The following is a 121,896-nucleotide window of genomic DNA, read 5'->3' as shown; positions in this document are numbered from 1 at the left end:
CTGTGCCACAGCTGCCATATTGGATAATTTTTGTCATGTCATTTGAACATCCAATCAGAACAAAGTTATAATGCGCATGCGCCCGGTCGCTAGGTTTTCCCATATAAAATTTCACCGTCATTACGCCCGTAAAGAAGTATAACTTCAAAAAGTTAGGTACTTTAACAACTAGCCATGTTCTTCATCAATTAAGGGTGTTTCTAAATAAGTGCGACAAACTTTAAGAGGTAATTCCGCATGAAAAAATAATGACCGTTTGCTTTATAAAGATATGCCCGCAAATGCCTCGTTTCCGAGATACGGGATGTTGAGTTTTTACTTAAAAACTGATGATTTATTTGTTGCTCTAAAACCGGTTGAGATATGCAAATGAAATTTGGTAGGTTTTAAGAGGTAGTTATTGCGCATTTTTTGACATACAAATAAGAATTTTATATTCACCGTTGGCGTGCATATGGATATAAACATTTTAGATACATCCCGTATGCACGCCAATGGTGAATATAAAATTCTTATTTGTATGTCAAAAAATGAGCAATAACTACCTCTTAAAACCTACCAAATTTAATTTGAATATTTCAACCAGATTTACAGCAATAAAAAATTCAACATCCTGCATCTCGGAAATGAAGCATTTACGGGCATATCTATATCTTTATAAAGTGAACGGTCATTATTTTTTCATGCAGAATTACCCCTTATAGTTTGTCGCACTTATTTAGAAACACTGTATTGATGAAGAACATGGCTAGTTGGTAAAATACCTAACTTTTTTATTGAAGTTATACTTCTTTACGGGCGTAATGACGGTGAAATTTTATATGGGAAAACCTAGCGACCGGGCGCATGCGCATTATAACTTTGTTCTGATTGGATGTTCAAATGACATGACAAAAATTATCCAATATGGCAGCTGTGGCACAGCTGTGGGACTGTGTTTGGTTATAATGTATGTTTGTTGCGTTTTAAAATTTGTAGGAAGAGAAACAACAAACAAAAAGTTAGTTAATGGTTATACTGCCTTTTTAAATAGTTTTCATATTATATTTTTGGACTTATTTACATAGAAGAGATGATTGTTGCATGCCAATGTGAAAGCTCATCAAACTGTGCCTAGTATGAGTGCCGCAGATCTCGCTTATTCAAAGCTAAAGAATCTTTCACTGGTAAGTGTTTTATAAATAGTTGATCAAATTTTGTTATGATATTTGAACATAGCCACTTTGCACGACGCAAGTGATTGCGAAATGTATTAGTCGTTATACGGGCTCCGATACCTACCTTGAACCTACCAAAATACATAAGTAGTATGTAATACTTTTTTTTACATAATTTGATTACCATCAAAATTTATATCAATATTCACCTAATATATTGTCTTCTTACCCTATGTTTTGTTGTATTTTTTCAATTCTAAATCATTTCAATTCAAAATCAAAATAATTTGATTTACATAAGTTAAAAATGTCAAAAGGTTAATCTGTTTAGTTAGACGATCTTCGCACATAATGACAAGCTGCCTCTGTGGTGCAGTTTTAATGCGGGTGAATCCCAATACAACGCAAATACCAGCCGCGTGGTAAGTTGGTTCGAATCCCAATAGAAACTTTTATTTTTTTATTTTTTTTTATACATTTTATGATTGTAAGTATATTTATTATATAATTTTATTTTCAGAAAATACGTATTTAGTTAAAAATTTTTCCGACAATTAATGTTCAGAAATCATTTGTGGCATTTTTAATGTGTTTGTGTGTGTTTTATTTTTTTATTATTTTAATTTTTGGCACTGTTTTAATAAAAATGTTTGAGAAGTATTAAGTATAAATTAATTTAATATTTAAATAAAATATAAATAAAAAGTATATTAATTTCGTTTATAATCATATAATCATATAATAGAAGTATAACTTCTTACGTGCGTACAAAGTACACACACATTCTTTTTTTATCCAACATAAGCAAATGAACCAAAAAAGAAAATGTTAAGAAAGCCTAAGGCTAAAATTGAGTTTTAATTTCAATATTTTATCTATGCTATAATATTCTACAGAGTTTCCCGAACTTTAAGGAAAAAACACAGGATTGTTACACCCGGTATAAAATGACATTTACCTGTCTAGCAATAATATTGTTACGTTGATATTCTCAAATAATAAGGCTATAACATACTAAAAAAATCACTCAAATCGGACAACACATTTAGGAAATTCGAGACCTCAAACGTGTATAATTCATCGAATGACCCGATTTTTGTGATCGCGAGTGTATTTTCACAAACATCTTATTATCTCATTTCAAACATTTATTGACTTACACTGGCTTCTGAGGCATCCAATACATAAGTAGTCCACAGAAAAAAAATTTACTTAATCCACATACAGTTTTTCAAAACAGCTGTCTACAGAATTTATGTGATCTCATTTCCATCCTTTATCTTAATAAATCATAAACATCCAATTATACATAGGAATCATAGGATGTACATTTGTTCATTGTTGCGATTTAAGTGACACCCATTTCAATATCTAATTGTCTTGAGCCGATTAAGTCTACAGTCCATTCTATGAATATACAGCTGTTTTGGATTATAGCGACAACAAATGTTTTACTGTGCAACATAAATACGAAAGTAAATTGCTTTTTAAGATCCTTTTTCCGGTAAGGTTTAAGGTATCCGACACCATAAAAGGCATAAGGAAAAAAGACAAGAAGAGAAGATCCTTTTTATTGGAATTTGTTTTCGTACTCATTGTATTATTTTGTACTTCTACTATTCATTGTCACAATAATCCAAAACAGTATATTGTTGGAATAGATTGCGTATAAATACATCAGAATTAAAAGTCAGATTAGATTAAAAATCAGAGTCAACTAGAACATTTGCCGATCATAAAAGTATGTTAGCCAAAGGCATCATAATGGTATTAACACTAGAAGCACCAGAGCGGTCATTTTGACTGCTTTCTATTTTTGACACTCTGTTTTACTCATTCATAGTTATTTTAGAAACTTGATAATTTATGACTTTTCCTAGATCTATTTGAAAATTATAATTTCTCTTTTACAGCTACTTAGCGGAATTACTTTTTAAGATATGCTAATGTCTACCTAGAAGCACCAGAGCAGTCATTTTGACTGATTTCTCTTTTTGACCCTCTGTATTACTCATTCATATTTATTTTACAAAATTTATAATTTGGGGCTTTAATATTTATTTGAGGATTATAATTTCTCTTTTACAGGTACTTTTACAGTATAATTACATTTTGAATATAGTTAATGTCTACCTAGAAAAATTGTGTAGTAATGACAAGGTATTCTACATTTTGTTCTATTTTTCTGGGAAGTTTTTACTTATTTTATGTATAAAATGCATCGAAAACATTTGTTATTAGGTAATTTGAGTATACTCTTTGCAAGTGCGTGCTCAATATGTATTTTGATTTTTCATTGTGATCTTTCTCTTTTCTGCTGTTATCACGTCTCGTCGATATTTGACTGAGCAATAACTATTGGAGTGGTTACAGAATTTGTCAGATAATGAATATGAAGTAGAGTTATGTGATGAAAATGTATCCAATAATGAAGAAGACGAGTATGTGCCTGATAAAGGACATTCATCGGGTAGCTATTCTGAAGATGAAGTTGAGATTGAGGATATGTTCAGTACTTCTGCTTCAACTTCGAATGATGATTTCAATACCTCTTTAGGAATTATTACCAACCGTGTAAGAGGAATTCGCGGAAGCAGTTTAGAGAATTCCTCCATTGACACTATAGGATGGGAGTTACTTTGCAATAGCACTACTACACCAGGTTAGCAACTATATTATATTAGTAGCTTCACTAGCTTATATTTATATATTCATTTAGGCATATAATATTTTTGAGCATATTATTTTTTTTTTTGTGCCCATCCGTGATGAATGTTGGCGACCATCATGGGAATTTTTACCTTATCCGCAGGACGTTCTTCTTCCTGGGCTCCGTTTTCCAAATATTTTTCCTTGCAGGATGGCTTCTAGAAGGGTATATCTGGATTCATTTCGCATAATGTGTCCAAAGTACTCGAACTTTTGAGATTTGATGGTGGTACCTCTCGGTTCTTCTACATTCTTCTGAGGACCTCACTCATTTGTGATTCTCCGATTATTTTGTGGCTATTCTCCAATATAGCCACATTTGGAATGCTTCCAATTTTCTGCACATATTCTTTGTTCAAGGTCCACGATTCAACACCACAAAAAACAACAGAGAAGACGTAGCAGGTGAAAGTGAAATTTGTCATATACATAAATGTAAATAAAATTTGTGTGGGTCTTGTACAAGCAAAATTTTGCTACTGCATAAATTGTGCTTAAATAATTCATTTAAATTAATTAAATGTCTTTTATTATTAGTTATTAACTCAATATAGGTTTTTATCAAGTAAAAAATAATTCAAAAACGGCTGGCAATATAAATTCTAATACCCGTCATTTTGACTGCTACAGTGCTTCTAGGTAGGCAGAAATGTTGGTGCTTCTAGTGTTAAAGAGGATATAACAAGTCTCAATTTTGTGAATTTTTTATTGTTTTTGTATGTAATCAGTATGATAGAAAGTGTGTATTATTACGATATTACTTTTCTTTTTTTATCTTAGGCTGAATGGGTCACAAAACTAATGCCATTTAATTGTTTAACATGTTAATTGCCCAAATGGAGCAAAAAAATCGTACTCCCAGGCCCAACTCAGACAGACTTTATTGTTCACACTAGTCTATGGGTGTTAGAGCGTGTATGATCACAGGATCTGAAACCCAACTGTCAGGTGTCATGGCGATTAACGTGTTAAATAAATAAATATTGCAATACTCACTAGAAGTGAACTAAAACATAGAATATTTAGAGTTAGAGATTTAGTTTAGATAGTATGTTCCATACATTCATCAGAGTTTTATTTTCTAACTAACTGTAAAAAATAATACAAAATATAATCTTATAATTTATTTAACAAAAAATGTTAATATAGATGTACAAAAAGTTATTCTCTTTTGCTGTGCTCAGGCACTGCAAGTGAAAAGTCCAATCGGACCCAAATAATTACAGCTACAAACAAAATAAAGAGTGCCAACGATAACAGCAAAGGCTCATGTAACAACAATCGTGGTTGCCATTTATAGGTAATTTCCAAATCTTGAATGTGTTGTTCAATCAGGTCCCTCTTTTTCAGTCTTATAACTTTACGCCCAAGGTTATCCAAATATTTGTAAGTAACATCATCTGATAGTCTCTCAACATCATAGGGTGGTCGAATTTTGATATCAGTGACTCCAACAGGAAGAACTACGTTAGTAACAACTTCTTCAACATACATATCGTCAAAAACATGGTCAATGAGCCTCATAGCTAATACATTATCTCCATTTTCAGCCTTGAAAAGGTACTGGTAACTGGGAACACTGTAGCCGAGAGTATAAGAACTTTGCCAACCTCCAAAAAGTGGGAATCTTGGTCTCAGTTCAAGTTCTATCCAATCCTTACGGTGTTTTACAGCTGAAGTAGAAATGTTGCCATTGCTGTCTCTGTAATAAATGCTATGAGCAGTGGCTGGTAAAACAGTAGTGTATGATTTAATACTGTGATGTGTACTACTAGTGTCTCTTTGGTAATCATATCTCGAAAATGGCCCCTTTAATGTAGCTCCTGTGTGTTTAATTTCAATTTGCTCTTCCACTGCAATGTTACCCCAGTGAGATATTTCAATTGTTCTATCTAGATGGACAACTGTCAAAAATGGAGCATTGTTTTCGTAATGAACTATCAGTTCATCCACAGCAAAAGGTGCAATTTCTCCATATGGTCCATAATGTATTGTACTATCTGTCTGAGTAACTGGTTTCAATTTAGAATAATTTTCAATACTTCTAGAGCTTAATGTAACATCAGTTTTTTGTTTAACCACTGTGTATGGTGTATAAATATAATGATTACCAAAATACCTCACTAACTGCTTCTCTTTCTGGGAAATACTATTTGGATATGGAATTAAACTTTTAATGAGTATTTCTTCAACCACCACTGTTGCAGTACGGCCCGGCTCCAAATTCTGCCTCAAGATAACTTTGTGGAATCTCTTATCACTCTGGTTTTCTACTTGGGCTGTTAAAACGTTTAAATCTTGCTTGGCAGAGTCTTTGGCACCTTTAAATGCTATCTGCCCAACTAAATTTGGTTGCTCCGCCAGTAGAAAATTCTTGATAGGGTCTGCGCCGGCATTTTCAAGAGTTATGGTGCTGGTGATTTTTACTAACTGTGACGTTAAATCTATGGTTCTATCCACATTTTTATAAATTAAATTATTGTTGATTCTTTCTGCTGCATTAACGGTCACTATTATGAATATGAAGGTGATTAATTTCAACATTATTTTAAATTTTACATTCAATCACTGAACACATCACCGTCTAGTTGATTCAATTGACGTTTCTTAAAGGACTTGACGTGTTGACGTGTAATTGGTTGTGGAATATGACAGTGACAGATACAAGTAGGGGATTTCCTGCAAGTAAAATTTTAATTTAACTTTCACTGCTAAAATATTTTATGAATACGTTTCATTCAAATGATCTAGGTGTGACCTTTTGTATTTTAAAAGGCTTTTATTTTCCACATTATTTATACGCAAGTGTTAATGTTGTTGTAGGAATAATGTATATAATTAATTTTTGAAGCGGCATACTACATTTTTTGACAGGTGACGAAAAACATCTATTCTACACTACAGATTCCTGTAATATCTTTCATAAATATTGATTAAATTCAAAATACAAATTTGATAGGTTATGTAGTTAGAATCATAAAATATTTATAAAAAAGTTTTATTAAAAATCAATACCATTAACTCGCGAAGTTAAAAAATGCGGTATTATCATGCCATAATTGATGCAATTAATATGGACTCATAACTGACAAGAATAATAAAATGGTAAGCTACTTGGGTAAGATCTATTTTGAAGTTAAAATTAATATTTTTTAGGATAATTCTCAAAAGTACATAACAATATCTGTAGCAGCATTTATTTGTTACTGCAATACTCTCGGAGGATCGTTTGTTTTTGATGACAATGAAGCTATTATAAAAAATAAAGATGTGATGCCACATACTCCCATTTTGAATATATTCAAAAATGATTTTTGGGGAACAGATATTACTTTGAACAGCAGTCATAAGTCTTACAGGCCACTTACAATTTTATCTTACAGGTACATCACTTTTACTGAAAGTTATTTGCCTATGGCATCTCAGTTTCACTCTCATTTAGAAATTTATCTACAGTAGAACCCCGATTATCTGGTCTGCGGATTATGCGTGCTATGTTTTCTCATTATTCAAATTGCATTTTTGAGGTTTTATTGAACTAGTAGATAAATCTCATACCTATGTGTGTGATTTAGTTGTGTGCTAGAAAAGAGTCGCTACTCTGCTAAATAAAACGCAGGAGAAATGTTTTGACGATTTTGAACAATAATAGAATATATATTAGAATATATTTTAGAAAAGGGTGAATATGTCTCATCATTATCACAAATCTATTATGCTAACAAGCAAACAATACACGATATCAATAAAAACAAAATGAAACTATAAAATTCCATATCTTAGTCTGACTCTTTTAAAAACATATCAAGCATGGAAATTATTAAAAAATTAACTTTTTAACAACTGGATGAAGCACTTTCCAAATGGTTTCTACAGAACAGATCAGAGGGTCTACCAATCTCTGGGCCAACAATGCATCTGGTTACGTGAAAACTTAACATCTCAGACGAAAAGCTAATTGCTGACAGAGAAGCAATGGTGGAATTTTGCTATAAATTGGAGACCATAATAATTACTAAAAATAAATCTACGATTTTAAAACTCTGATTAAACCATAGAATCTCCCAGTTCACTATTATAACCAGCAAGCTGCCTGGATAACTTGTGACATCTTCCAAGATTGGTTTCATAGAAAGTTGATTTCTGAAGTAAAGTCTTATTTGAAGCAAAAAAAGTTGCCTAAAAATGTTCTTCTTCTTCTGAATATTTCTAGTCCTTATTCCAATGAGACACCTCTAAGATCTAACAATGGATAACGATTTCTTTGTTCTGTTTTTTTCCAACATGTTAAACCAATTCAACCAATGGATCAGGGCATTCTTGAGACAATCAAACGCCTTCACTGAAGAGAATCTATAATTTATTTATTTATTTATTTAAAACAAGGGATAACCCCATTAACAGTTAAATTACAATACAATATCAGTTAGGTTTCAAAACATAAATTACCTATAGTATAAAATCAATAACAAAAAGTTATTTAAAAAGTTCACTACATACTAAAAACATACAAAATATAATAAGAACAAAATTCAACAATACCATACATACAGGGTGATTGATTAGTAGGGTAAAGCTCAATAGCTCCGCTATAGTAATATATAGCAATAAAAGTTCATAACAAAAATTTTAGACACCTTTGAGCTTTACATTACAAAATTAGTTAGAATGTTACAGGGTGTTCGATAACACAGTGACAGACCTAACTAATGTTTTTTTAAATGGAACACCCTATATTTTATTTTATATTCGAAATCCTGTTAACTTCTCCATCACAAAAATATAAAGGTTTGTAATGTTATACAGGGTATTTACAAAGTTATAACCAATTTTGTATGAAAATCATAACAAGTTCAACTCCCTGTATAAATAAAAATAAGCACAACAGCAATGGTCTATTAATGCCATATTTTTTTATTTATTGTCAAAATTTTTAAGAATTATTGATATTGCTAATTTTCTTTATATCAAATACAGGGTGAGTCAAAACGCAAGTACATTATTTTCTCAGTAATGTTAAATGGAACACCCTGTATTTTATATCATTATTGAAAAGTAACATTAACATACTTTAATTTTTATATATCATTCCCTATGCCCACATTTATTAGTTTTCGAGATATTTTCATTTTTCAGAGAAAATTATTTTAGGTGTTTAAATTTATCTAAATTTTAAGTAAGCCATGACTGAATTGACAATTGAAGATTACCGATTATCAATCCGGTAATCAATGTAACACTGTAGCAAATAAAGAAATAAAAATAATTTATTAGTAATAAATTTTACAAAACAACAGACAAACACAAAATACAATATTTTGTGAAGACAATTAAACACTACTTTTGTATGTAAATGTAACAATGTAACAAATAAAGAACGAAACATAATTTATCAGTAATACATTTTGCAAAAAACATGTTTGAAAAAATTAGAAGCTACTTTTAATAAAATATTTTTAATATTTAATTACATAAGGTGTTCAAAATTATCTCTTAACACATTTATGTACGCCTAAAAACGATCATTGAATGAGCTACTTACTCTACGGAGCATTTGTAAATTAACACATCGAAATACACTTTGTATTCTATGTTTCATCTCATCCCTTGTTGTTGGAGGTATTTTATAAGCTTCATTATTAACGTAACACCAAAAAAGTCAGTCCAGTTTATTAAATTCTGGTGATTTGGGTGGCCACGCTACTGGTCCATTGAAAAATGAAAATATCTCGAAAACTAATAAATTTAGACATAGGGAATGTTATCTAAAAATTAAAGTACAGTAATGGTACTTTTCAATAGTGATATAAAATACAGGGTGTTCCATTTAAAATTACTGAGAAAATAATGTACTTGATATAAAGAATGTATTTGATATAAAGAAAATTAGCAATATCGACCATTCTTGAAAATTTTGACAATACGTTAAAAAATATGGCATTAATAAACCATTGTTGTTTTGTTTATTTTTATTTATACAGGGAGTTGAACTTGTTACGATTTTCATATAAAATTGGTTATAACTTTGTAAATACCCTGTATAACATGACAAAACTTTATATTTTTGTGATGGAGAAGTTAACAGGATTTCGAATTTAAAATAAAATATAGGGTGTTCCATTTAAAAAAACATAAGTTTGGTCTGCCACTGTGTTATCGAACACCCTATAACATTCTAACTAATTTTGTAATGTGAAGCTCAATTATTTATTATTTATTAAGCTCAACAGGCCGTGAAGGCCTAGGGCTGAAAGATTTAATTTTTCCTTACAATTACTATTACATATTTATATATAATGCTATATCCTATACTACTATAATATATACAATATTACATTTGTTTGTATAAAACACTTAATACTACACTTAACATTATAGTCTTTCCATACATTTCTTCACCACTTCCTTCCATTGTTTTCTGTCCAAAGCTTTTTCTTTCCAGTTTACAATATTACTTTGTTTTAAGTCTTCATATACGCTGTCCTTCCATCTCCTTCTTGGTCTTCCTATTCTTCTTTTTTGTATTGGCTTACGTAATAGAACCATTTTTGGCATTCTCGCCTTTCCCATTCTTTCTATGTGTCCTAAGTATCGGATTCTCTGTGCTTTGATTGCCGTCGTTATTTTTGGTTCATTATATAGTTCTTCAAGTTCCTTATTATTTCTTCTTCTCCATTGACCGTCTATTTTCACGCCTCCATATATTGCTCGTTGTATTTTCCTCTCCCATCTTTCTAAAAGGTCTATTTCTGATTTTTTAAGCACCCATGTTTCACATGCATATGTAGCTGTAGGTCTGATAACTGTTTTGTAGATTCTTATTTTTGTTTTTCTTGACACATCTTTGGATTTCATTAATGGACGCAATGCTCCATACTTTTTGTTTGCTTTTGCTATTCTTGCTTTTATTTCCCCTTCCCCATGTCCCTTTTCATCTACTTTTACACCCAGGTATGTAAATTCTGAAACTCTTTTAAATGCGCATACATTTTCTCCTTCTATCTCCAATGTGAAATTGTCTTCATTTTCTTTATCTGTTTCTCCCATTATCATGTATTTTGTCTTTTCCTTATTTATGAGAAGACCAAAAGGTTTGGCTTGTTTTATTATATTGCTCATTAATTTTGTTAGCTCTTTCTTACTTGTCGATAATAATGTTAGATCATCTGCGAATGCAATACATTGGTGGCCATTTTTAAAAATCGTTTCCTGTGTGCTTATTTTACTTTTCCTGATTATTCCTTCCAGTATTACATTAAAAAGAGTCGTTGATAGTGGGTCTCCTTGTCTTAATCCTTCCTTTGTTTCAAAATTATTTGATTTATGTCCCTTCCATGCTATTTCGTTTGTGGAGTTATCCATAGTCATCTTTACCATCCTGACGATTTTACTTGGTATGCCCATTTCTTTCATTAGTGCGTACATCTGTTGCCGCTTTACCGTATCATAGGCCTGTTTAAAGTCGACGAACAGGACGTATACTGCTATTTTATGTTCGTAGCACGTAGTTTGGATTTCTTTTAACGCAAATATTTGGTCTGTCGTCGACCTATTACTTCTGAATCCTGCCTGATATTCGCCCAATATATTTTCCGTGTATTGATTCAGCTTTTTTCTTAAGATGTTTGTCAATATTTTGTACACGACTTCTAGCAACGCGATACCTCTATAATTTTCACATCTCATTTTATCACCTTTTTTATGTATGGGGCATATCCTTGCCCTGGTCCATTCTCCTGGCATTCTTTCTGTTTCCCATATACTTTTTATCAGGCTATGTATCTCCTTGTGTAGTCTTTTTCCTCCTGCCTTTATCATTTCCGCCGATATTTCCGTTATTCCTGGGCTTTTATTGTTTTTTAGCCCTCTTATTTCATTTTCTATTTCTTCCCTCGTAGGTGTTTCTATTACTATATGGTCATCTTCAATTTCCTGGATTGTTCCCCTTTCTTCTTCGTTTTTGTTTAAAAGTTGTGTAAAATAAGTTTGCCAATTTCTCATTATTTCCCCGGGTTCATTTATTAATATTCCTTCCTCATTTTTCATATATGGGTTATGTTTCTGATATCCCCTTTCCATTTTTCTTGTTTCCTGGTAAAAGGATCTTATTTCCTTTTTTTGGAATTTTTCCTCTATCACTTTGAGTTTTTCTTCGTTGTATTTTCTTTTTTTATTTCTGCATGTTCTCTTCATAATTCTCTTCAATTCTCTATATTCTTGTGTGCTAATGTCACTATTATTTCTTAAGTTTTTTATTCTTATTTTTCTAATTTCTTCTGCTATTTTTTGACATTCCTCATCATACCATTCTTTTGCTTTTTGTTTTCTATTACCTTTAATTAATATTTCTTTACTGGTGTTTAAAACTGCTTCTTTTATGCTTTCCCACTTTTCTTCCGGGTCTAGTGTTTCTGGTTCTTCGTTTAGTCTGCTGGTTATTTGTTGTTCGTACTTCTTCTGTGTCATATTATCTTTTAGTATTGATGTGTTGAATTGTTTTTTGATTTCTTTGTCCCTTTGATTGTCTTTCTTTATATTAGCATTTATTCTATAGGCTGCTCTTACCAAAAAGTGATCTGAGTCACATTCCGCTCCTCTCATACTTTTTATATTTATTATATTATGGGCGTGCTTCTTCTCTATTAATATGTGGTCTATTTGATTTATTGTCCTTTTGTCAGGGGAAATCCACGTTCCTTTATGTATATCTTTTCTGCGTTGGTATGTGCTTTTTATTACCATTTGTCTTTCTGTGGCAAAACCTATAATTCGTTGACCATTATCATTTGATACATCGTGTTTACTGTATTTTCCTGTTATATTTTCATATATATCCTCTTTTCCCACTTTAGCATTGCAGTCTCCCATTACTATTTTGATATCAAATGCTGGTAATCTGTCATATTCTCTCTCTAGTTGCTCATAGTATGCATCTTTGTCTTCTTCGGTGGCGTCTTCTATTGGTGCATGTACATTTATTATGCTTATGTTTCGTTGATTCCCTTTTAACCTGATTGTGCACATTCTATCTGATATCGGCTTGAAATTCATCACTCTGGTTTTCCATCTTTTCTGTATGATAAAGCCTGTTCCTAGCAATCTGTTATTCCCCCCACTTTTAAAAAATACTATATCATCTATTTCTACTATTTCTGTGTCTAATTGTTTTGTTTCTTGTAAAGCTAATATATCTATTTCATATCTTTTTGTTTCTCTAATTAATTCTTTAAGTTTTCCCGTTTCATAAGTGCCTCTTACGTTCCATGTTCCCAAATTAGTTTTCATTTTCTTGTTTTTAATCCCAATCGTCTCCTTGTCCATTGCCGTTGTTGCTACCGTTTCATTTACGTCGTTTAGTTTTTTTGGTTTCTGTTTTGGTTTTCTATTTTTAAGAGTTGTTGCTGATGTTTATTCCATGTCCATACCTCCTCATTTATTTTTATTTTTTGAAATCCTACCTTGACGTTTTTTCCTTCCAATTTAGCCTCTTTTGCCTTCGTTCTGATTTTACCCTGTATCATCCGTTCATTTTTGTCCATGTCGTCATTAATATATATTTCTTTTCCCTTTATGTCTCTCAATTTGCCTTTATTTTTCATAATTTCTTCTTTGTCCGTTGCATTTTCGAGCTCAATCAAGCAGGATTTACTTCCAATTTTTCTTGCGCTTTTTATTTTTGTCTCAACTTTTAGTGCATTGCATAAAAAATCTTGGACGTTATCTTTTGTTATGTTTTGATCGTAGGTATCCATATCTACTCCCTGCAGTATTATATTATTTCGTCTTTTGTCCTTTTCCATTCTGTCTATTTTATTTTCCAATTCTTCCACTTTTTGTTGGGTTTCTCTGTTTTCCTGTTTCAGCTTTTCATTTTCTTGTCTGAGTTCCTTCATTTCCGCTCTGTACTCTTTTTGTTCTTCTCTTAGTTCCCTTATTTCCATTGTGATAATATTTAGGCTCTCCAATATTTTTTCTAGTTGCCTATCATTCCCAGGCGACCGATGTACTTTTTTACTTCTGCTATCGTCTGCCTCATCTTCCGATTCATCTCCTCTTTTTCTTGTCTTTTCGTCCACACTATACTCGTTCTCAGCCATTCTGTACGTAGCGTTAACTGCGAAGGTGGCTAAATGTGAAGCTCAAAGGTGGCTAAAATTTTTGTTATCAACTTTTATTGCTATGTATTACTATAGCGGAGCTATTGAGCTTTACCCTACTAATCAATCACCCTGTATATATCACAAAGCAAGAGATCTTTTGAACCGAGTTAAAGTTAAATTGAAAATATAATCAAATTCATTTAATAGCCCCATGTACCTATCCAATGGGTTGTGAATACCATATGTTGTTCTGTTGAAAGGAATGTGGAAAACATTGTGGTAACATAGAGCTTGGTTTGGAACATTAAAGTTAATGTGATTTAACAGGTTTGGACAATCAATAAATCCATGTATGATCTTATATATAAATATAGCACCTGATATACCATGACGGTTCTTAAGTGGGGTAAAGATAATTGTTGTTCAATAGAAGAATAATCATGATTTCTAATGGTAGAACTTACGAAGGAAGTCGAACAATAAGGGTTGCACATAATTTTCCCCTTGTTGCCATATTCTACATTTAAAAAAATATATATGGAATAATCAGATTTTTTTGTCATGCCATTCCTATTACATGCATTTCATTGGCTAGAATTAGTGACGAGTTTGTATGATGTCATTATTACATTTGGTGAGATTGGAAATTGTAACTGACGTCTGTCATAATATCGGAGGTTGAATATATATAATGTCAAAATATTGTTATCAAATTATAATCAGGGAAGACGAAATACAGATAATATATTATCGTTTTAATACAGTTTAATTAAAATATCCAACAATTTGAATCAAAACCAAATCAAGAAACTAAAGTAACAGAATTTAGTATGTAGACAGTTTCATAGGACAGTTTATATTTTAACCAACTTCACACCTATAAACAAAAATCTTACATAACCTTCTATAGGACAACATTAGTTTGACATTTATAGTACAGATAGTTATCTTTGTTTCACAGTCTCTTTTTTTGTTTGCTGTCAAGTTTGTACCAGTGGGATATGTCATTAAATCTATGGCATACACGCCTAATAGGGAACTTGCACATTTTTTTATTACATAATAATGTTCATTTTTTATAAAAATGAGATTTCTAAAATTTCACGCTTCAAAAACTCATAATAACTTAGAAGTACGAATTTAAAATCTTCTGTGGTTTAAAATAGTTCAAACGATCAGTGACGTCACATAGTTGTACTTTTTTTATGTTAATATTTATGGTTATATTTAGGTATATTCTTCAGTTTATTGGCCTCCACCTACTCGGGTATTTGGCCAGCTCATCATCGCGGAATAAGGGAAAAATATTTATATTATAATGACATATGTCATTTTAATAATATATACCAGTTTGTTGAGATTGGAGTTTGATACAGCTTTTGAAGGAAAGGAAAGAAGGTTTATTATGGAAAATAAAAGAAAACACTATAAGTGTTATTTAGTGCCATTTTGTAAAAGTACAAGTTTTCTATGTATGTAAAATAGTTCAAACGATCAAAAACACTTGTGACGTCACATAGCTGTATTTTCTACTGACGTTTATAATGTCTAATTTAAAATTATACAGTGGAACTTGGATATTACGGCCTCGGTTGTAACGTCAATTTTTAATAGGTCCGGCCAAAAACTATTCGATAACATTATTAAAAACCCGGTTTTAGCGGTAAAAATAAAGTAACCCTCGTCTATAGCGTCATAAAATTTTACAGTAGGTTGTTGTTTTTTCATTTTATGAAGAATAAAGTGCAATGCGTTTCCAGCTTTGCGACATTGCTCCTTCCAAGAATGTGAGAAAGGCCCATTATCCCTTTGTGTACAGTTATGTGAGTTTGGCAGTTTATGATTTCTTATTATTTGTCAGTGCCATCATAAAGAGTCAAATTTTCTGCTGTAATAAAATAGTGCAAATAATGCTGTAATAAAATTTTGCCTGGTTAAAATTTCATTTTTTTCTACCTCTTTTATAACGTCACTCTGATATAGCGTCATTTTTTTACTGGACCCTTCAATGACGCTATAACCAAGTTCCACTGTATACAATTTTGTTTACTTTGTTGGTGTAGAATGTAAACAAATACAGCCATATGACGTCACGACGCATTTTGGGCTAGCTCCTATAATTTGAATTTAGAATTGTCTTTAGGGGCCAAACAGAACACAAAAACAACTTTTTTTATCTTTGATACATGTTTTAAATTATGATCCGTTGTGATTTATAACATTTTTTTCGAATTTAAAATTTTATGCAAGTTCCCTATTGTTTGAATTGGACCATACTATACTATATACTGTAATGAACTAATGGAACATCATGCACATTAGGGTGGAGCGAAAAATCTCGAATTTTCAAAAATTTACTTAAGCAGTTAGCACTATATGTCAAAAGTTGCCTATACAGTAGTAGATGTTTACCAATTTTTTTCAAAATTGTTTGACCTTGAAATTATGCCCCGCCGTGACCTAAAAAAAATTTTTTTCACATTTTTTATACAAGATTGCACTATCAGCTAATCTATTTTTAGGCACTAGTAGATCATTCATGCTTTTTTTTGGTTCATTTTGACCACTCCTTCATTCCCCGAATTAACTTAAGAATATTTAATTTTTTTAGTTTTAGACCAATATGTAGCTCTCAGCTAGTTTTATAAACTACCCAGAACACACCACGTGGAGGTGGCTGCATTTCGTGTTCCACCACCCCTACTCGCCCTCCAACCACACTATTTTAATTATTATTTTTAATTTTCTACTTTATAACAACTCGTTATTCCGCCTTATAATGCCGTTTGGTTTCAAATATTATCATTATATTGCGATCTTTTAAACGTGATCTTATAAAACCATCTCGAGCACTAGCGCCACAAACACTTAAAGATGCTTCTGACACAACTTTAACACATCTCTCAACGGCTTGAGTGTGACAAGGTAAATCAAAAGTTAATTGAGAGATAAGTGAGTTTTTATCGATTGCATTTTTCAGCTCTTCGTCACTTAAATGTTGGGTTAATGTTGACTCACTAATAACTTGCTCTTGCCAAAAAATGAGGTCAACATAGTCCGTCGCCAAAAAGTTTATTTTAGGGACCTGAAACTTTCTTATTTTAATTTCTTCCCCCGCTGCAGACTTCTTTGCTCTAATGGATAATATTCGGCGCATAGCTAGCTCTCGAATATGTCGCCTTTCATCAGTTATCATTGCAACCAATAAACTTTCAGGGTGAGCGAAAAATGCATTTCTTTCTATAGTTGTATCAACAATTTCTCTTAAATCTTTCTTTAAATATCGGCTCAAATATATACTTTTCCATAAATTGAACGGCGCATCTTTTATTTTTGGTTTGGTTTTAATAGTAAACCACATTGGGGCATATACCTTATTAATAAAAGTTGCGATTTCTATTAGGTTTTCTGATGGATTCAATGTGCTTACATAGAGCCTTAAAATTCTGTTGGCAGTGGTAAGCCATCTCGCATGAGATAATTTACCAGGATTCTTGGAAGCAAGACCGGCAGGAAATTCACCTGTACTTACAGTGGTGCTTATATCGAAGAGGAACTTTTGATCGGTACTTAGTTGTTCTCTATCTACTTCGGGCAGTTCACTTTTAATAGGTTTATAATTTATTACTGGTAACTGGTCGCAAATTGCTAAGCTCTTTCCGATGGGTCCCGAGAATCCCCTAGGACCAGACGTGGTTCCATCTAACTTTTCAATTAAATGCCTCAGAGGAAGTTCGTTAGAATGTAATTGGCAGACAATCCAATGCAAATGTCTACCGAATTCTTTTTCCAAAAGACACATGACACCACCGAGGTTACCTGTATTTATTACAGTTCCATCGCAACCTATTGCTAGTATATCGGATCTATTAATATTAAACTCTGTTAAAAACATACATATCGCATTCTTAATGTTTTCAGCTGACCCACTTAATGGCGAAACGTGTCCTAAATAACCTGATCCCGGTTCGTAAATAATTGAAACATGTTCTTCTGTAACCATTGTTCGTTTACTAATACCACCGTCTGCTTGAACCATTGTCATCGTCTTATCCTTTCTACCGTCGAAGTAAAGGCCCTTAATAGTTAAATATCGATAATTATCGCCGCCTCCGTAGTACACTTTATTTCTCCCTTGACCTCTTTATTTATATTTACATCATGCAATAATGCAGAAGCAATTGCTGCGGCTGGCCGGTCTGCGATTCCATACCTATCACAAGCTCTTGCAAAAGTCGGCAGGTTAATTCTTGTTTGCGATGTTGACGGCGTGGGTTGAATATCTTCCTCCAAATTTTTAAGAACTGCTTCTTTTTCTTTAGGCATCTCTTTTGGAATTTTTTTTTCAAACTCAACTTGTTTCTCTCGCATATATTCCTTAGATTTTCTTAACATTTTCTTATTAAGCTTGTCAGTTGTTAATCGGTCTAGGGATCCTATAGCCATGACTCGTGTAGTTCGCTGGTCCAAAAGAAATGGCCTTTCTAATAGCGGTACTTTGTGTGATATGTCGCAGACACATTCTTCAAACGATTTGCATTTGCAATATGCTATGTCAAACAAATAAGAAGCATTTTGCCTAAAAGATGCCACTTTATTTTTAAAACTTTCGGTTTCTTTGCGAGCTTGTGAATAAGACTTAAGGATATTGTTTAGCTTTTCGTGCTCTCTTTTTATTTGATTGGTAATTGTGACATGATGAACTGTAGGAATAGAGGCTTTTTTCCATATTTCCTCCAACGTCGTCGCAATTTCGTCATAGATTTCACCAACCTTTGGTTTGTATTGTCCTTCACTTTGTTTCTTTTGTCTTATAAAATTATAATATTGAAGCACTTGTTCCCGAGAGGGCAACATTGTTCCTCCCGAATTTAAATCAATCGAAGGCCCAATTATAGGACAATTTGTTTTGCTTCGCGTCGTCATTATTTACTACGAAGTAAATCCACGACCACTATTATTTGGGTAACTTAATTTAAAGTATTCTTTATTCTCGTACAAAAACACAACACGCACTACGTAGCAGAACCGCAGAACTTTCTTAAGCGACAAATAACCAAGAACTGAACTGTGGTTGATTGAGATCGACTAGACCGAGAGCCGAGACCGCGCCGAGAGTCTGCGCTCTCAACCGACGTGACGCGATAATATGCGATGCTGACAAAAGTAGCAATGGGTTAAAAAAACGAGCTGAAGGTCAAATCGATGTTTTATTTACTGACAATTATGCATTTTTTTTTAAACAAATTTTTTTCTAGTAAATATAGAAAATTGGATTTTTCTAATGTTAAGAAGCCATAAAATGACCAATGTTTTAACAAGTTTTGGCGCGTAACTTTTTTTAGGATCATGGCGGGGAATGAAAAAATGTTATAATATATATTTTTTTTAATTGTAGATTATCTACAGAAGTAAAAGCAACTTTTAGTAGTTAATGCTATTTATAAAAAAAAAAATATTTTTAATTTTTTGGGCCTGCGGCGGGGAATGAAGAATTTTTTTTTTAATTTTTAAAAAATTTACAGGTCATCTACTACATCAAAGGCAACTTTTGCTAATCAAATAGTGCTAATCAAATTTCAAAAAAAAAATTTTCACTCCACCCTAATGCACATATAAATAAAAAATACTTAACTATTTTTAACGGAAAATAAGCCACAATTTTACTAAAAAAATGATTTTATTCTGTTTCGACGTCCAAATCGGATGCCGTTGTCAAAATACAAAAAATATTAATAAATTAAACAAAAATGTTGTTGCTTAGTAAAAAATTCATCTAATTTTTTTAATCCGACTCATTTATATCGGCAATTCAGACATATATTATACATTTTAAAGTAGAAGACTTTAAAATGATATTGCCAATATTTATGAGTTGCGTTCCTGGGACGACTTTACTGAAAGATAGTTCATTTGATTACATGAAATCAACCCCAACTCAAGAATATCCGTCACAAAAAAATCATAGCATGTGATCTGTCTTTAAAAAGACAACCGCATGCAACGGTGAGAGTAAAATTCTCGTGTAAGAGATTCCATAGTAAATCACGATTGAAAACCAGGAAAAAGCCTCGTGATACTATCCCGACATGGTAAGTAGTAGGTCTTACTTTAGTTTACTCTCAAAACTAATACCAAATTCTGACCTTAATATGTAGGTACATTTTAAATTATAAATCATACTAATAATACATAGGTATATAAATAATACTACAATATAAAATGTACTAACTCGATGTTATTGACGACATCCGATTTGGACATCGAAACGTTAATAAAATAATTTTTTTAGTAAAATTTTGGCTTATTTCCCATTAAAAATAGTTAATTATAAAAATGCCACAAGAAAATAGCTTCAGAATAACATTAAGAAATACTTGTTCAGAAATACTTGTTATCCATGCTTTTCAATTCTCTGTGCCATATCCGGTCCCGCACCTGTAGATAACTGGGGTTCTACTGTATTTTCATTTTAACAGTTGTTGTACATTTCTTTTAATTTTCAGATTAAATGTACTTTATTCTAAGAATAAACTGGATGCGTTTCAATTCCATGCAACAAACATAATCCTATATGGACTTCTATGCCTACTAACAGTACCTGTTTTTGAACTATTTTTAAAAAAATCAAAATATGCTACTAATATCCACGACGTTGCCTTCCTGTCTGGCTTACTGTTTACTGTACACCCTGTACATACAGAAGCAGTAGCTGGTTTGGTAGGCAGAGCCGATATTTTGAGCTCAGTATTATTTTTTGTGGTCATTTTACTGTTTCATAAATTTAGAAATAGTTTTGGAGAAAGTGTAATTTTTTGGTATATTCTGGTAGCTATATTAACGTGTTGTGCTGTCCTTTGTAAAGAAACTGCCATAGCTGTAGTGGTGAGTATTTTGTATTCATGTTTGTTTTTATAAAATTCTACAATATCATTTTTTACACAATGCCGTTATAAACCTTCCATAGAACTCTGGGCCGTATTAGACGGAATGAATAACGCAAGGATTGATTCCAGATATAGAAAACTCCTAAACTATGCAAATAAATGTAGCAGAAGGCCTAACCACAAGCAAAATACTGTAGCGTGATTAGTGTAATTACTTCTAATTACAATAAAACTAGCGGTTCGTAATTTATATACGACTTTATTTATATAAGTTACAGACGAATTTATCTTATACACTAAACTTATTCACAAAATATGCCCGTATTTATACCCAGTTGTTATTCTGGAACAATCGACTCCCATCTCGAGCTATCGGCTTGTTCCGCCTACGTGACGTACCTTCCAGAATTCTCCGGCGAGGCCTAGCACATCCGATTACGTCATTCTCGAGGTGTTTACTGTTATACGGGGATCGGCCAAGATTTCTCTTCCGCTACACTGCTCCCCTCTTAAGATCTGAGCGTCTCGATCAGCAACTCTAAATGAAGGCCCAGGATGGCGGAATCTACACGACTCTCCAGCTCTGCATACACCCTTCAAGAAGAAATAACAGTCTACTGTCTTTGAAGGGTACGACATCTTCGGGTTCATGCAACACACAGTGATTTGTACACCAGTTCCTCTGAAGACCACTTCAAGCATGCTTCTCACAATCTTCCAATCCAGATTTTCTACTGCATGGCCTATTTTTGGTAAAGCCAAATTTTTGATGTCATAATTACACACGATTTTCTTCAAATTAGTTAGAGCACGCCATATGTTCTCGTAGCTTGGCGTGTCCGTATAAGACTTTCTGGTCACCATATACAGCAAAGATCGAGGACCATCTTCCAATCGCAGTACTCTTCCAATTTTAGGCTGCTGATTTCTTAACTCGTCCAGGCGGCCGAACTTTCTATTGAATACGGACGATATTCCTTTAGTCATCTCGAGGTCTTGGGCAACACAGTGGGCCAGAGAGACGTTTTCTGGAACACCAAACAGATCTTGCTGAACTTCTGTGGTCACGCCGAATCTAGCACTCTTTCTCGCTGCGTAATTTGACATAAATTGATTAAAACTTGGCTGTGCGACATCTTTCATCTCCTGTTGGAGGACTCGTGCTTCTTCTGTTTCATTTGAGCCAGCATATGGTGCAAGACGATTTATGTGAATAACTTTTGGTTTACCGTTTGGCAACTTCTTAATTCTATATATTACGTCATTTATTTTCTTCTTAACTTCATACGGACCTTCCCATTGTCTTTGCAGTTTAGGACACAAGCCTCGACGACGTTGCGGATTATAAAGCCAGACAAGATCACCTACTTCGAAGCTTTCATTCTTGCATCGAGAATCATATTGATCTTTCATTCTGTCACTGGCTATCTGGATGTGTTGTCGGGCAAGTTCATGAATGTTGTTCATTCGTAATTTCAGGCGGTCAACGTAGTCTTCGCCTGCAACATGTTCCTCGGAAGGTCCGCGGCCAAACTCTAGGTCGCAGGGCAACCGAACTTCACGACCCAACATCAGGCAGGTTGGTGTTTGACCTGTAGTTTCATTTACGGCCGAGCGGTAGGCCATCAGGAATAAATGAATGTGTTGGTCCCAATCTCGCTGATGTTCAGATACAACTTTGGACAAGTGTTTACCCATCGTTCGGTTCATCCTCTCGACCATCCCATCTGATTGAGGATGCAGGGGTGTTGTTCTGGTCTTATTGGCACCAATCAATTTACAAACGTTTTGGAAAAGAGCTGACTCAAAGTTTCGCCCTTGGTCGGAGTGGATCTCCAAGGGAACACCAAATCGGTTAAAGAATTCTTTAACAAGTACCTCTGCAACGGTAGCAGCTTCTTGATTTGGTAATGCATAGGCCTCAGTCCATTTTGTAAAATAATCCATGGCTACCAGGATGTATTTATTTCCAGCATCGGTTTCTGGAAATGGACCTGCAATGTCGATAGCTACTCTTTCCTAGGACTTCCAACATTGTACTGTCTCATGGGTGCTCTCTTTTTACCAACCGGACCATTACCGGATGCACACGGTTCACATTTTCGGCACCATCTTCTTACATCATCTTTACAGTTCACCCAATAGAACCGTTCTCGAACCTTTTGCAGAGTCTTCGTAATACCAAAGTGTCCACCTGATGTACCGTCATGCAACTGACGCAATACTTCTGACACTTTACTTTTAGGTACAATTAACTGAAGCTTAGATTCTGTACCATCATCGTTCTCAAAGGTTCTGTACAGAAGATCATCTTTTAGTACCAGGCAATTCCATTGGCTCCAGTAGGCCTTGACTTCTGGACTACATGCACTAATGTTCTGCCAACTAGGTCTCTCACCTTGCCGCATCCAATCCAATACTCTTTTTATACATGGATCATCTTCTTGGGCGTCTTGTAACTGTTGGGGCTGCCATTGCTCATTAATTACGGTGGTTCGTCTCACGGGGCAAAATCGTTCCTCTAATTTGGCACAGTGATTACAATTCGCACTGCATGGTCGTCTCGAAAGGGCATCAGCATTTGAGTGAACTCTTCCAGCCCTCTTCATGCGTCTCTTCGGCATCGTGTCACGAATCACCCTCCGTACCATTTCCACCAAACGTTCATCTTTTCTCTTATCGCCTTTTTCCACGGTTATTACTCGATTGTTTCGTGAAGCTTGGCTAGCTGCTTCGTGTTCCAAGGCAATAGCAAGTGCTTCATCTAAAACTTTCGGTCTTGCTAGTCGTAAAGCTTTCTGTAGTTCATTATCTTTCAGCCCATTGACGAAGGTATCTACTGCAATTTCTTCTAAAACGCTGTCTGGTACCTCTGGATAAGCCAACCGCACCACACGAGCCACATCTGCTTCAAATTCTTGCAGATTCTCACTTGCTCGTTGACTTCTACTTCGCAGTTGTGCTTTGTATACTTGTTGTAGATGGGCATCTCCATAGCGTTTTTCTAGACGAGTGAACAAGATCTGGTAACAATTTTCTTGACCCTTAGGAATTGATCTTAATATATCTGCAGCATCACCTCGCAAAGCAGCAGTCAAGGAAACAGCCTTTTCTTGTTCGGTCCAATGGTTGGCGGTCGCAATAGCTTCGAATTGTCTAAGGTATATGGACCAAGAGGACTTCCCATCGAATGGTGGTAATTTAAATCTCATATGATGCGATGTTTCGTCTCTCGGTGTTTCATCCTTCACTACAAGATCTAAAGCTACTGCATTAACTGATGGTTGTACTTTTGTATCAGTTATCATGCTCTCTAGTTGTTTGATCTCTTCTACGGTCTCTACACTTTTCTGCATCTTATCGAATGTTCTAGAAACTTCTTCAAATTTCTCATTGTTCTGTTTACAAACTTCTTCTAGTTTTTCGTTGTTTTGCCTACAGACCTCTTTAATTATTTGAGAAGTCTCATCGAATCTTTTAGCAACATTTTCGAATTTCTCATCGCTTTTTCTACTAACTTCTTCAAGTTTCTCGTCGCTTCTTCTACTAACTTCTTCAAGTTTCTCGTCGCTTCTTCTAGAAGTTTCATCGATCTTTTGAGAAACACTTTCAAATTTCTCGTTGTTCTGTCTACTAACTTCTTCAAGTTTCTCGTCGCTTCTTCTAGAAGTTTCATCGATCGTTTCAGAAACAGTTTTTAATTTCGATAAGATTACTTGTTCTGCTGACTGGAAGTGGAACGTCTTTGGGTCTTCTCCGTTCTTCGTGAGGACATCCTCGAGTCGTGCTTGTAGGACTATCTTGAGCCCACTGCTGTCCAGATCCCGTTCCTCGAGCTGTTCACGGAGCTGTTTTACTGTAAGTTCTTGTAGCAACATCTTTGGTCGGCACACACGTACTTTCCAAAATGTCTTTTAACAGTCTTTCCGAATACCGAACAATCAACGCACTTTAACTATTCCCGACGAATAAAGTCCAAAAGTATTTTAAAGTCTTTCCGTAATTCACTTATTTATATCGCACTAAGTTAACCCCACACCTGACACCAACTGTAGCGTGATTAGTGTAATTACTTCTAATTACAATAAAACTAGCGGTTCGTAATTTATATACGACTTTATTTATATAAGTTACAGACGAATTTATCTTATACACTAAACTTATTCACAAAATATGCCCGTATTTATACCCAGTTGTTATTCTGGAACAATCGACTCCCATCTCGAGCTATCGGCTTGTTCCGCCTACGTGACGTACCTTCCAGAATTCTCCGGCGAGGCCTAGCACATCCGATTACGTCATTCTCGAGGTGTTTACTGTTATACGGGGATCGGCCAAGATTTCTCTTCCGCTACAATACGAACCGAAAGAGGTGTTAGACAGTGAGACACCATATCTCCAAAGTTATTTACTCTTGCAATAGAAGATGTGTTCAAGAAGTTAAATTGGGTACAACGTGGAATTAAAATCGATGGCAGATTTTTAAGTCACCTGAGATTTGCCGATGACATAGTACTCATAAGCAACAATACAGAGGAACTGATCTGCATGCTTAAAGAACTTAAACGAGAATCTGAGAAAATCGGTTTAAAGATGAATTTAAATAAGACAAAAGTGATGACAAATCAAAATATCACAAACGACTTAGATGGAAGTGAAATCGAAAGTGTCGAAGAGTATATATACCTAGGTCACACGATCAAACTAGGCAAACAGAATCAAACGGCAGAGATAACTAGAAGAATCCGGATGATTTGGGCAGCAGTAGGAAGACTCAGTGATGTGTTAAAAAACAAAAAGATACCAATATCTCTAAAGAAAAGGGCATTCAACAGTTGTATTCTACCAGTTATAACTTATGGAATGGAGACCATGACACTACAGAGGTATCAGCCAATAGACTGACAACGACAAAGAGGGCGATCAAACGAGTCATGTTAAGCGTATCTCTGAGGGAACATATACGAAATGAGGAAGTGCGAAGAAGGATGAAGATGGAAGATATAATTGGAAGTTGGAAGAATTGCGCAAACGAAATGGAACTGGGCAGGACAGGTGGTACAACAAAACAACGACAGGTGGACGAGAAACATTGTATCTTGGTACTTGGGGTTGTTACCCCCGATGATGGGGTTGATTTAGTTGAAACACTATTTAGCAGAATATATTTATTTAGAACACTAAATAAGACAGTAACTAGTTGGTGGACAACGTATCTGATCTAACCACGTCGCTGTCTGAATAATGAATAATCTCTCCTCTTTACTTTCTCCGTATCTATAAATAAATCGTAATTGTTTTGTTACGATTGACTACACCGGAATATGACCGTGAAAATACTAATAGTAACATAATTGCTGACTCCGTTGTTTTCAAAACGAGTGGCCTACATTGCAGAAGCAATGTCACCCATTTACGTAATGTAAACGGTACACGTAAATAATATTTGTTTGAGACTTTTAAAAATTAAATCCATATGGATTACTCTTATTTTTTGGATGCTAATATAAATCCTGTACAATTGTAGACTGGAGACCTCGCGAACACAATCGTTGTAAAGGAAGACCACAAAAACGATGGCTAGACGACATCAAAGCCAAAGTAAGGAGAAACTGGCACCAAATAGCACAAGGGAGAGAAGAGTGGAGAGCTCATGGTGAGACCCTTGTCCAGGAGTGGATGCAAACAGGCTGAAGAAGTTATAAACCAGTTGTACAACAACCAATTAGCTTATTATACATTACAGTCGGTGAGCTGTATATATGTTGTAGTGTCTATGTTGACTAATTGTCTTCTTACTAAATAAAATTGGTTTCGTTCTTCTTCTTATATTAGACTCTAGACCTTTTCTTGTCTGATCATAAACCTATAGTCTTAGTTTTTACATTGATTGCCCTAAATTCAATAGAATTCTTCTTTGGGGTAAGGGATGTAAGGTATGTACAACATTTCAAGACTCTAGGAATTTTTGTTTCAAGAAAAAGAAACATAAGACTTCTCCTTCAAGAGTTATCACACAGATGAACAGCGGGATAAACAAAGAATTTCAAAAGGACTTTTGGTTTGTTAATAATTACAACTGGGCTAAGAACTGTTACCCCATCCTCCACATTCTGAAGATTTGGCCCTATGCAACTTCTTTTTGTTTCCAACCCTTAAAAAGAGCACTCGCCGTGCAGAAATTTAAGTCCAATGAGGAGGTCTTCGCTGCCATGGAGATCTTCTTGCAGACCTCGAGAAAAATATTTTTCAGATGAATTAAAGAAGTTGGAGTATTGTTCGGTTAAGTGAATCGAGCTAAAAGGAGACTATGTTAAGAAATAAATCACCACTTTTCCAAAATTTTCGTTTTTCTTCTGTAGACTAAGTACTCATCGGACCGCCCTAGTAAATACAGAAGAAACAATATCAATTCTAAGATTAAAAGCATAAAAAGATAATATTGGAGACTATTCACTAAATATATAGGAATACAACCTATATGGAGCGCAATGAAAAGTTTGTAAAATCAATAAAGTTAGAAAAAACCTATTAATGAATATAAAAAGAGAACAGTGGGTATCTTAAGACAGTTTTACATTATGCTATTTTCTTGCTAGGCAAGAGCCATGCAAGGCAGATCATGCTACTGCGCATGCCCACGGGCTATTTCCATGCAATTCCTGTGCTAGACGAAAAATTTAAACATGTTCTATTTTTCGTGCTATTTTGATGCAAGTCCTGTCAAAATTCATGTTGCCAATATGACAAAATTTATAGTATAGAATAAAACTTAACCTTATTGTGTAAGTTTAAATGGTATTTATTGGATGTAATAATTTGTGATTTTTATTTGAATATATTTAATTCTGAACTGAAATTTCCAAGTCAAATATCTAAAGTTAATGTTTTGATATATTTCTTCTATTGGCAACAATGAAAGTGGTATCTAAAATTGCACAGAAATAGCTCTGATGTCAGGCTAGGCAAGAGATATGCCACGCAAGATGGACTTGCATAGCCTAGATGTAAAGCTGCTTTTATATAAAAGAACTTTACAATGGAGACAGATTTAGAAGTACAGAAGCGGAAGAAATTGATAATAATAATATATAAATTACAAAAGAAGAAATCAGGGATAGCTTACTTGAATTCTTCTTCATGTGCCCTATCCTACAGAATATTTCCAAAGTGGAACTAAAAATGTAAACATAAACATTAAAATTGTAGTTAATTCCTGTTAAAAATAGTAAATTATATTAAAATACCACAAGACATAATAGCTTCACAACGTAAAATGTTATCAGTGATTTTTTAAATTTTAATTTTTTAGGGTGTGCTGATTCTCTATGATGTATACAGAGAAAAGCGAAAATCAGTCTCATGGGCAGAAATGTTAAGATTTTGGTTGATAGTAAGATGCATGTTAGTTCTGATAATGGGCATCAGTATTATGTATTTTCGTTTAGAAATTATGAATTTTGAAGGTCCCCTATTTACTTATAAGGATAATCCGGCAGCATATGCTCAAACTGTGTTTACAAGGGTAAGTAAAAATTTAACACCTTTGCTGTGTTACGAGACAGATAGATCTGTGTTTTACGTTAACGGCTTGCGGCTGGCTGCGTCGACTGTGTCAAAACGCACTGTGGCAAAAGTTCACTACGGGACATATATGCTACGTATCGCACTCAACAAGTTTATAAACATCTCTAAACGCAGCCAAGGCGTTAATATATGAATTAAACTATTATTATCGTGACAAGAATAATCTTTGAAATTAAAAAGAGACCTAAAAACCGAACTTAGTCTTCTATTTATATCTAATATTATAATACACTCCTGGCCAAAAAATCGGGACACCTTAAAAATGGGTCATTTTTGATGTCTCGAATCTCGTAAACCTGTTGTCCGATTTTAGTGATTTTTAATATGTTATAGCTTTATTCTCTAAGAATATGGATGTAGTAATAGTGTTGCTGAACAGGTAAATGTCATTGTATACCGGGTGTAACAATAATACTGTGTTTTTTCCTGAAAGTTCGTAACACCCTGTGGAATATTTTAGCATTTAAAAAATATTGAAATTAAAACTCAATTGTAGCCTTAGCCTTTCTTAACATTCTGCTTTTTGATTCATTCACTTATATTGGATAATGAAAAAGTTAGGTACAGCCCTTAAAGTTTGTCGCATTTATTTAGAAACACCTTGTATTGATGAAGAACATGGCTAGTTGTCAAAGTACCTAACTTTTTCATTATCCAACATATGTGAATGAGTCAAAAAGCAGAATGTTAAGAAAGGCTAAGGCTACAATTGAGTTTTAATTTCAATATTTTTTAAATGCTAGAACATTCCACAGGGTGTTACGAACTTTCAGGAAAAACACAGTACTATTGTTACACCCGGTATACAATGACATTTACCTGTTCAGCAACACTATTACTACATCCATATTCTTAGAGAATAAAGCTATAACATATTAAAAAAATCACTAAAATCGGACAACAGGTTTAGGAGATTCGAGACATCAAAAATGAACTATTTTTAAGGTGTCCCGATTTTTTTGGCCAGGAGTGTATTACATTTATATTATACAGGGTGTCCAGAAACTCTACCGACAAACGAAGACAGGAGATTCCTCAGATAATTTTAAGATATTTTAACTCAATTCACCTAGTCCGAAAATGCTTCCTAAGGGAGCTAGAGCTCTTTGAAGATGGCGTCTTGTAATTAGTTTTTCTTAAATAACTCCAGAACGCTTCTATTGAGAAAAACGAAAATTGGTACACATATTTATCTTCTAGAGATAAATCGACTATATCCATTGCGATTTTCTAGTACCGGACGTAGGCGTCCGTTTTGGGTAGAGCAATAGTTATTTTATCGCATAACTTTTTTATCTTTAATTTTTAAGCATTTTTGACTCTGGATTATTAAATTGTGAGGTATTCTACAACTAAAAGGTACTCTTGTTTTAGGTCGATAGGATACACCGTTTTCTAGAAAAATCGATTTAAAAATTTTTCCTTTTTTGAATTTAAAAAAAAATTCAAAAAAAAACTATTTAGAAATCCAAAAACTAGTACCTTTATTTATATTTCATAGATGAATCGATTTCATTAATTGCGAATTTCTAACGGTTATTTTATCGCATAACATTTTTGTCTTTGATTTGTAAGCATTTTTGACTCGAGATTATTAAGTTATGAGGTATTCTAGTACTAAAAGTTACTCTTGCTTTAAGTTGGTAAAATGCACCGTTTTTTTTCTGAAAATTTTTTCAATTTTTATTCAAATTCAAAAAAGGAAAAGTTTTCAAATCGATTTTTCTAGAAAACCGTGTGTCCTACCGACTTAAACCAAGAGTACCTTTTAGTACTAGAATACCTCACAATTTAATAATCCAGTGGAAAATATGCTTAAAAGTTAAAGACAAAAAAGTTATGTGATAAAATAACCGTTGCCCTACCCAAAACGGACGCCTATGATCGGTACTAGAAATTGGCAATAGGTGGAATCGATTTATCTCTGGAAGATAAATGTACGTACCGATTTTTGTTTTTCTAAATTGAAGCGTTCTGGAGGTATTTAAGAAAAACTAATTACAAGACGCCATCTTCAAAGAGCTCTATCTCCCTTAGGAAGCATTTTCGGACTAAGTGAATTAAGTTAAATTATCTTAAAATTATCTGAAGAATCTCCTGTCTTCGTTTGTCGGTAGAGTTTCTGGACACCCTGTATATTACAAAAGACTAAGATACAAGACCATAATTCAACTGATAGTGAGCTATGGATGTGAAACTTGGAATTAAGGCTATGGGTACATAATTCGCAAATATTTTGCGTGTATCCCTACTTTTTCTGTCTTTACACGGCAAATTACGTGTAGTAAAATTCACACTGGTATGGATATGTAAACATTACTAGAATGTCATTCTACTTGAAAATGTCATCATTAATTTACAGAGATGGCTTTTGAATGTTCTTGGATAACTGTTATTTTTATAATTGCAAATTATTAATTCAGTTAATAAATGTGATAATTTTTTCATTAACTATGTATTCAGTGATTGTAATAATTTATTTGTACAACAAAAACTAATACTCAATCAAGAAAAGAGGAAAAGTGTTAAAGTGATTTTTTAATAATATATTGTTATGGAACGCTTACAATTTTGAACATCTTTAACAACAAAATACTTGGATCACAGAATATACTATCCTGATGTATTCTCTGCTTGGATCTTCCACAAATAATACACAATAAATAACTTTTTATTAAGTTCACGTCTTAAATCAATTATTTATCAAATACACTATATATCAATAATATATAATCAATAACTCAAAATATTCCCGATGCAATGTCAAATATTTAAAATTGTCACTGATTGTCAGTGTCTGACTGACAATATAATATGCTGACAATATTATATTCGGCTGAGTGCGTTGTAAGACAAAGATAGATTTGGGTAATATTACCACGGCATTGTGTTCATTTTTTTCGAATCCTGAAAGAACTAATAAATATTTTTGAAAAATTTAAACGCAGAATGAAAGACTAAATTATTACCGAGGGCCGAAAGTCCCTTAGAATAAATAAAAAGTTTATTTTAAATGAGATATTATTATTTGAAATTAAAAATCACACTAAATTTTCTCTTAGTTTTTCACCCTTGTAACTTATTAAAATAAACATTATAGAAGTTCTCAGGGACTTTCGGCCCTCGCTAATAACGTAATCTTTTATTCTACGTTTAAATTTTTCAAAAATACTTATTAGTTTTCTCAGGATTCGAAAAAAATGAATCCCCATTTGAATAGCATTGCAGCCAAAAATACGTACCGATCCTCTTAACTCAAAAATCTGTAAACCGCATGGATATCTCTGGATAGAGAGCTGGACATAATCCAGAGATTGCTGGAACATTTTGTAGCGAAGTTATGAACAAAGGTGGAACATTTTTGGATCAGGCCTCATATAACAAACTGGTAGTCTTCGGCTAATCACAGGCTACATTACTTAAAATTCAAATATGTGACTTTAATTTAATCTATCTTTTTTGTTTCAGGTCTTTACATATAATTACGTATATTTGTTAAATTTTTTATTGTTACTATGGCCTCAGTGGTTATGTTTTGATTGGTCCATGGGATGTATACCCTTAATAGAAAGTGTATGTGATATCCGTGTTGTGTTTGTCATACTTTTTTGGTGTCTAACGTCTTTTGGATTGTTTGCTATGATGAAACAAAACTACAAAAATGAAGTTTTGTAAGTATTATTATGATTAATTATATATTGCAGAATTAGACCTGGATCCCGCGTACCAATAAAAGTTGATTAATAGCAAGCTGAAAATTTGTTAATAGCTTAACGGTGTCTAGTCGGACAAACTTTGATGTATGGAAACACTGGAACAGGGGAAGTTTTAATTGTGGAACAGTTTAAAAATTTGGAACATCTGATTACGAAAACGTCCCATGTATTTTGTCGGACAGAACATCCAATTGATTTGTTACCCTTTTATTAAACTCTCATGCAAAAATCAGACTGCTATTACTAACCAACACGATTCCTCTCATTTGACATGTTCTTCGTGTTCCACTCATTAAAATGCCCAGTTAGTGATAAACACCAGTCTAATTTTTGCATGAGAGTTTAATGAAATGGTAACAAATCAATTGGAAGTTCTGTTCGACAAAATACATGGAACGTTTTCCTAGTCTGACGTTCCAAATTTTAAACCTGTTCCACAATTAAAACTTCCCCTGTTCCATCGTTCCCATACAACAAAGTTTATCCTATTAGACACCGTTAAGCTAGTAACAAATTTTCAGCTTGCTATTAATCAACTTTTTTTTGGTACGCGGGATCCAGGTCTAATAACTAGATCTCTGAATTAAGTGAACAAATCAATAAAAGTATTTACCCATCAATCATTTCAAATAATATCTAATAAATGTTAAATGCTAGGAAAACGGTTTTGATGAACAAATTAAAAATGAAAATATTTATTATTCTAAATGGAAAATAAGCCACAATTTAGCTTAAAAAAAAATGATTTTGTTTCGACTCCACTTCGGACGTCGTTGTCAAAATACAAAATATTACTAAAATGTTGTTGCTTAGTAAAAAAGAATCTTATAATATTTAATTTAATCTGACTTATTCATACCGGCAATTCAGACATATATTATACATTTTAAAGTAGAAGACTTTAAAATAATATTGCCAATATTTATGAGTTGCGTTCCTGGGGCGACTTTATTGAAAGATAGTTCATCTGATTACATGAGATAACTCAAGAATATTCGTCACAAAAAAATCATAGCATGTGATTTGTCTTTAAAAAGACAAAGAAATAGGTTCAGAACAATACTAAGAAAATTTAAGATGAACTAAGTAAATAAAAAAAAATAATTAAGATTTTTTTTTACCTTTTTAAGTATAGTATTTATAACTACATACTTAAATAAATTTCCAGTCTGGTAAGTCCGTATCATATGGTGAGCACTACGAGCAATAGATAGTTTTCAATTATTCTAATCCTCTAAATTTAAAGATTTCCTCCCAACTTATGCAAACACTATTATTTTGAGCTGCCAGTAAGCACTAAATGAGTATGAGGTGTGTCTTTTTAGTTTTGCATATAGCCGCTTAGAGGGCGTCACCAAAACCTTCCGCCACAAATGTAACCTCAATCTTTTGTTGACAAATCCAGAGTTTCCTTGCGATACAAAAAGTCTTGTAGATACAGTGAATTTTTTAAATTAGCAAGTCCGTTGAAAAAGGGATCTTAGCCGAGAACATTTTTTCAAGCAATAATTTTTTACAATTTTTGGAGAGTATTATCCCAACAGCATTGTCTCCCTGAAATGGTTTCTGTGTTTGGGAATTAAGCATCACACCAGTCAACTATTTCCCGCTGGTATTGCGCATTTCAACATGGTTGCTCCGGTCTCAGCGACGAATCCAGGCCAGGTCCACCCAAAAAGGCAGTCACACAGCAAAACATTGATGTGGTTCGTCAGCTAATTAAGGATGACTGCCGTGTACGTGTAACATACCGGGAGTCGGGAAATAGAGGCATCTTTGGGCATTTCATGGACATCCTACGCCTTCTTCACGTTCCCAAAGATCAAGAATTCAATGCTTGGGCAGCGCTCCCAATCGCCAGAAGAAGCCATCGATGCCTTTAAAACAGCGATTTTGCAGGTGTTAACTGAAGACTGGAATAAATATTTTACCAATTGGTTTGAACGTATGCAAAAGTGTATCGATCTTGGTGGGACATATTTTGAAAAGCAATAAAGTGCTTTAAGTTTATATATTTTTGTCTTTATGACTGCATGCAAGACTAAAAGGACAACCCTTGTATAATACAGTGGCGCACCCGGGGGGTTTGAGGGTTGAAATCCCTCCCAGGGCATATAAAAATATATAAAGAATAGTAGGAAAAGGTAACTTTTCTTTCACAAACAATACAAAAAAGTTTCTGTGCCGAAGCAAAACCCCCCTAGAGCAAAATTCTAGGTGCGCCACTGGTATAATAGATATACACACAACCAAACTTATATGGAATCACCATGTATTTCATAACAATATTTATTTCTTTTGAAAAAACTTGTTATTGTTGCGAAGAATAAAGCTTTTTATTGAAAATTAACAAATCGATAAGACAATCAGATAGTACAGCTCGGTACGGTATAGGTTATTTGCTTCGAGTTGCAAATTGAACGAAAATAAATAAACTAACTTTTGCGTCCAAAAACGAAAATATGCCAAAATGTGGGGTTATAGAACTTACAACGGGGAAAGATTTTTGGTCTTGTGGAGCAAGTAATGTTCTCAGAGGAACATAGCTACAGAGCTAGTCGTAATACAGGGCGTTCTGTCCAAAACCTATGCTAGGTAACAGGAACTAGGAAAGTTCAAAAATAAAGCAAGGGAAAGTCGCCAAAAAGTAATTACGCTTCGCCACGATCGTTTAATTGTCCAATCAGCTGGAAGATACCCAACCATTTCTCACCTGCAGCTCCAAAGGCAGCTTTTGGAAGCTACAGGTATATCTGTTTCAGTTGAAACGATAAGAAGAAGAGTTCGTGCCAAGAAGTATACAACAGGAGACAGTTATGGGTTCCCGAGTTATCCAGGCAGCACAAGATTGATCGCCTAAATTGGTGTCTTCACCACTAAAACTGGAACATTGGGAATTGACAAAATGTGATATTTTCAGAAAAAGTCAGGATTTGTATAAAATCAGATGACCCACGAAATCGTGTACTTAAAGGTCGAGGAAGACAAACAAGAACGAAAACTGTCAGATCTGTTTACAAATATATAAGGGGAAGTGTAATGTTATGGAGAGGAATTGTGATCCGTAAAAAAACTCCTTTAATTTTCATCCAATCAATTTTAACTGCTCACATGTATGTTGATAACCTATAGTTAGGCTCTGGAGAGGTGCAACAGGAGAAAATTTAATTTTCGTGCATGATAATGGACCTCCACATATCATTAGAGTGACTAGAGACATCATTGAAGCAGAAGATATCCCTTGTTTGGAGTGGCCTGCTCACCAGAGCTTAACCCTATTCGCGGTGTGCAAGTACTTGGAGGGGATACGAGAAACGATCGTGCGCGAATAGCGGAGAAATCTTGCAACTTTCTTAAATAATTCATATTGTCAATTGAAATTGTCAAATTGACGTATATTTGATACCTACTGTCATTGAAGAAGAAAAATTATATGTTGCTCACAATATTGATATGATATGCAACTATTATATAAAAGTATATTTAATTAATTGTATTTTGCTTGCAGTACTGCATTTTAATAATTAATTTTATTTACTACATACAATTGTTTACCTTTTAATAACATAACCTAAATCTTACTTTTTCTTACAATTTTTTTGGGCTACGGCCTTTGATAATTATCCAGCAACCAGGACCAATATGATTGGCCAATATAATTAAAAGTGCGAAAAAAGTTGCCGAGCTATGAAACCAGGTGTCGCTTTTCCAAACTTGCACGGTTCCAATAAAGTATTTGTGGGATATACTTAAAAGAAAAATTAGAGCTCGCCGGGTTAGTCCATAAAACACCGCACGACTAGTTTAAGCTGCTCTTAAATAATAGAGCAACCTACCACAACAAAATGTTGATAATTTGATTAGGAGCGTGTCCAGGCAAACTGCAGCTTGCATAAGGACTAGAGATGATATCACTGACTACAAAAAAAAAAAATAAAACAATTTAAACATTCTTCGTTTTACATTGAATTTTTTTATGCTATTGACTTTAAAACAACTAGTTTCAATTTGTTTTTTAAATACTTTATTGTTTTATTTAATTGTTATTTATTTGTTATTAAATTTCTTTAAAATGAATCTTGTTTGACTTCGTGTATTCGTTTTTTAAAATTCGCCCGAAATAATAAGAAATATCAGATGATTCCATATAAGTTTGGTTGTGTGTATGTTCAATGAACTACGTTAATATGTTGTTTATTAATTTTATTTACAAACCTTCTTCGGTTTTATCCCGATGTTACAAACTTTTATTAGTCAACCAATTGCTGTAGTTTCTTAGAAAGTAGCAACATACCGCTGGATCTTTCAGTCATCAAGCTAAGACTTTCTTTTTTTAGTTGTTTTTTTATGATCATCATTTATGTATAATTATATGATCGTCAATTGTAAAGAAATTATAAAACGTTTTGTGAATCCATTAATTTTATTCATTAGGCGATACAGTTCTGTAACCATTTTGATTCGTTTAGAATAAGACCTTTAAATACGACAACAAAATATCGCCGGTCCGGAATAAGAATGACGTAGCTGCAAAAAGCCAAATTTCTCAGGAGAGCAAACAAACGACGATTATCGAAATGCCTCCCACTTTTTCAGGTAAATATTTTCATACATGAAATGCCTTCCATGTACAATCGAAATGCCTCCGTTTCGTTAATCAGTTAGGCCGTTATTTTGTCTATTTAATCTCTGTATAATGACACAGTGTTGCCAAATCATAGTTTAAATACGTACTATCTATCTATTTTGATTTTTCTAATTCTTAATGCATTATTGCAGTACATAAAATATATTAACATTAATATTTCACAGAACGACATATTTCTTTTTAGAAAAGAAAGTTGTTACCCGACATTGGGCTGAGCACTCTTCATCCTTGCAAAGAACCACAAACCCATGCGAAAGTTTTCATTCCAAGTATAATTCTTCTTTCTACTGCCCTCATCATCAGTGGCGGCTCGTGATTTTTACAATAGGGGAGGCTATACCTAACTGTAAAATATCTAGACAAATTTGTACTAGCAAAAAAATGCGCCAAAAAATGTAATTTAAGGCCCCATCTTTTGACCATTTTTATTTACATTTCATAATATCATCCTAATTCATAATTTCATGATATCATCATTTTAAAAATAGTTAGTCTAATAGTAAAAGTTTAATATAATACCAAAGTTTGTGTCGTTTATTTGTTAACAATTCCATCTATTTGTAAATAGATACCTATGCATATCAAAATAAATACAGATTTGAAGTTTTGCAGTCCATACATAAATGAAGCTTCAAATTTTTTAAGATACTCAACTGAATTTTTTTAATTCTAAACGCGGCCTACTGCGAATTCAAAAACACGATAAATTACCGATATTTTGCTTTGAGTTAGAGATATCGGAAAAAGTTATTTGAGCAAGTTGTTCCAAATATTATTATAACCCCACATACCAAATTTCATAACAAAATTCGCACTTTTAGATTTTTCATTATTTTTAGTCAGGACCCTAAAATTCGTTGTCCCGAGACGCACCCAACCACCCAACGGAGCTGAGAAGCTACACTGCCTCCCTTGGTATATCTCCGGGCAGCGTGTGATGGCGCCGTAGATGCCACTGTTAGGAGACCGGCTCTCCTTAAACGCCTGCTGCGCTGCACGGAGCATTAGCAACTGAGAATGCTGGGCTTCTCGGCTCCGTTCGTGCATCTCGGGATAACCCAGGGTCCTGCCTACAATATGTAATAAAACTGAGACGCGATCATGCGTTCTAATGCTAATGCTCCGTACGTATGGATAATTAGTGATAATATGGAATTTACACGTTGTATAATAGTGAGAGTAATTGTTGTTTTCGCGATTCATGATAAACAAAACAGTATAGAGTGTGTAAAAAATTTATGGGGAGGCTGAGCCTCCCTTGCCTCCTCTGACGAGCCGCCACTGCTCATCATTAATAATTTTATTGATATAATTTTAGATTTTCAAATAAATACCTACATTAAAATTACGACACGATTTCGACACCAAAAAAAATTGTTACGGAAAGTACAGCAAAAATAAATTTTCTTATAAATGAAAAAAATTTAGAATTAAGAGAAGGTAAAATAAATAGATTAGAATTTTTCAAAGTAGTATCATATAAATTTAGGAAACATATTTCGTAATTTTATATTTCTATACATATTTTGTAATATTTTCCAAATAAGTTTTTTATGATGTTATTTTTAATAAATATATAAAATACTTATTATGTTTTTGTAATGAAAATAAAATAAATTAAATAACAAAATACCAATTTTGCCAAAAATTTACAAAGGGATGAAGATGTGGCAACGTTTTACCTTTACATAAAGATTAGAAGCATGTAATTTATTTAGAGCTTGGGAGGCAATTCGTATGTGACCATTTTAGCGGCAGGTTCTTCGGGAGGCATTTCATATGAGCCCAATAAACGATTTTTAAATATTTAAAATAGGGATTATAGTATGATAGAATCTATTCAAAAAATGACATAACCCAGACATCCAAAGTAAAAGTTATCCTCCAACACCAAATTATTCTATATGGTCCACATATTGTTCAGAAAAAAGTCACACCTTTTTGAGCGTCGGGTTTGAGGGGGGGGGAGAGGGGGAGAAGTCGGTAAATTCGTAGTTTTTTACGTTTTTCGTCAATATTTCTAAAACTATGAGGTTTAGCATGAACAACCTTCTATACAAAAATGTTCTACATTAAATTTGAAATAAAAATGGCCCTATACATAATCCTTCTAAAATGAACGGTTCCAAAGTTACGGAGGTAGTATAGTATAATTCGTCCAAAAAAAGGCCTAACCCAGACATCCAAAGTAAAAGTTTGCCTCCAACACCAAATTGTTCTATATGGTCCACATATTGTTCAGTAAAAAGTTACACCATTTTGAGCGTCCGGTTTGGGGGGGAGATGGGGGAGAAGTCGGTAAATTAGTAGTTTCTTTACGTTTTTCGTCAATATTTTTAAAACTATGTTTAAACGTAAACAATGTTCATTACAAAAACGTTCTACATAAAAGCATAAAATTTAAAACAAAAATGTTCCTATCCATAATTGTTATAAAATCAACGGTTCCAGAGTTACGGAGGGTGAAATGTGGAGGTTTTCCATACTTTTAATATTTTTTGGGCAATTGATGATGATTTTGGGTGGTGACGTTTCTTCAAGGGCTTATCACTAAAATAGCAAATCCTGTTAAAGAAAATTTCTTTCAATCAGTAAAAATATTATAAATTGCCCAAAAAATAAAAAAAAGTATCGAAAACCTCCACTTTTCACCCTCCGTAACTCTGGAATCATTGATTCTATAACAATTATGTATAGGACCTTTTTTGTTTTAAATTTGATGTAGAACATTTTTGTATAGAACATTGTCTACGCTAAAGCATATTTTTAGAAATATTGACGAAAAACATAAAAAAACTACTAATTTACCGATTTCTCCCCCATCTCCCCCCCAAACCGGACGCTCAAAATGGTGTAACTTTTTACTGAACAATATCTGGACCATATAGAACAATTTGGTGTTGCAGGAAAACTTTTACTTTTAATGTCTGGGTTAGGCCTTTTTTGGACCAATTATACTATACTACCTCCGTAACTTTGGAACCGTTCATTTTAGAAGGATTATGCATATGGCCTTTTTTGTTTCAAATTTAATGTAGAACATTTTTGTATAGAAGGTTGTTCATGCTAAACCGCATAGGTTTAGAAATAGTGACGAAAAACTTAAAAAACTACGAATTTACCAATTTCTCCCCCCTCTCCTTCCCAAACCCGACGCTCAAAATGGTGTGACTTTTTTCTGAACATTATGTGGACCATATAGAACAATTTGGTGTTGGAGGATAACTTTCACTTTGGATGTCTGGGTTTGGATCTAGTTATACCATACTATCAAATGAGGTGTAACCTTCCAGGAGCATCGGTATGGCGTTTATTGATACAATGATGGCCTGTATTTTTATCCCTAATGGTTCGAATTTCATTATCATAATTTAATCTCTCGATTTCAATCCTTTTTACAGTTGCGTCATTCTTCATCTAAAATTTCTTAAATATTTAAAATAGTGATTAAATAAAGAGTAACCGTTCGGAACATCGGTATGGCGTTTATTCTTACAATGACGGCTTTTAGTTTCATCCCCATTGGTTCGAATTTCATTATCTCAATTTAATCTCCCCATTTTCAACCCTATCTACAGTTGCGTCATTCTTGATCTGAAAATTTTGTGTACAAAAAAACTATTTTTAAATATTTATTATGCCGTTAATTCTTACAGGGGTGGCTCTTATTTTCATCCCTATTGGTCCGAATTTCATTATCTTAATTTAGTCCCCCCATTTTCAACCCCATTTACAGTTGTGTTATTCTTCATCTGAAACAAGGTCTAAAATGGTACGTATTTCAATAACGACGCAACTACCTTGTGGTGGCTCACCACATAGTTACAGTTCTGTCGCTTTTGTATCATCTGTATACAGTATTTTAAGTTAATTACGCAATAAAGAGGAATTGACAAAATTTGCAGTTACGTCATTCTTATTCCGGACCGACGATATGATAATGTAACTTAGCCACTAATACTTTGTAAAAATTCCTTTTTTATGTCTATCTATGTTTACAGGGACGCTAGAATCATGGCAGTGTGTCTCATGGTGTTGCCGTTTTTACCTGCTTCAAACATTATTTTTACCGTTGGTTTTGTTATAGCAGAAAGGACATTGCTATTGCCTAGCGCAGGATTTTGTCTTTTAGTAGTTATTGGATACAAGAAACTTTTAAGAAAAAGTGACAATAATAAAGTAAGTATTGACATATTTTAAAAAAGTGTAAGGTTATACAGTTTTTTTACTATCATTTTTTAATCATGGACCTTTTCTATGCCTCTGTTATAGAAATATTAAGTGAAATCAGGCACCAGGCTTAAATAAATTGAAATAGATCGATATATTGCTATTAAAATCTCGTACCAGCCGAACGTTTAGGCAGGCCAGTAACCTACTGATGTAAAAACAGTATGTTAAGTTTTATCTCAGAAATACTTTCTGAACGTCCATATAATCTTCTAAGCTCCATGTCTGTCTAGCGAAGTGTTTCAGAAAGATTCTAGTTACTGCGTGTCATTTCCGTGGTAACTGCATGCCTCTAATGTGGACTTTAGTAGCTTTACATTAGCAGTCAGTCCTGTTTCCTGCCACAATACTTTTATCCAGCTACTTATACCACGAATAATACAACGACGGTAGCCGCAGTGGCCTCCCACTACCATCTACCCACCCGGTGGTCCGCCAGGCGTCTATCCACCCATATCAGTCGTGTTTGATAATCCATCCGGGTAGCCTCGCTATGGATGAAAGCGTAATAAGTGCTGTGTATAAAAGAAGGGCCATTTGGGACCCAGCAAACCCACTATGTGACGAAACATGGCTTAAAATATCTGTTTTATTTATTATTTGCAGTTGCATTAAAAAAAATCCAATATTCAAGTCAGGTGAATTTAAAAAACAATTTTTGCCTTTAAGTCGATTTTTCTCCACTTTCTGAAAAGTTTAGTGAGTGAGTTTTACCTCTAATATGACGATATGCTAAAAAAACAAACCAAATGTAACGTAACAAATGAAACAAACGATTCCTCAGCAGTCAGTTGGATACTGGCTTCTGACTTCATTTCACTCTTTCACTGCGTCCAGGATGCAGCGACCCTCCACCATCCACCTTTAAAATCCACCCTCCAAGCCACCATCTAGCATCCTGCAGTGCGGCATCGGCTTTAGAGATCGACTGGCTCACTTTCTTATAATAGTCAATCTGCGAGCTTAGATACGTGAAACTACACACACCGGCAAAATTAGCCGAACACGTTAAAAATGGGACATGTTTGATGTCTCATATTTCATAAACCAGTAGTCCGATTTGAGTGATTCTTTTAGTATGTTATAACCTTATTATTTAAGAATATCGTTGTAATAATATTGTTGCTAGACAGGTAAATACCATTTTATACCGGGTGTACCAATCATACTGTTTTTTTCTTAAAGTTTGGAACACCCTGTGGAATATTCTAGCATATGTAAAATATTAGAATTAATACTCGATTGCAGACTTAGCCTTGCTTAACATTTTCCTTTTCGATTCATTTACTTATGTGAGATTATTAAAAAGTTATGTGCGTTAACAACTATCCATGTTTTTCATCAGTAAATCCTCATAGTAGGGGAGGAAAGTATACTAAATTTGCAGTTACTCGAGCGTTATGGGGACCTATTGGATTGTGAAGAGTATGTGCTAAAATCAGAAAAAGGTTAAGTTAAGTTTTCCATAAAGTAGGGGACTTTTCATTTTTTAATTCAATTTTCCATTTGAAATAATCATTTTTTCCGATTATAGCACTATCTATCCATAATTCGAAAAAATATGTAGAATAAAAGTTGCTTATTTTTACGTAAAGAATCCAAATCTGCAATAAAAATTGGGGGCTCCTATTTAAGATTTTAAATTAAATCCCCCACCCCACCTCCGTGCGGGCTCGTGACACCCCACGGAGTGGGGTGGGGGGGTAAATTAAAAATTATAAATACGAACCCTGCGATATTTTGCGAAATGAACATCAGATCGTAAAACTGCAAAATACACCTATTGAATATTTTTCAAAAATCTACCGAATGGCACCAAACACGACCCCCCACGGAGGTGGGGTGTAGGGTTACCTTAAAATATTAAATAGGAGCCCCCAATTTTTATTGCAGATTTGGATCCTTGACGTAAAAATAACAACTTTTATTCGCAACATTTTTTCCTATTAGGGATAAATGCGCTATAATCGGAAAAAACGATTGGTGGAAATGGAAAATTAAATTGAAAAATGGAGAGTCCCACACTTTATGGAAAACTTAACTTAACTTTTTTTGGTTGTAGCACCCACTCTTCACAATCCACTCCAGGTCCCAAGAACGCTCATATAATTGCAAATTTAGCATACTTTTCTCCCCTACTATGAGGATTTATTGATAAAAAACATGGTTAGTTGTTAAAGCACGTAACTTTTTTATTTTCCAACATAAGCAAATGAATCAAAAAAGAAAATGTTAAGAAAGCATAATTCTACAATAGAGTTTTAATTTTAATATTTTATATATGCTGGAATATTCCACAGGGTGTTCCGAACTTTAAGAAAAAAACACAGTATGCTTGTTACACCCGGTATAAAATGACATTTACCTGTCTAGCAACAATATTATTACACCGATATTCTTAAATAATAAGGCTATAACATACTAAAAGAATCACTCAAATCGGACCACTGGTTTATGAAATACGAGACATCAAACATGTCCCATTTTTAACGTGTTCGGCTAATTTTGCCGGTGTGTGTAGTAACTTCTTTTAAGTTACAATCTTCGAAGATAACGTACTGAGAGTTTATTGTAGCTTGACCAGCAAGCATTCTTGTTTAAGTGACCAAGCTCCTCTCGTTCATTTTTAAGCCAACAGGCTCACTTTTCGCCATTTTCACATAGCGCTTATTTTAGGGATACAAGAACAGAACACAGAACGGAATGAACGCACGGAAGTGGACTGAAGCCGGAAAAAGTGCTCCGAAGCGGTCGGACAATCAATGGGTCTTAAAGGTCATGGCCACTGTATTTTGGGATTCTTCTTCTTCTACGGCACTACTGCCCAAATTGAGCCTTGACCTCCTTTATTTTTTGCCTCCACCCTTGCTTGTCTGTGGCTGCTCTTCTCCATACACGGACTCCTAAAAGGGCTTGTGCGTCGCTGTTTACTGTCTTCCCAGCGCTGTCTTGGCTTTCCAACCGGTTTCTTTCCCTGTATTCTAGCATTCAGTGCTCTTTTTGGTAGCCTATCCTCTCCCATTCTTATCACATGTCCGGCCCATTGCAATCTTTGTATTCTAATGAAGTCTGACAGGGGTGCTTCCTTATAAAGTTGATAAAGTTCGTTGTTGTATCGACTTCTGAAGATTCCGTTTTCCCTCACAGGTCCTAGTATTCTCCTCAGTACTTTCCTTTTGAATGTGTCGAGTTTATTTTTGGATGTTTCTTTCAGGACCCAGGCTTCACTGTCATAGCATGTTATTGGTCGAATTAAAGTTTTATAGATTCTCATCTGTGTATTTCGGTGGACACTTTTAGACCGAAATATATGGGAGAGGCCAAAATAAGCTCTGTTTGGCTGCATTATTCTCTTCCGTATTTCTCCATCTTCTGATCCGTCGGCATATATTTCTACTCCCAGGTATGTAAACTTTTCAACCGTTTCAACGCCATCTTCATGTATAATGTTTTATGGGACTATATTTCTTCTCGTCTGAGTCATTATTTTTGTTTTTTCTGTGCTAATTTCCAGACCTAGCATTTTTGTTTGTGTTTTTAACTCTGCGTATGTTTCCTGTGCTCCTGTTGATGTTCTACTCATAATATTAATATCATCGGCATAAGCGGCCAGTTGAACCGTTCGGTTGGTCAGTAGGTTTGCTCGTCCAGTTTGCATTTGCCTAACCGCATACTCCAGTGCCAGGTTAAACAATGTTGGGGCCAGCCCATCTCCCTACTTTAGTCCCTGCGAAATTTTGAAAAAGTCTCTCCGGTAATTTTGTATTCGTACACATGCCTGAGTTTCATCCATTGTGGCTTTAATGAGTCTTATTAGCTTGTGTGGTATTGCCAGTTCAGCCAATATATAACTAGTATAGTTTGTTCCTTTTTACTGAGTCGTATGCCTGTTTGAAGTCTACAAATACGTTGTGAACATCCATATCGTCTTCCCATGATTTGCTCAAGATCTGTTTGACTGTAAATGTTTGATCCAGTGTCGATTTTCCCCGTCGGAAGCCCGTCTGATACTCTCCAATAATATTTTATGCTAGTGGTTGGAGCCGCTGGTTTATAATATACGTGAGGACTTTATATGCTGTACATAGTAGAGAGATTTCACGGCAGTTTTTGCACTGGAGTTTGTCTCCTTTTTTATAGATCGGGCATACTATACTTTTCTTCCAGTCGTCGGGTATTTTCTCTTCTTGTCATATGTCTTTGATGAGCGCGTGGATGTGACTTGCTAGGTGGTCGCCACCTACCTTATACAGTTCTGCTGGTATTTCATCAACTTCCAGAGCTTTATTGTTTTTCTGGGCCTTCATAGCTTCGAGAACTTCCTCTATAGTTGGAGCTTCTACTCCATTATCTACTTCATTCTCTTCTATGTAGTTCATACCATTTCATCTTCCATGTCTACTTATGTTCCAAGTAGGGTCTGAAAATAATGCTTCCAGGTTTCTGTGACTTTCTGTTGGTCACTGATTATTTGCCCACTTTCATCTTTACATAGACTTGTTTGAGGTTTATACCCACTTCTTATCTTTTTTAGGTATTCGTATGCCCCTCTAATTTCGTTGTTTTTGAAATTTTCTTCCATTTGGTCTTAAAGGTCATGGCCACTGTATTTTGGGATTGCAAAGGCATAATTTTAATTGACATCATGAAAAAGATAACACTATCAATAGTCAATATTATTGTGCATTATTGGACAAACTGAAGCAGGAACTCAGTGAGAAACGGCCCCATATACAGAAGAAAAAAGTATTGTTTCCCCAAGACAATGCACTGATATAAAAAAAATACGGGTGGATTACCCTTGGTATGGGGTGGGATAGCAGGAATACACTCAAATACCCATATCTTGTTTATTCAGTTAACAAATACGTTATAAGTGTACTCAGATGATAGATGATTATAACAAATGAAGTAAAGAAAGACAGACGTACCCACAATCTTTTAATTTCACTACGGCGACCGGTTTCGATCTCTACAATATACAGATCATCTTCAGGTCAGCGTTACAAGTGAATTAAATGATGCCGTTGCAAGGGATGATTTGTAAGTTTATCAGTAACATGTTTTCACGTCCAGATTATGCTAGTAGGATAACTAGGTGTAGGACTGGGTAGGCGGACATGCTTCGTAGGTTAACACATAGTGTATTGGAATAGATCTTGAAGGTAGATGTGTGATGTGAAACAAAAGCTAGACGGAAGAAAAGGAATACAGAACACCAAAAGTTATCTGTAGGGTATTTTGTTTGTGATTTGTAATTGGAGAAATCGTGAAGTTGAACTTTTTTGAGTGTGTTAACTCGAAGTGTTACGCCACTCGGAAGTGTTACGCCACAGGAAGTGTTACGCCACTGTGTTGATAAACAACGCAATTTTGAGTGCTCTGATATTTCATCCGAATTTCGGAAATATCGAGAATTAGAAATTGTAAGAGTGAACTGTGAGCAAATAATATACTACAACAAAGTGCTGAGAGTGTTAGTGACACAATAGGACTAATAATATTCGAGGTAGGCTGAAATCAAAATAACGTGGCGTCTTATCTGTTGGTAGCGATTTATCTATCCGCAAGGTTGAATTGTAGATGATCGTTGGCGCTAGCAGATAGGCAACACATATTACACATTCCATAGGCGTATCAGAGGAATACGGAATGGATGAAATGAGCGAGATGGTTAAAGAAGTAACAAACGGAATGAGAGAGATAGCAAATGAAATGAAAGAAATGAGAACTGAGCGTAAAGAATTAATAAAAATTGTCAAAGATTTAACAAGTGAATGGAAGCAGAGTTTGGAAGAAGTAAAAGAGATTAGAAGAGAAAATGAAGTAATGAAAACTAAAATCAGGGTGCTAGAATATAAACTTGAAGCTGTGGAAAAGAAAGAACGTCGAAATAACATTATTATCACCGGATTTGAAACTGCAGGAGATACTATAGAGCTAAAAGAAGATATAGAGAATCAGTTGCAAACTTTTCTTGGAACAAAGTGTGAGATAAAAGAGATAACGAAACTGAATAAGAGAATGTGCAAGTTAGAATTGAGTACATATGGTGATAAAGCAGACATAATGAAAAATAAGAACAAGTTAAGACATATTAAAGGAAGAAAACTTTTTATTGATGATGACTATACGATCCAAGAAAGAGAGATTCAAAAACAACTAAGAGAATATGCAAATGAACAGAGGCAAAAAGGTAATGTTGTAAAAGTTAAATACCAGAAGATCATTATAAATGATGAAATATGGAAATGGAATATGGAAACTGGCACAATTGAAAAAGAGAGCAACAGAGCTAATCCAAAAAACTAATAAAAGCAGAGGCGGACAAAACGACGACAAATTCGGCAATGAAAACGGAAAAAGAAATGGAACTGAAAGTTATAGATAAGAAAGGAGAAGTATGGAGAACAGCGACATGGAATGTTAGAGGAATAAGTGGAAAAGAGTTAGAATTAGTAGAAACCCTTAGCAACACAAACTATGCTGCAATAGCCATCACTGAGACAAAAAAAAAAGGGAGCTGGGACACAAATAATAGGAGATGGAAATCTATTAATATACAGTGGTGTAAAGGAAACTGAATGGGCCAGAGCAGGAGTAGCCTGTTTGATACCCAAAGATAAAGTAAAAGGTATAAGAAATTGGGAGTTCATCAATGAGAGACGGTAAAGTATCAATGAATTGTAGTAAAAGCGATATTATAACTTTGATTGTAATATACGCACCTGGCGAAAGTGACAAAGCAAACGACAAAAATCAATTTTGGGAACAACTACAGCAGACAGTAGAAGATTATGAGGGAACACTCATAATATTGGGAGACTTCAATGCTAGAGTGGGAAACGAAAACATGAAATGGCAAGGAGCTATAGGTAGGCACGGAGAACACACAATTAATAAAAACGGGAAAAGATTGCTAGAGTTTTGTATAGATAATGATTTAGTTATAGCCAACACTTTCTTTGAACACAAGGAAATACACAAGATAACAAGAGCAATGCCCCAGCGAAATGAAAAATCAATAATAGACTTCATAATGGTTCCTCGGGAAAAAAGGAGTAAAGTTAAAGATGTCAGAGTGAAAAGGTAAAGGGTAAAGGTGAAAAAGTAAAAGGTATAAGAAATTGGGAGTTCATCAATGAGAGACGGCAAAGTATCAATGAATTGTAGTAAAAGCGATATTATAACTTTGATTGTAATATACGCACCTGGCGAAAGTGACAAAGCAAACGACAAAAATCAATTTTGGGAACAACTACAGCAGACAGTAGAAGATTATGAGGGAACACTCATAATATTGGGAGACTTCAATGCTAGAGTGGGAAACGAAAACATGAAATGGCAAGGAGCTATAGGTAGGCACGGAGAACACACAATTAATAAAAACGGGAAAAGATTGCTAGAGTTTTGTATAGATAATGATTTAGTTATAGCCAACACTTTCTTTGAACACAAGGAAATACACAAGATAACAAGAGCAATGCCCCAGCGAAATGAAAAATCAATAATAGACTTCATAATGGTTCCTCGGGAAAAAAGGAGTAAAGTTAAAGATGTCAGAGTGAAAAGAAGCTATGATATAGGTAGTGACCATTATCTACTAGAAGGAGTATTCAAGAATAACAACAAAGTCGAGGACCGAAAACAGATACAAAACAAAAACTATAGCGGAAGAATAAGAACCTATAAGCTGAGAAACTTGCAAACAAGAAATAAGTATATAGAAAAAACAGAAAAACAGTTTGCAAGGATTGAAAAGAGAAGACAAAGTAGAAATGTGGAAGAAAAGTGGATCAGATTTAAGGCAATACTATTAGAAACAGCAGGGCAAGTTTGCGGGTATACCAGAAGAAATAATCATAAAAAGCAGACAAGCTGGTGGAACAACGATATTAAAAAAGAAGTCAGAGAAAAGAAAAGGCTATGGAAAATGTACATACAAAAAAGAAATCAAGAGGCATACGATAAATACAAGGAACAGCGCAACAAAGTTAAAGCAAGGATAAAACAAGAAAAGCAGAACGCCTGGGAAGAATTTGGAAGAACTATGGAAGAAAATAGTACCCAAAATACAAAATTATTTTATAGAGTATTAAAGAATATGAGAAGTAAAACGGAAATTAAACTACAGCAGATAAAAGATAGAAACGGAAATATAATAACTGAGGATGAGCCCATTATAGAAAGGTGGAGAGAATATTTCAAGGAGCTTTTAAACAATGAAAATACAACAGCAGAGAATTGCACACAGATAACAGACGAAACACCTGAAAGAGGGCAAGAAGACGTTTATGAAACTAAAATAAAGATGGAAGAAGTTGAAGATGCACTAGAAAAACTAAAAGTTGGTAAAGCAGCAGGGATCGACGGAATAGATGCTGAATTATTGAAATATCTTGGACAACAGGGTAAACAAGAATTACATGACCTACTAAATTTAGCGTGGACAAACAAAAAAATCCCAGAGGATTGGAACATTTCAATAATACTGCCTATACACAAAAAGGGAGACACGAAAGAGTGCAGTAATTATAGGGGTATATCACTTCTCTGCTCAGCGTTGAAAATCTACGAAATTATCCTAGAAAAGAAACTACGAGAAATAGTTGAGCCTCGACTGGCGGATATACAAAGTGGATTTAGACCATCACACAGCGTACAAGATCATATATTCACACTACAGCAAATTATTGAAAAAACACTGTTAAAAAACGATACACTGTACCTGGCGTTTTTAGATATGAAAAAGGCGTTTGACATGGTCAATAGAGAAGGAATATGGCAAAGCCTGATAAACAAGGAAGTAGATGAAGAACTTGTAAGTGTAATAAAAAGTTTGTATGTCAACACAAAAAACCAGGTCAGGACAAGTAACTTAATCTCCGGCGAATTCTCTAATAACGACGGGGTTAGACAAGGTGGAGTGTTGAGCCCACTGTTATTTATTTCCGTTATGGATGAAGTTATTAAAAAGTGTTGGAAAAAAACTAAAAAATGCGCTATAGGGTATAGAAATTTGCAACAAATAAAAATTGAAGCCTGTGCATTTGCTGATGACATTGTATTAGTTGCAAGAACTGAAAAGGCTCTCGCAGATAACATTAGAATCTGGGCTGAAGAATTAAAAAACTACAACATTTTAATAAATATGGAGAAAACTAAAGTAATGACAATAGCCAACAAAGAAGCAACTGTAAATATTGAAATCGAAGGGCAAAAAATCGAGCAAGTAGACCTCTTTAAGTATTTGGGAATAATGTTAAACAACAAAGGTACACAAGAAGATGAAATTGGAAACAGAATAAAATTGGCAACGAGAACTTATTATTCACTGTATAAAAATTTCCTAAACAAAAAAGAAATATCGAGGAAAACCAAAATGACAGTATATAAAACTGTATATATGCCAATTACAATATATGGGGCAGAAAACTGGGTACTTAATGACAGACAAAGAAAAAGATTACAAGCTACAGAAATGAGATACTTAAGAAAAGTGGTGGGAGCAAGAAGATTAGACAAAAGAAGAAACGAAGATATAAGACATGAATTACAGGTAAAATCGCTCAACGAAAAAGTTGAAGAAAAGAAGTTAAAATGGGCTGGACACATGATAAGAATGAGTGGTGAGAGACAAGTAAAAATGACATGGGAGGCCAAAGCAGTGGGTAAAAGCATGAGGGGCAGACCAAGGAAAAGCTGGAACACTAGTGTAAACGAAATACTCAAGAAAAGAGGAACATCGTGGCAAGAAGCAAAAGTTTTAGCAGCAGATAGGAAGAAGTGGCGTAAATTTGCAGAGAGTATTATATAAAGGAGGAATCCTCGACACCTAATGGTAAAAGAGGCAACCGATTATGTATGTATGTAAAATGAACTCACATATGCAACCCATTTAACATATGATTATAACATTTTGCTCTAATCGGTAGCAAACCCCAAACTCAACTAACCCCCCCAATCTATTCACGTTCCCTTATTTATCAACACATCATTATGTAAATATGTTTGTCTATGTTTTTTCATTACCGTGTCAAGTTTATCGTTATATCATAAACAACCTTGCTGAGGTCTGTAAAAATACATGCGTGAGTTATTTACTGTTTTCTACTTGCGCAATTAAAACGTCTGCTTGATGTGTATTGATTTATAAATAAATATCTAATGGATTAATTTAGAGTTTTTTAAAAGATCTGAATAATGAGTTCAATCTCGTTACACTGACTCACAAGAGCATTATGACAATGGCAAAAATTCATGAGTTGAGTTTCGAATTGCTTTCTCATGAGACTTATTGACTAGATCTGGCCTCCTCCAATTCTTATTCGTTTCCAAATCTGAAAAGATGGCTCGTAAATATTCAGCTCAAACGAAGAGATTACTGACGAAACAGTACTAGAAGAAAAATTGACTATTTTGCAGATTTTCTAGAATCGTCTTATTTGGATGGCATAAAGAAGTTGAAAAATCGCCGAAATCGTTGTATTGAGCTAAAAGGAGACGATATCGAATAAAATAAAAGAATTTTCTGGAAAAACATGTTTTTCATTTCAAATGAGGTTACTTATCAGACTATCTATACTTTATTTCACGTTAAGAATAGAACATTGCGAAGATAGCCCCATGCATTTCTTATGTACGATAGAAGCGCGCCGATGCCACGCCGTACTGATTAAAATGAATCGTATATCGGCAGTCGAGTAGCCACCCGTGCCCGAGAGGTTTGTCAACACAGAGGTTTGGTAGCATATAATATCAGTTAAAAAAAATATTGGTCGAAGTTCATATAAAATGAATGGCAACAAGCTTTTGTTTCTTTTTTTTTCATTTTATGAATAATTTAATTTTTTATGTCATTTTAGATTTGCTCCTGTTTTTTCTACGGACTTTTAGTGTTATTTATACTTAGAACTGTATTACGTAATATGAACTGGCTCACGGAAGAAAAATTATTTTCTTCAGCGTTAGAAGTATGTCCTTTAAATGCTAAAGTACACTACAACATAGCGAAAATAGCCACCGACAATAACAATAAACCCTTAGCTTTGGAAGAGTATCAAAAAGCAATACAACTCAATCCGCAATACGAACAAGCGATGAACAATTTGGCTAATTTGCTCAGAGAAGACAAGAAATTCGAAGAAGCTGAAGTTTTGCTCAGAAAAGCTGTAGAAATAAGGTATGTAATATAGGTGTAGAATTTCAGTGTCCTTTGTTAGTTTTTCTCCTATCTTCTCTAACATAAGTATACCTAAACGAAATTTTACACGGCGATTACTAACGTAACTAAGATAATGTGATGTTTTATTTTAGTTTTTATTTACAATTTTCTAACACTTATTTTGATTCCTTTACTCGTAACACAATTAATTAATGTATAATATTTATTACTTAACGCTACCAATTTATTTCTTAGGGCCGGTTTTTCCAACCGCACTTGAGCGAAAGCTTACTTTAAGCCTGAGCTTAAGCTTCGATGCCTGTATTTCCACTTCAATTTGAGGCTTAAGCATAGGCTTAAACCAAATAATTTTAAACTCGCACGGGAGTTGGTTTAAGCCTTTGCTTAAAATTTGTTTTGTGCTTTTGAGGTTATTTCTATAGATTAATAATTATAAAGTTATTTTGAAAACAAACTTTTGCGTAATAACGTTATTATTTGATTATTAACGATTATTAAAATAAAATTCTTACTCCATTTGGGAGGTATACAGGCACATAAAAATTATTTATTTCTACAATGCTTGGTATATTTATTTTACAAAAGTGAACTTACATTCCAATTTGACATTTTCAGGAATAAGTTTATCCAATAAACAAAATTACAGAGACGTATCTTCTATTGCTTATGCCCTTATGCAAAATAACAATAAAACATATAACCAGAGAAAATATAGACAATATGCAATATAGGTACTAACAACACATGTACCATGTACACAAAATTAAGTGAAGTAAAAATTAGACAGATACAGAAGACAAGATAAAATTAAATAAGGTCAACAGTAGTGGTTTTTACCAAAGAACAGTTAGTTCTGGCATTTTGACGTATTCAGAGGTACCAAACTAATTAACTTGACAGTTGAGGACCAGTTTAGTTAAGGAAATGATGGAAATATGGCACCCAGCTTAAGCTTTTCCTTAACTTTTGACACAGGCTTAGCTAAGCAAAAGCTTAAGTAGCTGTTGAAATACCGGCCCTTAGACTAACCCTACGATTTAATTTATCTGTATTTATATTGTCGTTAATGATTCACAATTTGGGTTTCGCAAATGCCTAGGAACGCGTGAAGCTCTTTTCTCACTTAATATCTTAATACAAAGGTGCCTAGACATCAATCAAGATATACCTATGTCTGTTTTATTGACTATAATAAAGCTTTCGATAAAGTAAGACTGATTAACAGAATAAGAATAGCGATATATAGCCAAAATACGGTCTAACAATGAACATGAAGAAGACAAAATTTATGAGAATATCTAAAACGTAAAGAAATAACGAGAATCTCCTCATAAACGGAACCAATGTCGAACGAGTAAACTAATATGCATATCTTGGAACAATGATCAACTCGACAAATGATTACTTCCAGGAGATTAAAATTAGAATAGGAAAGGCTAGAGCGAATTTTAACAAAATGAGAAAAATGCTCCGCACAAGAGATCTAAAGTTAGAGATAAGAGTAAGGTTGTCTGGGTGCTACGTTTTCTCGACTCTGTTTTACGGAATGGAATCTTGGACCTTGAATGCGGCATCAATGAAAAAACTGGAGTCATTCGAATTGTGGGTATATAGAAGAATTCTGAAAATATCATGGACAGAACACGTCACAAAAATAGAGGTTCTGAGAAAGATAAATAAAGAAATGGAAGTCGCTAAGGACAATCAAAACCAGAAAATTGGAATATCTCGGACATATCACACGTGGAGAGAGATACAACTTGCTCCAACTCATTATGCAGGGAAAGATTCAAGGAAAAAGGAGCATAGAGCATAGGGAGACGCAGAATATCGTGGCGATAGAGCTGAGATAATGGTACGCATGTGCATCAAATGAACTTTTCAGAGCAGCCGTCTCCAAAATCCGAATAGCTATGATGACTGCCGACCACCGTCGTGGAGATGGCACTTGAAAAAAAATATGTCCTTGTTTGTGTTGACCTTGGCGTCAACAATTCGTCAAGTCGGATACAAAGAGATGAATACAATATAAATTATTATTATTACCTCTTTGTCTTTCATTATAGCTTCATTTTCAATGTTTCAGACCAAATTTTGCAGCTGCTTGGATGAACTTAGGAATAGTATTAACCAACTTAAACCAATCGGAAGAAGCTGAGCATTGTTATAGGATGGCAATAACTCATAGAAAGAAATATCCTGATTGCTACTACAATCTTGGAAATTTGGTAAATTAAAATTATTTTATACGGATACATTAATTTTAATTTTATGCATTAACAACGAATTCAGTATTATCCTCAGTCTATCTGTGAAAAAATTATGATTTCCATAAATATCTTATACAGGGTTTTAAAGGTTCTAAAAGGTATTTATATAAGTGATAGCTGATGGCAAATCCTTGAACATGTACAGTTGTTTTTGCTTTGTTTTTTTTTAACAATCATAAAAAGTGAAAAATTTTTTTAAGGCACTCGGGGGAGTGCCGACAGAAGTGAAAACTTCTTGCGAACCAAGCGCCTTCGGGTACACACTCTATTTCTCCTCCAACCTTTATATCTTCGGTCAAACTTATACGCAATTCAAATTATAGTATATAAATTACTAATATCTCGCCGTAGCGATGACGATCGTGAGTTCAATGCTTTTTCTCCATCCAAAAAGAAGTGCTATACCTATATTATACACGCGTTGCGTGCATCCTATGCTATTTATATAATATAATATATAATTACATACACATATTATACGTACAGTATTTATTTCGGCGAAGCGATGACGGTCGCGAATTCAATGCTTTTTCCCTATCAAAAAAGTGCACAACGTCGCTAAAGAAGTTTTCACTTCAAAAATACTTTAAACACTAATCAGTTATAATGATTGAGGGATAGTGCGGCCCCTCATGCACTTTCTTCGCAAGCTCCTTCGGAGACACACTCTCTCCCTCCTACTACCATTATAGCTTCGGTGGAACTTATACGCATTTCAACCTATAGTATATAAATTACTAATATCTCGCCGTAAGGATGATGGTCGCGAATTCAATGCTTTTTCCCCATCCAAAAAGTGCACAACGTCCCTAAATAAGTTTTCACTTCAAAAATTTATTTCGCCGAAGCGATGACGGTCGCGAATTCAATACTTTTTCCCTTTTTTTCTCCACTTTTCCTTGTATTATAAGGCGAAGTAGATGGTATTTAGGTCCTATAATAATATGGCCGAAGTATTCTGTTTTTCTCCTCTTGATGATGTTTATGAGCAAACGTTCTGAATTCATCATTTGGAGAATATCTTCATTGGAAGTGTGCGAAACCCACGATATCTTTGAGATTCGTCGATAGCACCACAATTCGAATGCTTCTAATTTATTTAGCATTGTGGCTTTTAACGTCCATGTTTCACAACCATACAATGATATAAACCACACGTAGCATTTCAGGACCTTCTTGCGAATATTCATCGACAGGTTTCGGTTACATAAAACTGATTCCAGGTCATAAAAGCCTTACGTGATATTTCGATCCTGGTTATCTCTTCATCGCAGTCGCAATTTACATTTAACCAGCTGCCAAGGTATTTAAAATGATTTACCCGTTCTATCTCCTCTCCATCAAGCGAAAGCACACCTTGATCTACATTAGATCCAACTGCCATCCACTTTGTCTTTGAAATATTGATTTTTAGGCCTCTCCGATAACTTGCTTCGCTGACTAGATTTACTAATGTCTGGAGATCTTGTAAATTTTTGCGAGAATGGTAAGAATAACTCATTATTTGTCATAATGATTTAAGATCTACAACTTTCATTTGAACCAATTTTCTCTAAAATGTAGAACTTTTTATACACAAAAAATAAATGTTTCACGTTTTATGATCGTTTAAAAAAACAAAGCAAAATCAGCTGTACGTCTTCAAGAATTTGTCATCAACTATCCCTCATATTAGTCCTGTCGCCACTGGGGGACAACGGCCTCCTTAATTCAGATGGACTTACCCAAGTTTTTTAGGCACGAGGGTGAATTTTTATTTTGCCGGGCGCATGCGCACACCGACAGTATGGTCACGTATGGTATTAGTCGCTCAAACGTTATACGGGATCTGATTGGGTGTTAAAATCATCTGTCAAAATTGTTCAATAATATGGAGATTAGGGATAAACAAATGTTGTGTATATTAGTTTTTATTGTTGTGAGGACAGAGACAAAAAGCAAGAAGCAAGTTTATAATTGTAATGACTTTTTAAATAGTTTTTTAAAGCAACAGGTTCGTACCTTATTGTAAATGTTTCAGTATTGTAATAAAAAATTACAAATTACGTACCTATTTGGAAAATGTACCTACCTAGCTAATAGGTATTAATGCTTTGATTTACATAATTTGATATTTTGTCGTATTTTAATTCCACAAGAATCAAACTTATTTGATTAAACTAAGAGAATAAGCAACTGTCAAAAAAATTTTAAAACGTTTACGACACATGTCTCGGTAGTTAAATTCTGCGTGGGGTGAGTTCAAAATAATCTAACAACCTGATAGACGCAGGTTCAATTCCCAATGCAAATTTTATTTTTTTTTTTATTTTTTTAGACATTTCATGATTGTAGGTATATTTATTATATATTTTTTTCAGAAAATACGTACTTGTTAAAAATTTTCTCAACAATTATTGTTCAGAACTCATTTCTTTGTTTAATTTTTCAATGTGTTTGCGTGTGTTTTATTCTTTTATTACTTTAATTTTTGGTATAGTTTTAATAAAAATTTAATATTTAAATAAAATATAAACAAACTATTCAAAGTATATTGATTTCGTTGAAATCATATAATAGAAGTATAACTTCTTACGTGCGTACAAAGTACACACACATTCTTTTTTATGTATTTTGACCCGTAGAACACGAATTTTTTGGGTAACAGTCGATCCGGATGTCGATAAGATGAGGAATCACATAACAGCGATTTTTCGCAAAACAAAATATTTTTTTTTGTATTTTTTGGGTCATTCTAAACAAAAAATGTTTTTACGTAGGATGCATAGTTTTCGACATAAACGCGGTTGAACTTTAAAAAAATCTAAAAATTGCAATTTTTGAACCCGAATAACTTTTGATTGAAAAATAAAAAAGAATGTGTGTGTACTTTGTACGCACGTAAGAAGTTATACTTCTGTTATGATTTCTTAAAAATAAATATACTTTAAACAGTTTATTTTAATTTTTTTAAACACCAAACTAATTTTGTGCTTACCGCTTTCAAAAAAATAAAAAAAAAGTATAGGATTGCTCCGGGCTCGAACTCAAGACCTCTCGATCTCTGGCCGAATGCTATACCAAATACGCTACGAGAACTGTGTCTGTATCGGTTCGGACGTACCTAATGACAATTCACGGTAACAAACAGGCAAGGTGAAGTATAATAAATATACAATAAAATGTTTTAATAATACTCATCTTACTCCTGAGGAAGACAAATCCAAAGACACAAAAATTATAATAAATATATTTATTAAAAACACTAATATATTCTTTTCACACCTTTTCTGGCACTGATATATTTATACATAACTTGAAAGATTCAGCAACTAAACGCCATACTGTCTGTGTGCGCATGCGTGCAGTATTATGAAATTTTACTCTCAATCGCGCCTAAAGAAGTATAACTTCAAAATAGCAATTCTGCTTACCGCATTTGAAAGTCAAATTCTATCGGTTTTGATTACTTTCATTGCTAAAAATTAATTTTTTTATTGTTAAACAAAGCTATAAACACATAGTGATTGAATGATGTTTTCAATGCATTTCTCATTTGAAATCCAACGAGTAGGCGCGCATACAGACAATTTATACGTAGATTACGTATACCCTATTCCACGAGTAGTGTTGGATTATTTCGACAACGAATATTTTATTGTGCAAAATATGAAGAACGAAAATAAATTCCAAATTACATTGCTGTTTATTGGAATAATTATTAGAGCCATTTACTTTCGTACTTCTTATGTTGCACACTGAAATATTCGTTGTCGCGATAATCAAAAACAGACGTATGTTGGTGGAATGAACCATACATTAAAACGCATGTATTGGGCACGGGAAACACTATGTGTTTATGGCTTTGTTTAACAAATAAAAACTTAATTTTTAGCAATGCAAATCATCAAAACCGATAGAATTTGACTTGAACTTTCAAATGCAGTAACCAGAATTGCTATTTTATTTTTTAATCAAAGTTATTCTGGTTCAAAAATTGCACTTTTTCGATTTTTTGAAAGTTCAACCGCGTTTATCTCGAAAACTATGCATTCTACGAAAAAACTTGTAAGACTGAGACTTTTTGCTGAGAATCACCCAAGAAATACAACAAAATGTTGTTTTGCGAAAAATCGCTGGTATGTAATTCCTCAAGTTCTTTGTTTATAACAATCTTATCGACATCCGGATCAACTGTTACCCAAAAAATTCGTGTTCTACGTTCTACGGGTCAAAATACATAAAAAAAACTTGGGTAAGTCCATCTGAATTAAGGTGACCGTTGTACCCCCTGGCGACAGGACTATATATATATATATATATATATATATATATATATATATATATATATAAGATGAGAAGTTATTGGTTTAACGACCACTCGTACGATATCAATCAAATGAAATAGAGAATGTGGAGAAAATCCCCTTACGAATAATTCACACATCCACTATTTTAGGTTGGGAAAATTTTTTGAATAGAATTAAAAATCCAAACACTAGTTTGGATTTTTAATTTTTAATTTAAAGAGGGCGAAACACATTTCTAAGAACTAGTGTTTGGATTTTTAATTCTATTCAAAAAATTTTCCCAACCTAAAATATATATATATATACGAATTTCTCTATTTTTGGGTATAGAAGTCAAACTGGGGCCTTAAAGTACACTATTATCCAATATTATCAAACCCAGTTTGACTTCTATACCCAAAAAATAGAGAAATTCGTATTTCCTAATAAGTCAATTAAGATACTATTTGTATATATATATATATATATATATATATATATATATATAACAGGTATATAATATTGTTTTATGTATTATATATTATATATAATATATTATATATAATATTATTTTTATATATATATATATATATATATATATATATATATATATATATATATATACATATACATATATATATATATATATATATATATATATATATATATATATATATATATATATATATATATATATATATATATATATATATATATATACCTTTTAGACCCTTCAAAAACCTGTACAAGATTTTTTCAGCTGTTTTTTTTCCTTACTTTACTATATTTAAATTTCAGTATTTGGATCTAAGACGAAATGAAGATGCTCTAAAATCCTGGGAGATGGCAGTGTTGTACCGACCGACTCACGTAGCCGCTTGGAGTAATACGTTGGTGTTGCTAGACAGTATGAAAAAGTACGATGAAGTGTTAGAACTAGGCCGCACGGCGCTCATCCATAATCCCAAAGCCCCGGCTTTGCACTTCAGTTTTGCGAATACATTGGGAAAGATACAACAGTTTGAAAAGGCGGAAGGACATTTTTTGGAAGCCATCAATCTCAATCCAGACAATGGGCTTTATTATTCAAACTTAGGTAAATAAATATTGTATTTGTATTGGATTAATTTTAAAATGAAAATATGTACTAGATCCTTTGTAAACAATGTAAAGTCCCTAAATAAGGGTTACATTACATCATAGAACGTTTTCGGATTAAAAAATCCATCATCAGTGATAAAAAACAATGATGATGATTAAAAAAAATGACACTGATGATGGATTTTTTAATCCTAAAACGTTCTGTGGTGTAACGTAACCCTTTTGTAGGGACTTTTAAATATACCTTTTACAAAGGATCTAGTATTTCTGTGATTTATGGTATACAGCCAGCTACAGGAATTTTATTTTCCTCGTGGATTTTCTTAAATTTTAAAATGTCTTTAGTGAAATCGGCCGAGTGAGAGACAGGATCCCGCGGACTAGTAATGTAAAATTCCCGGGAATTTATTCTCATTCCCATTCTATATTCCCAGGGAATATTCCCAAAATTCATATCTTCGCGGGAGTTTTTGGGAATTTATAATTTACACCGAAACTGATTTAAAAATAATTATTTCTTACATTAAATGGAAACTTATTGTTGGATTCATATTCTAAAATGATGAAAATTATGCAGAGAATAAAACAATAGGTGGCAGATAATGGACTTGGCCAAGATTTTGGTGGTTCCATATTGGAATCTGTTGATGCTGAACTTGGACCAGGTTTGGTCAGGGTCAGATAAATTTCTTCATCTACCTCAACAGAGAGAGGTTTACTGACATTCCTTGATGTCAATTTAGAAGCAGTTGTAGTACTTGTAGTATCACTTAGATGGCTTTTTAGTTCTGCAGGGCATTTCAAACATTTTTTCTTCCCCATGTTGCAGAAGAGCAAATCCAACTCCCCCAAACTTTATTAAATTTGATATAACATGTAACTTTTAATCTTCCATAATAACAAACTGCCCCAAAATAAAGGTTAAGTAGCAACACTAGCAATCACTCCTCAACTAGAACTAAACACTGAACTAGCCCAATCCATAACAAAATGGCTGACAGAGACTAGCAGTCGTCTACAATGAGGCAAACAGGGAGAGAGGGGGGGGGAGGATTTTGCCTTTAAGTTATGAAAATTATAAAGGAGTTCATAGTCAAGATCTACGAATCATAGAAAAATTATACTGGCGTCAAACAGCGACAGATTGCATAAATGGAAAATTAACAGAAATATGCAAAATACAAAGAGGTGTCAGGTGGGAAGAGAGTTTGGCCTAAACATAAACTGTTCAAAAACAAAATACATGGTATTTAGCCGTTTTTCCCGTCAAGATTCACGGTTACATGTTCATGGTCATATAATTCAAAGAGTACCCAGATTTAAATATCTTGGTTGCCGTATTACTGAACAACTAGATCCAGATAAAGAGATAAAATGTAGAATCGAGATAGCCCGCACGACCTTTTTAAAAATGAGGTCATGCTTGTAATGATAACTTGCAACTTCAACTTCGAAAGCGCATAATTAAATGTTACATTTGCTCAGTACTCTTATACGGTGTCGAAGCATGGACATTAAAAATATCCACCATTAATCATTTGGAGGCCTTTGAAATGTGGCTGCACAGATGTACACTGAAAATACCATGGATGGCTATGCTGACAAATGTGGCAGTCCTTAAGAGAGCAAATGCTGCCCGCGAGCTGCTCTATAACATCAAATATAGAAAGATGGCCTATTTTGGACACGTAGTAAGGGGAGACCGGTATAATATTCTTCAACTTATTATGATGGGTAAAATCAAAGGACGCAGAGGAATTGGTAGAAAGCGGGCCTCTTGGTTGAAGAATATCAGGGAGTGGACAGGAATAAAGAAAGCAGAACAACTACATAGTTAGCATGGCTCGAGACAGAGACAGTTTCGCCGTCTTAATCGCCAACGTCAAGGGGACTTGATAGGGCACGTTAAGAAGAAGAAGTACATTTAAGGCAAATGTGTAAAGACTCCAGACTTGTTTTAAAACATACCTAATAACCATTGACAATGCTGTAGTACCTCCCCATGTGATTATTTTCAGATAGAAAAGTACAATTTTGTTGAAACAGATCACATTGAGACACATACATCCTAAAAACAGCTAAAATGTTAAAAATAAGCAGGATTTTTAATAAATTCCCACTTTTTGGGAAGATATAATGAACGAGAGAATATTCCCATTTTTTAAATTCCTTCCCACTGGGAAAATTTCCAGTCCACATCACTATCGCATAACACATGACAAACACACAATTTGGCTTTAGGGATGCATTGGGTACTCGAGAGGCACTTTTTGCAATACAAGTTCTCTTTCAAAGATGTAGAGACGTGAATTGTGATATATATGTGTGTTTTGTTGATTACCAGAAAGCGTTCGATAGAATAAAACATGACGAACTGATGAAAATATTAAATTCAATTGGTCTAGACAGCAGAGATCGCCGTATAATAAACAATATCTATTACGAACAAACTGCAGCTGTTAGAGTAGGGGATCAGTTAACAGACGACATAAAGATAAAAAGAGGTGTGCGACAGGGATGTATATTGTCCCCATTATTGTTCAATACATATTCAGAACACATTATGAACCTAGCGCTAACGGACATAGACGAGGGAATACTTATAAACGGAGAACGATTGAACAACATAAGATACGCTGATGATACTGTCATTTTTGCAGACAGTCTTGAAGGTCTGCAGACACTTGTCTCCAGGGTGGCAGAAGTAAGTAGCAGGTTTGGGCTTGATTTTAACATCAAAAAAACCAAATACATGGTTATAAGCAAAAATAGGATACCACCTGGTCAATTACTAGTTAACCAACAACCTATAACACAAATCACCAACTTTTGTTATTTGGGTGCAAACTTAAATGAACAGTGGGGCCAATCGACGGAAATTAAGATAAGGATCGAGAAAGCAAGATCAGCCTTCGTCAAAATGAAAAAAATCTTTAACAGTCACGATATAAAATTGGAGATAAAAATTCGTTTAATAAAGTGCTACGTATTCTCCGTTCTTTTATATGGCGTGGAGTCATGGACCTTAACTGAAGCATCACTGAAGAGACTCAAAGCATTTGAGATGTGGTGCTATAGACGCATTTTGAGGATTTCCTGGATAGACAGAGTTACCAACGAAGAAGTTCTACATAGAATGGGTAAAGAGCGCGAACTAGTCGTAACCATAAAACGTCGCAAACTGGAATACCTGGGCCATGTAATGCGCAATGAACAACGATATGACCTACTTCGGACCATACTTCAAGGTAAAGTGCATGGGAAAAGAGGTCCAGGACGAAGAAGAATATCCTGGCTGCATAACCTGCGAAAATGGTTTAACTTAACCACTACCGGACTTTTCAGGGCAGCAGTCAACAAAGTCAGAATAGCCATGTTAGTGTCCAACATCCGTAACGGATAGGCACCATAAGAAGAAGAAGATCACTATCGCGGATGATGCTTCCGGAGAGCCTAACGGTGCGTTCATATCGGAGACCATGGCATCGTATCCTAGCCTAGAGCAAAGTATCTTACTCTTCATTCTCGTGAACACTCGCATTTAAAATAATGCATTTATTTTAACTGGCGATCGATAATATGGTACGAGCGGAGCGAGGGTCGGTGCCTCGTTGTGAGCTCTCACTAAGACGCGGCATTATTTAACTGCCCCACGAACTCCCTGGGCCCATTAATCCCAAGTACCTGCTGCCCCATCGCCGAGAAAGTTGGGGATTAAGTCTTAATGACCAGAAATTCCAAATTTGATTAAAGTTGAAAGTAAGAATATAAATATTTTCAGTTATTCACTCCAGTTGCAAGTATTACGGTATAGTTCCGGTTTTGTCCGTTAGTGTTTAACTTTTAAATGGCGAATCCAACGACTATGTTTGTTCAAAGGGGAGAACTTTTATTAATAATTAATGAATATAAATATTCAAAGGCCCATGTCTCCAGAGATGGAAAAGTTAGATGGCAATGCATCAAAAAAGGGTGTCAACAAAAAGTGTACACAAAGGAAGGTGATGAAAATTACGTTATTCTTGAAAAAGCATCGGTGGAGAATAATCATGCTCCAGATATCCACGTGGACCGGCAAATTTTTAGTAATTCTACAAAGAGGAAAGCTGTAGAAGATATATATGAAACACCTTTAAAGATTGTCCACAAGGAATTGAGGAAGGAAAATTTCAGCAATTTACCGCTGACAACGAAAGACATTTCTTGCGTTCGAAGAAATATCTATGCTGCAAGACGAAAATCCACACCATCATTGCCCAAGCCACAGGAAGAAGTTCTACAAGTGTTAGGTTTCAAAATTTCAGGTTCAAAAACTCAAAATTTAGGTTTGTCCTCGGAATATAAAAATCAAACTGTTGGTTGATTTTTTTTCTGATTAACTTTTTAATATTATGCCAGAAGATGACAGAGTTTTTGCAATTTTGTGATTACCTAGTTGATAATTATTTAACGGAAGATTCAACATTTCCACCTTACATGTGGGCTTCAAATTCATCATCTCTTATATTTACTACAAACGCATGTGAATCATTTCACTCGAAATTTAACGAATGTTTTTATAAATCACATCTTGACATATTTAAATTTACAGACATTTGGTTAAATTTTCAAGCAGAAGTATATGTGAAAATTAGAACTGCACATAGACTCGAAAAAACACTTGATAAAACGGCAAAAACAAAAGTTGATTTTATTGAAAATAGGCTAAATGAATATTACGTTAATCAAAACATTACTAAATTAGACTTCATTAAGTCAGTTTGTAATTATTATGCAGCTAACTTTTAAAATCTAAAATATAGTGTTCACTCTTACTTATTTTAATAACTAATCAGACATAAGAATTAAGCATTGTTATTGTTTAACCGTAGTTTTTGTTATTGTATATAAGTTAATGTAGATTTATAAATAAACTTTATTCGATTATATTGTTATAGTTTCATTATTTAATCATTTAAAATTTTCGCTCATGCTTTGGGAATTGGGTTCCTTTTTGAATACAATAAAGTAAAATAAAAACTATATATGTTCACAAAAATATTATCTAAGTACCTAGGTAGCGTGGGGCAGTTCGTAGTCACTTTTAATCTTACTATAAAACTGAACCCATTAAAATCTAGGTAGCGTGGGGAAGTTCGTAGTCGCCCCTAAGACGCTAAGGACATCGTAAATATACTGATGGCAAAAAAATGACAAAAAAACACCTAGAAGGACAAATATTTTTTTACATATTTATTTATGGAAATATACATTATAATATTTAACATAATTAAAAATAAAATGAAAATAAATTAAATTTAATTCGCTATTTTATTGTTATTCTTCCTGTAACTGAATTATATTCCATTTATAATATATTTTAGGAGTTCTCTATCACCGATGGGGAAAAAAGGAGAAAGCACGTCAGATGTATCAAAAAGCCCTTCAAATAAACCCGACCCTAAAATCGGCCGAACTGAACCTCAAAAGACTAACCACTGATGCTCAACAAGACAAACATTAAGAAATTGTGTTACTCTACAAAAAAAATTCACCTGAAACACTCATGTTTTGATCTTTTATGAATATGTAATTTTATTTTCTGTGATTTTATATTTATAAATATATTATTTATTATTTTTTGTCGTTTTTATAATATCGATACTCCTGTAGTAGGTACAAAACTGTAAATCTCACAAGCACTATAATTATGAAAATAGTTTTGAAAATCGACTAAAATAGAATATACAGCAAATCCAAATGCAAAGGTCGGCTTGCTCGAACACAGGATCTGCGACGACTTAGTGACGCATTTTTTTGCAATTCAGGTCTCTATTTCGAAGATATTCTATAAACTATCATCGATAGACAAAGAACAAATATATAAATAGAAAAAAAATACTTAACAATATTATTCAGAGCCCAGATAGCACAAGTCCTAACTGAGTACGGAGCTCCGGAAATCTGAGTGCCACAGGGAGCGATCCTGTCACCCCTTCTGTATACCATATACACAGCTGATGTTCCAAGAACACCCGGAACATTACTAAGCCTTAGCCACAGCAATAGCGGCTAAACACAGAAACCTGGATATAACTAAGAAATCTACAGACGGCACTAGATACAATAGAAGAATGAAGTATTAACGAGATCGGCTCAGTTAAACATGTATCACCGTGTAGGTAATGAAACCAAATTTAAAATGATAGTAATTTATTTAAATCGACACTTTTGACCCGGGACACTTACAAAGGTTAAATTTGACAGTAACAAGACCTAACTGTTAATAATAATTAATGATAAAATGATCGAGACTACATCTTGTCTCTATGATTCGAATAAATGAATATTAATGTACGCTTTTCTTAGTGGCAGTATTTTTCTGGGTCAACCCCACGCGCCGAATATAATTAGGTACAAAATATTAAAGAACAAAGAAATTATATTAAATCATCAAAATTTATGTGCAATTGTCCCAAGTTATTGTTTATGATTTGTAGTAGTTAACTAAATTAGCAGGTCGCACCTGTTACATGCAATAAAAAAATGAAGTCAATTTGATATACGGACTGTTAAAAATATTGTTTAATTCTCGGATATGAATTATAAATCTTCTTCTTTACGTGCCATCTCCGCGACGAAGGTTGGCAATCATCATTGCTATTCTCACTTTCGACATTACAGCCCGAAACAGTTCAGTTGAGCTGCATCCAAACCATTCTCTGAGATTTCTCAGCCAGGACATTTTTCTCCTACCTATGCTGCGCCTTCCTTGAATCTTTCCCTGCATAATTAATTTTAGGAGTTCATATCTGTCACCACGTGTTATATGACCCACGTATTGAAGTTTTCTTATTTTGATGGAATCCAGTATCTCCCTGCTGTTCTGTATTCTCCTTAGTACTTCCTCATTGGTTATTCTGTCTGTCCAGGAGATTCTCAGCATTCTTCAATACGTCCACATCTCAAATGCTTCCAATCTATTGAGGCATTGTTTACTGAGAGTCCATGTCTCCACACCATACAAAAGAACAGAAAATACATAACAGTTTAGTACTCGCTTTCTAAGATCTAGGCTGAGGTCTCTACTACACAATATTTGTTTCATATTAGCAAATGCACTTCTAGCCTTTTCTATTCTAATTCGGATTTCTTTGGTATAATCGTTTGTTTCACTAATGTTCGTCCCTAAATAGTTATAATTCTGAACTCGTTCTATCGTCTTATTATTTACGTGTAGATTGATGTTTCTAATATTTTTCTTTGATATAACCATGAATTTCGTTTTCTTTATGTTTAGTGACAGACCAAATTCTTCACTTGTTGCAACAACCTTATTTAAAATTCTTTGTAGATCTGTAATAGTTTCTGCTATTAGTATTGTGTCATCGGCGTATCTAATTTCACATATGGGTAGGCCATTTATTTTTATGCCTGCTACTTCATCTTCTAATGCTTTTTTGAATATTTCTTCTGAGTATGCATTAAACAGTGATGGCGACAAGACACAGCCCTGTCTAACGCCTCTTTTGATTTTTATTTTATTGGTGTTTAAATTATTTATTCTTATGACAGCTTCTTGTTCATAATACAGATTATTTATTATTCTTATATCCCGTGTGTCGATGTTCTTTGTTCTCAGTAGTTTTATTAACGGATTATTATTAGAAAGCAGACATAGATGTCCTGGTTAACATCTAAACATCTCTGTATCAGGGGCGGCTCCAGGATTTTATTTTTGGGTAGGCAAGCTACCGGGGGTCTGGGGGGTATGGAATACCGCCCAGCTAAAAGGGGGGTCTGGAGATGACAGAAGGTTTTGGAAATGACAAACGAAATTGTGAGTTTTTAGGCTCTCTCTGACTTAATTTTCCAAACAACTTGTTAAGTGAGTTAATGCCTAGCTGGAGGTAACAATTATATCTACTAATATATATTTTCCAAGAAACTTAATGTAGGCCTACCTCTATAGTCTAGTCTTATGTTATAAATTTAATAAACTTACCGGTACCTGATATAGAACTCTGTTAGGGTAAGTGCACTATGTATATATAATGTATTTAGCCTAATTAGTATTGGGAAATAAAAACGACAAAATCAAATTGACGAGGCAAATCACACAAAATGTATTACACAAGTTAGTTATTCTTACAGTGTTCGAAAAAGAGTTGTACATATTATTTTAAAATGTTTAATGAATTGTTTAATTGAACAGAAAAATGTAACTGATGGAGTTCATTTTAAAAGGAACTTTAGTCTTCTCCCTTTTTGAGCGGCGAATTCGTCTACAACAATTTCAGGGTGACATAGGAGATTGTAGCTAAGTTCTCGTTCTATTGAAATCACTCCCAAACTGTGAAGTCTTTGCCCCATCATTGTAGATCTTAAGCAGTTTTTAATTCGTCTCATCGATGAGAAACTTCTTTCAGCTGTCGCCGAACTTACAGGCATCACTAGACCAACGGACACTATATATCTCAACTCATTAAATGAACCGAAGGAAAAAAGCTCTTTATACAGATCTTCTGTACTTTTACATTTGGAAAACATAGATTTGCCTAAGTCACACTGTGCTTTTAGTTGAATGCAAAACTCTTCATCTTTTCCCCAAAATTTAGCAAAGGAACACAATTCTTTTGGATCCAGAAAATTTTGTGAGTTTGGATTACATGATGATATGCAAGCTAGAAGACTTGAATTTTCTGAGAATCTCTTTTCCATTTCTGTGTAACCTTCAGCCCGCCCGCGCGGCCCTGCTAACAACGCCGGCTGTGTCACTACGGCTCTGGCAGTGTAATACACGGCTCGGCCCATTGCGTGATGTATGATCCACAATTCCACATGCGTTGCCCACAACTTTTGGGTAGGCAGTTGCCTACCCTGCCTACCCGCTAAAGCCGCCACTGCTCTGTATTAGCACATTTACTGCAAATAATGCTTCTCTGGTTCCTTGAGCATTTCTAAATCCGAACTGAGTTTGTCCAATGTCTTGTTCTAACTTTTTGTATATTCTACGATGAATAATCTTTAGAAATACTTTGAGTATGTGGCACATTAGACTGATGGTACGGTGTTCGCAAAATTGAATTATGAATATTTGAGATTAAACAAAGTATCTAATGGAAAACAGCCATTAGACTGATCGAAAGGCAGTACGAAGTTTATTAAAACGCCATAAAGTCAATATACTCCATAAATTTTCTCAACATAAATATTGAATTAAATTGTAGATATAGTCGGTTCGCTAAACTCAAATACAACTGGCTAGTGATTTTAGTAAGTAATTTTGCCAAAATTTGACCAAAAACAAAAAAAATACCTACTAAAATCCCTAGCCAGTTGTGTTTGAGTTTAGCGAACAGACTATAGTATACATTCCTGTCGGACTCACCTTAAAAGATAGGTATTCATGCGGATTTCTGCTATTGGCTCCAACACACCTCTTATTATTCTTATCGTCAATACCAATTTCGTGTAATCGCTAATAAAAGTGGCTCCTGCCTAACATTATCAAAAACTTTTAGATAGTTAATAAAGCATACCTACACAAATATCAAGCCTTAAGTCATAGCAATTTTGTACAAGCAAGAAAATAATGCTTCTCTACTGCCAACTCTTTGATATGTTCGAATTGTGTATCCCTACTTATATCCTCGCAGTTTTTGTATTTCCTCGGATGAGTTACCTTCAGAAATGCCTTGACAGTGTGACTCATTAAATTGACTAGTTTGTAGTCTTAAAAAACTCGTTCTTTGGTATGGTGACAATACTTTAATGAACATTGTGTGTGTTTGTGTTTTATTGGCATTGGTGTTAAAAACCAACTGACCAGTCAATTTGAAGAGCATTCAAGCGAAAGTTGATAAGTCCAATTACATCAATTTTGAGAAACTTGTTCTTTTGCTATTGCTCTTTAAAGCAACTGGATTTTTTATTTGGATAAACACCTTTAAAATGTTTATTACTTTGCATTGATCAACTTTAGTACGAGTTTTGATGAAAATATTGATAGATATTTGCTTTTAGATGCCGAATCCATGCCTAACTAAAAAATTTCAACTGTGGACTTATTAATTTTTGCGTGATCACTATCTTTACTCTATTTACTGCTGTTCTGAAGAGTTCTACAGAACTGCTTTTAAACCAGTCCCTTAAATCCTTCCCTTCTCCCCTTCTTCCTATACTCCTTCATCCTCTTATCTTTCCCTGTATTATGTCTTAGCATTTCATATCGCTGTCCCCTCATTACGTGTGCCAGATATTGTAACTTTCTTAATTTTCATTGTGTTTATTATTTCGTATTCTTTGCTATTTCTCGCAATACTTCCGTGTTTGTTTTCTTCTGCATGCTATTCTAAGCATCCTTCTGTAACACCACATTTCAAATGAATGTAGCTTATTTGTGTCCTTGTTTCAATGCACATCAAAATATCTAAAGGGATGGTTTGGTTTTTAACGAATTAGAACAAAAAAAAAACACAAATTGCGCTAAACGTGAAATTTAATAAATAATTTAAATAATATCACAATTATCGTTGATACAACTGTGAGAATCAGGCCGTTCTACAATAAAAAAACAAATAAATAGACAACAAATCTAAAACTAATCAAACAACACTGATTGTAGGTGATAGGTAAAGAAACCTTGTTTAGTTTTCGAAATTTTTAATCTTTACCTACCATCGTACAATCAAAAATGTCTTTACTACAAGCAATTCCTTCATCATGCACCCAAATTTAAAGCTATTTTAAAAAGATGCGTAAATTGTAATCATTTTGTATATACAGTGAGTTAAATTAAATATTTTAAATATAACTAATGCCGCTTTAACTCAATTTTACTAAAACTACAATTTTTACATCCCAAACATTCCAGAACACATACAAAAACAAAATAAGTGATCGATGTGATCGTTCATGGATAATCTTTCATTTTTCCGACTGTATATACCTATTAGTTGATTTACAGATTCGAAGCAAAAGCCTGCACTAGTGATCATAGCATCTGTGATGCACAGAGGGAAAGATATTTAGTGAAAACCGTGGGTTTGTTACACATAGTGTTACGGTTTCATATTTGTATGTAGAGATATATTTTAAGAAAAGATTTCGATTCTTGCACACATTCACATGCATTCATATATTTTGATAATCGGTTGGGCAGATGTGAGCTGCTGAATAAACCAGCCAACCGTTGCCACCTTGTAACGCTTTTTGTAGTCTTCAAATTAAACATATTGTGAACATATAATATTGTCTTTTTATTCGGGTTGTTATTTCGATAATTCACCACTATAAACCTATAATTTATTAATATGGTAGCTAAATCGGGCAGTGTAATTTATAAAATATTTAAACATAAAGCGAATAACAAAGCAAGAGAAATATTTATAATCAAAAGTTTAAGAATAACAAAAAAATGTTGATGAATTTGATGGGGGGTAAATTAAAAATTTTAAATATGAACCCCGGGATATTTTGCGAAATGAACATCAGATCGAAAAACTGCAAAATACAAGTAGTCAATATTTTTGAAAAAGCTATTGAATGGTACCAAAAACGACCCCCACGGAGGTGGGGTGGGGGTTACTTGAAAATCTTAATTAGGAGCCCCCAATTTTTATTGCAGATTTGGATTCTTTACGTAAAAATAAGCAACTTTTATTCGAGACATTTTTTCGAATTATGGATAGACGGCGCTATAATCGGAAAAAACGATTGTTGGAAATGGAAAATTAAATTAAAAAATGGAAAGTCCCCCACTTTATGGAAAACTTAACTTTTTTTGGTTTTAGGACCTATTCTTCACAGCCCAATATGTGCCCATAACGCTCGAGTAACTGTAAATTTAGCATACTTTCCTCCCCTACTATAACGTCAGTTTAGATTCATATTATGGATGAAGCAATTCCAGGGCCATCTTGACCAAAACACTACAATATAAATTCAGCGAGAAATCGAGTTAGCACCTATATCGCGGTCGCGTTAGGAATATTTCGTCAGCAATGAAAGGGTTAAATGAATGTAATATTTTCATCGATTGTAGTACATTTACTCAAATATACCTTGTAATAGTCAGGCGCATTCACCTGCGATTAAATTGCGTAACCGAGGTTCGTTGTATAATGGTGTTGGTTCACGTGTGATCCTATAAACATGCATTGGGAATGGGTGAACCGTTTGCAAAGCAATTTTTTGTATAGCTCAAATTTGCGAAATTTGACGCAGGTGTATAAGGCCTACTGGTATAGTAATGATTACAAATCTGATTAGGTATTATATACACCGGTATATTAGGCGTCAACGCCATTCTGGTAGAGATCTATGGAGGAGTATCACTGAGCAGCAAGCCCTTATCCCTTGCGGTACTGCTCCCTCATAGGCCAATCAGACACCAGCGTATTCCAGTCTAAGCCGCAGATTCATCTTAGAATTTTACACTGCTGCGTTAGCCTTTTTTTCCGTTCACCGGGCCAGGACCTCGATTTTTGACCCTTCGCTTCGTTATCGAACGTATTCGCTTCGAATCTGTACAGTGTACAGATAGCGAATGATCGATAACGAAGCGAAGGGTCAAAAATCGAGGTCCTGGCATTCGGATAACTCATATCCACTAGAGCACCTCACATCGCAGTGAGGTCGACTGCCTGCCCCGCTTGGCTATCCGACCGACAAGATTATAAATATACAAATTAATAAATATTAGTACCTTATGAAACGTTAGCATAGCCAATACATATTTAAATTTTTTTTAGGTCTTTGGTTTTATCACAATTAAGTTAATTTTTAAAGCTGTAGTGCTAAATTTAAGAATATAGGTTCACTAGACGGCGGTAACTAAAAATATAAAATGGACTGCCTCATAAAATGTAAAATGACTTCATCGAGTTCTTCTTGGTCAATTTATTGAGTTCCTTTTTCAACTGATAGATGTTCTTTTTTGATTTCAGAAATTTTCTTACATGATTCTCTCATCTCTTCTCTATATTCTCTTTGTTCCTCTTTAATCTCGTTTACTTCCGTTGTTAATTTTTGTGGAAATGTTTTTCCTCGTGGATTTTTGTGTTTCGTTTGCAAGCTTCTGCATTGGGTTCAATAATTTATTGAGTTTACTCACTTGTTTGTTATTCTTCTTTTTTAAGTACCTTGCCCAAATTTTAGGCGTGGGTAGCTTCCATGACAATTTGCCGATATCGTTCTCAATCTTGCGCGGCATGTAATAATTGATCTGCTGATAAGCCAGTTCATTGACGAAGGTTTCGGAGCTACGAAAATTTCTTCCTACCAATTCCTCTTTCTCCGTCGATCTTTCCAATGAGAATTAACTGCAGCATCCTGTATTTGCTACCTCTCATTATATGCCCGAGATATTCAAGTTTTCTCTTTTTTATCATCTTGATTAAGTCACCTTCGCCTTGACCTACTCTGTTTAAGAGGAAACAGTAGCGATCAACAGGTAGCAAAAACGCGTTCCAAGATTGCGGCTGTAATTTTGAATATTTTTTCGAAATATTTGGCACACGTATTCGTAATATAATAAAGAATGGCGGTACAGAGTCCAATTTAAAAAATATATTAATATGTGGAAATTACTCTGTAATTAAATAATATATTAAAAAAACGAGCCTGTACCGCCATTAAGAAGAACAAAAAATACACTTTCTTCAAATAAACTTTTTTATCCGATGGCTAGATTTTGTGTCATTTTGGAACTACTAAAATTTTTTATTTCATTAGTAGTTCCAAAATGACACAAAATCTAGGCATCGGATAAAAAAGTTTATTTGAAGAAAGTGTATTTTTTTGTTCTTCTTAATGGCGGTACAGGCTCGTTTTTTTAATATTATATTTAATTACAGGGTAATTTCCACATATTAATATATTTTTCAAATTGGGCTCTGTACCGCCATTCTTTATTATATTACGAATGCGTGTGCCAAATATCTCGAAAAAATATTCAAAATTACAGCCGCAATCTTGGAACGCGTTTTCGCTACCTGTTGATCGCTACTGTTTCCTCTTAAGACTTCTCTGTTTGAAATGCGTTGAACCCAAAATATTCTGAGCATTCTACGATATGACCACATCTCGAAGGGTTCTAATTTGTTGTCTGTTTGTTGTTGCAGGGAGTTTTTGGTGTCTTTTGCTTTTATGAAAGGAAAAGTCTTTATCTTCTGCTCCTTTTTTGAATTCTTCATATGTGTACTTATCGAAGTCCATCTTGTCTGTATCTTGTCTGTTCCTTCTGTGTTTTTAATCGACTACTGTTTCTTGAGAGGCCGATCTCAGGTATACTTCCAGCATCTCGTATACGGTTGCGCACGGGACCTATAGCACCTACTAGAATTCAACTCGAAACCGGTTGTCCAGACTGATCTTCTACCTACTCGTAAGCTTCCTCGTATATCATTTTTTTAGTTATCCCTTGTAAACTATTTTTTGCTTATCTTGACTTTAACAGCGTGAGACATTAAAGAACTAAACCAGTTGACGGTATTTTGCCAATTTTCATAACCTATTCGTAGAGTTAGTTGGTTTTGCGATAAATTTCATGAAGGTCGACGGATATGGATAATACAAGTAGTTGACAACATTCCTGAATATTACTATTGAAGAAAAATTTCAAACTTTGCTGTTATAACCAAAATATCGACTTCGTGATGGTCGTCTATTGTTTTCTAGTGTTAAGAGGTCGTCTCTTGCTTCCTACACGCCATCCTGCAAGGAAAAATATTTGGAAAGAGAGGTCCCGGAAAATGAAGAACATCCTGGTTAAAAAACCTCAGAACCTGGTTCAATATAACATCTGTGCAACTTTTCTGTGGTGCTGCAGATAAAATAAAGATTGTCATGATGATCACTAACATTTGTCACGGATAGACACATCAAGAAGAAGTGTTAAGAGAATTGAGAAACCTAATTGTCAAACATGGATGATTCAAACATGGATGATTTTCAACTAAGAAAATGAGATCTCCCACAAGTCAACTAAAACACTATTGAGCAGGATATCAATATCTTAATGGATCATCCATCTTTAAGTTCTGATTTGGCACCAAATGAGGCCTTGTTATGCCAATCTATCAAAAGTAATAGTGGTATCAACACTTCTAGACACTCTAAAAAATTGTTGATAATAACAAATTGTAAACTAAATCCCTTTACGATGATAAATACTTCTTTACGTATTTCTGTAATACAACTTAACACTTTCAAGTCCGCCGACACGGCGCCCGTGTTCACACTGTTATCAATTAGGTGCTATCGACACGGCTACCGTGTTTACATTTCAACAATTTTCCAATGACTTTATAAATGGGCACATGAGACAAATATCTGATATTGGCCCGTAGCTGAAAGTGTTAAGCAACAAGCATAACGAAAACTGGCAGCCTATTCAAACCGCATGCAAGATACGATTATTTATTCGAAACGAAATATTATCGAACCAAACAATTTTAGCCCACATCCCTTAGTTAGTTTTGTGGCAATGGTGAATAACATTATGTCAATACGTTTGATACAATCTAATGGTATATAAAATGTCGGAAACGACGGAACAGAAGGTATTGTGAAAACCTTGGAAAATATACTGCTATATAAAATTCGACTAGCTGGAGAAAATTCGAATCGTGTAAAGGAGCTTATCTAGATACAAGCCGCACTGATGTAAGATTCGATTTTTTAATCGTGTCATGGCATCCGGTTTGTAGTGAAAAATTCCAATGTAAATTTGGACGTATCCGATAAAATTTCCGAGAGCGATATACGATCAAATTATTTGAACACACCCATTTACATTGACTGAGCAATTCGACGTTTTTATCGACTCAAACAAAAATTCGAGTCAGTACCGTCTTAACGGGCTCTTACAGTTAGAAAATAACCAATTTTGTTACTGATATTGTTATTATTCTAGTCACGAATCTACTAAATACGCTGTTTTCTAGTTTATTTACTCTACTGGTATATGTATTACCTTTAATCTACTTGCACCCACTATAGTATGTAGATCCTAACTTTACGCAATACATGAACAAATTTCTTGTTTAAATTAACAAAAATTGCTTGTAGTAAAATAATCCGAAACAAATTTCCGAAATAATAAATAGTGAACAATTATTACAAATAACCAGGTCTAAAAAGGAATGGATATGGTACAGTGAGAGCGAGGGATGAGTACGAAGGTATTAAATACTTTTTCATAATACCATCGATGATAAGTTGTTACTCTACTCTAAATAGTTTCTAAAAAACTAAAATGCTGCCTATACGTTTATAATTAAGGAGATAATGACTCATGTTATCACTGGGCTCAATAATTTAATTGCATCTTTGTTAATTGTTACTATGATATATAGAACGAGGGTATTTTGGCTAATTGATATACATATTATAATGTAGTTGTTAACCTTTAACTACACACGCTGGCGTATTTTGTACGCCAGATATAAGAATTCCACTGCAAATATATTCAAAAATTTAATTTTCGACTTTGTTTATCTATCTAACCTGTCACTGGAATGTGCTTTACATTTGGTTTTAGTTTCGTTATAATCAGCGTTCTGGGAAGATCGTAATTTACAGTTTATTATTTGTTTCCGGTGGTGGACAATATACGCCACGATTATAGTAATATATATAGTAATATAGTAGTATAAGTACATCTTTCAATTCTTTTTTAGTCATTATGGCACAAAATATATTTTTCTTTATAAACAATACTTTTTCTCGTGTAAAAAATCACATTTCAAAAAATTTTTTATTAGTAGTTTTATTTATCATGGAATCAGATTCCAGTTATAAATCTCACTTGGCTTACTGAGAAGGAACTTAAAAAAAAATAAACAAATCCGCTGTTTTTAAGTGTATTTTCTTGTGGCGTATAAAGTACGCCACGCGTGTAGTTATGTTATAACTTGATGCGCGGGTAGTTAAAGGTTAATATCTAATGATCCGCTATATATTTACTAATTCACGATATTGCTGCCTATGTGAAGCATCTTACACAGTAAATACATAAGTAAGTGAACGTGTTGTTGATTTTCAAAATCCTCAATAATAGCTTAATAGCTTCATGTACATTGAACAATAAAATTATTAGTTACCTGGTTAAGTTGAAGTTTGCAATAGTAATAAATAGACTGGTAGAAATCAAGTTAAGATATAATGTCTGTAATAGTTTTGATCTTAAAATCATCTAATAAATATAATTCATCTTGTGGCATTAGTGGTCACTGTGTCACTAGTGGTCATTGTGGCATTAGTGGTCATTGCGGCATTAGTGGTCATCAGAATGACCACTAATTGGATTCTAAGCGCACAGGACAGAAGGCAGTAGAAGGAAAAAAGGGAGGCCTATATCCAGCAGTGGATGCAAAGGGCTGATTGATGATGATGATAATGTGGCATTAGCCAAAACGTGCTGAGACCCTTGTCCTAGCACTACAACTCGGGGTGAGTCTTCTCTAATTTAATCTGCCTCCACTTGCAACAGTCGAGCCTTAGGTCATCTGCTTGCTCAATGTTTAGAGCGCGTTAACCTTCTGCAGTATTACAGCTCCCGGAACGAACCATGGCTGATGATAAACACTGTCGTCAGTCGTACACCCACCTAAATTTTACGCGGAGAGGATTTCTCTCACCGGTCATGGTTCGGTCCGGGAGCTGTATCTCTCCACCGCATCCTTTTCCTACTGCAGCGATTGCTCTGTGTCCACTTTACAAAGAGAGAGACATGATGGTGTGTGATAATTATAGAAGCATCACGCTACTCAATGTCCAAGTAAAGTACTAAAGATAAAGTACCGTCCAACATATTGTACAAAAGAATGCTTCTCTACTCCAAATGAATAGTGGGAGGATATCAGTACAGCTTCCGACATAATAAATTGACAATGGACCAAATCTTTACAGTGAGACAGATTCTTGAAAAAATCCTGGAGTTCGGTGTCGACACCTGGCGCATATTCGTGGATTTCAAAGCCGCATGCGACTCAGAGATAGATCAATAGATATTGCCTTCTCCTGGCTATGGTAGAATTCCAAATAATGATTCATCTTATTCAGCTAACTAAACTTGCAACTCACAGGAGCAGCGAGTATTATTCCATCACAAAAATGGATTAAGACGATTGTCTATCGTGTATTTTATTTAACCTTGCTCTAGAAAAGGTAATTCGAGAGTCCCAGATTAATACAAATGGCACTATCTTTAACAAATATGTGCAATTTGTCTGATATTCAGATGGCATTGACTTCATAGGTCTACAGAGTCTCTGACCGATGCAATCTGGTCATTAAGGGCATCTAATCATAATGGGATCAAATATAAATGCCCAAAAGACCAATATGTGTTGTACTAGGTCAAGCAACCCGACACCTACAAGAATAATAATTTACGATTTAGACACCTTTTTAGGTGTGGACACCTTCGTACATCTAGGCTCGCTGTTGACTAAAGATAAAAACGTCAGCGAAGAAATTAAAAACAGAATAGTGCTTGCTAATAAGAATTACTATGGCTTGAGAAGACAGATAGCCTCAAAACTACCCAGAAAAATTAAATCGCTGAATCTGTGGAGACTAAAATTATTCCAGAACAAGCAGGATTCAGACCCGGTAAGTGCTGCTGCAGTCAAATTCTTATCTCACCCAACATATAGAAGATGGTTTTGAACGGAAAGAAATAACAGGAGTAGCGTTCATAGACCTAACTGCCGCCTATGACACAGTTAACCATCAACGGCTCCTCGCAAAACTCTACGAAACTACAAAGGATTTTCGACTAACAAGGTTAGTGAAATGTCTCCTCCAGAATAGACGCTTCTACGTAACGCTCCAGTCCAAGAACAGTCGGTGGAGGGACCAAAAAAATGGGCTCCCACAGGGAAGTGTCCTCGCGCCGATTCTATACAATATATACACCAACGACCAACCCAAACACCAACAAACAAGGTAATTTATTTACGCTGATGATACAACTGTGGCAGCTCAGGGAAGAACCTTCAATGAAGTCGAAGTGAAACTGACAGATGCCCTGGGAGACTTAGCTCTATACTACGATGAAAACCATCTGAAAACCAATCCCACAAAAACCCAGGTATGTGCTTTACACCTTAGAAACAAGCTTGCCCGAAGGCCGCTGGAGGTGGAATGGCGTGGTCAGATGCTGGAACACAACGAGACGCCAAAATACCTCGGCGTACGTCTGGATAGAACTCTGTCTTACCGATACCACTGTCAAGATGTCAAGAAGAAAGTAAGTGCCAGAAATAATATCATCCGCAAGCTAACTAATACAAAATGGGGAGCACAACCACACACTCTCCGCACTTCTGCCTTAGCATTATGTTTTTCGGCCGCGGAGTTTGGAGCACCAGTATGGGCAAACTCTGCTCACGCAAAGAACGTTGACGTGGCTCTAAATGAAACGGTTCGTATAATATCGGGTTGCCTGAAACCGACACCTATTGAAGAGGTATACCCCATAGCTGGGATTGCTCCACCATCTATCAGGAGGAAAGTCACGTCAGAGGTAGAACGAAAAAAGCAGGAGACGGACCGAAGACACCCCTTATATGACCACCAAACTCAGCCAAGTAGATTAAGATCTCGGAAAAGCTTTCTGAAAACATCAAGATCCACCCCCGAAGCGCCAGAAATGCACCGAATAGACCTGTGGCAAGCGTCAGGTACCGCAACACATTTTCCTCCCTCAGAGGAAATGGCTGCTGGACACAATTTACCGTATCTGACTTGGAAAGTGCTAAATAGACTAAGAACCGGCGTTTCACGTTGTGCTAGTAACCTGAAAAAATGGGGATACCAGTAGGACGATATCTGCAACTGTGGCGCGGTTCAGACCAGCCGGTATTTACTGTCATGCACAGAGATGAGAGAGACCTGCACAGAAGAAGACTTAATTTTAGCAAATGACAGGGCCATCTACGTGGCCAACCATTGGAAATATAGAATTTAAAGTTGTTGGTGTTTCGGACACGGAAAGTAAGTAATAGGGTGGGCTGAAAAAAATAAATGTTTTTTTTTTCAAGTGCTATACCGCGAAAAACTTGCATATATACTTCATAAATAAAATGCAACTGAGAAAAAAATTATTTTTTCAATATCACGGTAGCGCAATGCAATTAAAATAGTTCGTTTTTTGAAAAAAACTTGGATTTTTAAAATTTTTTCTCCGGTGTAAAAACTTTAAATAATCAATCGCTATAGTGAAAAAACTGTATAATTTGACTTAGAAAACAGAAATACACAATGAACCAGTTTAAAAAACAATGTTTACGGTAGCGCAAACAGCTTTAAATAACGGATAATTACGCTAAAAGGCGCAGTTTACAACACTGCCGTCCCGCGCGGAATGATTCGTTTTGTATGTGACTGTACCGTTTCCCCCACCACTCGTACCCAACCCACAATTCCTTGTGTTGTGTACGCTTGCTTCGCCATTTTGTGAGCTCGCGTCAGTGACTCGGCAGTGTTTGTCAGTGTCAAAGCTTTTGTTGTGTTACTTTTACTGTTACGTTGAGTGTGTGTTGAGTGTCATGGCTTTGTCCAAGAAAATTACGCGTAGTGAGTTTGATTGTCCAATATTCGGTTACCCAAAGGAACTACCTGTAAGTAAACTGCCTTCCTATGAAAACGTTTTAAAGTGCTTCTTTCTTGAACATTACAATTTAGCTGTGGAAACCAACAACAAATTGTTGAACAACAACAGTTTTTCACAAATTTCTAATATTGTTGCACCGAAAGTTAAGCAATTATTTGATAAAGCCTCAATACCAACAGTCTCCCTTTACAGAATTGTTCAAATGATCAATGCCTACAATAACAGTTACAGAGGTCTTATGAAGTGCTACAAACGAGATAAGGAAAAAGACTCGTTCAAAAAAAAAGTTGAAGATTTCAAGCAAAAGTCCTTGCGACTGTTTGATATCTCCGCATGCAAATGCACAATAACATTAGATTGCAATTGCCGAAAGGCCGTTGACTTGTGTGAGTGTCCGGTATCGATTGTTTGTACATGTGAGAAGTCAAAAAAAGTACCAGTCATTGAACTTAAGTTTTTGTACCTTCAAAGAAAACATAGTTTAGGCAAAATTGGTAACGTAGATGTGAAGGAGTCAAAAAAAATTATTCAAAGACAAAAAAGAAAAAACACTGAGTACAGCAGATGTCAGTCGAACGTTGACTCATTGTCACAGCCATCGTGCTCAAAAACTATGGAACCTACACAAATAGAAGACTTTGACTCAACTGAAATAAATAGAAATGAGGATAGTAGCGATGAAGAAGAGTTTGAACCTGTTGTAAAGTCACCATGGCAGATGCGAATTAAATTGACTAATACTGCGCTAACAAGTGATCGTTTTGGAGTTTCTGATAGAGCAACAGCTGCTATTGCTTCTAGCCTTTTGCAAGATTTTGGTATTATAACTGAAACTGAACATTCTAATGTTATTGATAAAAATAAAATCCGAAGGGGGAAAAAGGTTATCCGCACAGAACTGCAGGTGCAGAATAAGGCTGAGCTCAACACATTTCAAGGATTGTATTTTGATGGAAGGAAAGATGACACCATTGTGATTGAGAAGGTAAATTCAAAGCATTTTCGGAGAGTGATTAAGGAAGAACATTATTCTATCATTCAAGAACCTGGATCTGTATATGTTGGTCATGTTACACCTTGTTCTGGATCTGCTCAAAACATTGCCGACAGTATAATTACTTATTTGAAAAAAACTGGACTTTCCCTTGATGATTTAGACGTCATTGGATGTGACGGCACCGTTACAAATACAGGGTGGAAAGGGGGCGTAATTCGAACAATTGAAGAAAAATTGAAAAGGCCAATGCAGTGGGCAGTTTGTCTCTTGCACTTCAACGAATTACCACTCCGACACCTGTTCCAGTTTTTGGATGGAGACACTACAGGGCCTACAACATTTAAAGGACCTATCGGAACAGAGCTCAATAACTGCGAAAAACTCCCCTTGGTGAAATTTGCTAGTGTGGAGTGTGAAATTCCAGATATTGACCGAAGCATATTGAGCAAGGACCAACAGTATTTACTGGACATAAGTTCTGCTGTACAATCAGGAATCTGTCCCATAGATTTATCTCACCGTGAACCTGGCCCACTCTCTCACGCAAGATGGCTAACAATGGCTAACAGGATTCTAAGATTGTATGTGAGTGTTGAATATCCATCAGACGAACATAAAATCGTAGTTCATTTTATTCTGAAGTCATACATGCCTGTTTGGTTCAATATCAAAAAAAGCAAGTACTTAACTGATGGACCAGAACACATATTTCAAACTGTAAAATCCTCAAGATTCCTGCCTGAAAATCTGCTTCAAGTAATAGACCCCGTTATTGAAAGGAACGCTTACTTTGCCCACCCAGAAAACTTGATGTTGAGTATGATAGTAGATAAAAGAACTCACATAAGAGAATTGGGATTGAGACGAATCATAAAGGCCAGGACATCAGCACCCAAAAGAAAGTCAATTAGAGCTTTCCATCCACCCAAATTAAATTTTCAAGCCACAGAGTACAGTGAACTGATTGACTGGACTGCCACCACATTGTCACCACCACCATTACTAAGAAGAATCAGCGACGAAGAAATTCGTGCAAAAATCTTCACTGGGGACACCGCAGCTGAATGGAGATTCGACAAATTTCCTTGTCATACGCAAGCGGTTGAACGATGCATCAAACTTGTAACCAGCGCTTCACAAAAAGTAGTTGGTTTTGAAGCAAGAGATGGGCTCATCCGAACTACACTACAGTCAAGAGCAGCTATGCCATGCTTTGAAAGCAAATCAGCCTTCAAACTTCCTAAACAAGAATGATTATGGACTTAGTGATGAAATATATTCTACTAATCAAAATTCCTTTTTGAATTTTCAATAACAATTTTCATGAAAGATTTGTAATGCTATGATTTAAGTTGATGCTAATAAACTATGTTAAAAGGAATTTGAATTATTAATTTGCAGTCCCCACACTTTAAACAACAAATAAATTAAAAGAAATCTTTTTATTAAAAGGCATTGTGAGTAAACTGTCGCAGGACGGCAGTGTTGTAAACTGCGCCTTTTAGCGTAATTATCCGTTATTTAAAGCTGTTTGCGCTACCGTAAACATTGTTTTTTAAACTGGTTCATTGTGTATTTCTGTTTTCTAAGTCAAATTATACAGTTTTTTCACTATAGCGATTGATTATTTAAAGTTTTTACACCGGAGAAAAAATTTTAAAAATCCAAGTTTTTTTCAAAAAACGAACTATTTTAATTGCATTGCGCTACCGTGATATTGAAAAAATAATTTTTTTCTCAGTTGCATTTTATTTATGAAGTATATATGCAAGTTTTTCGCGGTATAGCACTTGAAAAAAAAAACATTTATTTTTTTCAGCCCACCCTAGTAAGTAAGTACCGGCAAAATAGCACAAAAGATGGAAAACATAATACATTGTGAAGTGAAAAGAGATGAAACTAGTAGAGGTAGAAATTATCGATATAAACGTTTAGATTAACATTACATAACATAGTTTCCCACCTTTAGACGTTTTGGAGGAGAATGACAACTGTCACTGTGACAGTAGAATTTTATAAAATACTCCTGTCACAGACGTCTAAAGGTGGGAAACTATGTCATGTAATGTTAATTTAAACGTTTATATCGATAATTTCCACTTCTACTAGTTTCATCTCTTTTCTAGGTTTTCCATCTTTTGCGTGATTTTGCCGGTTATTAGCGCGCTCATCACTGTATATTATTTACCTAGTATTTTGATTGTTCATTGTACACTGATAACTACTGGAGAGCTACACCTCCATGATAGTTATGAGAGCTATGATAACTTATGAGAGCTATATTCACATCCAAGAAAAAGCGCAACTAAACGATTCACACTTGAACAAATCCTGATTTTGAACGATACAATCGAGGAAACACAAACCTGTTACACCCATGTGACCAAGATGGTCAAACGTATTTGTTGTTGTTACATGTATTTCGTACGCTTTTTCTTGACTTGAATGAACTGTAGCTACAAGTTACTGTGTTAAATGCTTATACAAATGGTTCACACTGTATTAGAGCGCTAAAACATTTTTTAATAAATAAGAATAGTTACGCAATGCAGTTAGTGTCAATTATTTAAAACTAAAGAACATTCGACCAGCAAATTTAACTTTTTTTCCGTGCATCGAAGAACTAGCTGCAGTATGTAGCTGTTGCACTTTGAATTATTATTAAAAAGTGTTTTTCAGTTTTCTTATATAAATACATTGGCATTTTAGAGTACAAGTTATTTAGTTCAATTGACAAGGTTTGTTAAAAAGGCAAACTTAAATATAGAAATTGAGAAAATATGAAAATAAATAATTATTTGATTAATATAAAAATATAATGGATGTAATATTTTCCAGTATTCACGTTCAAAACATGATGACATTTGTCATTAAAGAGGTAAAATGATGATATTTATCGAGATCCTAGATTCGCTAAAGTTAAGTATATAGATACGCATACGTTGAAGCATCGTTATCAGTAAAAGAATCCAGGCAGTAAACCGAGCCTACTGGAAATACAATAACTTCCTCAAAGATAAGAAGCTTACTCAGAATACTAAACTGAAAATTTACAAAGCAGCAACTAGACCAGTAATAACATATGGTGCTGAAGTAATGTGTCCGACCCAGAAAGAGGAAGAAAGATTGAGGATCCTAGAGAGGAAAATAATTCGGAGGATAGCAGGCCCACTAAACTTAGGTAATAATGAATTCCCTATTCTGAAAGGAGAAGACATCATCAGATTTATCAAGGCACAGAGACTAAGATGGATGGGACATATAGAACGGAAAAATCCAGAAGCCGTCATCAAGAAAATTTCCAAATGGAGACCTGTATCAGGCAGACCACGAGGAAGACCCAAAACTAGATGGGAGAACCAGATAGTCGAGGACCTTAAGAAGGTGGGAGTCAGAGATTGGGTAACCATAAGCAAAAACAGGAAAAAATGGAGAAAAATTGTAGCAGATGCCACGTCACACAACCAATTGTAAAACCAAAATGTTAATGCGGATTGATTCACCGCGAGGGGGTTAAGGGGTAGAATGCGAATATATGGAGTTGATTCCAGTTTACTCCACTTAGCCTCTTCTACTCAAATCCGACTCTCACCTTCACGCTGGTACCTCCTGTTAAACCGAACAACCCCGTCGGAGATCCGGTATCAAACCCGGGTGGAAAGTGGGGTCGGGAACGGACGAGAGCGGGTGAAATGGTCCTCCGAAAAGGGGGTTGTGCTATGGGCCGGCGTCCCGTACATATGAAAATTTTGAAGCCACGAAACAGAAACTATTGCCTCGGAACAAGACGGATACTCGACATAAACGACACATGCAACGGAATAAGGATATTTGCATAGGTACGTGGAATGTGTTAAGTTGGTACAGACCTGGAATAGCCACAAGAGCCATTAGACAACTGCAAGAATATAACATGGATATAACAGCAATACAGGAAATAAGATGGACAGCAACGGGAAATTTAGAAATGGAAGATGTTATAGTCTTTTGGTCGGGTAGTGAGAACAGGCATGAATACGGATGTGGATTCGTAATTGCAAAAAGATTAAAAACGGCAGTGATAGATTTCAAGCCAATAAACGAACGTATCTGCTATATTAGACTTAAAGGTAAGTGGTTCAATCTCACTATATTCTCAATTTATGCCCCAACAGAAGATGCCGAAGAAGATAGGAAGGACGAATTTTACGAATTACTAGACCAACAGTATAAAGCAGCGCCAAAACATGACATCAAAATAGTAATGGGGGACTGTAATGCTAAACTAGGTAAGGAAGACTATTTAAGAGAAGTAATTGGTAAACATAGCCTACACGATACAACAAATGATAATGGACACCGGCTAACACAATTCGCAATATCTAATAACATGATTATTAAATCCACCCAATTTGAAAGAAAGGACATTTACAAGGTCACATGGGTGTCAAATGATGGAAGAACACGTAACCAAATAGATCATGTCCTCATTGATGCAAGACACTCTAGTAGCATTATTAATACACGAAGTATGAGAGGAGCTGACAGCGATAGTGATCATTTTCTTGTAAAATCAAAGTTGAGAACACGAATATCAGTACAGAAGATGGAGCAACAAGAACAAAGAGAAAGATGGGACATAGAAGCTCTTCAAACACCAAATAAAGAACTGGAGTACCAAGTAGCCATAAGCAACAGATTTCAATTGCTGGGAGAGGAAGACCAAAATGTAGACCTAGGAGATGCATGGCAGCGAGTGGCATTAGTGATAGAACAAGCAGCGAAAGAAACCATTGGGAAAAAGAGGACTCGCCCAAAACAGCAATGGTTTGACAAACAATGCGAAGAAATGCTGGAAACAAAAACTCACAAAAGAATGAAAATGCTACAAAAACCTACAGATGAGAACAAAGCAGATTTTCGCAGCACGAGGGCACAGACAAGGCAACTACTCAGAACTAAAAAGAGAAGCTACATAGAACAGTCAATACGAGTAATGGATATAAGTGGCGAGAGGAATCAAATAAGAAAATTCTTTAGGGAAGTGAAGACAGTCAGACAAGGTGGAAATGTTGGGGTAACACAAGCTATGAGAAATGAAGTAGGTGAACTGATAATGATGGAAACAGAAATCGTAGAGCGATGGAAGGAATACTTTCGGAATTTACTAAATATTGAAAGTGAGATGGAGGAATCAGAGACTACATTTCATTCTGCAGATGTGGAAATACCACCACCAACACTCCAAGAAGTAAAGAATGCAATAGCATCTCTTAAAAATCACAAAGCACCAGGAAATGATGATATAAATGGAGAATTGATAAAAAAAGGAGGAAACGTTTTACATCAAAAATTGTATGACATTATTCTCAGAGTATGGTAACAGCAGAAAATGCCTAGAGAATGGAATGGAAGCGAGACTCACTCCGTATTCGGAAGATATTCTAGGCGACTACCAATGCGGCTTTCGAAGTGGAAGGTCAACAATAGATCAAATATTCACCATCCGACAAATATTAGAAAAAAACTGGGAATTCAACCGAGATGTACACCAAATCTTCGTAGATTTCCAGCAAGCATATGACTCGATAAAAAGAAGCAGACTATGGCTAGCAATGCTAGAAATGGGAATACCAAGAAAATTAGTGCAGCTCACTCAAATGTGCGTGGCAGACTCATATGCACAGGTAAAGATAGGAAACAGAACATCGATGCCATTTAGTATAACATCAGGGCTTAGACAAGGAGACCCTTTATCACCATTGCTATTCAATTTGGCTTTAGAATACGCAATAAGTAAAATATCGTCTGAACTAACAGGGGGATTCACAAATCCAGGATCAAAACTATTGTTGGCCTTTGCCGATGATCTAGATGCAGTCGCTCATTCTACAAGAGACGTAAGAGATGTGTTTTCACAGCTCGAGGAGGAAACAGGTAACCTGGGCCTTCGAATAAATGAAGAGAAGACGAAATATATGCTGGTGACCAAAAATCCAAGACCAAGAGTTAGGCAGAACGTAACTATTAATGACCACAACTTTGAAGTAGTAAAAGAGTTTAAATATCTGGGAGCAGTAATCACAGAGGACAATCACATAGAAAAAGAGGTCTCAGCAAGAATAGCTGCGGGAAATAGAGCATTATACTCCCTATCATCATTATTAAGATCTAAGCTGCTGAAAAGACAATCTAAATTAAGACTGTACATGTCAATTATTCGCCCAGTTGTTACATTTGGGAGTGAAACATGGACTCTACATCAGCGAGAAATAAATAAATTGCTGATATTTGAAAGAAAAGTCCTCAGAATGATATTTGGTCCTCAAAGAGATGAATTGACAGGAGAGTGGAGAAGGCGTCGCAATGCTGAATTGGTGACTCTATATGGTACTGAAAACATCGTCAGACATATAAAAGCTAATCGGATAAGATGGGCAGGTCATGTAGTAAGATCAGAGGAAGACAGAGTGCTAAAGACAGTGTTCTTCGAGAGACCAGACGGTAGAAGATCAGTAGGCCGTCCCAGAAAAAGATGGAAGGATGATGTTGAAACCGATCTATCTAGGATTGGGGTACAACAATGGCAAATCGAAGCGCAAGATCGCAGACGATGGAGGGCCATAGTGGATGCGGCGAAGACTCACCCCGAGTTGTAAAGCCAGTCAAGAAGAAGAAGAAGAAGAAGATAAACGAATCGGAAGAGCCCAAAGAGGGCCGCAATCACTCCGCTAGGAGTGTGGATGCCATGATGATGATGATACGTTGAAGCAGAAATACGTATGTTCTATTTGGAACGGATCTGTCCACACCAGTGGAAGATCTACAGATAAGTGGATATGGCGCTGACTAATACATGAAGAGTGAAAACAGGATGCAAGAGATTTAAATAAGCATCCAGAAAATAAGAGTATTTAACCTTTAACTACACGCGCTGGCGTATTTTGTACGCCAGATATAAGAATTCTACTGCAAATATATTTAAAAATTTAATTTTTGACCTTGTTTAACTATCTACCCTATCACTGGAATGTGCTGTACACTTGAGTTTCGTTATAATCGGCGTTCTGGGAAGATCGTAATTTACAGTTTATTATTTGTTGTTTCTGGTGGTGGACAATATACGCCACGATTATAGTAATATAAGTACATCTTTCAACTGTTTTTTAGTCATCATGGCACAAAATATATTTTTCTTTATAAACAATACTTTTTCTCATGTAAAAAATCACATTTCAAAAATTTTTTTATTAGCAATTTTGGCTTACTGAGAAGGAACTCCTAGTATGTATTCGCTGATGCCGAATAAGGTTTATAACAAAGAACTAAGTGTATTAAAAAAAAACTAAAGAAATCCGCTGTTTTCAAGTGTATTTTCTTGTGGCGCATAAAGTACGCCACGCGTGTAGTTATGTTGACGCGTGTAGTTAACTACAACACGCGTGTTGTAGTTAACTTGATGCGCGGGTAGTTAAAGGTTAATCCATTATTAAATAATATATCGGTTTAATTTTTAAATTCTTAAAGTAAATATTACAATAACAATATATTAGTCAATGTTTTGATTATACTAAGTAGGTGGCATTGAATATTTATATAAGTAAGGCACGCACAGAACTGCAAGCTGCTGTTAATAATTCACGGTCGTATTAGGTAAATAAGAAATCATAACAAACAAATACACATTAGTTATACTTAGGAAAAGCATGAGAGAGATGATTCAGAAACAGACTTCGGTAACGTTCAGACGAGGTAACTAACATCGGAAACCAACTGAGTACTAGTTACTGTTGTTACGTAGTGAATAAATAAATATATAAGAGTACTTAGTTTCTTCCAATATATCAACCCCCTTGTAGGGGTTGCAACCCTGCAACTAGAATAAGGATGCAAGAATCCGATGATATTTATATAAATCAGCGGGATTTGTAGATTCCACAACAGGCAAAAATGCTGCAAAACATGTACAGAAAATTAAACAAATCGCAGATAAGCCGTAACTAAATAGGACAGAATAACTTCATTGGTGGTGGGCTCTTAATGTTTTTACGAGAAAACGTCAAAAATTGCTAAGGTCAATTTACTTTTTAAACCTTAGCCATTTTTGAGGTTTTCCCATAAGAAATAACACACCAATGGGGCATCTTCATCAATGAGGCCGTGCTGTGGTAGCCTATTTATTGTGACAGGTCCTATTTAAATCTCAAACACTGCGAAAACGACTGAAATAAAGGAAAGGCTTTCTTGAAAGAGTGTAGGTTAGGCCATCCGAAAATTTCACTCTTCCTCAGGTTCAATAAATCGGCTAGTCTCTAAAACGTAGAAAATCATAGATTAAGAATGATAAAAACTACTAGAGAAGATCTAATAGGATGCATCCAGAGTTTATACGAAAAAACGAAAAGCTATGTAAGGACAAGAAATGAAAAATCAAAAGTATTCGACAGCAACATTGGATTAAAACAGGGTTGTGTCCTGAGCCCACTACTCTTTAACCTAGTACTAGATGAAGTAATAAAAAAAAAATGCAAACACAAATGGAGAAAATATAATGTAGGATAATGGAAGTTGAGAATGATACAAATAACAGAGCTATGCTACGCAGACGACCTCGTGATCATTGGGGAGTGAGAAAAACAATTACAAGAAAATATAAACATATTGTATGAAGAGCTAAAAATCAGAAACATGAAAATAAACAAAGAAAAATCAAAAACAATAATAATTGGAAGACAAAAAGGAAAACATAAAATAGAAGTAGATGGCAAGCAACTTGAACAGTTAGAAAGATATAAGTATTTGGGGGTAATCATAAGCCGGGATGGAAAATTAGAAGATGAGATAAATGAAAGAATTGCAAAGACTGGTAAGCTGTACAATATTATTAAGAGTAACTTTTTAAAAAAGAAAGAAATACCTAAGAATATAAAAACGGAAATAGTAAAAAAGATTGTGAAGCCCACCGTAACCTATGCCTGTGAATGTTGGGCATTAACAAAAAGGCAAAAGAATAGACTAATAAGCACAGAAATGAGATTTTTGAGAACAATAGAGGGAAAAACAAGGAAAGACAAAATTAGAAATCAAATCTTTAGAGAAAATTTGAAAATACACCCAATTACAACAACAATCGAACAAGGACAACTTAGATGGCTCGGACATATACTGAGAAGAGGAGAAGAAAAATAGTAAGATAGATATATGAAGCGAGAAATATGGGAAGAAAGAAGAGAGGAAGACCAAGAAACACGTGGACAGAAGAAGTGAGGGAAGCGGCCGACAAAAGAGGAATAAAATGGGAGGAAACAAAAGCATTGGCCATGGATAGAAGGAAATGTGGAAGAAAACGACGGAGAACCTAACTCCGTAATAACTCACACCGAAATGTAGACGAGTTCTGGATTAAGTAAGTAAGTAAGAATGAGGGGTTTTTTGGGAAATACCAAATATGGAACATATCACATGCAAAAACATTTCCTCACCAAGTGTACATTTCAAGATTTGGAGCACTCATGTGTGACATAACCGGATATTCAGCTGAAATCCTATAAATCAGATGTAAGGACAAGTAAAGTAACCGTTTTTAAAAGAAGCTGAAATTCTGGGACTACTACATCCAGTATATTAATTATATCTCTAAACAATACACAAATCAATCATGTTTTAACGTAGAATTTTACGATAAAGTTAATAAAAACAGGTTATCTTATTTATTAGAGAAGAGGGCACACGTTTTAAGCGCATAAAAGGACATTTCAAGTGTTATTGACTTTCAGGAATAAAAACTCTTAATATATTATTAATGCACAACCCAACTACGTATGCATTCTCCTCTATATTACGCCCCTATATTAAGTAAGATATCATATTGTCCTCCTATATTCTGTTACTCAGATTACAAGAGAGTGTAGTCTGTATAACTACAGACCCTCTCAAGGTTATCGCAATACATTATCTTTTAGTGCCTTCAGATATGTAAATATATAATATTAACACAACCCTTATTAACAATGGAAATACCAAGCCATCGAAAACAATCCTAATTAATAGAGATTGTGGAATTTACATATAACAATTTTATGGACTTTAAAAATGTCATTTCCATAAACTTTAATTACAATCTACGCCGTTATTATTCAAAATTCAGAGTTGGCGCAATAATATGAAATTATTGTAATTTAGAGACGAATCTATTCATGTAGATTTTATTGAATTTGAGTGACATTATAATTTTTCATAAGATGAGTGCGGTGTCCTGTTTTATAAATACAGTAAATAGCAAGTTAGGTCATGAAAGTGCTATGAAAGAGTTAGGCTCTTCGAAAATGGCCACAATCTAAAACCACTTAATTTTTATTGCAAAAATCAGTTTAATTAGATTTTTTTTCAACGGCTCTATATATCTATATATTGTTACGATATTTGTTGTTTTACGCCACCAAAGTAAAATTATTATAAAATTGTCAAATGAACTTTAAAAATAAAATATTGTAAATATCGTAACAATATAATAACCCCAAATTTCATGTTCAATTTGAGCCATTAATAGCGATTATTAAACAAGATACTTCAATATAATATACTTCTAGAACACATTTTTTAATTAGAAAATCGAACTTCTAATTTTACATCACCAAGAAGTAAGCACATATACATAGTCTGATCATAAAAATCAAAATTTATCAAATTCCACACAAGCTGATACAACTCTTTACAAAACGGTTCACGTATCCAATGTATACGCGATAAAATGTTTCAAATAATATGCAAGAGCTGGTGTACCACAAGGCAGTGTTATAGGCCCACTAATAAATCTAATATATTATAGTTATGATCATAAGAGTTTTGTTTAAAACTTTTTGGGGTCACAATGTATGATGAGAATATGTATATACTACTATAATATGTTATTCTTTTTTGTTTACGCCATTTTTATTTAATTTAGCAGAAAATACTAATTGCTTTACATAATTCACAAAGTTAAATAACCATTAACAATCGACCTGCAATTTTTACAGTTGGTTAACTTGTCTTAACCAATTAAATGCAATTTGAAAAATAAAATCTGCGCTATTTCTGTTTTATTATCATTGTTTGCTACTTATCTACCAGATAAATACTGCAATAAGTACAGTAAGCGCCACCCTACTAGATATATATATAGGAACATTGAGCTATTACAGTCCTGGACCCTTCACTTGTTCCAATGTTTATTTTTATGTCTAGTGACGTTAAGAACGTCAGAAAATGTATAGAAACTGAATATTAACATAGAAAGTTGACAAACAATAGATCCTAATTTTGACGTTTATAGTTGTCATTTTGTTAAAGTTTTAAAAGTCAAAGTATTGTAATATTCTTGGTGTTTGAATAAAGTTATTTTAAAGCAGAGTAATAATACTATTAATTAATGTATTTTTTGTACGGGAAAACAATTATTTTGAATAGTTTCTTGACAGTAACATGACAGGGATGTAAGTCACATCTAAGAACTGACCGGGTTAGCCCATAAGCATAGCAATTAGGTACCTACCCATGTATCTAGTAGGGTGGCGCTATCTGTATATCCAATTATTATTATTGTATCTAAAATGTAATATACTGATACAAATTTGTTACAACGGGCTACATTTTTATGGGTTCTAATAAATTTTTGTTCTAGTAAATCCAATACGGAACTTGCATAAAATTTTAAATTCGAAAAAAATGTTATAAATCACAACAGAACATAATTTAAAACATGTATCAAGTATTAAAAAGTTTTGTTTGGCTTTCATTTGGCCCCTAAAGATGATTAAAAATTCAAATTAAAACAGGTGGCCCAAATGCGTCGTGACGTCATTCGTTTAAATTATGTTTACATTCTTCCAAAAAAGTAAACAAAATTTAAAATTAGACATTATAAACGTCAGTAGAAAATACATTTATGTAACCTCACAAGTGTTTTTGATCGTTTGAACTATTTTAAATGTCATGTAATAGTGTCAGTGTCAAAACGAATGCCAAACCTAATAGGGAACTTGCACATTTTTTATTGCATAATAATATTCAGTTTCCTTTATAAATAAGATTTCCAAAATTTCACGCCTTAAAACCTCATAATAACAAGTACAAATTTAAAATCTATATATTTTTTTTTTGTTTTCTGGCCTTGGTTTAGAGAACCTTTAGTCAATTTAAAATAGTTCAAACGATCAAAAACACTTGTGAGGTTACATAACTGTATTTTCTACTGACGTTTATAATGTCTAATTTTAAATTCTGTTTACTTTTTTGGAAGAATGTAAACATAATTTAAACGAATGACGTCACGACGCGTTTTGAGCCACCTGTTTTAATTTGAATTTTTAATCATCTTTAGGGACCAAACGAAAGCCAAACAAAACTTTTTAATCTTTGATACATGTTTTAAATTATGTTCTGTTGTGATTTATAAAATTTTTTTCGAATTTAAAATTTTATGCAAGTTCCTTATTACCAGTTATTAACATTGTTTGATTTTGTGATCTTGTGCGTGGTGTATTGGTTGTTCTTAATGGTATTTGGCCAGTAAACTATCTTTACTATCTACTGCAATAATATATTTAGAAAAAAACATCATATCAAAAGGAAATCGATTGGAAATTAAAAAACAATAGTTGGGAGCACAAAGGCAAAGCAAATACATACTCTTAAAAATATAAACCCATTTTTTAGATTTGAAACTTATGGTCCCTAGGAGCTAAGTCTGGCAATTGTGATGGATGAAAAAACAATTAGAACTACAATTTATGTATTACAGAATAATGACATTTTCATATCTTGAAACCAATTTTCGGATTTTTTGTATCAGTAATAATAAAGATTTTTTGATAATATTTTTTTAAAATCAAATATATTTAGATTTAGATCTATGTTGTATTATAATCTGAACACATCGTATTTTCCATAGTTTAGCTTTTTTGCAGCTAGCAACTCTGCCAGTGAGCAGGTGGTACTGACAGTTAATGAGTAATGCAGATCTAGAGAAATGTTGAATTTGTGTTGGTTTTTAGAATTATTGAGATTTTGCTGATATCAATGACAAAAGAGATGTTGCCAAGGTGGTTGGTGTCAGTTTAAAAACTGCAAACAAGGAAACGGAAATATGAAAGAAAGAGAAAGACAAGAGTAAGGAATGAAGCTGTTGTTATAAGAGAAAAGATGTAGTCAGGGAAACTTAGCACAATATGGAATTATTTTTCATGATTCTATCGCACAAAAACGACTTTAGAAAATGAAAAACAAAGAAACAAAAAAAAAACAATCATATGATGAAGAAACGATGTAAATGAGCTAAAAATTCGTCGAAAGCCTATTGAAAAATAGTACAAAAACGGAGATCTCGTTTTGTTGTTGTTTATTCTCATTGTCACTCCTCAAAGAGCAGCTTCTTTTGGAGGTGCTTTTCGTATAAAGGTACCTGGTCCCTTCCTCCGATAGAAAGTATCATGAACATGAAGGCATGATTCGGCTCTATGTAACATGAGAGTGACTTCTCTTACAGCCGACTGTAACTAAAAACTGCTTTTGCTCGAGTTTATGTAAAGGGAATGAGAATTGAAAAGTTGGTTGAAAGATAAATTCCAAACAGAAGTATGTATATTTAGCTAATTTAACAAAACTGGCCCCACGTTGAGCGCCGATGTAACAAAATACTACTTTTGCTGTAGGTTTTGTGAAGGGAAATGAAAAGATGAAGAGATATAGTTGTAAGATGAACTACAAATAGAAGTAGGAATAGAGGGATGGAACTGAATACAGTTAGACTAGCAGGATATGCAAGATAATGACTACTTGACACTCAAGGATGGATACTGTCAAAGACAGTAGATCAAAGTAGGTAGTGATGATGACTAGGAAATAAAATATTAAAATAAGAATAGATGTACTGAAATGGATAAAGAAGAACAAATAATGGGCGCCAAGAGAGGGTTATCGATCACTCTCCCAGGTATACTACACTGCTGTAAAATATATTAAATCTGTAAATGCAAATATGAGGGAATAATAGTAAATGATATACAAAACAAATTACAGATTTATTAAATGGAACTACTTAGTTTTTAAACAATATCTGCGTTAACGAAATAAATATTGAGTGACTATAATATGACAAAAGTATGAAAAATCTCTTGGGTTTTGGAATATTACTACAAATTAAAAAAGTAATTAAGAAAACTACCAAAAAAACTGGTTAAATTGAAAAAACAGAAAACATACCATGTGGGGATTAATATATCAAGGTTTATAACATAAAAATAAGCCAAAAAACTATGTAAAAAGTTCCAAAATGTTAAATAAATCAAATATACCAATTTTTGCAACTATGAATGTAATGTTAATGGACTATTTCAAGGACGAAAACATAATATTATCCCTTTTGAATGGCTAGCAAACTCATCGGATCTTAATCTAAGTGACACTGTAAAAACTACACTTGGTAAAATAAATTCCACAATAAAATTTGTGCCAAAATGCATTCAAAAGTAACACAAGCCAACAGACTGCATAATTTGAATTAAAACAATTTAAATTGTATTCTTTTCTCTTTTTGTTTGTGTTCACGTTTAATTGCAGAATAATGCCAATAAGGTTAGAAATCTAAAAAGTTTAAACTACTTTGCTTCCGCCTCTAAAGGAGTCAATCTCAGGATTTCCTTCTACATGGTGTTTATTAAAATTTTCTGAGCATAGAAACCAATTTAACAAGCAAAACTATAAACTATTTAGCTCACCAAATACCATTAAAGCCTGCGTTCAACATACCTGTCATTAAATGTAGTGATACGTACAAAATGGTTAAATACTTGTCAAAATTTGAGCATAGCCCGGCATTGGCAGCTTTACACAGCACAAAAATATCTAATAAGAAGTGAACTTTCAGATAAATATAGGTATGTAGAATATCTGGATTTTCGTAAAACACCTTTTTACGGTCTAAAAAAGAAGTGAGATTTACATTAAAGCTATCGTACATAGTATGCATAGCATATGCATACCGTTGCAATGTTAAAAAACTAGTTATATACGTTTTGTACATTAGCCACATTACACTTAAAAATCTAAGCCAATTCCAAAATTCTTTTTACAGATCTGCAATTCTATACCGCGTAAAAAGTTTCCTGTACAATGTAAAAACATCTTTAAAAAATAACGGTCTTTCTAATACGCAAAGGTTTTCTCCTGAGTATTTTTTATCTGTACATAGGAAACATTTTACAAAACTACCATCTTTACGTCGACTTTCTTAAAAGAAATACAAAATACAAGTGAAATTTTGACTAATTTTTTTACCAGTTGCTCGTTCAATATTTCTAATTAATTTTTTCAGCTTTTACTACAACCTGGCTGGTCTCTTTTGTCAATTGATCCACCATCATTTGTCGTTAAGCCTTGGAGTTTTGTCGATAAATCTCCACTAGATACTACAGCATGTTGACCTGAAAGAAAAAACAAAAAATTTAGAATATTGGATCGAAATAATATGAAAATAAAATTTCGATCTTATAGATTATATTTGTCTGTCCAGTCTTAGATTGGCAAAAATGTAATAGATAGAGAAAAATTGCTACTACTAAAAATTCCCACTACTTCAGCTAAAGGTAAAGGCAAGGAAAATACAAGTCGATCCAGGAAACGGAGAAAACTAGATAAAGTATTAAGGAATACAGGAAAGTCATACATGACATAACAAAAAACGTAAAACAATAACAGCAAGAACCATGAACCACATGTCGCCTTTTAGTCTAGGCGCCAACTAAAGGTCACCGTGTCCTTTTCAATTCTGATGGACAAACTCAACGGTTTCTTATGGATTTTTGGCTGCTGATTACGAATTTCGAGGGTAGATTTCGATCCGAGTGGTCAAAAAATTGTTATAAACAATTTAATTGTTTATAAGGCTCTGGCCCATAAACTAAATAGATAAAAAAATTTTAGGGGACTTGTGGGAGTGCCGACAGAAGTGAAAACTTCTTATAGTATATCAATTACGAGCTCAATGCTTTTTCCCCATCCAAAAAGAAGTGATATACCTATACATATTATATACACGTTGCGTACGTCCTATGCTATTTATGTATACATACACATAATATAAATATATACGTACAAAATTTACTTCGGCGAGATGATGAAGGTCGCAATTCAATACTTATTTCGTCGAAGCGATAACGGTCGCTAATTTAATATTTCCCCCCCCCCCCCATCCAAAAAGTGCACAACGTCCCTAAAGAAGTTTTCACTTCAAAAATTTATTTCGTCGATGCGATGACGGTCGCTGATTTAATAATTTTCCCCATCCAAAAAGTGCACAACGTCCCTAAAGAAGTTTTCACTTCAAAAATTTATTTCGTCGAAGCGATGACATTCGCTAATTTAATACTTTTCCCCATCGAAAAAGTGCTCAACGTCCCCAAAGAAGTTTTCACTTCAAAACTTTATTTCGCTGAAGCGATGACGGTCGCAAACTCAATACTTTTTCCCCATCTAAAAAGTGCACAACGTCCCTAAAGCAGTTTTCACTTCAAAAATGTATTTCGCCGAAGCAATGACGGTCGCTAATTTAATACTTTTCCCCATCTAAAAAGTGCACAACGTCTCTAAAAAAGTTTTCACTTCAAAAATTTATTTCGTCGAAGCAATGACGGTCGCTAATTCAATACTTCTTCCCCATCCAAAAAGTGCACAACGTCCCTAAAGAAGTTTTAATTTCAAAAATTTATTTCACCGAAGTGATGACGATAGCTAATTCAACACTTTTTCCCCATTTAAAAAGTGTAAAACGTTCATAAAAAAGTTTTCGCTTCAAAAATTTATTTCGTCGAAGCAATGACGGTCGCGATGAGGGTTGATAATTCAATCTCCTTCTAAAAAGGCACAACGTCCCTAAAGAAGTTTTCACTTCAACAATTTATTTCGTCGAAGCATTGACCGTCGCTAATTCAATAATATTTCCCCATCTAAAAAGGACACAACGTTTCTACAGACGTTTTCACTTCAAAAATTTATTTCGCCGAAGCGATGACAGTTGCTAATTCAACAGTTTTTCCCCATCTAAAAAGTGCACAACGTCCCTAAAGAAGTTTTCACTGCAAAAATTTATTTCGCCGAAGCCATGACGGTCGCTAATTTAATACTTTTTCCCCATCCAAAAAGTGCACAACGTGCCTGATGAGGTTTTCACTTCAAAAATTTATTTCGTCGATTCGATGACGGTCGCTGATTTAATAATTTTTCCCCATCCAAAAAGTGCACAACGTCCCTAAAGAAGTTTTCATTTCAAAAATTTATTTCGTCAAAGCGATGACATTCGCTAATTTAATACAATTCTTTTGCAAATACTCAATCACAAATTGTAAAAAAACTTTTTATGTTACGCCACGTTACGCATTCAAATATTACGTCAACAACTAGGTATGTATGTGACATTTGTTTACCTGGAATAGCATTTGCGTCACTGACACTCTATTTACGTATTATAATATTTTAGTTATATCTGTTTGACTCACGCAGCACCTAGAAAAATTGTTTAACGATATAAAGGGTTATTTTTAATTTTAATTAAGTAACGTTAACGAGGAAACGAGGAGTATTAAAATACGTAAACATTTAAATATAAAAACTAGGACATTGAAAGGTATAAAAACTGTAGTGATGTTTTTAAGGAAAAATGATAAAACTATTTTTTTTTCTGTTAAAAATGTTGAAGGTAGAAGGGTTATTATGTTGTTCTCATAAAATGGTATCTGATAATATTCTACCGTTTCTACAGTGTTCTATATCTGTTTTAATCCGTGGATTAAGCAGACCAGAAAAATTAGCAAATACAAAGCCTCTTTCGTGACACTCTTTGAAACAGGTTTCTAACAACTGCTTTTGATACATTTGGTGTGTAACAAACAAAAGGACCCCGCAACGCTCCTTATGGAAAAGTGGCCCGGTCAAATTTAATGAAAGTTCGGCCAATGATAGTTCTCAGTGTGTAGATTAAAAAAGTCCATGGGACCTAGATCTGAAAAATTATTATTCTGAAGCTACAGCCTTCTGAAGTTTTTTCTGATTCAGGTGCTCGGTTTACGTAAAGGTGCGTATACGTATAGATACGTGCGCCGCGAACTCCGCGCCGTGTGAGCGTGGCGTGGTTAATGCTCGTTAAAATTTTTCATTTTGACGAACCTTCCGCGATCCAGAGGAAACTTACGAACATTTAGTAATTGTAGATAATCATGTCTCTGTCCTGTCATTCTACTACATCTTATTTTGGTATTGTTCTGAAACTACACTCGCGATCATAAGAAGCGGGTCACTCGATGAGTTATTCAAGTTAGATGTCTCGAATTTTCTAAACCTGTTGTCCGATTTGAGTGATTTTTTTAGTATGTTATAGCCTTCTTCTTTAGCAATATCGCTATAATAATATTGTTGTTAGACCGGTAAATTGTCATTGTATACCGGGTGTAACAATCATACTGTGTTTATTCCTAAAAGTTCGGAACACCCTGGGAAATGTTTTAGCATAGACAAAATATTGAAATTAAAACTCAATTGTAGCCTTGGGCTCTCTTAACATTTTCTTTTATGATTTATTTTTTTTATGTTGGATAATAAAAAAGTTAAGCACGTTAATACCTAGCCATGTTCTTCATCAATACAGGGTGTTTCTAAATAAGTGCGACAAACTTTAGGGGTAATTCTGTATGAAAAAATAATGACAGTTTCCTTTATAAACATATGTCCGCAAATGCTTCGTTTCCGAGATACGGGATGTTGAAATTTTTCTTACAAACTGACGATTTATTTATTGCTCTAAAACCAATAGAGATATGCAAATGAAATTTGGTAGGTTCTAAGAGGCAGTTATTACAATTAATAATTCTATATTCACCATTAGCGTGCATACGTGTATAAACATTTTAGATACATCCCGTATGCACGCCAATGGTGAATATAAAATTCTTAATTGTATGTCAAAAAACGCGCCATAACTACCTCTTAACATCTACCAAATTTCCTTTGCATATCTCAACCGGTTTTAGAGCAATAAATAAATCGTCAGTTTGTAAGAAAAAATTCAGCATCCCGTATCTCGAAACCGAAGAATTTGCGGTCATACATTTATAAAGCAAACGGTCATTATTTTTTCATGCAGAATTGCCCCTTAAAGTTTGTCGCCCTTATTTAGAAACACCCTGTATTGATGAAGAACATGGTTAGTTGTTAAGGTGTCTAACTTTTTTATTATCCAACATAAGCAAATAAATCAAAAAAGAAAATGTTAAGAAAGCCTAAGGCTACAATCGAGTTTTAATTTCAATATTTTATCTATGCTAAAACATTCCACGGGGTGTTTCGAACTCTGAGGACTAAACACAGTATGATTGTTACAACCGGTATACAATGACTATTTACCTGTCTGGCAACAATATTATTATGACGATATTGTTAAAGAATAAGTTTATAACATACTAAAAAATCACTCAAATCGGACAAGAGGTTTAGAAAATTCGAGACATCTAACTTGAATAATTCATCGAGTCACCCGCTTTTAATGATCGCCAAGTGTATGTTCTTGTGGCTTCTTATGCAATTTACTATTTTATGTGGAATAAGCCACAATTTGAGTTTGAATCAAGTTTATTTGACGTTCCAAATAAACACTAAAAATATTTCTAATAAAATATTTCAAACGTTTCGTGTTGATTTTGAGAGTAAACTAAATGCTTACCTTGTCGGGAGAGTATCATGAGGTTTTTTTTTCTGTTTTTTCCTCGTTATTTACTATGGGATCACTAACAGAAGAATTTCACTGTAATCATTTATGATTTTTGCGATATTCTCTGATTTTCTTTCTTTTGATTTTCGGATATTCTTAAGTTAAAGTTGATTTCATGTAATCGAATAAACTATCTTCCAATAAAGTCAACCCTTTTGCGTTTCTACTCTCCTGATATAAAATCGTGAAAAATCTCGAAATTTAAGCGATTATTTCAGTTCTGAACATTTCAGGGACTACCTTTTTTGCTTTACAGTAACGCAATTACTTGTTCCAGCTGCGTTGCTTTACCAGAAAGGAAGTTAGAAAACTATAGGTTCTTCCAAGTTATGCGTTACCTTTTTCGCTTTCCGGTGACCCAATTATGTATATCTATCGTGCTATGTATTAAGAGTATAAGTCAAAAATGAAAATTTTTCATTAGGACTTTTCAGTATTTTTTACCACTGAAGAAATAACTATTAAGTACAACTAAATATCAAAATGGTAATGAAATATGATTCATAAATGTAATAATTAACTATTTTACTTTCTACTTTGGTAATACCTTATTAATTATATAATTCAAAATATAGAAGAATCCCGAAAAATCTTTTTTAGGACTTATACTCTTAGTACACAGCACGTTAGATATATACTTGTTCCATCTGCGTTGCTTCACCAGAAATGAAGTTAGAAAGCTATAGGTTCTTCCCTTAGGATATAAAATAAACTATAGGTTATTTTATATTCTAAGGTTCTTCCAAGTTGTGCGTTACCTTTTTCGCTTTCCGGTGACACAATTATAATAATAAATATATCTGCTTGTTCCAACTGCGTCGCTTCACCAGAAACAAAGTTAGAGAACTATAGGTTCTTCCAAGTTGTGCGTTACCTTTTTTGCTTTCCGGTGACACAATTATAATATATCTGCTTTCATTTTTTGGTTATTTCACGTTGAAATATTCGATTTGGAATTTGACGAATAAGAGCCTACTTTTCATGAGCTACAACTATGCTTCTACTGGGTCTACTTACTTCATACATACACTATTTTTTCGTTTTCTTGTAAGCAACATTTTTGCCAAGAATATTTTTTTCGATAAAATACTTACTTTTTGAGTTATTTGCGGAAAACCGTCTAAAAACTTGTTTTTTGTAGAAAAATTAACATTTCCACTCGCAACTAACTCAAAAAGTATTCATTTAGTGAAAAAGCTCTATAGAACAAAAGGTACTTAGAATTAAAAATTTATCCAGAGCATTCCTGGGCATAAGTCCAACTTTGAAGTGGAGGGTAAGTAGAATCTAAATCCAAATTTTCATGCAATTCGGTGGCGACATTGAAAATTACACGGTATCGCCGTATTTTACGTTCATTTACTGACATAATATTAACAAAATATTCATAGAGTTTACGTACAACTAATATAAGTAATCTCTGGCACACTCTTCCCATTAAAACTTTACGACAGCATTAAACATTATGCTCAATCTAAGTAACATTTAATGAGCAAAAACATTGGTTTAATAAACTTTTTTTGGAGCGTGAATAACGACGCTAAATTTTAAAGTTATAAAGATAGCGTACCAAGATACGGTTAAATAACCGTACAAACTGGGAAAAATAAATGGACGGACTGGAGTATAAAAACCAAATTGCCGTATAGTATAACGATAGTATTATGTATACACACACCCAAACTTATATGGAATCATCTGATATTTCTTATTATTTCGGGCGAATTTTAAAAAACGAACACACGAAGTCAAACAACATTTATTTTAAAGCAATTTAATAACAAATACATATTAATTAAATAAAACAATAAAGTATTTAACAAACAAATTGAATCTAGTTGTTTTACAGTCAATAGAATAAAAAATTTCAATGTAAAACGAATAATGTTTAAATTGTTTTTATTTATTTTTTTGTTTTTCTTGGTAGTCAGTGTTATCACCTCTAGTCCTTTAAGCTCTAAATTTTCTTTTAGGCATATCTAACAAATACTCTATAGGGTTAAGCTCGGGTGAGCAAGCAGGCCACTCCAAACAAGGGATACCTTCTGCTTCAATGATGTCTCTCTAGTCAATCTAATGGTACGTGGAGGTCCATTATCATGCAAGAAAATTAAATTTTCTCCCATTGCACCTTTTCAGAGCCTAACTACAGGTTATACCTGTGAGCACTTAAAAGTTGATTGGATGAAAAGTAAAGGAGTTTTTTACGGATCACAATTCCTCTCCAGAACATTACACTCCCCCTTGTATATTTGTGAACAGAACTGATAGTTTTCGTTCTTGCTTGTCTTCCTCGACCTCTAAGTACACGATTTCGTGGGTCAGCTGATTTTACACAAATCCTGACTTTTTCTGAAAATAGCACATTTTGTCAATTCTCAATGTTCCAGTTTTGGTGGTGAAGACACCAATTTAGGTGATCAATCTTATGCTGCCTGGATAACTCGGGAACCCATAACTGTCTCCTGCTGTATACTTATTGGCACGAACTCTTCTTCTTATCGTTTCAACTGAAAGAGTTACACCTGTAGCTTCCAAAAGCTGCCTTTGGAGCTACAGGTGTGAAATGGTCGAGTGTCTTCCAGCTAATTGGAAAAAATGATCGTGGCGAGCCGTTATTACTTTTTGGTGACTTTCCCTTGCTTTATTTTTGAGCTTTCTTAGTCCTGTTGCCTAGCATAGGTTTTGGACAGAACGCCCTCTGTTACGCCTAGCTCTACAACTATGCACTCTGAGAACATTACTTGGTCCACAAGACCAATAATCTTTCCCCGTTGTAAGTTCTATAGCCCCACATGACGCATATTTTCGTTCAATTTGCAACTCAAGCAAATAACTTATACCGTACCGAGCTGTACTATTTGATTGTCTTATAGATTAGTTTATTTTCAATAAAAACCTTTATTCTTCGCAACAATAACAAGTTTTATCAAGTACTTCCTCATCCAGTAATTGAGATGAGAATTTTGTAAGATCGCGATTTACAAGGATGCTGCTCTCTTTATGAATTATTTGAGGAGCTCAGAGCAAAAGTGGCCTAACCCCACAAACGAAGTTTTGAGATAAATGCAATCTTTGCATTCGTATTTCCATTATGCTTATGGGATGGCGCTAAAAATTATGTATGTAGCGCCATTTAGCCAAATATAGAGGTAGTTGTGTAGACCCTTGTTAATCTGAAGATTTGATGTTGCTGCTTTTATTGATATATTAATCTAAAAATGCTCACTTTGTGGCTTAGGCCACTGTTGCTCTGAGCGCCTCATTTGAGAATGCGGGTGTAACGTTACCTGAATAAGCATAAATAATATGATTTTAATGCCAATATAGAATGTTGTAAGGGGAAAATATAGTAGCTGCACACAGTTTGGGTGTATCTGACGATCGTGGAGACTGTCTAATACAAAGGGCCTAGCCGGGTAAGATGATGAAAAATGCCCCCAAATCGATTCGAATTCCATATAGGTCACTATTTGGCACATATAGAGAAACTCACTTTCTGAAATTTTTAGTCCCCTCGGTGGTCACGTGACCCACCTAGAGCCTAATTAGGCCTTTTATGTTTTTATTTTTTATCTCAGCCGCATGGAGAGCTAGCGAAAAATTTTAAATAAAAAAGTTGTAGGTTTCAAAAAATTCTGTCCGAAATTTTTTTTAATTTTTGGAGGGAAATTTTAATTTTAGAACGATTTTAAAATTTTAAATGAGTATAAAAAAATAACTAAGACATTCGTTCTCTGGAAAAAAATGTATAACGTGTACTTTTGCATAATATTTCACCGTGATTTTTTTTTAGATTTTTAAAATTGGTGAAACGTACTTTTAAAAATAAAAAACCGCATTTTTCCACTTTTTTTCGCTTTCTAATACAATTTTATACATGTTGTTTCAAAAAAGGTAACACCGTCTCTAGGATAGATAATAGCTATTTATGATATAAGTGTTAAAAGTACACGTTTAAGGCAAGCATGTGAAAGTTTCACACTCGCTATCGCTCATTCTGCAATTCACATGCGTGCCTTAAAAATGTACTTTTTAACACGCATATCATACAATATTTTTTCTACAAACGTAATTACAGGACAATATCTACAAAAACTTTTACTTGAACGTGACTGACATTCCATTTTTATATTTTTTTGACATTACATCAAAATTGTCTATACGGTCAATACGAACTGCAGTGCCTTAATAGTATATTAAGTATGGAGAACGGTAAGGGTTTTATACCGATCGAAGACAATTGTTTGGAGGAGGAGCGGAAGTGAATTTGAAGAAATTGAACGGGCTTGGGAAGAAGGGTGTTCCGCAATTATTCCCGGAAAATCCAAAATCCGTTATCAAAATACCTACCAAAGTTTTAAAAAATGGTGCGAAGGCAAGAATTTAAAGTATATAAAACTTCGTTCATTACAAGTAAAATCAAATCATTTGTTTTTAAGATACGCCAAAGGAAAATGTTGTGCTCAAGTAATAGGGAAAGGGACAATCGGGGGCTGGCCTTCTCAAATTGCCAAATTCTTAAATTTGCCTAATCCCGAGAACTATACTGGCCATTCGTTCAGGAGGACATCAGCAACGCTTTTGGCTAATAAAGGTGTTGATGTCCTCGGATTAAAGCGTCATGGAGGTTGGCGTTCATCGACAGTGGCAGAAAGCTATGTAGAAGATTCTCTTCAAAATAAAATAGATTTTGCCGAAAAAATATTGTGCAATACTAGTAATACTACTAATGTATGCGATTCTGCAGGAGTTTCTGTTAGAAGTGAAACCACAGCCCAAACAAGTGGGATTTCATTAAATAATTTAACAAATTGTACCATAAGTTTCAATATTAATAAATAATTCGTTAGTTTTCTTTATTCTTTCAAAAAATAAATTAAAATTAAGAGATTTTTTAACTCGACGGTAAGTGAATTACTTACCGTCGAGTTGGAGTACTTACCGTCGAGTTGGATTACTTACCGTCGAGTTGCTGGTAAATGTCACCTACTGACGTAAAATCTGTCACGGTAAACAGTCAAAAATGATCAATCGTGCAAAAAAATTTTAAGACGATTCGTCAATTAGTTTAAATTTTATTCAGTTTGTTTATCGCAAAGAGCTTTTTTTTCGCAATGTTATTGTTCAAAAAATAATAATGACATAGCAATTCTGTGAAAATCACATGCAAGAAGAATAGTTATGTTTTCAAAGTGTTGAAAAAAATCATTAAAAAGTCGTTTTTATCACTACGAAAAAAGTTTAGTAAAATAGAGTCATTTTGGCTTAGAAACAATTTGAATAGCTTTATTAACTATTCGCGGTGTGCAAGTACTTGGAAAGGGAAACGAGAAACGACCGTGCGCGAGTCGCGTAGAAATATTGCAACTATCTTAAATAATTCATATTGTCAATTGAAATTGTCAAATTGACGTATATTTCATACCTTCTGTCATTGACGCAGAAAAATTATATATTGCTCCTCAATATTGATATGATATGTAATTATTATATAAAGGTAAATTTAATTAATTGTATTTTGCTTGCAGTACTGCATTTTAATAACTGATTTTATTTACTACATACAATTGTTTACGTTTGCTAAACATAACCTGCATCTTATTTCTTCTTCTTATTATTTTTTTGGACTATGGTCTTGACAATTATCCAGCAACCAGGACTAATATAATTGGCCAATATAATTAAAAGTGCGAATAAAAGTACAGAGCGTAGAAATAGAGGTCGCTTTGCCGAACTTGCACGGTCCCAATAGAGTAAATATACTTTAGGATTTAAAAAGCTGGTATTTTTACACGAATTTTCAGAAAAAACTTTTTGCCTAGGTTAATTCGGCTCAAAGTTAGCCACTTTTATTATTTAATTCGCAGTTACTTTTATATACATCAAATTCTCCTGTAACAGTGTTAGTTACCATACTACTCCGAAACGGCTTGGCCGACTCGCGCGTTCATACTTTTTTGCACGATTGATCATTTTTGACTGTTTACCGTGACAGATTTTACGTCAGTAGGTGACATTTACTAGCAACTCGACGGTAAGTAATTCAACTCGACGGTAAGTACTCCAACTCGACGGTAAGTAATTCACTTACCGTCGAGTTAAAAAATCTTTTAATTTTAATTTATTTTTTGAAAAAATAAAGAAAACTAACGAATTATTTATTAATATTGAAACTTATGGTACAATTTGTTAAATTATTTAATGAAATCCCACTTGTTTGGGCTGTGGTTTCACTTCTAACAGAAACTCCTGCAGAATCGCATACATTAGTAGTATCCAACATTTTTTCTCTTCAAATACGCGATCAAAGTTGAAAACTTGGAAATATCAATGCCATCATAAAGAAAAACGGTGGATTTAATCATTGAATATTCTGCCCAGAGGCTTCCAGGAGCTTTCAACTGCATATGTCTTTGAACGAAATATGCCAATAGAGTCTTTTCTTCGATTCTTAAATTCTTGCCTTCGCACCATTTTTTTAAAACTTTGGCAGGTATTTTGATAACGGATTTTGGATTTTTCGGGAATAACTGCGGAACAACCTTCTTCCTAAGCCCGTTCAATTTCTTCAAATTCACTTTCACTCATATTTTAATTTATAATAATCAAAATTGTACTTAAAATTATTGACAACTAAATAAAAACTCAATTCTCCATTGTTGTTATGCACCCTAGTTACTACCTAACAACCAAAGTATCTATCTTGATAAAATGAATGAAACTAGTCAATATGACGAAAATGTTTAATTTTATAATTTATAATGGTATCAATCGTGCAAAAAACGTTATAAGCATGTCGAACGTTAAGGGTAACCGATCTCAGACAGTAATAGGAGTCGTCGCTCCTCTCCTCCTCCAAACAATTGTCTTCGATCGGTATAAAACCCTTACCGTTCTCCATACTTAATATACTATAAAGCACTAGTGCCTTAAAGTAGCATTTTTAACGCACGCATGGAGTGCTAAAAATTGCATTTTTAACACGGTTGTAGAAAAAAAAAAAATTGTAATCCATTTTTAAGATACAGAAAGTTGAAGACAACAAAATTTTACACATTTTTTACGATTTTGCAGAAACTACTGGCAAAATTGTAATAAAATTTGGCGGGTCTTAAGAGGTAGTTATTGTGCATTTCTAGACACACAATTATGAATTTTATTTTATCATTGGCGCGCATACGTCTAAAGGTCTGAATTTTTTAAAGAAAAAAACATAGTACGCCAATGACATATATCAAATTAACAATCATTTTTGAATTCCTCGTCCAATTTATGACAAACAATCTATTTTCCCTTTTATTCATACAGCGCGCCGTTTTCATGCAAAAAATAAAATATCTTACCGCTTCCAAAGTACATATTTGATTTAAGTTTTTATATGGATGTACGAGTATAATGTTGTAGATGTATAAAAACTTACATAGAAGTTCGAATATTTTGTAAGGGTTAAGATGTTTTATTTTTTGCATAAAAATGGCGCGTCGTATGAAAAAATGGGAAGGTAGATTTTTTGCCACAAATTGAAAGATGAATTCTAAAATGATTGTTAATTTGAAATATGTCAGTGGCGTACTATCTTTTTTCTTTAATAAGTTTAGACCATTACCCGTATGCGCGCCAATGATAAATATAAAATTCTTAATTGTACGTCAAAAATGCACAATAACCAGCCAACATTTTATTACAATGTTGCCAGTAGTTTCGACAAAATCGTAAAAAATGTGTAAAATTTTGTTTTCTTCAACGCCCTGTATCTTGAAAATGGATAGAATTACAAATTTTTTTAATAAGCAAACTCCAATTATTTTTATGTTTTTTATCTATCCTAATGACGGTGTTACCTTTTTTGAACCACCATGTATAAAATTGTATCAAAAAGCGAAAAAACAAAATGAAAAAATGCGGTTTTTTGTGTTTAAAAGTACGTTTCACCAATTTTAAAATTCTGAAAAAGTTCACGGTGAAATATTATGCAAAAATACACGTTATATATTTTTTTCGCGAGAAAGAATGTCTTAGTTATTTTTTTTATATTTATTTAAAATTTTAAAATCGGTAACTTAAATTTCCCGCCAAAAATTAAAAAAAAATTTGTACAGAACTTTTCGAAACCTACAACTTTTTTATTTAAAGTTTCTCGCTAGCTCTAGATGCCGCAAAGATAAAAAATAAAAACATAAAAAGCCTAATTAGGCTTTATTTGGGTCACGTGACCACCTAGGGGGCTAAAAATTTCAGAAAGTGAGTTTCTCTATATCGCACTCTCAGTGCAAGACTGCAGTAACTCAAAATTTTATGAAAATGAAGTAATCATGGAATTTTATTGTAAACATGCATATCTGTCCCCTGTAAAACTTTAGTAACTTTCAGATGCTTAATGGGCTAAATATTACAACAACAGTTTAACTATTTTGCGTTTTTGAACATAAGTTCCGTGCAAAACTGTTGTAACTCTAATGTAACAGAGTTACAACAGTTTAGCACGGAACATTGCAACGGATTCGATAACAAGCAATGAAAAAAGTAAGATATTTGTTATTTTAATATCTATATTTGTGGTGTTTTATTTTAATATACAGCGCGTCTACGTAATCCATTAACGGCTGAGACAATAAACAAAGATTTTCGAGACCAATCTATTCATGTAAATTTAATGTCCTTTGTGTGATACATATTATATAGAGTGTCCCAAAAGTAGTGGAACGGTCGAATATTTCGCGAACTAAACATCGTATCGAAAAACTGAAAAATACGTGTTCAATCATTTTCAAAAATATCTCCAATGACACTAAACACCAATCCCCACTACACTCCCTAGAGGTGGGGTGGGGGGTAACTTTAAAATATTAAATGGAAACCCCCAGTTTTTCTTGCAAATTTGGATTCGTTATGTAAAAGTAGGCAACTTTTATTCAAAACGTTTTTTCGAACTGTGGATAGATGGCGCTTTAATTGGGAAAAACGATTATCCTGATACCATAGGTAAATTATAGAAACGGTCTAATATCTCACGAAATATACTTCCAAATGAGAAACCAAAAAACAGATTTTTAATCTTTTTTGAAAACCTATCGAATAATACCAAACATGACCCTCCAACCCACCCCCTGGATGTGGGGTGGGGGTAACTTTAAAATCTTAAATAGCAACCCCCACTTTTTATTGCAGATTCGGATTCGTCATAAAAAATTAAGCAACATTTATTCGAAACATTTTTTAAAATTTCTGATAGATGGCGCTAATAAATCGAATTTTTCCAATTAAGGCGCCATCTATTAACAATTATAAAAAATGTTTCGAATAAATGTTACTTAATTTTTCATGACGGATCCGAATCTGTAATAAAAAGTGGGGATTGCTATTTATGATTTTAAAGTTACCCCCCACCCCACATTCAGGGGGTGGGTTGGAGGGTCATGTTTGGTGTTATTCGATAGGCTTTCGAAAAAGATTAAAAATCTGTTTTTTAGTTTCTCATTTGGAAGTGTATTTCGTGAGATATTAGACCGTTTCTATAATTTACGTATGGTATGAGGATAAATCGTTTTTCCCAATTATAGCGCCATCTATCCACAGTTCGAAAAAATGTCTTGAATAAAAGTTGCTTACTTTTATGTAACAAATTAAAATCTGCAAGAAAAACTGGGATACTGCGATATGTGCTTAACAGTGACCTATATGGAATTCGAATCAAGTTGGGGGCATTTTTCATCATCTTACCCGGCTAGGCCCTTTGTCAACAATATTTTGCTATAATCAATACCGTTTTTAAACGATCACCTAGACGTATCTAAATATGGATTTCTAATGTTAATAGGAATTTAAAAGATCATATTGGTTATTTTATGATCAATAGGCGTTTTCTTAACTGTATTCAAAGTGTAAAAACATCCACTAATTACAAAACATTTTATCTAGTTTAATCACATTAGGATTTAAAAAATGTATTCCGCATAAAACTAAATACAAAGAATATCGATGATATGGTCGCATTTAAAGCATTCCGAGCAAGAATCAGGAAAAAACAAACTAAGAAAAGAATTGCAAGAAAATACGTACATACAGCTGGTTCCTAAAAAAACTGATATGACTGTTAAAGCGTATTTTGTAGAAAATTAAGCAGTGTATTTTAACAGATAAATACTTATTATTTACATGCTGTCACTGTCACTGCCAAATCTTAAAATTTGTCAGATATCTTATTCTGTTCAACCTCAAAAAATGGCTCCACATGCTAGCAAAGAACTGAAAACAAGAATTGTAACGAAATTAGAAGATGGTTGGTCACTATCTGCCGTATCGAACCATTTTAACGTAAGCAGAGCAACAGTTTTTAATATTAACAAAATATGGAGAGAACAAGAAACTCTCGAAAAAAAGTTGGTCACTATCTGCCGTATCGAACCATTTTAACGTAAGCAGAGCAACAGTTTTTAATATTAACAAAATATGGAGAGAACAAGAAACTCTCGAAAAAAAGCAAGGTTCTGGAAGACCAAAAATATCTATCGCTCATGAAGATCGTACGCTTTTGGATAGATTAGAAGAGAATCCTTTTGAAGATGCGAAAACAGCAAGAACTAAACCTCTTTATAAAATGCACGAATTCAAAATAATATCCTTAATAATTATTGCAAATTATGAATAGTTCATTTAATTATTAAATATGTAATCAGTTGTTTGTTTTAATCAAGTATATTCAAATGGGAAATAAGCCACAATTTTACCTAAAAATGATTTTATTAACGTTTCGACGCCCAAGTCGGGTGTCGTTGTCAAAATACAAAATAATACTAAATAAACAAAAATGTTGTTGCTTAGTAAAAAATTCTTCTAATAATTTATTTAATCTGACTCATTTATATCGGCAATTCAGACACGTATTTGGTTGCATTTTAAAGTAGACGACTTTAAAATGATATTGCCAATATTGATGAGTTGCGTTCCTGGGACGACTTTACTAAAAGATAGTTCATTCGATTACATGAAATCAATCCCAACTCAAGAATATCCGCCATAAAAAATCATAGCATGTGATCTGTCTTTAAAAAGACAACCAAATGCAACGGTGGCAATGAAATTCTCGCGTTAGAGATTCCATAGTAAATCACGAGGGAAAACCAGGAAAAATCTCGTGATACTATCCCGACATCGTAAGTATTTGGGTTTACATTTAGTTTACTCTCAAAACCAATACCAAATTCTGACTTGATATTTTAATTTTTAAATAATACTAAATATGTACTAACTCGATATGTTACTGATTTACTAATTGTGGTATTTTCTTTCTATTGACTTCCTCCTTTAATATGGGTAACCACATCCTACTGCATTCTACCGAGGAATTTGCGACACAATTGGTTTCATTTAGCATAATTAGAGCCGCTTCTTTGATTTTTCTCTTTTTACTATCTGCTTCTTTTAGGACTATACTTGAATCTCTCCACTGAACTCTATGTTCATTATCCCATGCGTGTTGACATATTTGAGATCTATCAAATTCTCAATTTTTTATATAAGACTGATGTTCATTTACTCTTACTCTAACGTCTAATGGTCTTGACGTTTCACCTATATAAAACTGTTCGCATTCACAAGGTATTTTATAAATACAATTCTTTGTTCTTTCTTGTTCACTGTTAGGTTTAGTTTTAGATAGAATAGATCTCAATGTGTTTGTTGTTTTGAATTTTGTTGATATGTTGAATTTATTTCCTATTGTTTTAAGTTTCTCGGATAGTCCTTTTACATATGGTATTGATTTACTATGAAATCTCTAACGCGAGAATTTCATTGCCACCGTTGCATTTGGTTGTCTTTTTAAAGACAGATCACATGCTATGATTTTTTATGGCGGATATTCTTGAGTTGGGATTGATTTCATGTAATCGAATGAACTATCTTTTAGTAAAGTCGTCCCAGGAACGCAACTCATCAATATTGGCAATATCATTTTAAAGTCGTCTACTTTAAAATGTATAATACGTGTCTGAATTGCCGATATAAATGAGTCAGATTAAATAAATTATTAGAAGAATTTTTTACTAAGCAACAACATTTTTGTTTATTTAGTATTATTTTGTATTTTGACAACGACACCCGACTTGGGCGTCGAAACGTTAATAAAATCATTTTTAGGTAAAATTGTGGCTTATTTCCCATTTGAATATACTTGATTATAAAAATGCCACAAGAAAATAGCTTCAGAACAACAGTTGTTTGTTTGTTTATTTTATTATTTGTCTGTCATAATAAATATAATATAATGTTAAACCAATCAAATACACTGCTCAAAATGATCAAATCTTACTAAGAGTCGTATCAGTTTTTTTAGGAACCAGCTGTACATAGGTGGGAGAAGAAGCACTGAAGGATGGAAAGTAATAAAGAACATACGGAAAGAAAAAGGGACACATCATATCACCAATAATAACAGAAAAATGGAAAAAACACTTCGAAAATCTACTAACTGAAATCAGAGACATACCTATAAATGCTGAAAACATAAACATAATGCAGAAAACTTAATAACAGTACAGTGGCTGGCCATTTTGTAACGGGTAGCTCTTTCCGGACGACAGACTCAGTAAAACACAGGTTAAAAACAAAGTAAATATATTTAAGATATTTATATACAATTTAAAATGAATAAAATAAAATATACTTCTGCAAAGGAAAAATAACATTATACTTATTACTGTCATCAAAACATAATAGTAATATTATAATGATACAATACACAACACAATATATACAATAGCAATCTCGCTACACGGAATCAACTTATCTACACATTCAGACTCGGACCCATCGCATTTCAATCCAATGCGATAACATTAAACAGTGACACAGTCGCCCGTCCATCGTCACTACCGCTCAGTGCGGTAACGGTTCCGGTGGAAGGCCACGTCAATACTGAGACGCCTACTTCGACAAAGTACCGGCTCAACCCGCCACATCTCTACCATTGAGCCCTTCTTGATCCAATCCGTCAAGAAGGACTGATTTTAAACAACTGGTCAAGAAGGACTTATTCAAGTATTGTAACTTACTTTACTTAATCAGTAGACCCATTTGTACCTTTCGGTGTTGGGCCATTTATAATACAATTCATTAAATTACAATATTTTACAATCTTCTGAATTGTCCTAGCTCTTAACGAACTTTCTCCATTCCTTTCTATTGGATGCTATCTGTGTTACTTCCTGCCAAGTCTTACCCTTACTCTGCAGTATCTGCGAAATGTCACTGTTCCATTCTTTAATGGGTCTTCCTCTTCTATTCTTACCTATTGGTTTGGCGTCCCACGCTCTTTTCACTTGTCTATTATTGTCCATCCGGGTTAGATATCCGAACCATGCCAATTTTTTCTCCTTGATTGAGTCGAGTATCGGTTTGATTTTGAGTCTTTCTCTTATTTCTTCATTTCTGATTCTATCAGTTCTTTTTACTCCGATCGTTCTTCTGAGGTATTTCATCTCTGCTGCCTGTATTCTGCTCTGATGTCTTTTGTTTAATATCCAATTTTCTGCTCCATATGTCACCGTAGGTCTATATATTGTTTTGTATATTGTCATCTTGGTCTTTGTTGATATTTCTTTGTTATTAAGGAATCCTCTATTTAGTGCTTGGAATAGTTTTCCTGTGTTTTCCATTCTGTTGTTAAGATCGTCCTCGATGTCTCCTTTGTTGTTGATTACTGTTCCTAAGTATTTGTATGAACTTGTCTGTATTATTTGATGTTGGTCTATCATTACTTCTATTTGATCTTCCGTCCCTTGTTTCCTTGATATTTTCATTATCTGAGTCTTCTCTTTGTTTACGTTTAAGTTGTATTTGCTTGCTTCTAGGTTCCATTTCTCTAAATTGTATTTCAGTTTTTCTGCTGTTTCCGCAATTAATACTATGTCGTCTGCAAATATACACATCTCAGCGTTTATCATTTGCATTTTGTTCCAACCGATGCAGTATTTCTTGAAAGTTTTCTTACATTCTTTCACTATCTCATCTATTACATTTATGAATAACACTGGGCTGAGACTTCCCCCTTGTCTAACTCCTTGAGTTGTTTCAAATGGTTCTGACTGTATATTTAACATTCTTACTGTATTTGTTGTTTTCATGTATATACTCTTTGTTGCTTCTATCAGTTCTTCACTTACTTCCTTCTTCTAGTATTGTAACAAGTTGAATAAATTGATATTTTAAAGAAGTGTGAAGATTGGTGATAGCGATGAGATAAGGGAGACATTAAGTAATTGTTTATGGTTAATACAAGATCTACTTTTGATACAAGAAAAGGATACGTCCGGACCCCTCACATGATTTTTAAAAATTAAAATGAAAGTGACCCGAAAAAATGACCTGGAACTGCATCCCTTCCTAATCAGGAAACGAATACAGTAGCAGAAGGATTCATAGCACACATCGTATCAAGACATGAAGTTCTTTTAGAGTTGCATTCTGATCAAGGACGAAATTTTGAATCACGATTATGGCAAGAATTAATCAAAATCTTGGGTATTAAGAAAACTCGCACTACACCTCTCCACCCGCAATCGGACGGAATGGTCGAAAGACCCAATAAAACTGTTTGTCAATACCTTTCAATACTGTTCCTGTTAGCCTATAGAAGTTCCGAATATGAAGCAACCGGTTATTCCCAACGGAAGAAAAATTAAGCTTCCTCAAGATCTAATTTTCGGAAGATTGCCTCCCTGCGAATAGAGCTTCACGATATTCGATAAAAATATCGATATTGTATTGATATCGTATCGAAAATCAATACGATACCGATACAATACATACTTTAGCAATATTAATGTCGATACGATACTCATTATCTGAAATCAATTCGCGATGTTAAGTCACAATGACGACCTCTCGTGGATTTTGGCTGAACTAATATTGAGGGTGTTTTTCTTCTTTTTCTTTTTATTGGCCTGCTATAATGGGGGTTTTTAATGCCATAACCATAACGAATACAACACTCAATACTTAAAAAATATCGATATTGTATCGTATCGTGAAGCTCTACCTGCGAAGAAGAATGTAATGACCCGGTATAGTTATATAATCCCACACGTCTGAAAGGACTTTATCCGAAACTTCAACGAAACTGTGAAGGCCCGTACAGTGTTCTGCAGAAAATAAACTATCTAATCTACTGTTACAATATCTGGGACACTTACTGAGGGGACAGCGATAGGAAATGCTAAGATTGATTCTTTTTATTAATTTATTGAGTACAGCAATATGCCCATTGGGCAATAAGCATTTTTGTTTTGTTAAGAAATACAGACAAGTAGAGAGTTACTCCAGTAAGTAACATCTTGGCAATTCTAAAATTAAATTTTTATTAATTGATGGATTCGACCGTTACTTGATGGAAGTTTATTTTATCTAACAATAAAACACTGAAAACGTTTGTTTTCTATATGTGACTACAGCTGTTTCGGCAGAGTGCCTTTCTCAAGTGATCACTTGAGAAAGGCACTCTGCCGAAACAGCTGTAGTCACATAGTTGTAATAAATTTTGTGGAAGTATAGAAAACAAACGTTTTCAGTGTTTTATTGTTAGATACATTTTTATTAGTTTGAATATACTTCACTACGTTTAATTGGTCAAGTCGGACGGCAGTTGCGTTTTAGTCTACGCGCTTCAAAAACGTCATGCGCATTTAATTTTCTGACCAACGCATTAGGATGCACTAGCACTCGTTCACAGTATTTTACACTAAAACATTGTATGGCTTCTTTCACGGATTCTGGGGGATGTCGTGCTGAATCAACTCGTTGGATACATAGTATGGCGCATTGACTATGGTACGCAGCACCTTATTTTGAAATTTCTGTAAGATGTTTGTATTGGAGTCACTTGCAGTGCCCCATAGCTGAATCCCATAAGTCCATATGGACTTAAGGATTGATTTGTACAGTAAAATTTTGTTATCCAACGATAGTTTTGAATTGCGTCCAATGAGTCTATACCTATTTCTCAATTTAAGTCCAAGCTGTTTGCGTTTGTTGAAAACATGTTTTTTCCAAGTTATGTGGCGGTCTAAGTGCATGCTGAGATATTTGGCTTCCTCTGATTGAGGAATTGGACAATTATCAATATATCCAGGAGGGCAAGACAACATAGGGAGTCAAACGTGGCAAATGCATATTGCATCTACACCGATGGCTCGAAAACGGAAGAAGGCTCAGGATGCGGAATATACTCCAGATCACTGAACCTTAGTATAAAATGGGGTATGGGCAAAAATGCCAGCGTAGTTCAGATTGAACTGGCTGGTATCTCCATAGCCGCGAAAGAGATAATCGGGAAAGGTATAACCGGCAAAACTATAATAATCTGCACAGACAGCAGACAAGCGCTACTAACCCTGAACAGACCACGTGTCATATCAGGGCTAGTAATGGAGTGTCATGAATCACTAGCCCAAGCTTCCGATGGTAACAACATCATCCTGAGGTGGGTTAAAGGACACAACGGAAATAAAGGCAACCGCATTGCTGACCAGCTAGCTAAGAAGGTAGCAGGCCTAAGACTCTTGGGACGACCTGGTGATCTTTTTGGCTGGTCAACTGCAACAATCGCGGAAATTGTCAAATGTCACTCCCACACGCAAACCGTGAAAAGATGGGAAGAAGGGGCAGAATGTAGACTTGCCAAGGTAACAATAAGGAACCTTGGGAAGTCGGCATCAGAAAAGTACTTGAGAATGACCAGGAAAAACCTACGCTTGACAGTTGATTTTTTAACTGGCCATTGTCAACTAAGAAAACACCTCCACACACTGGGGCTAGTAGACACATCGCTATGCAGGAGGTGTGAACGAAATGACGAAACTGTCGAGCATGTCCTATGTGAATGTCCGGAGTTATCGTCAATACGAGAGTATGCGTTCGGCGAGCCTTGGCCTACACCTGCCGATATAGGGGAGATGTCACCAGGTGATTTGTCCACCTTCCTGGAAATGGCAGGATGGATGATGAACTAAGGACGACAACCCTTTGGGAGGATGTACAATGGGTCAATTGTGGCCTAAGTGATGTGGGACTTGACTCACACTCCCTACTCTACAGATACAGATCCAGGAGGGCATGTTTCTCTACGTGACGTGAATGTTGCATGTATCTAATGATTTAGTTCTATTAGATTTGATGCGCCATACTTTCATCCATTGCTGAATTCTATTTAGGTTTGATTGAAGGTTTCTTGATGCTGTTGATAGATCTGTGTGGGATGCCAGAATAGCAGTGTCGTCTATATACGTTGCAACTGCAGTTCTTGATGTTGGAATATCCGCTGTGTATAAAAGATTGATAATAGAGAAAAATAAATGAGGAGGAACGAGTATAAGAAGGAGAATGTCACGGTTAAAAAATTTAAGGGACTGATTTAAATGCAGTTCAATAGAACTCTTCCGAGCAGCGGTAGATAGATTAAAGATAGTCATGCTGATATCCAACCTCCGATTTGGAGACGGTACTTAAAGAAGAAAAAAATGGCATCGTCCCTTAGAGGACAAGGAAGACAAGCAAGAACGGTAACTGTCAGATCTATTCACAGATATAAAGGAAGAAGTGTCATGTTCTGGGGAGGCAGTATGATCGGTAAATATGGTAAAAATAAACATCTCGCAGGTATGTTGATTTGGTCCTAGAACCTCTAGTTAGGTTCTGGAGAGGTGCAATGGGAGAAATTTAATTGTCACGCATGATAATGCACCTCCACATGTCAGCAGAATCACTACAGACTTCCTTGAAGCTTCCTCTGTTCTGGAGTGACCTGCTTGCTCACCGGACCTTAACGCTATAGAGATTTGTGGAATATGCTTTTGGAGAATACATTAACAACACTCTTGATCACAGCTTAATACCAAATGGCGTCGATGTCGTTTGTGCCCAAAGACCAAACGATATGAAAAGATCACTTTAGAAACACAACTCAAAATAACAGAAAGAAGACAGTTACAAAGTGAAGGGGACATTGACCCACAAAACATTAGGGCACTCAATAAAGACATATCGATAACTGTGAGAAGATATTAGAAAATTTTAACATGAAAAAATCGTACAGACTATAGAGCAAAACGGGAGCATGAAGGTAATGAGACGAAAAATGACGACAAGTAGAAAAGAAATTTTCCAACTTAGGGATAAAAAGGATGAGGTAACAACAGACAGACAGAAAATACTAGGAATAGTCGAAGAGTTTCTACACTATATTATACTCAAACCAAATTAACAATAACATAAATCAAGACGATAGACAAAAGGTACAAAACCAGGGATCTGAGGATATTCCAGAAATTACTCAAGATGAGATACAATATGCACTCAAAAAAAAAAAAAAATGAAAAACAACAAGGCTTCAGGAGATTATAGAATAGTTACAGAAGCTATAAAACTTGGCGGAACTTCTGTTCTGAAAAAAATACGAGACCTCTTCACTCTTTGCTAGTATAGTCAAAAAAATTTCTATAGCTTGGAATAACTCCGTTACAATGTGAGCGGCCGTGGAGTAACGGCATAATCGCTGGCCTCATACGCCAGTGCACGTGGGTTCGAGCCCTCCCAAAGACAAACCATTTTCATTTCCAATAATGACACGAGCCGTCTCACCGTGCCTCGGAGAGCACGTTAAGCCGTCGGTCCCCCTGGGCTAGTGTACATCGGCACTAATTAAAACAGGGTTAAAGATGTAAATGGCGCCGGAACTGTCCGAAAGGATCTCCCCGGCAAAAATGCCATACGATATTATTATTATACTCCGTTACAATAATTCTTCTGCATAAAAATGGTGACAACATGAACCTAGAGAATTACAGGCCAATTTCCCTACTCAACCATTTATACAAACTGTACACCAGAATAATAACCAATCGATTGGAAGCAAAATTTGAGCTGTATCAGCCAAGAGAACAGGCTGGTTTTCGCCCCAACTATGGTACAAATGACCACCTACAGTGCATCAAAGTCTTGATTGCAAAATCAACTGAATACAATTAATATACCTCTAGTTCTAACGTTTATATACTTCCATAAAGCGTTTGATACTATCGAACTACCCGCACTTCTTTCTAAAGGCATTGGAAGAGTGTCAAATTGATCATCATAGGTACACCAATATTATAGAAAACATATACAGAAATGCTACAACTACAAATCTGCACGGTCCTACCAATAAGATACATATCAGGAGAGGTATTCGACAGGGAGATACTATGTCGCCTAAGTTGTTCATTACTGTACTTGAACATGCTTTGAAGTCACTGGAATGGGAAAATAAAGGAATAAATATCGATGGTGAGATGCGTAGTCATCACCGATTCGCAGATGATATTGTTCTGATTTCAGATGACCTAAAAACTGCCAATGATATGTTGAATGAACTAAGCGATGCAGCACGTGAAGTAGGTCTAAATAATGATTACCAACAGACAAAAATGATGACGAATTTAGTTCCGAGCCATCCTTTAAAGGTAGAAGACTCCTTTAATAACCCCATAGCCATGCGTTAATAACTCTGGGACGGGCAGTATATGGAAGACTGCGTGATATTTTTAAAGGTGATATACCTATCAGCTTAAAAAGAAGAGCCTTTAATCAATGTGTCCTACCTGTTCTTACATATGGCGCAGAGACACTTACTCTAACAAGGACATCTGCACCAAAACTAAAAGTGACGCAACGTAGAATGGAAAGATCATTCTTAGGCATAACGTTAAGAGATAGGGTAAGAAACGAAAAATTCGTAGAACTGGTGTAGAAGACATTATAAAACACATACCTAGCCAAAATTAAATGGAAGTGGGCAGGACACGTCGCTAGAATGAAAGATGATAGGTAGACCAAAAAAATCTTGTGAGTGGAGACCGAGAGCGGATAGACGAAACCCGGGAAGACCACCAACAAGATGGACTGACGACAAGAGGATTTGTACCAACTGGATTGCAGCAGCGCAAGATAGATATGAATGGAAGTTTTTCGAGGAGGCCTATGTTCAGCGGTGGACGACTATGGTCTGATGATGATTGGTGAATAAATTGCTTTAAAATAAATATTGTTGGACTTCGTATGTTGGTTTTTGAAATTCGATTGAAATAATAAGAAATGTCATATTATGATTCTACAGTATGTCCCTGTAAGTTGTATCCATATGGAAAACATTTTTATTATTAATATTACGAAAAAAAGTTATTCTTCATAAAAAGCTCTACATAGTCCAAAACCTAAGATTTAATCATCAAATATCAAATTTTTTGAATATTATACGAGGTATGTCAAAAAGTTTGAAATTCACTCAAAAGTAAAGTAGCTTTATTTTTCACAATATTGAAAATTGCTATTATGAAAAGTTGTTTGGAGTTAAAAACTATATTCTAGTATGCAATTACATCCTTCTAATTGATTTTTTTTTTAAATTTTGGATAACTAACATTATTTTCAGTTATTTCAATTCAGATCTTTTATTATTAATTATACGAAAAAAAGTGATTCTTAATAAAAAATTCTGCACGGTCTAAAGCCTAAAATACATCCATCTTATGTCAAATTTTATCAATTTTATACGAGGTATATAAAAAAATATGAATTTCGCTCAAGAGTAAAATAGGTAGATACATTTATTTTTCACAATATCGCAAAT

General features: G+C 34.3%; 2 protein-coding genes across 2 annotated transcripts; one reads left to right on the top strand and one right to left on the bottom strand.

Moving 5' to 3' along the window:
* Positions 1–4,975: 4,975 nt before the first annotated feature.
* LOC126890518 (dolichyl-diphosphooligosaccharide--protein glycosyltransferase subunit 1-like) lies at positions 4,976–6,473 on the bottom strand. Its single transcript, XM_050659515.1, has one exon. The coding sequence runs from the start codon at positions 6,408–6,410 to the stop codon at positions 5,028–5,030; it is 1,383 nt and encodes a 460-aa protein (XP_050515472.1). The 5' UTR covers positions 6,411–6,473; the 3' UTR covers positions 4,976–5,027.
* Positions 6,474–6,533: 60 nt separating this feature from the next.
* LOC126890517 (protein O-mannosyl-transferase TMTC4-like) lies at positions 6,534–65,476 on the top strand. The gene is made up of 10 exons (XM_050659514.1): positions 6,534–6,971; positions 7,023–7,249; positions 20,473–20,851; positions 28,166–28,378; positions 31,909–32,111; positions 40,806–40,983; positions 51,900–52,216; positions 54,306–54,447; positions 59,556–59,853; positions 65,222–65,476. Exons 1-10 carry the CDS (start codon positions 6,969–6,971, stop codon positions 65,359–65,361), a joined length of 2,100 nt encoding a protein of 699 aa, XP_050515471.1. The 5' UTR covers positions 6,534–6,968; the 3' UTR covers positions 65,362–65,476.
* Positions 65,477–121,896: the final 56,420 nt, after the last annotated feature.

Source organism: Diabrotica virgifera, chromosome 8 (genome assembly GCF_917563875.1).
Source record: "Diabrotica virgifera virgifera chromosome 8, PGI_DIABVI_V3a".
Taxonomy (NCBI): Eukaryota; Metazoa; Arthropoda; class Insecta; order Coleoptera; family Chrysomelidae; genus Diabrotica; species Diabrotica virgifera.
Note: the sequence above shows the minus strand (reverse complement) of the source record. Positions and strands in the feature narration are given on the sequence as shown.

What these genes read in the sequence shown, in the direction of transcription:
- LOC126890518 (XM_050659515.1), bottom strand. Translation starts at nt 6,410, where the DNA reads ATGTTGAAATTAATCACCTTCATATTCATAATAGTGACCGTTAATGCA.
- LOC126890517 (XM_050659514.1), top strand. An exon ending in AAACTGCCATAGCTGTAGTG is followed by an intron (nt 20,852 to 28,165) that starts GTGAGTATTTTG and finishes TTAATTTTTTAG; the next exon opens with GGTGTGCTGATTCTCTATGA. An exon ending in ACTACAATCTTGGAAATTTG is followed by an intron (nt 54,448 to 59,555) that starts GTAAATTAAAAT and finishes TTTAAATTTCAG; the next exon opens with TATTTGGATCTAAGACGAAA.